The sequence below is a fragment of the Oryctolagus cuniculus genome, chromosome 5, assembly GCF_051225735.1.
Source record: "Oryctolagus cuniculus isolate XC-2025 breed Fujian yellow rabbit chromosome 5, ASM5122573v1, whole genome shotgun sequence".
NCBI lineage: Eukaryota > Metazoa > Chordata > Mammalia > Lagomorpha > Leporidae > Oryctolagus > Oryctolagus cuniculus.
The window spans coordinates 161,201,836-161,346,014 of NC_142871.1; the positions used below are offsets into that span (position 1 = coordinate 161,201,836).

The following is a 144,179-nucleotide window of genomic DNA, read 5'->3' on the forward strand; positions in this document are numbered from 1 at the left end:
CCAAATGGCCACTACGCCCGGCGCGCTGCGCTGATCCAAAGCCAAGAGCCAGGTGCTTCCTCCTCGTCTCCCATGCAGGTGCAGGACCCAAGCACTTGGGCCATCCTCCACTGCCCTCCTGGGCCACAGCAGAGAGCTGCACTGGAAGAGGAGCAACTGGGACAGAATCCGGTGCCCCAACCGGGACTAGAACCCGGGGTGCTGGCAATGCAGGTGGAGGATTAGCCCAGTGAGCTGTGGCGCTGGCCTTTGTTCAAACTCTTTTTAAGTCAGGTATAGTTTTGGCAATCTGGTGATATCCATGAATCTACTCTCAGAATAACATTTTTAAATGTCAAAAATAAAATACAAGTACAAAGGAAATGGTCATATTAAAATCGAATTATTGAAATGTAAAAGATTTTGATTTAGTAGTGTATTTACTTCCTTGTCAGTTTGTTATATAATAATGTCAGGTGGTGAATCTAATAACCACCACAATATCAGGTATGTGTTGAAATCATACCCAAGATATTTGCAACGATGTGATATGAAAATGGTTGTGCTTAACTATTGGTGACAAAATTGTAGGTACTGCTAATTCTGTGATTTTTGGCTATACTTAAAAAGTCAAAGGAAATGCAAACAGTTTCCATCAGATAGAAAGGAAATCAATCAGTAAATTTTTTCCCCATTAAGTTCGCATATTCCCTGATTCTCTTGAGGGATTCTGTGTGTGTATGTATATGTGCGCAGTTAAGAATCTTAGGTAAAGAACCAGGCTCATAGAATCTTCAGAATTCATCTACAAAAACAGCTCAGTTCACAGGAATCATCAGCCCACTTAATCCACAGCATAAGATGCAAAACACAAATGACTTAGAAGAGGCTGATGTACTGAAGAGAAGCAAAATTAATCATAGCAATGTATACTGAAATTAAGCACAGCAGGTAGACGAAGATCCTGTGTGGATTTCAGATGATACCACACATCAGTGCACTCACGCATGTTGTCTTTCTATTTCTGCTAGAAAGAGGTCTTATTGGAAACAATTAAATATGCAAATGAGAGCTGAGAAATGGAGCTGAGGATACAGAATATGCAGTCATTTGCTGTTTATTTTCTGTTTTGTAAATTCTAAGTTTTGGCTTGATCATATTGCAACTTACCTGGGCTTAGATCCTTGGGTTTTCAATGGATGAGGGGGTTTTGCTTACTGAATTTGTTCAGCCATCTTTATTGAAATGGTAGAAGTTACCTCTTTTAAAAATTTCTCCTTTGCTTCTAATCATAGACTCACTTTAATTTGGCTGAATGAGTGTTTTAGTATTTATACATAATATGAACTCCGGCTTAATCTGGAAGTCTAGAGGTTGCAGGGGTGATGAAAGTGAAGGGACCAGCAAAAAGATCAAAAGGAATCCATGATCCATCTGTGTATTCTATAGTATTTGGCCAGATTCCGTACCTCATAGACTTTGGAGCTAATACTGCAGGAATTTAAGGGCACAAAATTTGATTTTCAGTCTGCAAGGATAAATTTCCTTTTCTGTTTTTCTAAAGAAAAGTAAGCCTTTATTTCCCTCTTTCTCAATCAAAGCTTGCTGAGTTGGTTGCTGTTCGGTGATTAGTCAGAGTCCAAATCCCATATCCTGGTCCTCTTCCGACTCTTTCTTGGCTTCAACCTTGGCAGAGCAGTAGTGGTGACAGCACCACAGGGGCAGATGGATCAGGCAGAAAGGCTTTGATCTCTTCAGCAAGAGGGGAGGTGCGTTTAGCGTCCACAGACAAAGCCTGGACCCGCCTGGAGGAACTGATGATGGAATGGGGCACTGATGACCAATCTGCAGACAAATGCTGGCAACCTCCAGAGAGTGAGAATGAAGTTTCCTCGAGGATGTCCAGCGCTTCAGGGGTGCAGATGCTGCCACCGTGGAACACCTGCTGGGTGATCAGCTCCAAGGAGAAGGGGGAGATTCTCAGTAGGTGCAGCAGTGTGGCTTCCCTGCCTCTCATTTTGTCTCGAGTCTTTATTAGCTGCACATCTCTCAGGATTTCACTGGTGCCCCTGGAGACTTTAGTGGTAATTCCCAAAGCCTGGAAAAAGGAGGTCTGCAAGGGCCCCATAGCAGTGTTCTAAGATGGCACAGTAACCTCACAGAGGGCAATGGCAACAGTGTGGACACCAGCCAACGGCATAGCCCTGATCTCACTGAGGTCCTCCTAGATGGGCACAAAGTCCATGTTCCCCCAGGTATGAGGCAGGAGCTTTTCCAGGGCTGGGTTGTTTTCTGGATATCCTCAGATGGTCTTGAAACATCATCGTGATCTTGCCCATCAGCCTCCATCCTTTCCTCTGAAGGACACGCAGACCTGCACCATCTGCTTGGAGCCCACACTGTCTGCAGCCTGCCTGGCAACAGGCTGTGATTGGATGGCTTTGGAAATTGCCTGGCAACAGGCTGTGATTGGTTGGGGCATAGACCTCCCCTTGACCGGATTGACTGCCTTGGCTATATAAGCAGCTGTACCAACTGAAATAAATGAGTCTGCGGGCTGCTTGCCTCAGGCCTGCTTTCACCCAGCTCCCAGGGTCCATGTGGTGACTCCGCACCTCTTGCCCCCACCACGCTCCTCCTCTCAGAAACCAATGCACTGTAACATTGTTGAGAAACCAACTGCAACACTATCCAATAGCTTATTTTTATATTTTAGCATCATCAATTCATTTTATCTCTTTGAGTCTTAGTTTCTTTACTTTTAAGCTATTGTGGAAGTAATTGTTGTGCCTATCACGTAGTAAATCCTAAAAAAATTAGCCCTTATTAGATAATTGTCTAAGTTAAGTACTTCAGAGTGCAGTTGATCATAGTAGTCTAAATTCTGATATAAAAGCCTCTGGCACAAGGATTCATAGGTGAATTTATTCCTTCAGCTTCTTCAAGGAGCCCTCTGAGCAACATTAAAATATAAATGTGCTGTTATATTTTCCCAAAGTTTAAGTTATAACCCTGACAAAAGGCATATATTATCAGAGTTTATCAGTCTGTGACTGTGAGGAGATATTGCTGATGCAGTTTTGCTAGACATTGCTGGATGGGTACCTTCCTTTATTGATGAAGGCACTCACAAAGTGTTGATAATTACATCTGCAAGTCCATAGGGACTGATCATCTGTGGTCACGATGAAGCCTGCATCTTTCTGTGTTCTCTCAATTCCTGTTGAGGAATTTATAGTGCATGCTCTCTACTGCCTCACATGTTCTACTCGGTGTTTCCTGATGCTTTCCTAGAGCCTGGGACTCCATTCAGGCAGATTCCCTACTGCTGTGGTTTGTCCCCTCCAAACCCCATGTTGAAAGCCAGCACCGCGGCTCAACAGGTTAATGCTCCGCCTAGCGGCGCCGGCACACCGGGTTCTAGTCCCGGTCGGGGGGCCGGATTCTGTCCCGGTTGCCCTCTTCCAGACCAACTCTCTGCTGTGGCCCAGGAGGGCAGTGGAGGATGGTCCAAGTGCTTGGGCCCTGCACCCCACGGGAGACCAGGAGAAGCACCTGGCTCCTGCCTTCGGATCAGCGCGGCAGCGCCGGCAATGGCAACCATTAGGGGAGTGAACCAATGGAAGGAAGACCTTTCTCTCTGTCTCTCTCTCACTGTCTATAATGCTCTCTCTCTCTCTGTGTCTCTCTCACTGTCTAACTCTGCCTGGCAAAAAATAATAAAAAAAAAAGAAAGAAAGAAAGTCAATTGCCATTATGACAGTATTTGGAAGTGATGGGCATTTGGAGATGTTTGGGTCAGAGGATGCAGGACCCTCATGAAAGAATCAATTCTTTCTAATGGAAATGAGTTAGCTGTTGTGGGAGTTAGACACCTTTGTCTCTCTCTGCTGACAATTCTGCTCTCTGCTATGAGTTGAGGCAGCACTGCACAGTCCCCAGAAGCTGAAGAGATGCCAGAGTCCATCCCCATGGCCCTGGACTTCCCAGCCTCCAAAACCATGACCCAAAATAAACCTCTATTCTTTTAAATTACTCAGTTTCAGTGTCCTGTTATAGGAACAACAATACACACACACACACACACACACAAACCAAGACAATGATGCAATGATGCTTTCTCAAAATACAAAGCAAAACAGAGATTGGCTCAACTTCACTAAGAATTTGGACTTGGCTCTTAGGTCTCAGTGGGGTAAGAGCCCTTTGCTCTCACTTTCCCTTCCCCTTTTTTCCCTCTGTGTCCTCTGCAAACAAAGAAGAAAACAAAAGTCAGTTTAAACATCCACTCTTCCCTGGCTCCCCTTCCTCACAGGGCTCCCAGGTTCCACAAACCATTCTCAGATGAGACCAATTGTCTTCCTCAGCTCTCATCCTGCAGCCACCTTCCAGAGTAATGCAGTGGCCCTGTAGAATAATGTGGGTTCTTTGTAGGAGTTCTTAGAACTCCCCTTCAGTCCCCCATCCCAGTTCCAATGTGACAATGAGAGTTTAATTGCAAAGCTACAAAGCAAATTTGTTTAGAATTTTCTTTTCCCTAATCTGACTTTGTGCACTGAGTAGTATTTGCTCAAATACAAATGTCCCATTTTCTAGTCGGAGAAATTATTGTCATTTAATTCAGAATAAGAATGTGTTGATGTTAAGCCTGTGATTAAAAATAAGTTTCAAGTAAACAGGTTTCTTGGGAAAGAATCCCATGGCTGTGCAGAGGGATTATGGTTAATTCTAAACATAGCGTATTTTGAGACTATTATGAGACAGTGATTTTACCAGTTCTACAGATGATTAAAAAGCCATTTTCTAAAATATTCTCACTGGAATATTTTTAAAGAAAACATTTAATTGCTCCAATCAAGCATAACTACTTTCTGCTTATGGTGTAATTTGTATACTCTGATAACATGGTGTGTGGCTATTTGTCATAATTTTATAAGTATATATTCCCCATTGTAATGATTGGCTATCATTAATTGTGAATAATTCCCTGCTTGTTAAAAAAAAAAAAAACCTGGGAAAAGAGAAAAAGCAAGACCCATCAAAAAAGAGGAGGCTGGTATGCCTCACTTTATGTTTCCCAGGATATCAAAAACTACACAATTTGGGAGGCATTAACAATAATGCAGGGGCTGGCATTGTGGGGCAGTGGGTTAGGCTACCACCTGCAATGCGGGAATTCTATATGGGTGCTGGATCCAGTCCCATCTGCTTCACTTCTGATCCAGCTCCTTGTCAACATGCTTGAGAAAGCAGTGGAAAATGACCCAAGTCCTTGGGCCCTTGCCACCCATGTGAGAGACTTGAATGGAGCTCCAGGTTCTTGGCTTTGGCCTGGCCCAGCCTTGGCTGTTGGGGAGTGAATCAGCAGATGAAGAGCTTGCTTTCTCTCTCTCTTCATCTGTCTCTCCCTCTCTCTGTATAACTCTGCCTTTCAAATAAATAAATAAATGTCTCTAAAACAAACAAACAAAAAAACCAAAAACCCCGTGATGTGAACAAATAAACAAAGTCATGTTTTCAAGATTTGCTAGCAGAAGACTGAGTGTGCCTGACGCTTTCTTCAGTGCACATAACAATTATTTGATGCAACTGAAATGAGCCTTCCTTTTAAACATTCAAACCAGCTACAGCCCCTTTATTTATTGCATACATTAAATAATACTGACAAACAGGAGACTACATAAAAATTGTCCTGTGAGGATTTTTTTTTTCAAAATATGGTAATCTCATTATTCAGGGAACCTCAAATGCTTACACTGGGCAAACAGCTCAGAAGAGGTAAATCTGGGAGTTGACAGCTATCTAAGTAGCTTAATAAACTCCTCAGTGTGAACCAGTTGTATGAGGCTGATGAGACCTATCAAACTCCAGGTTTATTTAGAATAGTATAGAATCCAGGACAATGAGAGCAGAGATTTGTGCTAACTGCAAACATCTGTAGTCACCCATCTATAATACTTTATCTGTTTTCTTGGTATCATAGAAACAGCCTATGACATTTAAACCATTCAGTGTCTCCTCTATTCATAGTCTTCATTCCTCCTAGGTGAGGACTCTGGCTTGTTCCTCCTAGTTTTACCTCTGCTCTCTGTGGGACGTACCCTTGTTCTGCAAACTCTGCCACCCACTTTTCAAACACTTCTTGAGTTCCCACTTTCCCTATTCACCTGCTAATAAATCAACCCAGAAGAGCTTGCAGAGTGGTGTTTTGCCTCCCCGAGGATCTGACAGGCAACACGACAGTTCTCTAGCTGCAGCATGCCACAGGCATGGCTGCCTCTTTGTGCCTCAAATACCATTACTGCTGCACACACCTTTGGAAACATTTTGACTACTCAGAATGAATACATTTTTGACATTTTCCTTACTCAGTGGTTGTTGACACTTTATTTTTTTAAATAAAATAAGTAACTGTGTATCACTCCCTTATAACCTGTAAGTACTTGAACCTAATCAGTTCATATATGAATATTACCAAGCTTATGTATAATTTTCCATGGCATCTTGGCCAAATAGGTTTATTTTATGATCACTGTTATTATTACAAATAGCATAATTAATAATAAAGTTAGAAGTATCTTGGATTTGGGTCAAAGAGTAGCATCAGTGGCCCCATAAATCATTCCCAGTGGCCTTAGTGTCTTACATAAGCAGAGAAGTACAACTTCCTGTATGTGGACATTTGTGTGTGTGTGTTTGTGTGTGTGTGCACGCGCACAGGATGATTGTCCTTGTTTCCACCTTCTATAACAACATGCCTAAGTAGTGTTCCCTAACTCAAGCTCCAAGTACTCCCCATAACTACTGATAGGCAAATTTCTTGACTCTAATCTGTCACCTGCCCTTTACATCTCTTGTTGTAATCACTTGGTTTCTGGCCTCTTCCTTTAATGCATGTTATTGGTTCCACACTTGTGATTTTCTTTTTTTAATATTTATTTATTTATTTGAAAATCAGAGTTACACAGAGAGAGAAGAAGAGGCAGAGAGAGAGAGAGGTGTCTTCCATCCGTTGGTTCACTCCCCAATTGACTGCACTGGCTGGAGCCATGCTGATCTGAAGCCAGGAGCCAGGAGCTTCTTCCACACAGAGCACACAGGTGCAGGGGCACAAGGACTTAGGCCATCTTCTGCTTTCCCAGGCCATAGCAGAGAGCTGGATTGGAAGTGGAGCATCCAAGACGAACAGCACCATATGGGATGCTGGCACTGAGGGCGGTGGCTTTACCCTCTATGCCACAGCACCGGCCCCCACATTTGTGCTTTTCAACAAACAAATGAATATGGTTTCTCTCTGGGTTTGGTTATTATTTCTTCTTTAATATGGTTGATTCTTCCATTTTGGATCAATTTCCCTCTGGCCTTTCTTGTCATCTTATAACCTTAACTGTTCTAAGATCTCAGTGTTCTATATTGAGGAGTTCTGAATTGAAATCTTAAGGAGGTAGAGAGTCAATGGTCATATATATTTGGCTAGTTGATGAATGAACAAATATACATGAAGCACAATTCCTATTCTTTAGGAGTTCTTGCTTCAGTAGCAAAGACAAACTTAAAAATGCTATTTATTAAATAGTATAATGCTACATCAAAAGCATGAGCAAATTGCCGTGGCTACTCAGGTCAAGTGAATAGTGTCTCAGCAAAAGATATTTTGAAAATAGTTAATTAAGTGAAATGGTGTCCAGATTGGAGAGTCATCTCAATTATGTAAATATATAAACTTAAAGTGATCACATCTATCATAATATAATTCTCATTTGTTGCTCAGCTTCTTCCCCATCAATTTATTTGCAAAATATCATTATTTAGATGTAAGTAGGATAATATCTTTGTCCTGTCCAAAAGAATAAACATTTAAAGTCAGATTAGAGGAAGAAATCTCTTGACAAATGTCTGGCAGTTGGAAGCCACACAGAGCATAAGAAGATGATGACTCAGCTGAGTATTTTGACCTCACGTTGGCTGGAGTCTTTCCATAGAGGCACCCTGATTTTCTTGAAAGCAATCCAAACTTTGTATACATATGAAGGTACTTCAAAAAGTTCACAGAACGTGAAATTAAAAGAGAAGTTTTTTTTTTCGAAATGAAATTTGTGCGTAGTTTTTTCTTAATATGCATTTTCCATGCACTTTGTGAAATATCCTCATGGATGAACTAAAAATGTATCAAGAAGTATGAAGATATTTGCAAAAAATGATTTTAAAATGTTTACAACTGCAAGAAAATGAATGTCTGGCAAAATTTTCCTTAGACAAAGGGTTCTTTTTAAAACAGGGAATTATAGGGGCCTGCGTTGTGTTGCAGTGCGTTAAGCTGCTACCTACAAAGCTGGCATCCCATATAGGCTCTTGTTCGAGTCACCCAGCTTCTCCACTTCCAATCCAGCTCCCTGCTAATGCACCTGGGAAGGCAGCAGAAGATGGCCCAGCTGCTTGGGCCCTTGCACCCATGTAGGAGACTTGGATGATAGTCCTGGCTCCAGGCTTGGGACCATTGTGGGAATAAACCACCAGACAGATGATGTCTCTCTATTTTCTCAATCTCTCTCTCTCTCTCTCTCTCTCTCTCTCTCTCTCTTTCTAATTCTGCCTTTCAAATAAATAAGCAAATCAAAAAAAGGGAGAGAATCACAAGAATTATTGGCAAACACAAAGGGTGAACAAATGGTTAAAGGAGGTCACAGGCCACAGTATCATTACACAGAGAAAATCATCACAAAAGCCTAATGTAAAAGGACTTAGTAAAAATTAAACAAGTGAAACTCATTGGTTCATAACGAGTTTGAGTATTTCTATGAATTGATAGGGATGGTTTGTAAACTTTAAGCAATTATAAAAATTAATTTGTCTATTACCTGCATGATTGAAAATATTATTAAAGTACAGGTGTTTAGCCTAGATGTTAAGACATCCATGTCCTATTTTGGAATACCTGCCCTCAATTACTGGCTTCAACTTCTGGCTCCAACTTCCTGTGGACGTAGACACTGGGAAGCATGGTGATGACTCAGGTAATTGGCTTCTTGGCCTTCATGTGGGAGACCTGTATTGAGTTCCCAGCTCCAAGCCATGGCCCAGCCCCAACAATTGTAGGCTTTTGAGGAGTGAACCAGTGGATGGGAGCCCTCTCTGTCTCTCTCCCTGTCCCTCTTCCCCATCCATGCTCAAACAAAAATTTTTTGAATACTAAAAAGACATAATAAAGGAGTACCAATAGGGAACATATTTATAAAGATTTGTAAAGACAGTTAATTCAATGGCTTTATGAAGTTCAGGTAACTCTTCTAAATAATTCTGGATCAAGTTCTTTCCATCGAGCTATATAAACATTATTCACTAAAGTGTCAGGATAAACCAACATTGCCTAAATCACATACAAATTATTAAATGACTACAGTAAGTATATAAAACATGCTACAATGGTGGCTGGGAGCTGAAACCCAGAGTTAGGACGTCAATCCAGGTCTCTCGTATGAGTAGCGGGAATCCAATGACTTAAGCTATCTCTGTGGCTTGACAAGGTCTTCAATACCAAAAAGCTGAAATCAGGATCTGGGGCCAGGATTCAAGTCCATTCCAACTGGCATCTTAATAAACCTGTAGGCTCAGCACTTTCCCTCCAGTCAGCCAAATCTAATTCCTGGTTTACATCTCAACTCAGGAAATTCCACCAAATCGTAGCCTCCCTCTTCTGGGTTCCACTGGACCTCCTTACATATGCTTCTCAAGCATCCCTTGTAGGTCTTGAATATTAGGAACTTATGGGCAAAGCCATTTTCAATAATCCATCTTGACACTTGAAAAGTGACATTTCTTCAGAAATCCTACAAAATATTATCTTACTAAAAGCACAGGTGACATCTTTAAAATGACCATGTTATAGTTGTTATAGGTGAGCTCCAATGAAAGCTCAAACAAAAAATTTACATGGTATAAAACCTAGAATGGTTTGAAAGTGCAAACATTCACTAAAAAATTGGGTGAGATACCTATATAAAATTGTTGTATCACAAAGTTGGCAGGAACTCTACGTTTTCTCACCACCAAGCAACAGATGCTTGCGTCCCTACCACCTCTTCAGTACTGTATATACACATCCCATGTTGAAGGCTCATTTTCCAAAAATATGAACCAGTCACAAGTTAAAGTACTTCTACTGCAGGGTAAGTTTTCTTCAAGCAAATCAAAATTTGTCTTTTGGAAAAGCCTACTCATCCCCATGCCTCTTCTTTTAAAACATACATAGCTAGTCCACTGTCTTCTACTTGAAATGTTTTCAAAAACAGTCACTTATTAAGTCCTGCATGATCATTTCTTGTCCAAGTTTTCTTTTAATCATTTATTTTTGGAATGATTCTATGTTAAGTTCTTTTCAATAAGCTTATCATCCTTTAGTGTCTATTTCCCTCCTCAAAGGTCTGATACTGGACCAGAATCAAATGCTCCAACCTTCTGTCTGATTCTAATTGGCATACAGAAGGTCCCTCATCTCCCCCTTTCACTACACTACACTACATATGCTTCAAAGGTGCATACGATCTATAACATTAGGTATGCTATGTTATTGATAGCCCATATTAAATAATTAATTTAACACGGTCTCTCTTGTCTTAATGGGTGATTAAATAAGCCAGATAATATCATTCTTGATACTTCTGCTATTTTCTCATGGCGTAGCACATGGCTTCACTAGAGAGAGTACCACTTATTCTCCATATTGCTTCTTCTCTGGTATCCAACTCTTTTCACCTCATTTTTATGTGTTCCACCCTAATTCTGTTTCTTTGGTACACTCTTTATTTCTGCATCACTTCATTTTTCTTTCTTCTTCATGATCCACTATTCACTCTCCACTATTTCTCTATGCATTACTTTGTACCTTCTCTGCATTGCTTCTTACAGTCTAGTCATTTAACATACTCAGTAAACCTGTTCTGAGTTCTCATAATGTGCTAGGGTATTGTTTTTGCAATAGATTCAAAGGAATACATTTGTTTTGCCAAAACAGATTGAAATTAGTCAATCCATCAAAGATGAACACTTGTTCTAGAAAACAGAATCTGGCTGGAATTGGAGTACTCATGATCAGAGAGAAACAGGGAATGTCAAATACAAAAGTGAGTGAATGGATATACTGACTGAGAAGAAGGCAGTGGGGTCTGAGATCCTGCCACTCTCCATGATAAAGTGGTCCTATCCAACAAAAGATAGGCGATTTGAACCGGATAGTGACAGAGTTTTTAATATCACAGATGGATTATATGTACTATGGTATATCCATAATTTAGGATATTGCACAGTCACTAAAAATCTCTAATTTCCCAATAATATCTAATATTCATTAAAATACATGTCCAATGTGATATTTAAGAGGAAAAATCATTGAAAACATTATGCTGATAATTTTGTTATAGTAAATACAATGAATATATGAAAAATTCACATTGTTATTATAAGTAAAAATATAAAACAATGGAAATTAACCAGAATATCAATATTATGGGTAATTTTTATCTTCTGTCTATAGCTTTGAATTGTTCATACTTTCTATAATGTAATACAGAATACTTTACATTTATAGGCACTATTAAATATAAGATTCTTACAATGATAAACTCAATTAATGCCTAAAAAGTGAATTATACATGTTTCAGTAAGTTAGATATCACATGACTCATGATGTAATAATTGTATTCTTAATTTAATTTTATAGTTCATGTTCTAGTATGTAAATTATTATAGAATGTTAAGCATAAATAAAATATCATGTGAGAATTTGGCATCCAACTATCTTTATGAAAATAGTACTATTTGCCTCTTACAGCACAGCCCAATCATTCAAGCACACTTTTAAATAGCATTTCTTGTATTTGAAAAGTTATTGAGTAATCAAACTGTGACCTTTAGTGCTCCACCATGAAATGCAATTCAGTTTTGTATAGTACCCAAACTAATCAATATCCTATTATGATCGCAGATGGGAATTTTACAACTGAGACATTGCAACTAGAGTACCCGGTGCACCTCTGTTTTCTCTAATGCCAGAAATTTGTTGGACTTGCAAGGGTATCAAATTGTCTTTCCTCTTGCATAAGATCACGCAGTTTTAGCTTCTAATTCTATCATAATGGTATGAGAATCAAGGTGCATTGACCATTACTATTTCATACAGACTTACTCATGACAAATAATGAAATTATCCATATGGCCTCTTTTCTTCCTGCCTGTACACTCCAAACAGATCTGTGAAGACTGGCCCATGTCACATTTCATGCATTAGGCCATGCAGATGCTAAGAAACAGTTACATGTAGGGCTGATGGGCTCATTACATGGAATGAACTGATTATCTATTCTGTTATTAAGATAGTGTATTAGTTTGTCACTGAAGAACACATCTGTTCTGTACATCAGCCCAAATGTATTAGAAATGCTTTGGAAACATTGGAAAATTTGGTAGTTTAGAAATGTAATTCAGGCAAAGGGCTGCCTGTTTATTTTAGAATGAATGGAAGTCTAAGACAAAGTCAGATTGATTAGAGGTTATGGTATGGGCTATCAGTTGATTAACTGGTGATTTTTAAATTTTTATTTGAATGCATACACACGGAGAGACACATACATATCTCTAGAAGTATATGGGACTTGCTACATTGCTTTTAGGATAAGGCATGCTTTGGGAATTCATTATTGGAATATTGCTAAATCAATTCTTTTCTGAACATTAGAAATGAATGGTATATTTGGCTGAATAAATAAATATAAACATCAGGAGGAGAAAGAAGATAGAGTATTACAAACATTACCATCAGTAAGCTGAGTATTTTGGGGGAATTCTTATTCTACTAGCCAAATGAGCCAAGGGAATGAATCTACAAAGACTCGAGCAACATGGCTAGAAATGAGTGGAGATTTAACAGCATTATTGGCCCTTGTAGTTCCTAAATAAGTCCTAGGGAAAAACCATCCCTAATAATGCTTGCTCTACTGTATATGGAATTTAAAGAAATCAGAGAAAATAAACAAAACAAACCTTTGTACATATCAAAGAAGAGCCATATTTCTATCTTTTATATTAATTCCTTTCCTATATGTTTCTATGGTCTTTCATCACAATGAACTGTAAATATTGTGGTTCGGGGCTTATTGCCTAAGTGACCAAGAAAAGAAAATCACAAAGTTACATCACTGCTTTTGAAGAAGTTTACATTGTGTTCTGACATCTATTCATCCGAGGACTTTAATCCACTCTCTACTCAAGTGAGGGAGTTATATATCTCTCTGAGAGTCCTAATAAAGACTTACCTGTGTGAACCACTGGGATGAAGGAATAAATTCTAAGGGCAGGAGTGCAGAATCTTTATTCACGACTAAATTCCAAAGCAGGAATGAAACTATTAACAACAAATAAATGTTCCATGGGTACCTGCTGCAGGCAGTCTCTGTTCTAACTTCTTTCTCTGTGTTATTAGTTTTAATTCTCATAATCAAACTATGGGTTAAATTCTCCTTGTTGCAGATGATGAAGTACTGCTACAGAAAATTTAAATCATTTGTCCAACATAACATTACCAGGAAGAACCTGAGCCAAGTTTGACTTTGTGACATGAACATCCAAACTGCCATGAGCATGTTGCTTTCCCTCTGTCCAGAAAAACGCAGCAGTGGCTGGACCGACTACTCATTGTAATCAATGGCTCCGCAGAACAGGGGTGAGTTTTTCTCCAGAGATTAAAAGCTCAAAGGGAAATTTGTAACAGCAGAAAATGGAGCTTAGATTGGACTCCTTCTTCTACAGGAGTGTGATCTAGTTCCCCCTAGAGGGCAAAATGGGAGATCATGGGCAATGTAGATTCTTTTTAATGACTTTAAGAAAAAAATGCATTAGGAAAATAGTGACATGGGTGTTTGAAAAACCTGTATTCTGATGATTAAATCCCTATGCTTTAAAAACATTTTGTTGTTACCCATCTTCCTATAAAACAGAAAGGCTAAAGTTCTTGATGCTGTGCAAATCAACTGCAGCCAAGATGATTTGAAGACATCAAAAACTACTTGAAGCATGAGAGAGAGAGAGAAAGTAATTGATAAAAAAAAAAAAAAATCATTGTTCTTTTTCAGGAAGGCATGGCACCACTCCAGGCAACATGAAGTTAGTTCATGTGCAAGTGTATAAAGATACTGAAGATGCACCAAAAATATGGACTGGTTTTGAAGAAATGTGATCTCTGTACAAACCAGTGTTTTCTGGATGCTGAAAATACTTTTTTCCCCTCTCTAAGGCAGAAAAAAAATACCAGTAATATTTTAGATAATTGGTACTCATTAAATACTTGATAAATTAGTGAATGAATTCTGGTTCTAGCTATCTCACAAAGGTCAAATACTCTTTAGTTCTCTTTTTTTATGTATTGTCTAACTTCTCACCCATCTTTGTTGTACTAATGAAATGAAGATATCCATCATGATGTAACGTGAGCTGGGGGATCTAAATTACCTTCATCTGGCACCATTCCAATATACTATAAATGAGGTAATTGTCCTTGACTATAAAATTTGCATTTTCAAGACTTAATTGCTATCATTACATCTTTTTGTAATTCTATTAATTTAACTGAATGGAGCATTTGGTTTTATGGTTAAAAATTTGCATTAAACCATTGTACATCTAAATAGAATTTTAATATTTTTATCAAAATCCCTATCAGGTTATCTCAGAGGAGCTAAATAATTTCTCAAGAAAAAGCAGGGAGCTGTCAACTAGCAGGTTTTACCTTCACTGATCATTAACAGACTTCAGTACTGTGGCAAGTGCAGGATTCTGGGATTTGAAAAATCATGAGGCCGACAACTCTATGGAGCTCTCTCTCCCACTTAATCATTAATAGGAAATCTATTAGCCATAACCCAGGCACGGCTGGGTGCCCTCTCCTATGATCGTGTTGGCATTTGAAGACTTTGCCTCTTCAGTGAATGGGGCATTGTACGCCTGCCTGTGTTTTGATTCCACTGGAGCATGCTCTGCTCTCTGCCCTTGCCTCTCCCAAGCAACATTACCTGTGTGTTACACTACCCGTCTGATCTCCCAGCCACGGTTCACAGCACGTAGTCAGGAAAGGTTGTAATTCTTCACGCTAACTTTCCACCACTCTAGCCGTTGTCATGTTTGTGCTCACTTCCCAAGTGTGCAGCCGTTTTCTGAGTCACTGAATGTGGGTGTGGAGCTTTTCTAGCACAGGAATATAAGCACTTTCTTGAGTAAGTGACCATAAATTGCAGTTAATGAGATCAACTTTGCTCTTAAGCAATTCTCCTACCCTTTAAACCTGTGCAAACTACAAGCATCTTGATTTTTAGGATAACCCAGGTTGGTTAAATATCAGAGAACTGAGACAAATATCATGAAGTTTGGGAGGAGGAGGAGAACTCAAGAGCAGCCTTCAGAAAGATGTCCACATGCTGGTGTACAAAATATTCTGACTTACCTTTAAAAAAAAGATTAGACAAATTTATTTATTTAAAGTCAAAGTTACACAGAGAGAAGGAGAGGCAGAGAGAGAGAGAGAGAGCCAGAGAGAGAGAGGTCTTCTATCCACTGGATCACTCCACAACTGGCCAGAGCTGTACTGATCCAAAGCCAGGAGCTAGGAGCTTCTCCCGCGTGGGAGACCCCATGCAGGGGTTCAAGGACTTGGGTCATCTTCCACTGCTTTCCCAGACCATAGCAGAGAGCTGGATCGGAAGTGGAGCAGCCAGGACTCAAACCATGCCCATATGGGATGCCGGCACTGAAGACAGCGACTTTACCTGCTATGTCACAGCGCAGGCCCCCTGACCTACCTTTTAATACTGCTTACATCAGGGAAAGATGACGAATACTTGCAGAAAAGAACGGGTAAATGTCATTAAGAACACTACGAGCCTGTATGCCAAGCACTCATTTTTGAAGGCAAGAAACAGAAGCTCAGAGGAGCCCTGGAACATGACCATGGACTTCTGGTTGGCTGCAGTACAGCAGTCCCGGTAGGCAGCATCCCTGACTTCAGGGCACAGTCTCAGTCACTCCCTCACACCTTCCCTCTAGTGCCAAAGGCTCTTCTTTTTGGAGAATCATGATGGACTACAAAGCAGCAGTAGGGCAGGGAGTGTTTGATGAGCAGTAGTTGTTACTTGGCCAGTGTGCCAGTTAGCTCTTCATCCACAAGGGGTAACACCACATGGAGCTTCTTCTACGTATTCTCTGACCCAACCTCTGAAGCCCAAAAATTGAAGGGTGTGTGTATATTCAACTATGAGCCACCATGCATCATCTAGATTGCTTTATGCACCTAACTAAAACACCCACACATTATACATATGATATCACTTTTAATTCATTCAGGAGCATTTTATTAATTTGACAAGTCCCACATCAAAATAAATTTAAGATGTACTCATGAGAAATACAGAACAAGATGGTATCCTTGAACACACACCATAATAAATCTTAGCAATGGCTTCTGGTGCAGGTGATATATGAAAAGAAAACATTGTGTATTAATGAGCTTGTTCAAAACATTACAGGACTATATCCTTATCCAAGGATATAGTATGAGATCTTTTGAATAGAACCAATGATTTCAACCATAAGAACTATGTGATCAGTACAAAGCTACTTCCAAAAATTCATGGGAAATAGAATGAAATGTTAGATATATCTTTGGTACTAAGACATTTTGAAAACAATGCTTATGAGTAGTAATTAAATCAAACAATTGCTTTTAGGTTATTATTTACAAAGCTATTTTTGCTTAAACAGGAAATGAATTTCCTTATCTCTGTCTCTTTGAGCCACGTCATCCCTACAATGTGACTCATCATAACTTGGTATGCACTATGTCTTGTATCTTTAATAAACAATGGTATTTTGAGTTTGCCCACTGAGCAAAGGAGGAATAAATAACTTCAAACATATTGTGGTCATAGGCCAAGTGGAAAGCCTCTATGTGGACCTTGACTGTGTCTTCTCTCTAATTTTCACTGAACATTTCAATTCATTTGAGTTTTTACCATATTCTTGTCTCTGTACCAAGTGCTGTGATCTTAGAACTGTACAAAGCATGTCTGTTTGTATAAGGGATACATTTTCCTTATCTAAATAGCTACAACTGTTAACACTTCCTGTCTCTGCTGTGTTTCATTGATTAAGTTATTTAATAAAGAAGCTAAAGTTTGAAAGCAAGCCTAATTCTTCGATTCTGATCCCTTGTGAACTATATCCTGCTGGGCCTCAATCACTCCTTTTGTTATACAATAATGAAAAATATCACCCCTTTCTTCCACACATATGTTCTGCTTCGGATGGTAAGTCCTCTCTGAACTACAAAGTCTGACCTGTTGCTAGCTGAGCGAAAGACAGGGAGGGCAGAGCTTAATCCACAGACACCTGTGTTTGATCTCTGTTCCAGAGCAGGCTTCTAGCTCCACATTGGCAACATGGACAGCTTGGCATCTGCACATAGAGTTACTGTAATAGCGAAGGGTTTCATGGACTGGAAAGTGATGTACAAAAATGAAGACCTACACTTCGGTGTACATTCCTGTAATTCATTGTGGCTGGTGATGATGAAGCTCGAAGTGTGGAGGGCAACAGATATTGAGAATGAATGCCCACTGTGGTCTAATTTCTAACATGTAGGTCTTGTCTCCCAAAACCTTACTAAGCAATTACCCAAATGCAATGGAATAATAATAACAGCACTGATGGTATTCACAGCTATCATTTATTGTGTCTGGGTGATATGCTAAGCATTACATCAGGTGATATATAAGTCACTTACTTCTTATTTTTCCACTTTACATTTGGGTGAACTGAACTGGAGACATATTGAATAATATAATGGGCACAAGTTATTGAATGATTGAGTTAAATTTCAAATAGATGTTTTGCCCAATTCCCAACTACCTTTGGCTCTGCACTTGCACTGGTGGGAAATTCCCAACACAGATACAGTAAAATAATCACAGATCCTCCCACCCATGTATGGACACACACACACAAGTATGCTCATGTGGACATGTGCAATGAAAAACACCCACCACATAACCGTACAGTACAGCAAAGAGTGATGTGTCTACACAATATACACAGTTTTCTATCCCAGCCAGACACTAATAAATCTTGATTTTCTTGAAGACACTTTTAAATACAAACTTCTTCCTGGCAGTGTAGCGGTTTCTTTCAATCAGATTAACAAAATATGACAACATAATTTCGATAAATGTCCTTTATTATATTTGACCCTCATATACTTTAAATAACTGTGATTCATTGGTTATAAAATTATTTTTGTTAAATTAACTGCCAAATAAATGCTACACTTTTCAATTTAGCAGTATGTGTTATATGAAAATCAATATAGTGGCTCCCTGAAATATTAAACATAGAGCTACCATATGATTCAGAAATCCTATGACTGAGTATAGGCAAAGGGTATGAAATCACTGAGGCTGGCATGTCATGGTAGGTTAAGTGGCCACTTGCCATGCCAGCATCCCATATTGGAGTACTAATTCAAAAAATGACTGTACCAACTCCAAGCCAGCTTCCTGATAATGACCCAGAGAAGTCAGCGAATAGTACCATCCGTGTGGTAGACAAGGATGGAATTCCTGGTTCCTGGATTCTGCCTAGTGAAACCCTGGTCGTTGTGGCCCTTTGGGGAATGAACCAGCAGATGGAAGATCTCTCTCTCTCCCTCTCTCTCTCTCTCCCCCCCCCTCTCTTTTCTTTTCAAATAAACACCTAAACTTTTAAAAATATCATAATGTCAAGCATTCATCTGCCTTCTTGCATTTATTGTAGCATCATTTGCAATAAGCAAGCTGTGGAATCAACCTAAATGTCCTTCAACAAATGAATGGAAAAATAAAATGTGGTATATAAGCACGATGGAACACTATTCAGCCATAAAAGAAGAAATCCTTTCAACTGTGGCAAGACGGATGTACGTGGAGTTCATAATCCCAAGTGAAATAAAAGCAAAAAGACAAATACCACAGGATCTCACTCACGTGTGGAATATCAAAAGCTGAGGTCATAGAAGAAGAGTACAAATCAGTGGTGTGGAGGTACTGGTTAGCAGGTGCAATTTCCCAGCCCACAGAAGGAGCACTCCCGGGCATGCTATGCCACAGAAGCCTGCTGATCATCAATGGATTGTATCACATCATTCAAAAGAGCCGAAAGAGAGGAGTTTGAATGTTCTCATTACAAAGAAATGATACATGTCTGAGATGACAGATAATTTAAATATTCTGAATAGTCTGGTGCTGGCCTTGTGGTACAACAGGTTAAGCCATTGTCTATCACACCAGTATCCCATACTGGATTGCTGATTCAAGGCCCAAATGTTCCACTTCTGATCAAGTTCCATGATAAGGTTCCTGGGAAAGCGGTGGAAGATGACTCAACTACCTGGGCCTCTGTCACCTGCTTGGGAGATACAGGCTCCTCCCATTGGCCTGGCCCAGCTCTGGACCTTGCTGACGCTTGTGGGTTGAACTAGTGGATGGAAAATCTCTCCCCTACCCCCTCCCCACACTCTGTGTATGTGTCAGTCCACCTTTAAAATAAATTAACACATTTTCCAAAAAACCTTTAGTTGTGATTAAATAATGTATGCATGTGTGGAAGCATCATATCGAACCCAATAAAGATGTACAATTATCTGTCAATAAATAAAAAAAAATTCAAGTGTGTGTTAACTCTTCATTGAACTGGGGAAGTAACTATCATTTACTTGTCTCTGCTACTCTGCTATTATGTTAAGTTCATGGACAACATTAATGCCTTGTGGTTTGAAAATAACATTCATTGCTTTTCGTTTACAATATCTTTTTTATTATACAATAACCAAAATCCTTCTCCACATTTCATTTTAATTTAGTCATTATACATTTCAGTAATTGCATTTACATGTTAAAAATGCTGACTTCTGGGTCCTGTGCTGTGGCTTAGCAGGTTACGCCTTTGCCTGCTGTGCTAGCAACCCATATGGGCACTGCTTGGTGTACTGGCAACTCCACTTCTGACCCAGCTCTCTGCTAATAGCCTGGGAAAGCAGCAGAGTATGGTCCAAGTGCATGGGCCCCTGTACCCACGTGGGAGACCTGGAAGAAGCTCCTGGCTCTTGGCCTCAGACCAGCCCACCTCCAGCCATTGCAACTATTTGGGGAGTGAAACAGTGGAGGGAAGATCTCTTTTTCTCCTCCTCCTCCTCCTCCTCCTTCTCTCTCTCTCTCAACCATTCCTCTCTCTCTCTCTCTCTCTCTCTCTCTCTTGCTCGCGCTCTCACTCTTGCTCTCCCCCTCTCTCCCTCTCTTGCTGTCTGGCTTTCTCACTCTCTTCCAGCCATTGCAACCATCTGGGGAGTGAAACCGCAGAGGGAAGATCTCTCTCTCTCTCCCCCATCTCTCTAACTCTGCATCTCAAATAAACAAATAAACCTTTAAAAAACTGCTTGCTTCTTATGAAGTGTATACAGACATCACAGTAATAATTTAAGTCATCTGAGACATCAGAGGAATCATTTAATTCCTCAACAAAAAGTAAGATTTTTCTGAATCCTTAACAAAAAATTGCCAACGATCAACAACATATCACACATCATTCTCTTCACTCACTATCTGAAAATGAATTTTAACATACTTACAGCGAAAACTTATGTTTTCATCATTCAGCCATCCAGCTGCTACTCAGGTGTGAAATTCTTTCTTGCCGAAGATACTCACATGTGTCCTACTGCAAACTTCCCAGTCTTGGAGAATGAGGCCAAGGACAGGGTTCGGGGGATGAGAGTTGCTCATCATGACAACTGCAATAATTTTGTGAGGATCACTTTCAAACTGAAAAGTATAGATTCCCTTTTTTGCCAAATCCAAGGGGACTTCAAAGTTTGTGAAACAATGGAGCTAAAATAAAAGCTTAGCTTGATGCATAAAATGTTTGAAATTCATGCATAGTTTTTTTTCATAACAAGCATTTGCCATGAACTTTTTGAATATGACTTTTATTTCGTGTGCATCTTCTGTGTGCCAGAAACTCTGTTCTGCACTGGGGATAAAAATTATGATTCAGAAATAAATTATTATTGTCACCATTTGTACCTGTAGGGGGACTTTAATGCAGAATGGAAGACAACAGAAAAAAAGACAATGCATGAGAAAGCCTCGTGATCAAGGCCAAGATGGTGATAAGCGTGAGATTCTAGGCAACTGTGTATGTATATCTGGAAGACCCTTCCTGTGACACTGTAGGATCACTATGTTGATTCTAGCTCAGTAGTGAGGGAGGAAGTCAGACTCTGAGAGCAGAACAGGTGCAGAGCTAAGAAGGGAACTGTCCCAGGGGAGGTTTGGAATTGTTTTCCTGGCAAGAAGGCAGGAAAGAGAGCGAGGGTTCAAGAGCCTGGGTTATGGGGTTATATCCATAGCCTCTGCCTTTACTTACTATTGAGGTCATGGGTAAGTTTCATATCTCTGAAAACCCAATGTGTCTTATAGGAAAGGAACATCATCTTTGCTTTTTCCCACTCAAAACTATGAGGTATGGGGCCGGTGCTGTGGCACAGTGGGTTAACACCCTGGCCTGAAGCACTGGCATCCCACATGGACAACGGTTCTAGTCCCAGCTACTCCTGTTCTGATCCAGCTCTCTGCTATGGCTTGGGAAAGCAGTAGAAGATGGCCCAAGTCCTCGGCCCCTGCACCTACATGGGAGGCTCAGAAGAAGCTCCTGTCTTCAGATCAGCATAGCTCCGGCCATTGTGACCATTTGGGGAGTGAACCATCGGATGGAAGACCTCTCTCTCTGTCTCTACCTCTCTCTGAAACTCGTTTTTCAAATAAATAAAATAAATCTTAAAAAAAAAAAAAAACCTATGAGTTTAAGACAAAGTAAAAATTAGGCAAATGGCAGCTGAGAAATTAAACACCAGGCCCTGTGAGAACTGGGAGCAGAAACAAGATCTCCGTCCTAAAGGAAAAGGCATAGCCTTCTAAGAATAAGGACAGTGTTACAGATCAGCATTTTATAATATACTAGCACCCCATTGTATATGCCTGGCTTACGGCTACCTGCTAGTGATGTGAATGCTCAACTGCCTGAACTAGAGCCAGTTCCCTTTGAAAATCTTGACTATTTCTGCTACATTTTGAACCTCTGTAATATGGTAACTGTCAAGACCTACAAATCTGGTAAGTGCTAATTTTCAGAGCCCCTTTTTTAAAAATTGAACTCAAGATAAGCTAAAGGAAAGCAATAGGCTCAAAAATTTTGCTAACCTGTAACTGTGATGATGAGACATTTGTTACAGTTATTTGATAGTGAATTGCAAGGCTAAAAACTTACCATGACTAGATTTTTTAAAAAAGTATTGCTAGCATAATATAATCATATTATGAAGTGGCAGAATCACATAACAGTTATATCTATATCTATCTATATATATCTATATATATATTATCTAAAGCTAGGTTTAAATATGGGCCTATCACTTGTCAGCTAAGTGCTTTCAAACACATTATTTAATCTCCCTTTGCAACTTTTACTCATCTGTAAAATGGGATAATATTGCCTAACCCATAGAGTTCTTGAACAGAATAAATGACATAAAACTGTCATAACAATATCTGGGACATAATAAGCATTCAGTAAATGTTGACTATTATTATATCTAGCACTGGGGTCGTAACGGGTCACCTTGTTGACACTCAATAAAATTTATGATTGAAAGGAGTGATTGACAATGAGGTTTCAATTCACTCCAGTTAGAATGGCCCACATACTGAAATCAATAAACCACAAATTCTGGCAAGGATGCGGGGGAAAAGGTACCCTGGTACACAGTTGGTAGAAATGTAAACTGGTGCAACCACTGTGCAAGACAGTATGGAGATACCCCAAAAACCTGAATATTGATCTATCATATGTTCCAGCCATCCCACTCCTGAGAATTTACCCAAATTGAAAGAAAACAGAATATGAAAGTTATCTGTACCCCCATGTTCATTGCAGCACAATTCACAATAGCTACGATATCGAATTAACCCAGATTTCCATCATCTGATGACTGGATGAAGACAGTATGTCATATATACAATAGGGAGTACTACTCAGCTGTAAAAAAAAAAAAAAAAATGAAATCTTGTCTTTTGCAACAAGATGGATGCAACTGGAAACTGTTATACTTAGTGAATTAAGCCAGTCTCAAAAAAACAGCTATCATATGTTCTCCCTAATCTGAGGTAACTTAGAGTACCTGAAACATAATGTATTGGAGAGAAATAGACATCTTGAACAGCAACAATTGTTTACAGCCCTTGTCTCTGTCATTGAGGAACAGTGTTTTGTTTTCTTTTCTCTTTATACTATTTGTTGAACTGTTTTGCTTAGGATAGGGTTACTACATGATCATTAATTTTACTGAAAAGAAATCATTGTAAAACTTAAGAGTGAAAATCTGGGAGGGAGGGGAAGGAAGGAGGGTATGTGGGGAAGTGCCACTATGTTCCTAACATGGTGTAAAGGAAATACATGAGCCTATGTAACTTAAATAAAATACAGAAATAAACAAATTTCCTACTAACACAAAATTAAATAATCAAAAAATGATAAATGGAGGAAATAAAAAATAAACAGCCAGAAAAAGGATAAAACCTAACCAAAACCTTTGCCTTTATATAGCAATCTTATTTTTAAGTTAAGAAAAAAGACTGGCTTGTCAATTATTCAGGACATATAAATTTTAATAAACATGTAATACTGAGCACCAAAGAGCAAACCTTTTCTCATTTTTATTTATAATTCTGAGCTTAAGATAATTTCAACTAAATGTAGCTATTTACTGTGTTAGATTCTTATCCTATAGGTGGTTCAGATTTATAAGCAATTTTGAGTAAATAATTAAAATAATATATGAAAAAGAAAGGAGTGATTGACTCGAATCATTAGCAAACAATGACTTAACACTTCATATAAATTAATTTCAATAAAATGAACCCAGAAAGGAACACCTGAAAACAAACTCAGACATCAGTGGAAATGAATGGAATATGCGTGAGAATTTCAATATGCAACAGTGACATTTTTCAACTGGTGAAAACCAGGTGGAGGAGCGCTTCTGTCTGAGGGCTGTTGCAACCGGAGCTTAGTAAATACCTTGCCTTTGAAAGACAGACTGTCACAAAGGGAAAACTTTAAGGTGTCAAAGAGCATTCAAAGTATTGAGCCATGAGAGCTACTTCCAAAGAAACAATAGCCTCTGATGTTTTTCGCTTGTGCTTAAAATATCAAAATAAAATAGCAATGATGAAATTTATTATTTTAATCAAGCTTCCCCATCAAAACCCCACCTTTCATCATCCTGGCCAAATGTCACTGCAGGAGTGGTTTTGATATTCTGCCACTGTGTGTGTTGAAATAGTCTGGGGCAAAATTCATCCTGGCAGCAAAGTCTGGATATTTGGAAACAGCCAACGGCTTGCTGAGTCTTTGGCTTCCATCTCATTATCAGATGTAGGTGTGTATCTCTGATGTGCAGATCCAGTGACAATGCCAGGCGCGCACAGCACCTGTGCTGCTGGAGCCAGATGGTAGGGAGAGGTGCGGACAGCAGCAAGCATCTGAAATGGACTCCAGTGAGTCAGTCCACACACCAAACCCCTCCTTCTTGAAGAGAGCACTTCCCTTGGTCTACAGCTGGGACATTCTGCTGCCATTAACTACTTACCATCTTCTACGTGAGAGCACCACAAACGGCTGTACCAATTTATTCTTTCTTTTTTTTTTTTTTAAACTTTTATTTAATGCATATAATTTTCCAAAGTACGACTTATGGATTACAATGGCTTCCCCCCCATACCGTCCCTCCCACCCACAACCCTCCCCTTTCCCACTCCCTCTCCCCTTCCATTCACATCATGATTCATTTTCGATTATCTTAATATACAGAAGATCAGCTTAGTATACATTAAGTATGGATTTCAACAGTTTGCTCCCACACAGAAACATAAAGTGAAAAATAATAGATGATTTTTTTAAATGATGATGAAATCAGAGCAGACCTATTGTCATGTTTAATCCCAGTGAGAGTCAAGTTGGGAATTGATAATTTCTTTTTTTTTTTTTTTTTTTTTTTTACAGAGGATCAGTTTAGTATGCATTAAGTAAGGATTTCAACAGTTTGCACCCCCATAGAAACACAAAGTGAAATATATTGTTTGAGTACTCGTTATAGCATTAAATCTCAATGTACAGCACATTAAGGATAGAGATCCTACATGAGGAGTAAGTGCACAGTGACTCCTGTTGTTGACTTTACCAATTGACACTCCTGTCTATGGCATCAGTAATCTCCCTATGCTCCAGTCATGAGTTTCCAAGGCTATGGAAGCCCTCTGAGTTCTCCGACTCTTATCTTGTTTAGACAAGGTCATAGTCAAAGTGGAGGTTCTCTCCTCCCTTCAGAGAAAGGTACCTCCTTCTTTGATGACCTGTTCTTTCCACTGGGATCTCACTCGCAGAGATCTTTTGCCAGAGTGTCTTGGCTTTCCATGCCTGAAATACTCTCATGAGCTTTTCAGCCAGCTCCGAATGCCTTTAGGGCTGATTCTGAGGCCAGAGTGCTATTTAGGACATCTGCCATTCTATGAGTCTGCTGAGTATCTCACTTCCCATGTTGGATCACTCTCCCCTTTATTTACTCCATCGGTTAGCATTAGCAGGTACTAGACTTGTCTATGTGTTCCCTTTGACTCCCAGTCCCTTCACCATGACCAACTGTGAACTGAAACTGATCACCTGGAACAGTGAGATGGCATTGGTACATGCCACCTCGATGGGATTGAATTGGAATCCCCTGGTATGCTTCCAACTCCACCACTTGGGGCAAGTCAGCCTGAGCATGTCCCAAATTATACATCTCTTCCCTCTCCCATTCCCACCACCATGTTCAACAGGGAACGCATTTCAGTTAATTTTCAACACTTAAGAATAACTGTGCATCAATTACAGATCTAAACCAATTTATTCTTTCAGCAGCAACAGATCAAACTCCCAGTTTTCCAACCACCCTTGGCCTTCTCTTTGAACTAGGTAGACTGCATCATTTGGATGAAAATAAAATTTTTCTCATTTTAATTAGTAATTCCTTTGTTATTGGTGACACTGATCATCTTTTCATATGCTAAGCAACCAATTTTCCCAACCAATGACTCACCTGTTTTATAGACTTTGTTCAATTTTGTGTTGCCTTGTTTCTTCTTCTCTGTGGTTTATTGGATTTCCTTGTACAATCTAGACAATTATTTTAGGTCTCTTACATTATTTTTCTTCTCCAGTCTGTAACTACTTTTTCCTATTTCCTTATACTCTTGATTAAAATACACTTATTTGTAAATGGTCTTAAACACACAGAGACATTTTAAGAATATGAATGGTTCAAAGAAAAACTTCTACACATTTAAATGAGATTCATCTGTTGTTAATATTTTACCTTATTTATATTTAATGTCTATCTATCTCTGGATATACATATATAGAGAGAGAGGGAGAAAGAGAGAGAGCGAGAGAGAGAGGGGGAAATACATATGTACCCACTTATTTGATATTTCCATGCACAAAGGTGCTTAATTCTAATATACCCAAACTTCCCAGTTTCCTTCTTCATAGCCTGAGCTTTCAAGCCTTAAGAAATTGATCCGGAACCCTTAATTTATTAAAATATTTTTCTGTATTTCCTTCTAGACATTTAAAGCTGTGTTTTTGTATCTGAGCCATAAAAGTGCACATTTTTATTCATAATATGAGATCAAAATCTGATTTTATTTTTTCCTAGAGATGAAAAAGTATTCACATTATCATTAAATGTATCTTCTGTAACTTTCTTGTCTGATAGATAGAGATGATAGGTAGGTAGATAGATTGAATGTAAAGATATACACACACACAAGTAATGTACACTACATTACAGTAAATTTGCATATTGTATGCTACATATAAATATGTGTGTATAAAATGTATAGATATATATGTGACCGTGTGTGCATATAAACAGTGGAGGATGCTTAGGAGAGTATTTCCTAAACCTCATGGAAATATGGAATTTAAAAAAATGCATGTTTTCCATGAATTTTTGGAAACCACTTGTAAATTTAGTGCATTTTTATTGTGAATGTTTCTTAATCTCTGTGGTAACTGTGTTTTCCCTCCATAATTCTCTGTTAATATATTATATTAATAGACTCTTTAGTGTTGGGTTTTCTTCTCAAATTGGAATAAATCTTATTGGCTTGTAATATTTCTGTTTACAAGCACTTAAGACTTTCATTTGCTAATATTTTTATTATTTCTGCATCAATTTTCATGTAAGAGAGTGGTCCATACGTTTTTCTACTGTCCTTATTCATTTTAGGCTGAAATTTAGAATATTTGTGGCATAATTTTTAAAACTGTCTACTGAATATACTGGTACAATTTTCTTTTTTTGTTCCATCATCATAATTTGAGTTTTTCTTTTTTGTTTTGTTCATGCTTAATCATCAATTTGTCTACAAAATAATTGAATTGCCCATATTTTTGGTCCTTTCCTGAAGTTGGAAGAGTCTCACTATTCTTTAATCATGCATTGAAAAGCCTGGAAATCTCAAGCAAGTCTGCTGTTTAGAGTTTTTCTTTAATATTTTTTTTTGCAATTCACAGTTAACTACATTCATCAATTTTTGCTCTCAGTTTCTATGTCCATTATTGCATATTCTGTGTTCATTTTTTCTACTCTCATTAAATAAATTCTTTATTAAGGATGTGTTTGTGATAATCTCTGTCATTTATTTTGTATGAAAAATATCCAGTTGTTAATGGTTAAAAGCTCAGGCTCTATTGACAAATTTTCATACTTTTTTGTCTCTATAAGTACTAACTATATATTATTAGGGAATTAATATTTCTGTCTTGGTGTAAAATGGTATTAACAATTTTGTAAATTAATATATTTATGTATCACTTAATGACAATGACACATTCTGGGAAATGTGTCATTAGATAATTTTGTTGCTATGTGGACCTCACACAATGTACTTACACAAACCTAGATGGCTAGCCTGCTATATACCTAGGTTATACAGTGTATAGTTGACTATATATACTGAACCATATACGTACACAAATCCATATGCATCTGCACATATGCATATATGTGCATAAGTATCCATATACACATGTACACACACATACATATATTAAAGCTATTGCTCCTAGAATCATAACACAACAAAATGAGGCTGAGTCAATTGAAAATGCTGCTTTTAAGAGACTTAGTAAATGCAAGATGTATGAGGTTGCTATGGGTGCAACGCAGCAGAATATTTACAGGAAAAAATATTTCCATGTAAGTAGGAGTATACTGTAATGAGAAAAAGTATAGATAGTGAATATGTAATCCAGTGGCATAGTCACTTATTATCACTATCAACTGTTATGTACTGTGCATAATTATATGTATGGCAGCACATTAGGTGTGTTTACACCGACATCACTATAAACATGCACATAATGCATCTGCAATGATGTTACAGCGGCTACAGCATCGTGGACAACAAAGATCTTTCCATTATAACCTTATGGTACCACCACTGTACCTGCACTCCCCTGCTAATGAAAAGATTTTTATATGGTACAGAACTTTAAGTTAATACACCTAAGGGGCTTAGGACAGTGTTTAGTATATGAAAAAAATATAGTGTTTACTGTTTGTGTTACTACTTTGTTTTTATCGCTTTTATCTGTTTATTTTAGAAATAACCAAACATTTAACAAAATGTTGAAAAAAGTACCAAAGATTCTTATTCCTGAACTATTTGAGAGCCTTTCACCAACATGATGTTCCAACACTTTCAGGACTATTTTTATAAATAGGCTTTTTCTTATATGACAGCAAAACAATCAACAAAGTCAGAAAATTTTTTTTCACTTGTTTTTTTTAATTTTTTTTACTTTTTTTTTTTTTGACAGGCAGAGTGGACAGTGAGAGAGAGAGACAGAGAGAAAGGTCTTCCTTTGCCGTTGGTTCACCCTCCAATGGCCGCCGAGGCCGTTGTGCTGCGGCCTGCGCACCGCGCTGATCCGAAGCCAGGAGCCAGGTATTTATCCTGGTCTCCCATGGGGTGCAGGGCCCAAGCACTTGGGCCATCCTCCACTGCACTCCCTGGCCACAGCAGAGAGCTGGCCTGGAAGAGGGGCAACCGGGACAAAATCTGGCACCCCGACCGGGACTAGAACCTGGTGTGCCGGCGCCTCAAGGCAGAGGATTAGCCTAGTGAGCCGTGGCGCCAGCCCAAAGTCAAAAAATTAATAGGTAAATCACTACTCTATTCCTCAGAACCCATTTTTCTAACTATTATAAAAATATCCTTTATAGCAAAGATACAATCAGCATATAAGTTGCATCCAGTTATCATTTCTTTGAAACTTTCAACTTGGAATAGTTTCTGATTCTTTCCTTTATTTTTATGTTCCTCACACTTTTTGAATTCTATAGACCATTTTTTTTGAAGCATAACCCATAATCTGAATTTGGTGTTTCCTCACGGAAAGATTGGGGTCACAGGATTATTACATTAGATAATGAGTTTATATTAGATATTGAGTTTACATTAGATATCGAGTTCCCACTGCTGCTTTTCAAAGCAGACAGAATCTCAGTTTATCTGGCTAATGTTGATGTTCACAGTGATCACATGATTTAAACGGCACTTACCAGGCTTCTTCATATAAATGACTCGTTTTCCTTTCTGATTGTCATGGCTTTGCACCATTTCACCTTAGCTCAAGGTGAACATTACCTCGCCTACACATACTGGCCACAGGAGAAACTTGAGTGAGATTTGGAAGGTGCACGTGAGGTGGCAGCCATATTTAGCACTGGAGGATTTATGTAGTTTGAGTGCTCTCACAGCTCATGACATTTGTCACAAATCTGGCATTTTATCTGCTGGATGTGAGCTGGTGTCAGAATCTGCAACTTTTCTGCTCCCTGCTGGAGCTTAGCTGAGCAATGGCTAAGAGCTGGCAATGGAGGCACCACTCCTCCAGTTAAACATCCGTGTTGGGGCAGTGAGACATCTACTTGGAATCAACCTCAGTGGTTTCAGTTTTCACTTGGTGCCCCTCTATCCTATCCTACCCCACAAATGAGTTTCCAGGTTGCCTACTCTGCTGACCTCTGGTCCAACATCAAGGGAAGAAGTCATAAGCCAAATGCAAAGTGCCTAACTAGACCCCATGCTCACATGCTTTCTACAGTACATTCTTCATGTAGTGTCACGCCTAATACTCCTGTTTATGTGATTGAACCTGACTGGTAGAAATACAGAAATACCTACACCTATAAATGTATCCAGCAAACCGTGAATACAGCTTGCATTAAAAGTCAAAGGCATCAGATTCACCCTTGCCTGCCTGTTCCCTTATTTATAAGCTCTCTTCTCTGACAGTGAGAAGCATAGCTTCCATTGAATGAATAAGTTTAATCCCCCTGAACATACCCAGTCTCCCACAGGAGACTAAGCCCTCCTAACCTTTTGGCAAACAGGCCATCTTGCCTGTCCATGTGGCACTTACTTACTCCCTTGACATCTGCCATCCCATGTCAAGTGAGTCTTCTCACCTTGCTGGGGAGCTGGTATCTGATTTCTGGGTTGCCCCATCTCTGGCTCTGTGTCCATTCTCATCATTCTGCTCAGTGTCTGACACCCTACGACACCCACTTTCATTTTTCATCTCCCACCCCACACCTGATGTACACGCCTGTGTTGCTAAGCTGTACTTCAAGGCTTTAGGGCTAATTTTTTAAAAGAAAAATGGAAGAGGAAGAAAGGTTTTCTAATTTGTGTATGATAGTTCTCTTGATAATAATTCAATTTACACACCTTGCTACTTTGCTTTATAAGAAGTATTTTTTCTTTCTGGGCTGGAAAGTATGCCATCTTTTTGGAGCAAGACACCTGACAACCAGCAAGGAGGAAAAGTCATCTCAATAGTATAGGTTGCTGTGGCCCAAATGTGACTGAGGGATAAATCCATAGTCCCCGATGACTTTGAGTCTGGCCTGGAGTGTCGGTGGAGGGCAGGACACCCTTTAGGCCCATGAAGCAGTCCCACCACACACACACACATTCTGGACTCCACTCACCAAGGAGAAGCACTGACCAATCTCTTCGTTAGGCAGCTGGCTTTGGGAATGCTATGGCTCTTTCTGTGGATGGGGGAGGCTTCTGGGGCTGAGTGGCTCCCCTGCTCCTTGTGGCTGTGGGAGATATGTCCCCTATGACTGTGAGAATTCTGTAGCTGTGTGATAGGGCCTGTGAAAGGGTGCCTGGGTCTGTGGGCAAGCACTCTGCCTGGCTTAAGAAGCCCAGGGTCCTGTACTGACACAAAGGGAATGCAGATCCTTTGTGTGGTTCAGGCACCGGTGTGAGTGAGGTGCCTGGCACTGTGGGTGCACCCCAGGTGGTTTGTTCAACTTGGTAGGGAGGGGCCGACACTGGGATCCCGCAAGCCTACATGATCGTACCCCCTCCTCTGCTGATGCTAAAGAAGATTTGCCATGCCCGGCTTGGGCATCACCTTCCTGCACTGCCTGGGATCCAAGGCCCCACCCAGCATACACCTGTGGATAGCCACTGAAGAAGCAAACACTCTACTAAGCCACAGAAGCATATTTCAAAGATAAAAACTTACAGAGGAGAAAATCAATAACTATTTCCACAAAGGCCTAAAAATAAATGTGGAAAAACACGAAGCACAAACAGGAAAAGTATGACTGCCCAAAAGGAATGTAAGAGTACTTTGATACTAGAATGTGAAGATGAAGAGATTGATGAACTGTCTGAAGAGGAACTCGAAAGAGTAATCATAAGATTACTCAAAGCTACAGAGAAGCAAATGCATGAGTTGAAGAAAGCTGTAAACAACATCGATGAGAAATTCTGCCGGGAGATAGATATTGGAGAAATAAAACTGAAACATTAGAAATGAAGATTTCAATATGTCAAATAAAAATACAGTGGGAAACCATAACAACAGACCTGGTGATACAGGAGAAAGAATTTCTGAGCTAGAAGACAAATCTATGGAAATATTTCAGTCAGAAAAAAAAGAAAAATTTAGAAAAGCCAATGATAGTGCTCAAGATTTAGGGGATACTATTGAATGAAGAAAGATGCATGTTTTCTAGGAGTTCCTAAAAGGTACAGATAGAGAGTGGAATAGAACATCTACTCAGTGAAATAATAGCAGAAAAATTTCCTGATTTGGAGAAATATAGGAACATCCAAGTATAGGAAGCCCTTTGAACTCCTAATAGACATAATCAGAAAAGATCTTCAGCACAGCACAGTATAGTCAAAGCAAAACATAAAGATTCTAAAATGCAGATGAGAGAAATAACTTTCAAAGGATCTCCAGTTAGACTGATAGATGATTTATCACCAGGAACCCTATAGTCTGGGAGAGAATGGAGAGATATAGTCCAAGTCCTAAAAAAAAAAATTATCAATCCAGAATACTGTACCCAGCAAAGCTCACATTTATAAATAAGAGTCTAAAAAGACCTTCCAAAAACTGAAATTGAAATAATTTGCCACCACTCATACAGCCTTATAAATGATCCTTAAGGCTGTGCTACACACAGAAACAGATAGTCATCATCATGAAAGAAGGTGAAAGCAGGAAATCTCCAGTAAAAGTACTAGGAAATCAAAACAAACAATAAGAATATGTGAGGAAGAAATGGCAGGATCAAGCTGTCATTTAGCAATAATAACCTTGCATGTAAATGGCCTGAATTCTCAAATTAAGATACAGACTGCTTGAATGGGTGAAAAAAGAAGACCCATGTACTTCATCTGCTTGCTGCCTGAAAGAAGCAGACCTCACCAACAAAGATACATGTAGACTGAAAATGAAAGGTGGGAAAATGATATTCCATGCTAATGGAAAACAAAAAGAGCAGGAGTAGCCATCTTACTATCAGACAAAATGCACTTTAACACAAAAAACCTAAACACAGAATGACATTATCTGATTAAGGGATCATTTCAACAGGAAGATGTGACTACATTAAATGTTTATGCATTTAATATAGCCAGGTTTAAAACATATGCTAATGGATCTAAAGGGAGACATAAGCTACAATACAATAGTAATGGGGCACTTTTATCAATGGAAAAATCAAATAAAAAAAACCACAAACAACATTGCTAATCTACACTATGAACCATTCCACAGCAGCAGAATACACATCATTTTTAAAATTATTTTTGTTAGTATAAAGAAAACAGATTTCATGTATTTCATAGGTACAATTCTAAGAAGATAACCATACTACCTCCTTCCCCGGCTTCCTCCTCCAATGCCTTCCCTCCTTTCTTTCAATTAATTTTTCCAAAGATGTAATTTGAATGCACTTTGTAATCACAGGCTGAATTTGCCACTAAACATAATATTCAATAATTTAAAAAATTAGGAAGAACACGAGTACACAGAAGTATAAACAAGGGCTAAAACTGACGGTCATATCACAAGCTCTATTTCACTCCTCTGCATTTTTTGTGTTCTAAATTAACTGCCACATATCAGAGAAAACATATGATACATATTTTGGGGGGACTGGTTCATTTGTTGCAAAAGACAGTATTTCATTCTATTTTTTTAGCCGGGTAGTATCCAATGGCATATATAGATCACATTTTCTTTACCCAAACATCAATTGGTAGACATTTAGGGCTGATTCCATATCTTAGCTATTATAAATTGACCTACAATAAACATAGAGGTACAAATCACTCTTTCATATACTGATTTCATTTAATTTGGGTAAATTCCCAAGAATGATGAAATATTCTCTAGGGTAGAAAATATGAAAACACATGGATACTGAATAATATGCTTCTGAATGAACAATGGGTCATAAAGAAATTAAAAGATGAATCAAAAAGTTCCTAGAAATGAACAAAGATGACAGTACAACATATCAAAACTTATGGAATACAGCAAAAGCAGTGTCAAAAGTAAAGTTTAAGCAATTAGTGCCTATATGAAGAAATTAGAAAAGCATTGAGTAAATAATCTAACAATGTATGTCAAGGACCTAGGAAACAAGAACAAACTAAATACAGAATTAGTAAGAGGAAAGAAAATTAAAAATAGAGAAGAAAAAAACAAATTTAAAACCAAAAAAATAACAAAAGGCCAGTGAAATGAATGTCTTTTTTTTAAATAAACAAATGGATACACTAATCAAAAAAAGAAAAAGGGGAGAAGGCTCAAATTAATAAAATCAGAGATGAAAATTACTGTAAATAGCTATATGCAAGAATATTGGAAAATATAGAAGAAAGGATAGATTTCTGGACATATACAATCTGCCAAAATTGAGTCAAGAAGACAGAAAATCTAAAAAGACCTATAACTGAGATGGAGATTGAATCAATAATAAAGACCATCATGACAAAGAAAAGTCCATGACCAGACTGGCTTCACTGCTGAATTCTGTCAAACTTTTAAAGAAGAACTAATCCAACTTTTCTCAAACTATTCAAAACAATGGAAAGGTGGGGAATCCTCCAAAACTTTTCCTATGAAGCTGGCATCACTTTAATCCCAAAACCAGAAAAAAATATAAGAAATTGAACTAAAGACCAATATCCCTGATGAAAACAAATGCAAAAGTCATCAACAAAACACTAGCTAATTGAATCAAACAACATATTCAAAAGATCATTCACCTGGATGAAGTGTGATTTATCCATGGTATGCAGGGATGGTTCAACAAACACGAATCAAACCATGTGGTTCATAAGATTAACAAATTGAAGAATAAAAAATATTATCTCAATAGATACAGAGAAAGAGTTTGATAAAATACAACATTTCTTGATTAAAAAAATTTAAGCAAATTGGTAACAGAAAGAACATTCCTCAATAGGATGAAGGCAATATATGACAAACTGGTGGCCAACAACAATTGAAAGGGAAAAGTTGGAAGCATTTCCACTAATATCCAGAACCAGACAAGTGTTCCCATGTTCAGCATTGATATTCAATATGGTACTGGAAGCTTTAGCAAAAGCCTTAGGCAAGAAAAAAGAAATCAAAGGAATACAATTTAAAAAGAAAGGAGTCAAATTATCCCTGTTTGCAGATGACATGATCCTATACATATTGGAGCTCAATTGAAGTTTGGTAAAGTGGCAGGATGTAAAATCAGCACACAAAAATTAATAGCATTTTTATACAGACAATGCTATGGCTGAAAAAGAACTTGTATTATCAGTACCATTCACAATAACTACAACAAAAAAAAAAGTAAATATCTTGGAATAAATTTAACTAAGAATGTGAAAGATCTCTACAACAAAAATAACAAAACATTAAAGAAATAGAAGCAGGCACACAAACAAATGGGAAAAAAAATCATGGATTAGATGTCTTCCATGGATTTGAAGAATTAATACCATCAAAATGTCTGTACTATAAAAATCAATTTATAAATACAATGTGATCCCAATCAAAATAAAAAGGACATTCTTCCTAGGTCCAGAAAAATCAATGCTAAGTTGCATATAGAAACTCAAGAGACCCTAAATGGCTAAAGCATTCTGCAATTACAAAAACAAAGCCAGAGGTATCACAATACCAGATTTCAAGACACACTATAGGGAAGTTATAATCAAAACAGTCTGGTACTGGCACAAAAATGGACATATAGACAATTGGAGCATAATATAAGCTCCAGGAATTAATCCACGCAGCTTCAACTAACTAAACTTTGACAAAGGAGCTAAAATCAATCCCTAAAGAAAGGACAGGCTTTAATGACAGGTGCTGGAAAAATTGGAATTCCATGTGAATAAGCATGAAGCATGACCCCTACCTTCCATCTTATACAAAAATCAACACACAGTGGATCAAGGGCCATCTAAACCTAGGATCTCATATCAGCAAATTACATGAAGAGAACATTGGTGAACTCTGCAAGACATTGACACACGCAAAGACTTCTTAGAAAAAATTCCAGAAACACAGGCTATCAAAACCAAAATAGACAAATGGTATTACATTAAGCAAATAAGCTTTTGGAAACACTCAACAAAGTGAAGAGGCGATTGACAGAATGGTTGAAAATATTTTCAAACCATGCAACTGATAAAGGATTTATAGGCAGAATCTGTAATGAATTCAAGAAACTCAACAACAACAGAAAAACAATTCACTTAAGAAATGAGCAAGGGATTTGAACAGGCATTTTTCAGAAGATGAAATTCACATGGGCAAGAGGTATATGAAAAAATGCTCAGGATCACTAGCCATCAGGGAAATTAAATCAAAACCACAAAAAGGTTTCACCTCACCTGTTAGAATGGCATTCATACAGAAATAGAAAATCAATAAATTCTCCTGAGGATGTGGAGAAAAAGGTACACTAATCCACTGTTGGTGGGAATGCAAACTGGTACAGCCTTTGGGGAAGACAGTATGGAGATTCCTCAGAACTGTGAAAAGAGATCTATCATGGACCTACCCATCTCATTTCTGGGAAACAAAACCAGCACATGAAAGAATTATCTGCACGCCCATGTTACAGCACAACTCACAATAGCTATGACGTGTAATCAACCGAGAAGTCCATCAACTGATGGCTAGATAAATAAAATGTGGTATATATACACTGTGGAATATTATTCAGCCATAAAAAGAACGAAATCTTGTCTTTTGAAACAAAATGGTTCCAACTGGATACTATTTTGCTTAGTGAAATAAGCTGGTCCCCAAAAGGTAAATATTATATATTTTCTCTCCTAGGTGGTAATTATTGTAGAATAAAAAAAATTCATAGGAATGAAATGGATAACATCTTGTGATTTGATTTCTGTTTTTAGCTCTTTTTATACACTCTTGTGGAACTGTGGTCTTTCTACATTTTACTTGTTGAATATTATGGCTAGTGCTGAATTCAGCGTGTGATTATAGAGGGGATTTAAATTATATTTTTGCAAACATTAAAGAGAAAAATAATGAATAAGGGAATTGATATGAATAAAAAAGAATAATAATAATTACTCTAAAAAATAAAATAAGACTGGAAAATTTTAAAAATTAAAAAAGAAGGGGCTGGTGCCATGGCTCACTTGGTTAATCCTCCACCTATGGGCTGGCATCCCATATGGGTGCCGGGTTCTAGTACCGGCTGCTCCTCTTCCTGTCCAGCTCTCTGCTGTGGCCCAGGAAAGCAGTGGAGTATGGCCCAAGTGCTTGGGTCCCTGTACCCACATGGGAGACTGGGAGGAAGTACCTGGCTCCTGGCTTTGGATCAGCACAATGTGCCGGCTGTAGCAGCCATTTGGGGGATGAACCAACAGAAGGAAGACCTTTCTCTCTGTCTCTTTCTCTCACTGTCTAGCTCTGCCTGTCAAAATAAAAAAAAAAAAATTTAAAAAGAAGTAGCATTTTCTTTTACTTTTTTTGTTTAGAATGTAGTTAATTCAATTAAACAGATTCAGTTCCTCAAACTAATTAATTCTTTCTTGAAGGTTCTTGGAGGTAATTTACTTAGTAAACTTACAAAAAAATTTAAAAATCAGACAGACTGAAATCAAAATCCCAGATAGATATTGGCATTGCTTCCCTGTTTAGAATAGCCAAAATATGAAAACAACTTACAAATCAATTGACAGATAAATTATTGGAGAAAAAAGTGTATGTGCTACAATGGAATACTATCCAGTCTTCAAAAAAAGATCTATAAAATGCAAAACATGAATTAATCCTGAGACCATTATACTAAGTGAAATATAGCTGTCACAGAAAAACAAGCACTGTGTGATTCTACTTATATGGGTTACCTAAAATAGTCAAAGAATCTGAGAGTGAAAAGTGGTTACCAGGGGCTGAAGGGGTTGGGACTGGAGGGTCGATGATCAACGGAGATGAAGTTTCAGTCAAGTAAGATGAATGAGTTCTAGAGACTGCTGCATAGCATTGTACTTAGAGTCAAGGATAATGTATTATGCACTTAACCACTTAGGAAGGTAGAGCTCATGTTAAGTGTTCTTATCACAGGAAAGAAATAATTACAAGATCACATTTCTCCATCATACAATGGCATCACTAGCAACCTTATGGAAAATATTTTTTATTGTAACCCAAATGATCATAGATATAAACAAAATAACCAAGATTGAAAAACTATGAAAGGACAAAGGAAAGAAGAGAAACATAGTTCTAAGCTCTAACCATGGAATAAAAATTCAATTTGAACCCAGTCAAATGATGATGAAAATTAGCTGCAACCCAAGTGAAGCTAAAGTTCTGTGTAGCTCATGGTTCTAATGAACTAAAGACTAAAGATTTCTGACCCCCAGGAGCAATTATTGCAAGAACAACCCCAGGATATTTATCCATTTATAGTTTGAGTAGAGCTTTACTGAAACTTTATTTTCTTCAAGCCCTCACCTCCAGCCTAGAATTTTTGACCTCTATGCAAAAATCTTGAAAAATCCAGTTATTCAACCTAGCAATTTCCATCCATCTGACTTTACAAAAGCTTTCTGTTTAAGAGATTGTTTGTCTTTTCTACAAATTTTAAAGATAATATTACTTAATTCACAGCTTCTTTGGTTGTTAATAGCAAGAGCCCTGTTGACCCCAGTTGTCCTCCCACAGTAGGGAACCTATTCCTCCTTCTTTACCTCAGAATATTAGCTTGTTTTTCTTTCCTGTGTGTTCAGCTCTTTAGCTACAATGTATCTATTTATGGATATGTTTATTTATTTTTTCTTGAGTACCTACAATGGACTTTTACTTAGAAGATGTTACGTACTTACATTTCTTAAATACTAAAAAAAAAAATGATTATTTTTTAAAAAGCATTACTTTTCCACCATTCTGTAATCACTTCTTGTAGACTTCTATGATAGATGTTGGAAGCCTTTAATAATCTTCTATTTTCACTTTAAAACATAATGTCTCTAGTTCTGTCTACAGTTTTTTTTTTTTTTTGATTCCTTAGCATTATTTTGTGATCCAATAATTCTCACTTCTCTTGTATGTACCTGAATATCTGTCTCATCTATTTTGTTGAAAGTGTTACATCCCGAATCTTTCTGAAAGATGCTCTGTCCATTAGCTTTTCTTATTTTGTTATTTTTAAATTTTATTTTTCTAGGGTTGGCATTGAGGCGTACCAGATCTTCGACACCGGCATTTCATGCAGGAACGAATTTGAGTTCCTGAGGCTCCACTGCTGACGCAGCCTAGGAAAGCAGTGGAAAATAGCCCAAGTACTCAGGCTCACGTGCCCTCACAGGAAACCCCAATGGAGCGCCTGATTCCTGGCTTAGACCTGGCCCATACCTGGCCTTGGTGACCATTTGTGGAGTGAACCAGCAGATGGAAGATATTCATTCTCTCTCCCCCCACCCCCTTTCTGTGTATGGAGGGTGTGTATGAGAGAGAGTGTGTGTGTGTGTATGCGTCTGCCTCTCTGTAACTCTTTCAAATAAATAAATAAATTTGTAAAAATTTACTTTCTGTACTTACAACTACATAATTATTATAGTTATAGGTTCATGATTCATTTATGCCTATTATGTTTCATATTTTTTAAAATGAATACAATCTTGTGTTTCCTTTCTGAACATCTAATAAATATATCAAAAGCTTTGTCAGAATCATGTGTAGAATTAATTTTATCTGTAGTGAATTTTGTTCCAACTAATTTTAATTTCTCTTTTTCCTTTCTGTAGGTTGTTCATATGCCTTAGAAATTTAGTTTATATGCTGGCTTTAAGTGGAGCTATCCCCGAGCCTTAGCTACCCCTTTTCTGTGTGGTAATTTTCCATGTGTGTCGACTCTAATCCAGAACCAGGTCAAGTCATCCAGTCAGGTTTCCTGACTCAAGATGATGCTAAGGGTAATGCAACCCCACTATTGACCAGAGAGGACTGCTTGGCTTAGCTCCTGCAAGAAAAACTGCACTCTGCCAGAGATTTTTCTCAAAGTCATAGCTGCACACAGAGGAGAGTGGTGACTTTTTAATCGAGTTTTCAGGTTTCAAAATGTGAGAAGGCTTTTTCACTCCTTAGTCTCCATTTTCCTTCAGAAAACAAACTCTCAGCTACCACTGATGGCACTGAGCTTTTCATTCTCTCACTATCATTTCATGTTGTTGCTCAGTTTCTTACACTGGAATGTTGGCTTCATTTTAGATCTTGACTATATGCTTTTTAGTTTTTCCCAAATATATTATTTTTGATCTGTCATTTGATGTGTTTGAAGCCAGGAAAGTGCTTGTTAGTTTTAATTTTTTCGATTTATTTTTCTTGGTTATATTTGAAAAGCAGAGATACAGAGACAGAGATCTTCTATTCACTGATTCATTCCTCAAATGCTTTCAAAAACTAGGAGTGGAACAGCCTAAAACCAGGAACCCAGACGCAATGCTGCTTTCTCGTATAGGCTGTAGGGAGGGACTGAAGAACTTGAGACATCATATGTTACCTCCCAGGGTACACATTAGCTGAAAACTGGGCTGGAAACAGATCCAGGACTCAAACCCAGTCACTCCAACATGGGATAAGGATGTCCCATATTGCATTGAATGCCTACCCCCAAGAGCAGATTTGAAGTTAGGCCTGCCAACTTAATTTCTAGATAATTATTTTTTTCCTACACTTTGGTTCTGTTCTTCATTTTAAAATTGACAAAAATTGCCAGTGTATATCTTGCCTTTAAAAAAATTTGTTTATTTATTTATTTGATAGAGCAACAGAGAGAGGGAAAGAGGGAAAGAGACAGAGATAGAAGTATCTTCCATCCACTGGTTCCCTCCCCAAATGTCCACAACAGTCAAGTCTGGGCTAGCTGAAACCAGGAACCAGAAACTCCATCCTGTACTCCCCCAGGGCAGCAGGAGCCCTGGTTCTCGAGCCATTGTCTGCTGCATTAACAGGAAGTGGTACCTCAGGCAGAGTAGTTGAGACTTGACCAGCATTCTGATATGGTATGCCAGAATCACAAATGGAAGGTTAGTCTCATGCAACGCAACCCCAGATTCTATGTTGCCTTTTTTTACATAGCAAGTGAGCATGCACACCCAACATACATCTCTCTCTCTCTCTCACACACACACACCCCTAGACATACAGCACTCACCCAGGTTTAGTATATTAAATATCTAATGCAACTTAAATGCAACATTAGCAAAGTAATGCTTACATTTTTTCTAAGATGTTAGAAACCACTTAGAGTTTTGTCATTTATTTTAGTTGGCTTCTAGGAAAAGTACTAATATATTCTAAGTTTTATAAAAGGATTTGCAGGAAAGTCATCACATTTGCTATTAAAGTTGACTAAGTTGAATAGAGACACTCAAACTTCAACAAATAACAGGGGCTAATTTCATGTCTTAGCCTTCAATAGACTGAGTTGTGAGTTACAGTACTTTTAGCTTCGATATTCAACAGGTTCCACATTCAAGGATTCAACCAATGATGATTAAAAATATTCTGGAAAGAATTGGTATTTATTGAATATGCATAGACTCTTTACTTTCATTATTCCCTAAACACTATAGCATAAAAACAATTTATATTGTATTAAGTGTTACAAGTAATCTAGAGATGATAGGAGGGGCAAGGGTTTGGTCTAGTAGTTAAAAAGCAGTTAAGATGCCTGTATCCCATATCCAAATGCCTGGGTTCAATACTGGGCTGGACTCCTGATTCCAACTTCCTGCTAAAGCACACCCTAGGAGGCAGCAGTGATGGTTAAAGTAGTTGGGTCCCTGCTTCTAATGTTGGAGACCTGGATTGAGTTCCCAGCTTCTGGCTTTGACCCACTTTAGCCTAAGCCATTCTAGATATTCGAGATATCTCTACCTAGTGCTGTCTAGTGCAATTAGTTTCCAATGCTTTCAATACATAATACAATTTTTGAAAGAAGAAAACAATAGTGGCAAAACAGTAAGACAGTAATGATTTTCAAGGAGTTAACCATATTTCAAAACCACAGCTCTGTTTGTCAGACAAAAGCTAGAATGCGTATTGTCACTTCTAAAATTGCTTAATCTTTACTAATTGTTTCATGATGTTCTGGACAATAATAGAATGCTAAAAGGAAACAATTTTAGTGGTGATTCCAATCTATAAAGAACACATACTAAAGCAAAATCGTGGGGAAAAACAGTTTTACAGCACTTTTCTGATGATCTAGCTCTGTCATAATAAGGTCGTTGAAGACAATTTTTTGGAAGGCATCTTTGGTCCTAGGAGTTCTGTCTTTTCCTCCAGATGTGACTGTTTCCATGAGGGAGCTGTTCCAGGATTATCTTAGATTCTGTTGGCAAGAGTCTCCCACAGAAGCAAAGAAGAGTAAATTAAAATTTTGTGTGATCAGTGTTACAATGGTAGTGGACATGAATCTGTGGGGTGATATTCTTGCTTCTACACTTTTAGCCTACACTCTTAGGGACACTGTGGGACAACCTTATTAAGTGTAGCGACTCAAGTTTTGTCTTGAATGGATAGGGTCTAAGAGAGAACAGACTTAGATTCAGTGTGAGGAGAAATTACTTCCCCCTGCTGAGAACTGGCTGCATAACCTACAGTTCGGGGTTCCTTTGGCTAAATGAAGGGAAATGCCCAAGAAGAATCCCCAACAAAGTTTAAAAAAAGAATTCAAAATACACACCAAGGAGTCCCATGAAATATCTGCCAAGTTCAGTGAGAACCGACACATCTGACCAGGGTAGCCATCTAATAAGATTTTCTGTTCTTTTCCTCTCTGTCCAACATTCTCCCTCACTATTTGCTGATTCATCCAGAGAGGCAAAAACTCATCTCAGTAGGAAAAGGAATAGAAATAAAAATATAGAGTGTGGAAGGAGGTGGGGAGAGTAAAAGGTTCTCTTATTGTACAGGCATGGGATGAAAAATGGTAAGAGAACTTTCATTATTAAATTTTAAGTTTGGATCATTACATGGAGATGATCTTTTTCATCAAAGAACAGAATCTGATTATATTATTTACATGTAACCAGAAAAACAGAGCCCTTGTCTAACATTTAATTCAAGGATACAGAAAAACAAACACTACAGAAAGCATGCTAAAGGAGAAGGACTATCAGAAAAAACTTTTAAGATGAAACTCTGTTTATGTTGATTTGATGTAACATTTGTACATATAAAATGGGATGAAAATAACACATTGAATGGTTATTGTGGGAGTCAAGAGAGATAATATACGTCAAAAACGTGGCACACACTTGGCTTTAAGTGCTTGATATTAGATTATTTTAGTATTCTTCCTTACTTTTATTGTGTAAACTTGCAGGACTCTGATAGACAACTGAATGAGTCAGACAATGAGAGAAATAAATTGTCAAGAAGAGAAAGGGATAGGAAATTGCGTTGATCTGCCAATAATGTATATTATATAGAAAGTGCCACAAGATGTGCTGAGGCTGGAGTAGGCATGGGAGATGAGGCAAGGTCACCAAGCAGACAGCGAGAGTTCCTCTGCCCAGGCCTCCAAGACAGACACCACACAGGTCACCACCGGGCCTGAGAAGGCCATCAGTCAACCTGCCTTATGCCTGTTTATTAGGTTAAAAATCATGAATAATTTCTATGCAGCTCTCTGAGAGAGACTATGAGAGGTCACAAGAGGAGAGACAAAGAGTCTTGTTAGAAAAAAAATTACTCAGTCAAGTTACCAAATTTCCCCAGTAGTCCATTACATGACTCGCATTCTGAAGATTCTTTCATGATATGTGGTATTTCAGGACATGACTCACATTCTTGGCAATATTTCAGATTTGTCACATAAAGATGAAAGGGATGAGATGCATGCAGACAATCATAGGTTCCCACTGCCAAAAAGGCCCTGAAATCATGATGGAACTCCTGCTGACACAGCACTATGCCTGTGGCTTTGATGTTGCCAACATCTTAAACCAGAGCCAAAATGTTAGAACCCAACCACGATAGTGTGCAGGTCTACATTTTTCCAAAACATCTGATTGGTTCAGGTCACATTTCTCTCTCACACATTCATAAAATATCTGGCTAGCCAAATTCTTTATTGAAGTGATGAGATGTTTTGACATCACGGGGATATTTTCAAACATCCATTATGTCTGTCAGAATTTAGTTCAGTTACACAAAAGAACATTTTCCTCCTCAGCATAAACTTGGATATGTAAGACCCTTAGAAGACAGCTTCAGGGTGTTGAGCTTCATCTAATTTTTTTTACTCTTTTTATCTCCCTTCCATGATGCAGTGCCCTTATTACAAAGCAAAGCTATTTTCAGCATTCTTCTCTATATAAGGCAGGTGTTACATTTATAGCAAAATCCACAAATAAGGTTTCAGTATTTATGTTTGCTGTTCAGCTATATTGTTTTCCATTGATCTGTTTTTACAGAGACAGATGGTCAGAGCTATGGGATATTGAGATTATCTTGAACTTCTGTGTAGATAAAATATATCAGTACATTTAATCGTGGCGTGAAATATGTGCCCAAGTGGGTGTAGTCAATGTTTAAAGGTTCAAACTCCCAAGCAGGAGAAGTCAGACGACTGTGAGAACCTGGGGTAAAGTCAGCATAATCATAAGGTGCCATAGGTGATGACATTTATGGGAGTATGGTAGTATAAGAGCGGATATGTTTGAAGGGACTTCAGAGTGTTCACAGGAAATGGATTTTCAAGAAAGCCTATATGGGTGAAAGAAATCTGATGCATGAGAAAATCTTGTTCATGGAAGCTGCACATTATGAAAAAAATACTCATGAATTTCAAAATTTGGGTTGCCAAAATAAATCTATCTTTTAGTTCCATTTTCTCTCAACTTTTTGAAGAATCCTCCTACAGATCTATGATCTCATCAGAAATGTAGATAATTCCAGTAATTGTAAAATTAAATTACATATTTCTATGATTATGTACATTATTTGTTATATCACAGTATAATAATATTTAAAATTAATAATATATTTATTATTTTGTTTCATCATATTTGCAAGGAAATTGTGGTTCATAATTTCCCCTAAGACTCCTGATGGTAACAAACTAATTTTCTTTATTCCCTGCATAAAAAGTTGTTGCATAAAGAAAGCAAGTAGCAGTCTAAAGAGATGCAACTACTTATGAGTTAAGAGAGATGATACTTAGAATATGATTAACTGTTTTCCTTGTGAAATTACTAAATATAGTTCCAACCATGAAGTACTTGTGTCTTAACAGACTTGAGCTCTGTGATGCACACATCCCTCTTCCTTTTTGATTTCCTACATTCATTAAGGGTGAGGAAGTTCTACCCCATGGACCATATAAGTTTCATGAAATCATTTGATCTCACCCTGCCACGGCAACTGCAGGCAAGATTGAAAATACAATATATCTATAACGGGCTGATTTTAAGTTGATAATTTTGTACGGCCTGTGAATGATGTTATAAATACCCATGTGACCCTTGGCAGAAAAAATATTCCCCATTCTTATGATATCAAAATGTTTGCTTTCAAATCAACACTTCATTTAGTCACTAAGCCAAATAATTTGTATGAAAATAATTTATATAATGTCTGAAAGGTAAATGGATGTGATGGTCATTTGGGTATTTGGGCATTGTGTGTGTGTGTGTGTGTGTGTGTGTGTGAGAGAGAGAGAGAGAGAGAGAGAGAGAGAGAGAGAAAGAGAAAGATCTTTGATCCACTGGTTCAACTGGGTCAATTTATGGCTACAATAGTCAGGGCTGGGCTAAGTAATTTGGGTCAGCCACATGGTTGGAAGAAGCCCAGACACCTGGACCATCTTTTGCTACTTTTCCAGGTGCATTATCAGGAAACTGGTTTGGCAAAGCAGCAGCCAGAGCTCAAACCAGTCAGCCAGTATGGGATGCCTGCATTGCAAGCAGTGTCTTCACCTGCTGCTCTGCAATGCTGGCCTTGGGGTGTGAGCATCTTAGTCAGTATCTTAACCACTAGACCAAATGACCACCCAAACACTTTTAATTTTGTTTTTCATAGATATCATTGACCCTATTACCCAGAGTTACATGTTCTATAAAATTCACCAAGTTGTCTTAACTACTTGAATAGTGTTTCTAGAGAGAATTTTAATGGGGAGTTGATCATTCAGTACTTCTTTATCCCTCTGCCTAAATGTTATTTCTTTATCTCCTTATTCTTCAGAACACTCTTTTAAAAGTTAAATTTTTCTTGTTGACACATAAAAATTGTATTTATTTATGGTGCACAGCATGCTGTATATACATACACAGAGAAGATCTCATTGCAAACACTGTGGAATGAGTAAATAAAGCTAATTAACATACCTCTGACATCATATGATTATTTTTTGTGTGTGGTGAGAACACTTAAATATAATGTAATAACAATTTTCATGCATTCAATATGAGCACACTATGTATGGATTTAAAAATATTTTTTAGCAAAATAAACTAATCTATTAATACCATCTTCTATGGAGTACCCTTGTACATTATCTTTGTACATATACTTCCATGGAGTACCCTTATGCATATTGTCTAATAAGTCTGCTGACCTTATTCCTTCTAACTCAAACTACGATGAACACCCCCTTCCTTCTAACTCCTAACCCCCCGCAATCACCATTCTGCTTCTTGCTTCTCTGAGTTTCTCTTTTTTAGATTCCACATGTGAGGTCATCCTCAGCTCTTTACTGCAATCACGAGTCATATTTCACACAGCAACGTCATTCTGTAGTAGGCTGGCTAAACCCAAGCAGCACCTCACAATTCTACATGAAGCAGCTAGAAGAGAGTTGCCTGTTCTAGGGGGATATAGTATAATCAATGCCGTTTCTAGATTTCACCATATCCTCTTGTTTTTACATGTGGCCACTCTGACAGTTCTGAAAGTTTGGACTACTGAAATTAGACACACTCTGATCAAAAGAGATGATCTGGAATACGCTTATAAAGTCTGGCTGGAGACGGAACCTGTATGACCCACGTAATTCCCACAGGGCACCTGTTTGGTGACCAGCTCATTATTCCCGGGAGCAGGTTGAGGCATTGGAGGCCTTGTGTTTGAACACACCCAAGGTTCAGCATTTCATCTTCTGAGTCACACTCTGGAGTGAGGTTTGTGTTTTTCTGTCACACGATTCAGATTAAATAGAGGTGTAGGTAAATCTAAGTTGTATGCAATGAAAAGTAAAGTGGATAATTCCTTGTTTCTCTCTCTTTCTCTCTCTCTCTCACTCTGAACGGAAGAATGACAGATATTTAAATAGAATATCTGCATTCCTACATACCTTTAGGAAGTACTTTTCTGAGCAAATTTCAGATTGCAGGTTCCAGGATTTTAGACTTTTTTGATACAACATTACTTTTTTCTTAATTTCAATACATACCTGACTTAGGGAAAAATATTTTACTTGCTCATTAATCTTGCAAACTGGAGGAAGACAAAAAGTGGTAACACAAGACAACCTAGCTTCTATAACCTAATAATTCCCTTACAATTTTCTATATAGACAGTTCATGACTTACGATGGTTTAACTTGATGATTTTTCAACTTTATGACACAGGAAAACAGCACACATTCAGTAGAACCCCCCATACTTGGAATGTTGAACTTGCACTTTCTGCAGCCTTGTGCCGCTGATCCTCCCGGGCAATGCTGGGCAGCAGTTCCTAGTCAGCTCTGTGGTCAACAGGGGACCTTCCCAGATTCTCAAGTGTGGGCCATATTGCTGAGCTAGAATGTGCAGAAGGTCAGATGGATTTGATGTGCTTTTCACTTATAATATTTTAAACTGAGATTAGATGTGTTAGGAGGTAATGGAAGGCAATCCCATTGCAAGTTGATTTAAAATATCAAAAAATTCACCTTTAAGACCCAGGAATGGTGGCCTGAAAATCTGACTTAGAGTTGACAGTAATTGTGAGCTCATTCATTCATATACTCAGTCTCTCATTCATTCATTCACTCATTCATTTACTGAGCACTACATCTGTGCTAAACACTGGTACTGCAGCCAGAACATTCTACACAACCCTGATGGTAGGGATAATGAGGATTGTTAACATAAAGATTATTACAGTGGATTTAGCAAGTGAAAATGCAGAAAGTCAAACAAAAATGGCAGCATTTCTCAGTCAAATGCCAGGGCTTACCCAGGGCTAATAAGGCTGACCTGAGGTCTTTTCTGGGAGATCCTAAAAGGGAGTCAAATGTTCAACAGAGTTGGCCTCTGTTAATGTAGCTGCTCTCATGATTTCACTCCATTTCAAGAGTTAATATCATTCAATTGCCTCTTGCTTTTCAGAACCAGGAGAGGTTGGTGTAAAAAAAAAACAGGTGAGTAATTTTGATTATTGACCATAGAACAAAAAGAGAAGGGAAAATAAGCAAATAATTCAGTTCTAATTCCAGGAGAGAGGGAGAGAGAGAGAGAGAAGGTGGCCAAATGCTCAAGCTTGCACACCCAAATCCCTTGGCTCAGGGATCCATCACAGCAGATTGGAGGTTGCTGGGTGGAGTGGAGCCGGTGCTCCTTCTGTGGGGATGGGTGGCTGTGCATGTCCCATGGGAATGCTGACTCACATGGGAAAGAACAAGGGGAGGGGCCCACGGCAAACTGCAGCCTCAGCCCCCACTGGCACGTGGCCCGTCGTTCAGCAGTAGTCCTGGTGGTGACCAAAGCCCACTGTTGACAGCAAAATGATATACCAGTCCCTCCAGTAAAACTTGTTATTTGTGCCACAATTCCCTCTACACAAAGCTGATCAATCCTGGCAGTGCCCTGTCAGTATCAAAGACACTTTCCAGAGCTGTATTTAAATAGGCAACTGCTTACGATAGCCATTTACAACTGTATGTTTTAATTAGCCAGCCTGGGCAGTGCTGCAGGCATAGATCACTTGGCTTGAAAGATTTGAGAATGTTAATAGTACAGTATATCATTTTAATTATTACTGGATTAATGTTGTGTCTCAAAGAACACCTAATGCAAATCATGAGAAATGGTCTGAAGTGACCCAAGGGTTGTGTGTTATTAAGAGAGTAATAGTTCTGATGCTTAAATAGAAGGACATTTTCTTTGTTCAAATGTCAGTCAGCATTCAGAAGTGGGCTTTACAGAAGGAAAGATTTGTTTCATGTAGTTGGAACAGCACGCCATGGTCAAGTTAAGGAAGGCCAGAGAGGAGGGTGAGAGCTCCCTGGTGAGCAGGATAGCCACCAGCCAGCCACAGGTGTTCATGAGCAGGTGGAACGCACTGGTCTGCACGGTTTTGCACTGGACATGTTAAACACAACCCAGACTGCAAAGATTTAGTAAGAAACAGGGACAAAGTGTGAAGTACCTCATATTTTTTATATCCATTACATCTTGTAATAGTAATAGTATTTTTGATGTATGTGGTTAAACAGAAGACATTAACAAAACTAATTTCACCTGTTTTGTCTTTTTTTTGGTGTAGCTATTAAGAAGTTTGATGGCTCGCATTTGTGAGTCATATTTCATTTCCTATGGACAGTGTAGGTTTAGACTTCTGGAAGAAGCAGCTCTGGCAAACAATAAAAGTACATATTGGATTTCTTTTTTATTACCTCTAGCAATATGTTAAGAGGCCACTTAGGGGCTGGAGCTATGGCATAGTAGGTAAAGATGCTGCCTGCAGCGCTGGCATCCCATATGGGTGCTGGTTCGAGTCCTGGCTGCTCCACTTCTGATACAGCTCTCTGCTATGGTCTGGTAAAGCAGTGGAAGATGGCCCAGGTCCTTGGGTCCTTGCACCCATGTGGAAGACCTGGAAGAAGCTCTTGGCTTCTGGTTTTTGATCATCTCAGCTCTGGCTGTTGCAGTCAACTGGGGAGTAAACCAGAGGATGGAAGAGCTCTCTCTCTCTCTCTCTTCTTCTCCTTCTCTCTCTTTGTAACTCTGACTTTAAAATAAAATAAATAAAAATAGAGACCATTCTTTATCTCATGTATGATTTTATATATGGAATATATAATGGACTATATATACCTATATATATATATATGCCTAGATGTATAATAGACAATATACATATATATATATATATATACCTACTTACATGGACTATATATATGGTCTATGATATTTCTCACATATATATATATATATAAGACTAGAGTGTCATATAGATTGAGCACCCCAATTCAAAAACCCGAAATTCCAAATGCTCCAAAAGCTGAAATTTTTGAATGCCAATCTGATAACACAAATGGAAATTCCACATTTTAAACTTTGTTTTATGCACAAAGTCATTATTTAAACAGATTTATTTATTTATTAGTTATTTGAAAGGCAGGGATATATAGAGAGAAGTAGAGAGAGAGAGAATATCTTCTATCTACTAATTGCTGATTCACACTCCAAAAGGTCACAAGAGCAGGAGCTGGACCAGGCCAAAGCCAGGAGCCAAGAACTTCATCAGAGTCTCCCATGCAGGAGGCATTGGCTCAAGTATTTAGGCCATCTTTTGCTGCTTTCCAAGGCATGTTAGCAGGGAGCTGGATCAGAAATGGAGTAGGAGGCAGTGGTCTAACCCTCTGTGCCACAATGCTGGCCACACAAGTTTCATTTATTAAAAATATTTATCCGTGTATTTATTTAGTTATTCATTCATTCAAACATTCATTCATTTGGAAAGTGGAACAAGAAAGAAAGAGAGCGAGAGCGAGAGAGAGAGAGAGAAACAGAGATGGGGAGGGGAAAGAGAGAAAGAGAGAGACAGATCTTCCATCCCTGGTTCACTCCCCAAAAGGCTACAACATCCAGATATTGGCCATGTCAAAGCCAGGAGCCAGAACCTCCTTCCAGGTCTCCCACATGGGTGTCAGGGACCCAAGCACTTGGCCATCTTCCACTGCCTTCCCAGGCACATTAACAGGAAGCTGGACTAGAAATGGAGCCCCTGGGACTCTCAGGGGACTTTCAGCAAGCCAGCACGAGAGGCCAGAGTTGCAATTAGTGACTTAATCTGCTGTTCCACAATGTCAGTTTCCTCATTCACAAAACTACTGTAAAATATTATATATAAAATTACCTTCAAGCCACATGCATTAGATATATGTATCTTCAAGCATATGTCTCTTCAAGCCATATGTGTATATATGTACATACACATATAGATGCATATGAAACATAAATGAATTTTGTGTTGAGAATTGTGTTCCATCCACCAAATATCTCAGCGTGTGCATACAAATATTATAAAATCCCCAAATATTCAAAATCAGAAACACTCATTGTATATAAGGGGCAGTCAACTTGTACAACATAGAGAAAATTAAATCAGGAGTAGAGGAGAAAGCATCTTGGCACGCCAAAGAATGAAAATTTCATGTAGTAAAACCAGGGAGCACGACAAGCCAGTCCAAACAAACTTTCCTCTGAGGATTATGGCCCATTCTAGACACAGGGTTTACAGATGTCATTCAGTAGATACGGATGTAACTGGCCACCTCCCTCTCTGATACAAGTCAATGCTTGAACCTGGAGGCGTGGCCTCTCCCTGAACAACTAAGTGAGTGGAGTTATTAAACTTCCGTTCTTCATGGCTGACTAGAAATGAACTTACTCCTAGGGCAAAACGGGTTAGAAAGAGACTAGAGAGGGGACACACATCAGAGAATAGGTAGGAAACCATGGAAGCTTCTGAAGTTTATTATTATACAGAGCCAAAGGCACGGGAAAACCAAAATAAATGTCAAATGTGCAGGGTTCTTATCACACATTCAAAGTTTGTGGAAAGTTGGAGAAGCTGCCGAGAGCTTGCCAGAAAGCTGTGGATCTAATAAATTCCAGGGAAGAATTTCAGAACCTCACCTTTGCAGCGCCCATGTCACTACTTGTTGGAAAAGGCTACAGTCTGGCAGCATGGTTTCAGATCATGCATGCTCTAAGTGTTGTACAGCAAACCATGGCTAGCGCCACAAAGCTCATGCCTGGGTAAAAACGGACAGAAAAATAGCTTTGGCTTTACAGCAGGCAATTGATAATTTTCATTGGATTTCAATGCTTCACTATGCCTTTCTGTCCTCTATAAATTTGACATTTGTATGTAAATACCCACTTTAGTAAATAAGAGGGCCGAAGTTGAAGGTGTGGGTGCAGGGAGGTGCAACAGGTTCACTCTCAAGGAAAGAAGAAGAGGTATAATGGTGTACAACCTGAAGAAATCATATTTTAAATTAATTTTGTTGTTTATATAAAGATGAAAAATTCCATGTATTTCATATATACACTTTTAAGAGCATCATGATAATTCCCACATGCATTAGATGTATGTATCTTCCCTCCTTCTTCATTTCTTGTTTTTCTATTAATTTTTACAATGGCATACTTTGAATTTACCTTATAATCACAAGTTTGACATTTCACTAAAGAATTCAACAAATTGTAAGTAGAAAAATCACTGAAGAAACCATATTTTGAAGACATTTTGTATAAGTCCTTCGCATTTGCAATTCCCTCTTGACGTTTCCAAGAGATCCTCAGTCATCAGATTTTGAAAGCTGGGTTCTCCAACTTAATCCACTCTGTGCATACTCTAGGTGGGTGCTGGGGAAGAGACAGAAAACATCCTAATTGACACTGCCTTACAAATGTCAGAACCCATATCTGCTTCTGCATGAGAAAGAAAGAAATGCTCAAGTTTATATGGTAATACGACAGGAAAACAGAGCATGAATGTGTTTTTTCAAAGCTTTTTTTTTTTTTTTTTAAGGCAGACTGATAGAGAAAGAGAGAGAGGAGAATTTCATGCACTGGTTGACTTTCCATAATGGCTGCAACAGCTGGAGCAGATGCAGGCCAAAACCAGGAGCCAGGAGCTTCATCAGGGTCTCCATTAAGGGTAGCAAGGGCTCAAGTACCTGGGCCATCTTCTGCTGCCTTCCCAGGCACACTAGCAGGAAGCTGGATTGGAAGCAGTTCCAACCAGAACTGGTGGTATAGGCCAGCAGATAGGATTAAATAGATTCTATTTGTGAGCTGGAGACCACCGCCTTGCCCCCTTTCGAGATCTCACACCAGTACCTGACCACACTTGTATGCCCAGTAGACTACGTATCACTCCCCTTTGGAAGTGAACGCATGGCCTGGAGCATGGTGGGCCTGCCCTTGCAAAATCAGTGACTGAGATCCCAGTGGAAAGGAGTATTCCTCAAAAAAGGACATACTTTTCTCCAAAGTGAGGAAAGAAATTCCACTTTGCTTATGGCCTTTTCTAAATACTGATGGAGTTTTTGGATTCAAAACGTTTCCATAGCCTAGATGTCTCATGTCAAGAACCTTGAGTGATCACTAACATCATACATAAGAGTGTTAATTATTAAATTATCAACATGAGTCACTGTGTACTAATTTCTCATGCAAGACCTCTGACTTCAAATAGTTACAGTATTAGAATTAATGATAAAACAGGTTCTCAAAGATTTACTTTGTTTCAGGGTGTTAAGTAAAAGATATTCTTATGTCTTATAAGTTATATCTATCTATCTATCTATACTTGTAAGGGATTTGTTATGCTACATGCTTTTTTAAAGTTAGTTCAGTGTCTCAAACATGGACTCTTGGATCCATGTCTCTCTGTGCTATTCCTTGTATGCTTTAAGGTCAAATGGAAAGTACAGAATGGTTAGAGGCCTCAGGGCTACTTATGAGATGGTTGTTTCAATGCATCTTATCGTGTGTTAAGCCTTTACCTGAAGGATTTCTTCTGCACCCCATTAAACCCAGCATCTGGGAAAATGAGGATACAGAATTTCCCAAACAAAAGCTCAGGTTTGTAAGCAAGAGGTAGATTACTTGGAATACATTCTAACCCCAGGAAAGCATGCACTTTCAGTCAAGAGAAATGAAGCTACTCTACACATAGGACCACTACAGACGAAAACCCGGTGAAGGACATTCCTGGGAATGGCAGGATTCTCTGCATTATGGATTCCAGGATTTGGATTCTAAGCCATTGTATGAAGCTTCAAAAGGCCCTGACATAGACACACTGTGCTGGACAGGGGAGCTATAACATGTGTTCCAAAGAATTAAAGAGCTTTTAACAGAAGCTCCAACATTAGGAATCCCTGAGTAAGCCATTCACCTTGTTTATAAAGGATCCTCTTCAGATCAGTTGCAGCTTAAATGTAAGGGACCTTACTAGGAGCTACTGGGCATGACTACCTCAGTGAAATTAGGATTAAACTCTACCTCTTGAGGCTTCACAGATGAACTCAAAAGACACATCTGATTACCTTTCCAAAAAGCAAAAAGATAAGTGAAGCTTTTCTTTCATCACATCAAGACTGATGCACTTTAAGGCAGACATGTTGAACCTGCCTCTTTTGATTCTCTGGGAGCAGTTATTGGCAAGAAAACTCCTTAGTGGGTACTTCCATCATAATTCTCTATGATCATGCTATATGGTTTTATAATATACATAAGGGCATCCTATCACCACCCTCTATCTTGGAGTTTATAAGATATGATCTTTCCATGTGAAGGGATGCTCCACTGGCACTTGGTTTTATTCCAGTTTTGCTTATGCTGATAGACAAATTATATGTTTCAGAACCCAGTGACTTCTGAGAGTAATGATGACCATGCAGGGAACACAGCCATTGGTGATGCCTGAGAGGACTGTAGCTCATGAAACAAATTCATTAGATGAGATAGAAAGAGATTTTCAGAACCAGGACAGGCTGGACCTGTGCCCCTGATCATCAGGAAGTAGCTCTAAAAGATATGATGGTTCCACGCCCCTCAACATCTCCTTAGATTAAGGTCTGGAATCTCTGGGTGGGTGGGGGGAATGATATAGGCAGGCAGATAGGCTTGTATTGATTAGATCTGCGAGCTGGAGCCTTCTCCCTGCCCCCTTTTGTGATCTCACACCTTTACCTGGCCTCACCTGTATGCCCACCTGTCAATCAGACTATGTAGCCACTCCCCCGTGGATGTGAATAAAAGACCTTCCCCATCTTTGGGTCCATGTCTCTGGCCATGTGGCCTTCTGGCTGCCTGCTGTCTGCTTTCCTGTCTGCATTATGCTACCTGTGGCTGCTCCTAACTGCACACCTGCAACACGTGGCTCCCAGCCTGCTCTCTGCCTGGCATGGACATAATGTGCATTTCTAGACTTCTTTCTCCCCTAAATAAAGACCCCACATTCCTGCATATTTCTTTCATTGAAAAAAATGCTAAATACTGTACCATGTTACTTGTTTCATTTATAAGCAGTCGATGTTTGGAATTCTTATCTAAATATATGGTTCATCTCTCCATTTGGGATGAAATAAACAGAAAGACGGGTCACTAAAACAATCTCATTTTCTGGGGCTTGTGTTATGGTAGAGTGGATTTTTTTTTTATTTTTTTTTATTTTTGACAGGCAGAGTGGACAGTGAGATAGAGAGACAGAGAGAGAAAGGTCTTCCTTTTGCCGTTGGTTCACCCTCCAATGGCCGCCGCTGCAGCCGGCGCACCGCGCTGATCCGATGGCAGGAGCCAAGATCCAGGTGCTTTTCCTGGTCTCCCATGGGGTGCAGGGCCCAAGCACCTGGGCCATCCTCCACTGCACTCCCTGGCCATAGCAGAGAGCTGGCCTGGAAGAGGGGCAACCCGGACAGAATCTGGCGCCCCGACCGGGACTAGAACCCGGTGTGCCGGCGCCTCAAGGCAGAGGATTAGCCTATTGAGCCACGGCGCCGGCCGGTAGAGTGGATTTTGCCAATGTCTGCCTTGTTAGCATCCCATATGGCTGAGGGTTTGAGTCCTGGCTGCTCCACTTCCAATCAAGCTTCCTGCTGGTGCACCTGGGAAAGCAGCAGAGGCTGGCCCAAGCACACTGGTCCCTGATGCCCTTGAGGGAGACTCAAATGAGGCTCTCAGCTATGGCCTGGGCACAGCTCTGGTATTTGTGGCCATTTAGGAAGTGAACCAGTAGATAGAAGATCTCTCTCTCTCTCTCTGGCTCTGCCTTTGAAATCAATAAATTTTCAATAAAAACCTCATTTTTTATGAAGACCTTCCTTGAACAATTTAAGCGACATTTTCAAGGTTTTTACTGAATCACAAAACGATGATAAAAATCAAAACAGTTACCATTTATTGAGTGCCTAATATATACCAGATATTGTATTAATCACATTGTGTCTCATTTAATGCCCATAGCATGTCCAAGAGTTGGATATTATTACGTTATTTTACAAAACAGGAATCTGGAGCTTAGAAATATGTAGTGATTGAACCAATAGGAAGAGATATGATTTAGCTCTAGATTTGTATAACTCCATGTTACGTTCATTTTTTTTTTCTTGTCTCATCCTTTCATCTATACATATCTTTTATTCAAATACTGTAATTGGGGTTAGGATAGAGGGCTGACAATCCCATCCACAGCTTCTTGCAGGGTCACTGATGAGGAAAACAAAATAGTATCATTCCCAGTCTTTTTAAGAATTAAGGCTATCTTGCTTTGCTCTCATTAGGAAGAAACGTTTTCTAAATTTGAGGCTACATCCACATGGTTTTGAGAAATTCAACTGCAAAGTGAAAATTCATGTGTGGTACCTATACCTGCACTGGCTCAGCAGATCAGCTTCGGCAAATCTCCCAAAGAATTTGTCTTCAGAGTCCATGAAATATCCACTGGCCACACGGGGTTACTGATCTATCACATGCGACTACCTTAGATGTGCTTATAAGGTAAATCACACTCCACAGTTTAGAGGCTTCGTCCATAAAGGAAGTTATCTCATTCATAATGTTTTACACTGAGTGTGTGCTGAAAGGATAAGTTTCATAAATTTGTCTAAACACATTAATTCATTTTATCTCTTTAGTTTTAGATTGTTTTGCCTGCTAAGCATCAGAAAATTTAAAACTGTATTCCTAATCTGCATTATCTTTTATTGGGTTGCACTGATACAGACTAATCTGAAAAATAGGCTTATAAAGTAAGGCTATAATAATATGCTAAAGTTATGAAATAAATGTGTATTTTCTTTAATGTTCACAGCATTGTGTAAGGCACTGGGAAGAGAAAGATAACCAAAAACCAACAAAAAAAATCAATAAAATAAATAAGGCCTTCAAAGAAGTTACAAATTAGGGGAGGAAGCAGGAAAGTGTCTAAGTAGCCCAGAGGGGAAGTGATGAAACAGGGAAGGAGGAGCCTGCCTGACAAATGGAAATTGATGCTACCTTGACATCCTGACTTTGGCTCCTGTTACTTAAAGACCTGCGGAGAACTGGCCTGACACAGGGCAAGACCAATTAGTGACTTCCCAATATTCCTAATAGTGAGGTCACTTGAACCAAAGTTTTGGGGGTGTAAATAAAAGGAACTTATTCACTTGCTTTGGTGAAGAGGAGGGAATGTGCTATTCTTCAAAGTTCAGGGCTCATTAGTGCCCAGGAACTTTCTACTCTAAATGACAAAGAGTTTCACTGTCCTGGAGAAAAATTGCAAATGGCCTTAGACCTTTTTTTCTTTTCTTTCTTTCTGCTTTTTTTTTTTTTTTTTTGAAAGTGGAATAATGGACACAGGAGCAGAGTTTGGAATTTGACCGAATCCTTCACAATTATCATGCATGTGTATATAATAAAATTAATTCTGTGTCTCTGCATCAGAGCCCGCGGCAAGAAGCGTACAATCAGTTTTGTATGTATAATAGATCACAGAGTTGTTCATGAATAATACAAATGCATTGAGCAGATACTAGTGAGGCAGGATGTTTGTCTTTGCATGGAATCGAAGTGAACATGTAATATTGTGATAATATATATTTGATGAATTCAGGTCTGACTTGCCTTCTCCATAGTCTGCTAATTCCCCGACAAGGGTTGCCACAATAATTGAGTTTCCAATAACATTATGATTATTTCCACATGATAATTTAATTGTGAGTATTTTTTAATATTGTAATATTGTAGATTTGTGATTATTATGCATTTGCATGCAGATTTTCATGGTGACTTGGAGCACATCCCTACATTTATAACTTAATTTTATATATTATTGCATATATATTTGGGGATGAACTCATTAATGCAAATAAAAAAATGTAGGTCTGTTTAGTCATTCAGTTTTTATTATAAATGGCTGAAAGCCTTGCTCATTTTTTACAACAGTTCTTACAATACTGTGAATAAACCAAAGAGAACCTTAATTCAAGAATGGATTCATTAAAAATAATGGTAATAACTGTAATAATTACAAATTGTAGCACATTTGTTCCACCTAATTGGGATACAAGATACTATATATTATTCTTCGAAGGCTGCAAAAGTTCTGTGTGTGCTCTCAGAAGACTGCATTGTGTAAACTCCTTCCCGTTAAGCTAAAATCCTAGATAATATTCACATTACACATTAAAAAAAACAGAACTAGATACAATGTGAAAGGCATTCAAATTCCCTCAGAATCTCAACTTAGAGTTTCATGATAGAAAATCAGTGATAGATTTTTAAAAAAATATATAATATATGACAAAATGAACTTCTAATGAGTTCTTTAGATAAAATAATTTGAGAAAGCAACACCAAAAATTGAATTTTAAAGGCATATATCCTAAAGCAAGAGATGGTAAGAAATTATGTGTCTACCACTACTTTAAAACAACCAAAGTGGTTACCAGTTTCAGATACTTTATAGAAAATAAAGCAGAAGGCCAAGGTGATCCTTTTTATAGCAAATGATGTGGGATAGATGGGCAGGAAGCTGGTTTAGGATTGCTTAGCAGAACTCACTGCGCTCCATGGCCCCCGTGTAATGCTGTATCCTACTTGGCAATAAAAATGCTCCCTTTCCCAGGATATACCTGCTTCATCTGGGATCTACTCAAGGATGCCGAGAATGTACAGATATTGAGCTCCATACAGAGCTTGTGGAGGTGCCAGGTGGCTTCACACCTGGGGAGACACTGCCCTGAGTTCGTGTAGAGTCCAGCGACTGGGAGGGGATCTCTCATGTACTAGAGACCATAGCGGAAGGGGCTGCTGGGTGTTCTTTCTGTCTCCCCTTCCCTATCCTTTCTCCTTTCAGGCAAATTATCTGGTATTTCTCTGTTTGGGGAAACCTATGCTCATGTGTGTGTTCACTTTCTCACCTTTTAAATAAACTTTATCACATTGTGCACTTTATTTGTGTAAGTGCTTAGCTTGCTTTTCTTAGTGCGTGACAAGTTCCTGGAGTCAAAAAAAAATAATAATACCCCCTCCTCTACATCATAAGCAGCTTAAGAAATACCTTCAACAGATACATCCAAAGGGTTATAGGCAATAAGATTTATTTTTACATAAATATTCATCTTGAATGTCAAGAATAGAAAGATTGTTCTTGCTGGGATTTCACTTTCTTGTCACTTCAACTGGCCATGAACTTCAACTGAAGATGAGGAATAGAGAGCATCATTGACACAATGACTGTAATAGAGTTGACTGAATTTCACTTGATGTGTCCATGTTAAATGAGTTGGCAGATTTCAGCCATTATTTTTATTGCAATATAAATGTCAACTCAGGTTATCAGAATCAAAATGATGAACAGAGTGTCCATGCAAAGGCCTCATTTTAATTTATGGTTGTGTTACAATTTGGTTTTAAAATTTATTAACATGGATAATCAGCAGAGTGCCAATTTAGTCACTGTGGCAGATAGGAGGAATTCCAAGTGGTTGTTTCCACTAACGTCAGTGGAATGTCTGCAAGGTGCTGAGTGCTTATCCATATTTTCCATAGTGCTGGAAAAAACTCCGATGTTTTCCTCTGCTGACAGACTACAGTGAACACATAAGATTTCTGTGATCTCAAAAAGTGTGGGGTTTTCTCCCCAGCAGCAAGCTTGTAATCAGTTCTTCATTGAACACAGCTGTGTGTTCTTCAATTCAATTCAATTCAATTCAATTCTGACACACGCACCTGTCGATAGCATCTGATCCTGGAGGTAAAGGACTTAGTCCCCAAGACTATCCAACTCTTCTGATACCCATTGCAAGTCCCAGGTTGTTCTACCCATTGACTATAAATCACCTGTTCTCCCAACCCCTTCTTTGGGTTCAGTGAATTTGCTTGAGAGGCAAACAGAACTCAGGGACTTGCTTACTTTTATCCATTTAATGGATATGACAATGTGCATATGGACAGATGCATAGGGAGAATTACAGGGGGAAGGGGATGGGGCTCTGTTACCTCTCTCTGATTGTCAACCACAGGAAACTTCATGTTCAACTGTCTGGAAACTCTCCTGTTGCGTTCGGGGTTTCATTCAGACTTCACTGTGTACCTAAGACTAACCAACTGAGTAGGAGAAACTCAGTGTGGCCTTTTTAGATTCTTCAACCTTCCTCAATGGTGGATATGGGGCACAATCCAACTGGAATAAAGAATAGCTTATGATCTGAGTTTCTATTCTATAGTGTTTCTTCAGGAAGCTGTTATTCACAAAAACCTATGGATGCATACATAAACCTATAAACACACATATATGTATATAGGTTTCCCTTATAAGTTGACACAAACTCTTTTTTTTTTATACAGTTGAGAAACCTTGAATGTAAAATGTTGAGTAGTCTCCTCCAGGTCACAAGTGCTCCTAGGGCGGAAAGGCAGTGTTCAAACCCAGAAGTCTGACTTTGAAGCTGTTTAAACATGAGATGTTACACTATTAAACTGTGTGACATATCACACAAGTGGAAAGTATCCTAGAAGGCTCATTTAGGTTGATTGTGAATCGACATAGTGAAGCATGAAATCTAAATTAGTGCTAAGAATTACGATATGTTTTTCTAGGTGGACGGCTCTACAGGTGTGGTCTTGAGGCCAGCCCCATTAGCATTAGCTGGGAACTTGTCAGAAATGTGAATTCCTAGGCCTACATTCAGACCTATTAAATCAGCAACTCCGGGAGTTAGGCCAAGCAGACTGTGTTAACAAGATCTATTGATTCTGATGTACTCTCAAGTTTGGGAATCATTGCTCTAGGGGATGTGAGAACCACTGTACCTCAGTTTGACCTGTACTTGAGGAAAACGTCTGGTGACAGACTCAAGGTATATTGTACAGAGGAAAAATATGAAGGATTGCTCCTAACTATTCCCAGTGGATCTCCAAAGAAGAGATAAACATCAATAAGAAACAAAATGTTGTGTGTTCTAAACAAGACTAGTGTGTGCTAATACTAACTGATAGAATTAAAAAAGGAGAGAACCATCCAATGTGGGAAGTGGGAAACACAGCAGACTCATAGAATGACAGATGTCCTAAACAGCACTCTGGCCTCAGAATCAGCCCTTAAGGCATTCGGATCCAGCTAAAAAGCCCATGAGAGTATTTCAGGCATGGAAAGCCAAGACACTCTGGCAAAAAAAAAAAAAAAAAAAAATGACCTAAATGAACGATCTCCGTGAGTGAGATCCCAGTGGAAAGAATGGGTCATCAAAGAAGGAGGTACCTTTCTCTGAAGGGAGGAGAGAACTACCACTTTGACTATGGCTTTGTCTAAATATGATCAGAGTCGGTGAACTCAAAAGGCTTCCATAGCCTTGGCATGACAAGAGCCCTGGGTGATTACTGACGCCATAAACAAGAGTGTCAAATTGTTAAGTCAACAACAGGAGTCACTGTGCACTTACTTCCCATGTGGGATCTCTGTCCTTAATGTATTGTACAATGTGAATTAATGGTATAACTAATACTCAAACAGTACTTTACACTTTGTGTTTCTATGTGGGTGTAAACTGTTGAAATCTTTACTTACTAAATTGATCTTCTGTATATAAAGATAATTGAAAATGTATCTTGATGTGAATGGAATGGGAGAGGGAGTGGGAGATGTGATGGTTGTGGGTGGGAGGGAGGTTATGGCGGGGGGAAAGCCATTGTAATCCAAAAGCTCTACTTTGGAAAGTTATATTTATTAAATAAAAGTCTCTGCTTCCAAACTTTGATGTTAAAACCTACTCCCTAATGGGATGGTATTAATAAGTGGGGTCTTTGTTATGAGGGTGGGATTAGTGTTCTTATGAAACAGACCTCCTGATACAAAAGAGGAGGAGCCACAGCTGAACCAGGAAATGCCCTCATCAGACAACATATTTGCCAGCACCTTGATCTTGGACCTCCACATTCAAGTTTCCAGAACTAAAAGCAGTAAATTTCTATTGTTTATAAGTCACCCAGTCTAAAGTACATTGCAATGGAAGTGAAATAAACAAAGATGCATAGCAACACACTGAATAGAATGGGAACTGAAGGGGAAGAAACCACTGAAGAAGAAAAGGATGTCTCTGTCCTGACAGTCAGATGAAGATGTCATTGATTTATACAAAAGTGAAATGTGAAAAATAGCAACAACAAAACCCAGGAAGCACATATCCAAGCTCTCTTAGTCTTAGTTATGATTTTACATGGATCTTTGAGCTATTCTCAACTTTTAGGTTGATAGTGAGTCTATCTTTGCCTCACAGAACCCTACCAGTAGTCTTCGAAAAGGATTGACAAGTCGGGCAGACTTTCTCTTCCTTGAACTTTCATGGAACTTTCCCAATTTTCTACCTCTGAAATAGGCTTTAAAATCTAACAAGTTCCCAGCTAATGCTAATGGGGTTGGCCTCAAGAGAGCTTTTAAAAGTCCACATCCTGTGCTGTCATCTTTCCGAAGGTGAGAGAAGGAGCTTGGCACGATGTAAAGATTCCAGCGAAAGATTTCGCAGTTGATGTATACTCTACGTCTAGTGAACACTTTCCACTTTTTTAAATGCTAAAGAGTCCTTTTGTATTTCCTACTTATGGTTTTCAGAGAAATAAGGATGAAGATATGTGAAATCATATGAGAAAGTATTTGAAAGTCATAAAATGCCACATGCCTGAGCTAGTGCTACCAGCTATTTTCTTAGAGCAGATAAATCAATAGATCCCACAGGGATGAGTTTGTTGGCAAGTGGACAGGTCACTTGCCTCCCTATACCATGCACATTCGTTTTTGCCACACTGTACACCTGAGTAATGAGAAGATTTTGCAGTTTTCTTGAATTAGTATGTTCACCCTGAGGAGCACAACAGGTGTTTTTAATTAAAGTGTGTGATATATAATCTGTCTATATATTCACCTGTAGCATTCACTGTCATTAGTACTTGACCTCTTGCATTAAATTGTGTCTGAATATCTTATTCCAAAAAGTGAAAGTCCCACAAGTGAAAGTTTGGTGGCATTTGGGGAATAGAGTCACATATTCTAAAGTGAGTACCATTAAAGACCCTCTTCAGTTTATGTTTAGATTGTCTCAACAGTAAAATTACTTATTTCATCAATGCATCATAAAAATAGAACAAACACAAGCTTATCAATCTTTAATAAATGCGTTGGAAGAATTCTCAAAGCTGTCTCAACAATTAGAAGTAAAATAACCAGTGTAATTATCACAAGCAACAATCTTTAATTTTGTGAAAAATTGTTTAAATATTTATTTGAGAGTCAGAGAGATGGAGAAAAAGAGAGAGACATACAAAGAAAGAAAAATCATATCCTCTGATTCATTTCCCTCATGCCTACAACATCTGGGACTGCACAGAAGCCAGAATTGCAGCTGGAAACACAGTCCAAGTCTCCATGTGGGTGAAGGAACCCAATTACTTGAACCATCACCACTAACTCTCAGAGTCTGCATTGGTGGGAATCTACAATCAAGAGTCAGAGCCAGCAATTGAACTCAGGTTCTCCGAAGTGGGATATGGGCACCCTAAGTGCTTAATTGAATGCTTGCTCCAGAAATAATAACCTTCAATACCCATGTCTACTGTTACGTACATTGACAATGTAATATCTCATTAAAATTTACATTTAGCTGTTAGTTGAGTTATCACAGTTCTTCCACTTTTTTTTTTTTTTTGATGAGTAAACAGTTACACATGGATGTCCACCCCTGTGAGAGCAGTTTTTGCTGACACTAAACTCCACCTTAACAGAGATTTCTTCCTGTTCTCTGCAGGTGAGAGTGGATGCCTGGCTGTGGCTACACATTTGTCCAGGAGCCACATGATGCTATTTGCTTTTGATTCACTGGGAGTTATTTGACCAACCACCGAAGCATAAAATGCTGTCATCTGCAAATCTACTCTTCACAAAATGTCAGAATTACCACTACTCAGAAAGAAACGCCTACCCTCACCTGCTGGCTGCAAAATAGCCAGAGGTGGGTAAAAGCCAAAACCAGGAGCCAGGAATTCAGCCAAGGTCTCCCATGTGTGTAGTAGGGACCCAAGTACTTGGGCCATCACTTGCTGCCTCCCAGAGGTCTGCAACAGCAGGAAGCTGAATCAGAAGTCAGAGTCAGGTATTGAACCCAGGCACTCAGATGTGGGACAGGGTTGTCTTGACCATCATCTTAACTGCTAGACAAAATACCCACCACCTATTTAAATTCAGACCCAAAGAAATAACCAAAGGAGTTACGAATTCCTCCCCTGTCTTGTATTTTTTTTTATTCTTTGCCCAGTCTGTCTTTGTCACGTCTCCTCTGAGTCTGAGGGGGAGCAAAAATCCAAAAGTTGGTCCATGCATCAGTGAGTGAGAGGCAAAGAACTTGGTGGGGGCATGGGGTGGAATTAATGACTGGCTGGCCTTTATTCAGATCAAAGTAGCAAAAATTCTGGCTAGTGATTAATCCCAAGAAAATGCCCTGGGACTTATTGATTTTAAAAATGGAGAAAAATATATTCCTTTGATGATTTGTTTATCAAAACAAAGGTCCCATTTATTCTTATTAGTGGTAATAATGATACACTCCCATGGTGCTTTTGTGACACATGTTCTGTGCCCTTCAGGTTCTTTTATGCAGAAAAAGAACAAGAGGAAGTACACTGATTTGCATTGACTTCCCATGGGGCTTCTATAGGCAAGGGGATTTTTCACTTCTCTGTGGGTAGCACAAGATCTCTTTGAGAATGGAATGTCTAAGGAATTACTGCCCTGTATGTTGGCCAATCAGATTTCCTAAATAATTGCTCAACATTCCATTTGCCTTATTACATTGTGTATCATTTTAATTTCCTCCAGGTAATCGTATGACGGATCTCTCATGCACATAAGGCCCTCGTTTTCCCCAGTGCAAGAGCTGTAAACAAAGAACACGAAGTTCAAGAGGAGAAAACAAAAGCGGAAGAGTCAAAACATATTAAACAAGCTTAATTTGTTTGAACATAGTTTCTGCTCCTCATCATCCCTAGTGGTTTCCTGTTGTGAAATGATGCATTTTGTTTTCAAAATTACAAACTGGAGATAAAAAAGAAGGGATTTTTTACTGTAAGGTCACATTCCAAGCATATTATCATATGTCTATTTCTTATGTGTGACTTTTCACTAGAAGAAAGAACTACTTTGTGGGCATTTATATTTTAAGGACCATGTGATGGCATTGCCATCTCAAAATTCTTTTTAAAAAATATGCTTCGTGCCAAAACTCTATGAAATATCCTGCCAGTCAGCTGGTTGTTTTGTCTATAGAATACAAATTAAACTTTTGACGTATAATTTTCCCATGAGTTCATCTCTTGATCTTAAAAGTGTGTGGCTGTTTAGAATTTGTTAAAAGATCATTGTTTTATTGCTTCAAATTAGAAGCAGTAGACAAAATCTGTTCAGTTACAGCAAAGTTCTCCTCCAAGACAAGAACTGTTGATTGAGCCCCTGTTACATAACTGTAGTAGTGGTCACAGCTAACAATCAGGAGTACATATGAGGTGCCCAGCACTATTTAAGTATCCTGAATTTATTAATTAGCTATTGTAAAACAAATTTGATTTTCTTATTAGCCAATATATAAACTTGGATTTCAATTCCATTTTGTGTCCAGAATGAGACTGAACTTCCTCCATGAAATAAACTCAAGGGCTAAATATATACTTTTTTAGTTTGCCTATCATATGAATCTAAGTCATTGTTGGTCAGTTATGAGATGCAGAGTTTCTTTTTATTTGTGCAAAATAAACTATTAACTGTAGGTCATTTTTAATAAAAAATAATTATGGTTAAATATTAGACAATAGTGAAAGAAGAGACAATGGCTAGTAGCTCAACTTCTAAGCAAAAACGTTGGTTAGCAGAATTAGATTCATGTCCAAGTTCTGTTATGTCATGCAACACTGGACAAATATTTAGCCTCATTGAACCTCGATTTGCAAAAAGAAATAAAAAGGATAATATAGCCCAAGCTTCTGAGCACTCTTCTGAGGTGGAAGTCAGTTTTACTTTGAACAGAGGCTTCAACATAATAAATGTTCAGAAACATTACTCTTATTGTTACTGAAATGAAAACATTGGCCCTTCGTTTTTGACTTGTTCACATTTTTTTCTATGCATATGCACTTCTTTTAATCATTGGGTACAAATAATTTGAAAACCCAGTGTCTTTGTTTTCTGTTAAATTTCTCTTTTAAATTTCTAATCCCATCATAACCACAGTTTTTAAAGTTCTAGAAGATTAAGACTCCATAAAAATTTTTACTTCTAAAAATACCATTCGCCATTGATTCTTCTGTTGTAGAACACTGGTTGGAAAATTGTCTTCTTTGGAGCCCCCAGATTCTTTTTTAAAAGTTAGACAGTGGCCTCAGAATCAGCCCTTAAGGCATGTGGATCTGGCTGAAAAGCCCATGAGAGTATTTCAGGCATGGAAAGCCAAGACACTCTGGCAAAAAAAAAAAAAAAACAAAAAACCACCACCACCTAAATGAAAGATCTCCACGAGTGAGATCCCAGTGGAAAGAACAGGTCATCAAAGAAGGAGGTACCTTTCTCTGAAGGGAGGAGAGAACTTCCACTTTGACTATGACCTTGTCTAAATATGATCAGAGTCGGTGAACTCAAAAGGCTTCCATAGCCTTGGCATCTCATGACAAGAGCCTAGGGTGATTACTGATGCCATAAACAAGAATATCAATTTGTTAAGTCAACAACAGGAGTCACTGTAAACTTACTCCTCATGAAGGATCTCTATCCTTAATGTGCTGTACATTGAGATTTAATGCTATAACTAGTACTCAAACAGTATTTTTCACTTTGTGTTTCTATGTGGGTGCAAACTGTTAAAATCTTTACTTAATATATGCTAAACTGATATTCTGTATATAAAGAGAACTGAAAATGAATCTTGATGTGAATGGGAGGGGAGAGGGAGCGGGAAAGGGGAGGGTTGCGGGTGGGAGGGAAGTTATGGGGGGGAAACCATTGTAATCCATAAGCTGTACTTTGGAAATTTATATTCATTAAATAAAAGTTTAAAAAAAAGAGTGAGAGAGAGAGAGAGAAAGATCTTCCTTCCATTGGTTCACCCCCAAAATGGCCGCCACCACCAGCACACTGAGCTGATCCAAAGCCAGGAGCCAGGTACTTATCCTGGTCTCCCACACGGGTGCAGGTCCCAAGCATTTGGGCCATCCTCCACTGCACTCCCGGGCCACAGCAGAGATCTGCACTGGAAAAGGAGCAACCAGGACAGAATCTGGCGCCCCGACTGGTACAAGAACCCTGGGGTACCGGCGCCGCAGGCAGAGGATTAGCCAAGTGAGCCATGGCACCAGCCTGGAGCCCTTAGATTCTGAAGAGCTACCTCTTCAAAGGCAACTGTGGATGGATGTTTGGGTACTATTTGAGAATGTATGCTTTTATGAGCTTTTAGGTTTGCTGTTAAGATTCTATGTCATTCAATTTATCTTTGATGAGATGAATTAGTATCTCAGATCTCCCAAATCCAACTGATCATTGTTTAATTTGTTTGGAACCACATGGTTTAGTAGAAAAACCATAGCCCCCGAAGTTACGCATGTTGTTTTAGAACTGTGGTTTCTCTGCTTCCCAGATGATAAGCTGGGCAGGGGGTACCACATAGTTTTCTAAGTGTTAGGGTCATCAGCTGTAGAATTTAAGCCTGTTGTAAGGATCAATTAAAGTAATTAATAAAGTTCTTGACATTTATTAGTTCTTGACATTTATTCACTAAACACACTAATCACAATTATTTACAAAGGCTTTTTGTTACACATACATATACAAAGATATTTCTGAAACAGTAGAAATAGAATTCAATGATTAGTTTCGTGTGGTACAAAAAGTTTTTTTCTTAATATGCACTTTCATGAACTTACTGAATATCCCTCATATGTGTGGATTTAAAATTTTGAGGGTTTCAAATGAACACATCATTCTAGAAATTTTTGTTTATCTCTTTTCTTTCTATTTGAAAGGCAGTGAGAAAGAGGCAGTGAGATAAAGAAAGATCTTCCATCTACTAGCTTACTCCACAAAATGAATGCAACAACCAGTGCTGGGCTGGAACAAATTCACGAGTGTGGAACTCTACCAGCTCCACCATGTAGTGATAAGGCCCCAAGTGCTGAGCTATCACTTTACTCCATCCTGGGATCTGCATTAGCAGGAAGCTAAATCAGTAGAGGGCTGAGCTTGGACCAGACACCCTGATGTGGAATGCAAGTGTCCCAAGTGCTGATTTAATCATTATGCCCAATGCTCTCCCCCAGTTTATCTTTGAGTTCCATTTTCCATGAAGGTTCTGTAATTCTTTGGATATGTATGCATACATACATAATCATACATGTTTATAAATATGAAACAGCAACAATAGACATTACTTTTCAAAGCAATGGGTACATTGTTTTTCATCTAGGAAATATAAATAGACCCGAACTATGAAAAGAATGACTTTATTAAATGAAATTTAATATTGGTTCAGCCAAGCATGACAGAACACCATAAAATCATTAACAGTTCGAAGCTACATGGTTGTTTAAAACTATATTTAACAGGAACCATAAAACAGTAAAAAGCTTTCAGATAACCCATTTTTCTTCAGTAACTGTGTTTTTCTACCAAATATTAGAGTTTATCCAATCTATTCCAAAGAAGCTTCTTAGAACCAAAATGCAATGGTGGTCTCTGAATAAGAAGAACCAATTCTACTTAAAAGTGAATCCTTGTTAGATCCATTTGTAAAATAGATGTTCATTATTTTAAATAACACAATACCGCCTTTGTGTGATTAATGAGCCTGCAATTCTGAATTAGGAGTGAGTTATTTGGTTCTTGTTTATCAAGGAAGGGCATAGACTCCAAGAGTTTATGTGAGTGTGCATAGGGAGGGAGTTCTGCCACTGAGGCCATTCAGCCTATCCATGGGGGGATATTGTTGGTTGTCACAATGATTGAAGGGCTGGTAACATTTAGTAGGCAGAAGCCAAAGGACTTAGTTATCACTGCAGTATGTGGTTCAGTCTTGCCTTCCAAAGACTTCTGTTATGTCTTCCTGAAAAGTCATGTAGATGAAAATCTGTCTGCTTGAGCCTGGATCCTAACATATGAACAACACATTGTTGTAGATGTTGCTTTAACTCAGTTTTAACCAACATTGAATTTTCTAAAAGCAGCGTCGGTATGTCAATGGAGAAAAGAGGTCACTGTGTTTCATTTGGAAAATTACCAAGATTTGATCACTGCTTTAGAAAAAATCACATCACCGACTATGCTGTTACTACTCATCGTTCAGTCACAACATAGTTCGCCAGCATCATTCTACGGTGAGAGCTGTCGCATTCAGGGCACTTCAGCTGCCAACATCTGACTTCTTTGTTATGTCTTCTAGAACTGTGGTGCCTAAACACTTATGTAATAAAATGCACATGATTTTATTGCAAAATATTTTCTTCTTATTGTTTCTGTGTGTTACACTTAGAGCTTTGCATTTTTAATTACATGTTTGACAGCTTCTATTATTCATCAAACTTCATTTCAGGATGATAAAGCAGAATTACACAATATTTATCATCAAGCAGGATACCCAGGTAGGGAAGCATTAACAGAATTGTCTAGAACTCAGCCTCTAGGGTGAGTGGCATGCTGGGGGATTCTAATTCAGTCCTGCCCCTTACTGGCTACGTGACCTTAGACAACTTCCCTATCAAGTCAGACCTACAGTGGCCTCACCTGTAAAATAAGATTAACAACCTGCCTAAGGTGATTGCAAAGATTACAGGAGCTAATTTGAGTAAGACCTGATGTGTCATAAGCATTCAATTAGCTATAATCATCCTTAAACTTGGGAACCTTTACTTGTTATGCACTGAGATAAATAGCCCTGTTGCCTTTGTTTTATCTTCTTGTCTATTCTTCTAAATGACCTATGCAACACAGCCTTCTTGAAGTCACCATCAAGAACACAGGGAAGAAAATGCCCTTCATGTAAGCACTGGATGTTTTTCCCATTCCAAACTTGCTATCATTGCCCCCCCCCTTTTTTTTGACGGGCAGAGTGGACAGTGAGAGAGAGAGAGACAGAGAGAAAGGTCTTCCTTTTGCCGTTGGTTCACCCTCCAATGGCTGTCGTGGCTGGCGCGCTGCGGCCGGCGCACCGCGCTGATCCGAAGGCAGGAGCCAGGTGCTTCTCCTGGTCTCCCATGGGGTGCAGGGCCCAAGGACTTGGGCCATCCTCCACTGCACTCCCTGGCCACAGCAGAGAGCTGGCCTGGAAGAGGGGCAACCGGGACAGAATCCGGCGCCCCGACCGGGACTAGAACCCGGTGTGCCGGTGCCGCTAGGCGGAGGATTAGCCTATTGAGCCGCAGCCCCTGCTTCATTGCCCTTTTAGGCAAGGGTTTGCATGTTTGTGACTGGGGATAAAGGAGCAGTTTCATGAACTGATGGCAGAATGTGGAAGAGTATATCTGAAAGAAGATTTGTGGAGGCCACCAAAGCAAGACATCCCGGTGTCAGGCTGGACAGGGATGGGGGATGTGGAGGCGAGGGGAGAAGTGAAGGCTCTTGAGAAGTGTTGGAAATAGGAAACAAAAGTGACAGAGTTTCACAAGAGATTAAGTTTGGGTGAGTTGTGAGGTAGAGGGGAGTGTCAAGTTCAACCTCAAATTTCTCATATGAAATTTGAATAGAAAACATTGAGAAAAGAATATTAAGTACAGGTAAACTGATTCAAATTCAACCCACAAATATAAATGTGCTCTGAGAAACTGGAATAGGAAGGTATCTCCTCATACGACTGTATGTTGAATAAATGGATCTAAAAATGTGAAGTGGTTATTACAGTATTTAACACAAACAAGCACTTATGAAATAGATGCTATTGTTGAAAAACAACCATAATTTACGTCCTTTGCCCCATTCTTTAGTGGATTGTTGGGTTGCTGGTGAGTTTTTTTAGGTTCCTTCTGTATTTTGGCACTAATCCCTTGTCAGATGCAATTCACAAACATTTCCTCCCATTCTGTCTCCCTTCACTCTTGTTTTTTTGCTGTGTAGAAGCTTCGTCATTCAACATAATCTCATTTGTCTGTTTGCATTTGTGCTGACAGTGCTTTTGCAGTCTTATCCAAAAAACCATTTCCAAGGCCAATATCTTGAAGTATTTTACCATGTTTCCTTGTAATAATTTCATAGTTTCAGGTCTTACATTAAGATCTTTGATTAGTTTTGAGTTGATTTTTGTAGATGGTGGTAGATAGTGATCAAGTTTTAGTCTTCTGAATATGGACATATTCCCAGAACCATTTATTGATGAGATTGTCTTTTCCAATGTAAGTTCTTGACACCTTTGCCAAAGGTCAGTTGGCTATGAATGTGTGGGTTAATTTCTGGGATCTGCATTCTGTCGCATGGCTCTGTGTGTCTGTTTTTTATGTCAGTACCATGCTGTTTTGGTCATAATGGCTCTGTAGTATGTCTTGAGATCTGGTACTGTGATGCAAACAACTTTGTTCTTTTTATTCCAGATTGCTTTGGCTATTGGCGTCCTTTGTGCTTCCACATGAGTTTTAGAATTGTTGTGTGTAGTTCTGTGAAAAATGTTACTGATATTTTGATGGAAATGTCATTGAATCTGTAATTGCTATGGGTAATACGCACATTTTAATAGTATTAATTCTTCTGATCTATGACCATGGTAGCTCTTTCCATTTTATTGTGGCTATTTCGGTTCATTTCATCCATGTTTTATGATTTTTCTGTAGAGATCTATCACACCCTTGGTTCAATTTATTCCAAGGTTTTTTAGTAGCTATTGTGAATGGGGTTCTAATTGCCTCCTCTGTGAATTTATCATTAGTGTATAAAAATGCTACTGAGTTTTGTGTGTTCATTTGTAGCCTACAAAATTTTACTGAATTTATTATTCAGTTCTAGTAGTCCTTTGGTGAGTTGTGTTTTTTTTTTTCATATAGAATCTTGTCATCTGCAAAAAGAGATAATTCAGTTTCCTCCTTTCCTATATGTACGTATTTTTTTTCTCTCTTACTTAATGGCTCTGGCTAAAATTCCCAGTATTATATTGAAAAAGGCAGTGAGAATGGAATCTTTGTCTGCTTCCACATCCTAGCATAATGCTGTCAACTTTTTCCATTCATTTCATGTTGTGGGTGTTTGGGGAGTAGACCAACAGTGGAAGATCCCTGTCTCTCTCTCTCTCTCTTCCTTACCCTCAGCCACTGTGCCTTTCAGATAAATATATGGTTTTAAAAAAGCCTTCCTATAAAATACCTTTTATTAGTGATCAGTAATACAGGGACATTATTGTGTACTGAAATCTACCCATCCGTTCTCCGCCCTTTCTGCCTTGCTGGAATTTACAAGAGGTCCTCAAAAATTTCACAATAGATATTATACAAACATCATGCATGAATTTCAAAAAAGTTTTGTACCAAAATAAGCTTATTTGTAAACTTGTTTTTCCACATATATTTAGAAGTTCCTTTACCTTTAGTCACAGATACAGTGGCTCAGGTCTACTGCTCACACTATTTATTTTTCACTGACACTTGAAAAAATATTATTACCTGGAAAATGTTACATTGTGCATGAATCATGCTGAGTCTCCCCCCACTAAAAGTTTGCTATCTGCTCTAGGAAGCAGTTATAAAAAGATTGTAATGAAAGGACACAGCTGTTGTAAATAGAGGAGGACACACAGAACAGAGCCATCAAAGCTTCATAGGAGGACAGAGACAGACTTCCCGTAGGAGGTGACTACTGATGTGCAACTCTACACGTGTGGGCAGTTTTCCAGAAAGGAAACATGTGAGAGGTCACATGGGAATTCAAGGAAACATGGAACACAGTCACAGTAATTTAGTGTTTTTGTGATGTTAGAACACAACTTGTGCTTAGAGAAAAAAATGAAGCTGGTTTAATTATCCAGGATGTAGCATGGGCTTTACAATTTCTTTTAACAGCTTTGTAGAGATATAATTGACATGCAACACACTGTACATATTTAAAGTAAAAATTTAATATATTTTGATACATGTGTGTACTAGAAACTGCCCTCTCATTTAGGCTAGTCAGTGCATCACTCTCAACAATTTCCTTGGGTCCCTCCATAAATTTTTCCAAAGTCTCTTTATCCCTATCACTAAGCAACCACTTATCTGCTTTATATCACAATAGACTGATTTTCATTTTCTAGAATTTCAAATGAATGACATCATTATGGTAATCCATTTTTGGTTTGTCTAATTTCATTCAGCATAAGTAATTTGAAATCCATCCATGTTTTTGTTAAGAACCAGTCATCCATCCTTTTCTGTGCTATGTAGTGCTCCCTATATACCATCATTTGCTTATTTGTCCACCTGATTGAAATTTATCTTGTTTGTTTTCCAATTTTAGACTATTACAAGTAAAGTTACTATGATCCTCAACATACGATTTTTTGTATGCACATGACTTCCTTTTATCTTGAGAAAATACCTAGAATTGTTGAGTCTCCTGCTTGATGTGTACATAACATTTTAAAAAACTACAAAATTATTTTCCATGGTGGTGGCACCATTTTATATTCCTGCCAGCCATGGGTGAGAGTTTCATTTCTTCCACATCCTTACCAGCAGTTGGTGAAGTCTGCCTTTTTAACTTTCAACAATTCTAATGGTAGTACCATAATATCTTACTGTGTTTTTAGCTTGCATTTCTTGAATGATTGATGCAGTTGATTAGTTTTATACAAGTATTGGCTATTCACTTGTCAGCTTTGGTGAAGCATATCCTCAAATGTTTTGTCCATAATTTCAGTTCATGTCTTCTTTATATGTCATGGATTCAAGCTCTATACCAGACGTATGATTTGCAAATATTTTCTCCCAATCCATGGCTTGTCTTCATTCTCTTAACAATGCTTTTCAAGGCGCTAAAACTTTTCACTTTGGTGAGGTCCAATTTATCAATTTTCCTTGATAATCATATTTCTAGTGTCATGTCAGAGGGTCTCTGGGAGTAAGAACGAATCATCATCATTTTTAAAAGCTTCACAAGTGACTCTACCATGTAGCTAAGTCTGAGAATCCATGTGCTGTGCACACTTTAAATGGGAACTCAGATCACCAGAGGGTCTCCCTCAGTGCAGCTCCAGATGCAGGACTGAAATAGGGGCTGAGATTCTGCATGCATAACCACAAAAGCAGGAAGAGTAAGCAAGGTAGGCAGCTAGAGGACAGACAAGGGAGAATGGTGTCGTCAGAGAATTGTGTTTTCATGTATTTAGGAACTTGAGCTTGAATATTTTGGTGCTGGGGAGCCACTGAATAGTTTATCATAGAGGAATAAAGTGGTTGCAATGGGGTTCTAGAATGATCATTCTGGTAGCACAAGAGGGACAAAATTAAGATGCCAATCAGGACACCTGTTGAGTTCTACAATCTAAGAGAAAATGAAGGGTAACAAGGTAAACATCTGAAGAAAAGGGATAAATTTGAAAGAAATGGAAGACAATGCATTACTGAATATGAGGACTGAATATGAGGATGAAGGGAGGGTGAACTGCGTAGGGCCTGGGTGAGTTGTGATACCATCAATTTTCAATACAAGGGGCCAGCACTTTGTTGGCTAACACGAAAGTTTAATTCTGCATACATTATGATTGGGAAGCCTTGGGCTATTCAAGGGAGGGTGTTCAGTAGACCATTGGCTAAAGGGGTCTTGAGTTCAGGAGAAAGATTTGAATTGGAAGCCATCCACAGGGAATAAGCAGGTAAAAGGATATTTCAACCAAGTGAGCTAGTGGCGTTGCCCACTGATGACAAAGAGCATGAAATTTAAAATAACCTAAAAGTGACTGCCTCAGAACTCTTCAGTGTCACATACAGTGACTTTGAGGGGCAGAAGCCCAAGTACAGTGAATCAAAGGGTGACGGAGAGTCTGTGCCCTCAGGCTCTTATTGATCCCCTCGAAGGGTAATTATCAGGCTGCCAGGGCTGATTGCCTGCTGTATTGTCCTGAGCAGCTGGGCCTGTCTTACCAGGATGCTGCTTTGAGGACACTTTCCACTGCCCCCTCCCTGTGGCTGCTGAAAGAACTGGGAGATGTGCAAGAGGCTAATGCTGTCCATGTTTCCAAGGCCCAGGGTGGGAGACTCTTTGGTCTGGTTGTTAAGATGTCTTTATTTTTAAGATTTATTTATTTATTTGAAAGGCAGCTACAAAGAGGCAGAGAGAGAGAGAGAATCTTCCATCCTTTGGTTCACTCTCCAAATGGATGCAACACCAAGGACTGAGCCAGTCTGTATCCAGGAGCCAGGAGCTTCTTCTGGGTCTCCCACATGGGTGCAGGGGCCCAACCACTTGAGTCATCCTCTGCTGCTTTCTCAGGCACCTTAACAGGGAGCTGGATCAGAAGTGGAGCAGCTGATATTCAAACCAGTGCACACAAGGGATGCCGGCACTGCAGGCTGGGGATTTAATCAACTAAACCACAGCACTAGACCCAAAGTTTCTTTATTTCTTAACCTTGGCCCTCTTATTCAGAATCCTGACAGCACTATTTCATGAGAAGGATTGACCCTGGTTTCAGAAGTGCCTCCCTGGACAGGTCTATGTTCCCAGTCACAGTTTTTATTTTCTTTCAAGTAGCATGACTTCTTCTGGCTTGGACTTGTGTGCTGGGTTTGAAGGATCAAGAGTAAAGCTCTCATGCCCTACTGAATGTAATGAGAAACATTTCCATTTTTGTTCTGATTGTGTGAGACAAATCCTAAAATTGCCATGTGGGTTTAAATGATCAGTAAGTATCATGTGAGAAATATGTCTCCCAGTTGGTAATTATTTGGAGCACACTGTGGTTTCTGAATTCCTTCTTTCTTGTACTTTTCCTCCTACAGTTCAAATTTCTTTTGTAGTTTTCAGAGTGAAGTCTTTGAGTATACAAGGGGACTTCCAAAGGTTTGTGGAAAATGGAATGAAAGATAAGTTTATTTTAGTCCAAAGAAATTTCAAAATCCATTCACAGTTTTTCTTATACTATGCACATTCCATGAATGTTTGAAGACCTCATGTGTGCATGATTTCCAAATTTTTTCGCTTCAAAATCAGCTTATGTTTAAATTTCATTTTCCATGGACTGTTTGCAGTTCCTCTATACAAACCATTTTATTTAGCATTGACAAGGGAAGGGCAACCTTTCTGTGGGTTTCTTCCCTCAATTCAAACCTGTCCCAGAATGAGGAAGTGTACACCAGGCTGCTGTAAAAAGGGTTCGTGCATCTTTAAAGAAAATTGCGAGGGAAACCCTAACCTCTACTCATTTGCATACGGTGACATTTTGCAGAAATATTGAAACATTAGCAGTGACATAATGAAATTCTGCCTATCAGCCATGGAAGGAATAATGTTACTGTTAAGGTAACCTGTCCACAGTTTGTTATCAAGAAAATATTCTTGCCAAGAAACATATATCTAGTAAGGACTGATAAGGAGGGATTTCCCCCTCCTTCTCTTTTCTCTCCTGGGCTATCCATCTTCCCCTACAGATTTACTGCACGATCACTCCCTTTACATGCTAATTATGTGCAGGTCTGGCGAATTTGTTAGTGGTGACACTTCAGGACCCAGTGGGACTGCAACTCATTATGTGGCAATGTCCAGATATATCAGATATTATTAGCTGTCATTAATCTGCTGTGGAAACACTGAGGGCTAAGCCAGGGAGAGGGGAGAGGGGAGTGTGCAAATGAAGTCTGGAAACAGCCTGAACCCCAAAAGGTCAAAAGGGAAATCAGCCGTCAAGAGGACAACAAGCAGCCATGGACAACACTTGACTACCGATGTTTTACCCTGTTCATTAACAAGGTGCACCAGGAAGAAGGAGCAGAAAGCATCACTTAGTCAGTTGTTATTTAATACCCCTTGTGGCCCTTTCACTAGCACTGACCTTTAGCTGTGATTATGTAGGATCATCTGCATTATCTTTTAAGTCTTCTTAGATACCATGGAACGCCGGAGGTAGGTAGGCATTGGACCATAGGACCTATTTCAGCCACAATTTTGCCTGATGATTTTTAGGACAATGAGTTCTACATGCAAACCTTTTTTGTTAGTATGATTTTAGTTGGTATAGGCTTTGGACTTACTGCTTTACCTGATTCTTCCTTATGTGCTCTCTAGCCTGACTCTGTTCCTTGTTTCCTCCTTTCTCCGCAGGCTGAAATTCTAACTATTGTTCAAGGCTCAGCTTAAATACAATCTTCATGAAGACTAGATGATCCCCTAAATTCCATGTATTCTCCCTGTCTTCTGAATCACCAAAAGACCTTTTTCATATTGTAAGGATGTATAATTATGTATCATTTTTATATCTATCTTTCCATCCACGTGATTTCCTTTTGCAGAATCCAACTCATCAAGAGGAAGAGTTGAGATTATCATGTGTCAGTTTTGGGTTCTGAACAGGAATTTTCAAGTTTAATAAAAGTGCATGAAATTAATTTTGTAAAAATACAGAAATGACCATATAAGATGATTTTATGATAGAGGTATGCACTATTATATAAGCATTTTTTATGTTTTACATGTACACATACCTAAATACACATGTCTATAGTAGAGATGTAGATATTAGAGAGGGTATTTTTTTTTCTTTTTTTTACTTTTTGACAGGCAGAGTGGACAGTGAGAGAGAGAGAGAGAGACAGAGAGAAAGATCTTCCTTCCGTTGGTTCACCCTTCAATGGCCGCCGCGGCTGGCACGCTGCGGCTGGTGTACCGCGCTGATCCGATGGCAGGAGCCAGGTACTTATCCTGGTCTCCCATGGGGTGCAGGGCCCAAGCACTTGGGCCATCCTCCACTGCACTCCCGGGTCACAGCAGAGAGCTGGTCTGGAAGAGGGGCAACCAGGACAGAATCCGACACCCCAACCGGGACTAGAACCCGGTGTGCCGGCACCGCAAGGCGGAGGATTAGCCTAGTGAGCCGTGGCGCCGGCCTAGAGAGCGTATTTAAACTAAACTGCATGTTAAAGTATGAAGTATGTTACAAGACTCATTATTTGTAGCCCTAAAGCCTTAGTCTAAGCTTCCTTTTCTATTTCATCCATCGCTCAGTGGTTCTATAGACCCTAAAGAATCCAATCTCACTTCTCCTGCTCCAGTTCAGATACCTTCTTAATCTTGCTCATTAACCAAAGAATAAGTCATAGATTCCTATGATTATGCCATAACTATTTAGTCTATCTGCTAACCAGCTTTTATGCTGTCAAATATTGTGAAGCACCCCACAGTGCCCATAAACTTGAGTTAACTGAGTCTCTACTTTTTTGTCTTCAGGGAAGATATTTCCCACCTATAGGAGGGAGACATCATTAGTCCACCCATATTCCTTCTGTCATTCCCAAAGGAATTTGCAGAAAGTTTGATTCAATGTCAAGGCCTGCCTGGATTTTTCTGCTCCAAAGCCATCTCTGCCTGTGGAAACAATAGTGTCGCAGCATTAATGTCCCAGCAGTGGGCCTCGACAATTGAGAAAGGGGAGTTGGTAGATAAATATGCCAACTCCCTTCTACTCCAGTGGGTGAAACTGAGATATACTCTTCTTAGTCTCTGACCCAGCTTTGGATTGAAAATTTTGTCATATGCTATTCCCATGTTTTCAAAATCATTTTCTTAGGGTGAGTCACAAAAACATCACTTGTCCAAAGTTGACATTTTAGGCCCTTGGAACATATCATAAATTATCTCCAGAAACTCTGAACCAATTTATATTATGAAGCCTTTGAGCGACCACATCATTGATTGAGATAGGTATCATCTCTGATTTTTTCCTTTGCCCATTTAAATTAATGTTGGAGCATATAATTTTATATCAATCTTTATTCTTACAAGTGACATAATCCAATGCCCTTCCTTATCTGTTAGGAATTTTGGGAGGTCTGAAAACATAAGTTATTGCCAAGTTATATTTAGCTGATTAATGACAATATCTGGAGGAAGTTTGGTGTTCCCATTCAAATCATTAATTTGCAAAAGGCAACCACAATTGAAAATTCTATCTGCCTATGCCCAATGCCTGAAAACTCTTTAGTGTTTTTTTAAAAACAAAGATTATTAAAATTGAGAGTAATATGAGAATTATATTTGAATAAAAGTCTTAGGCCAAAACATCCTGCTGACAGTTATTATTTGGACAATTACCCTTTAAATATACTCATTATAGTTCTTTCTTTTTTTAAAGATTTACTTATTGGTCGACACTGTGGTGTAGCCAGTTAAATCACTGCCTGCAGTGCCAGCATCCAAAATGAGTACAAGTTTTGTGTCCTGGATGCTCCACTTCTGATCTAGTGCCCTGCTAATGTACATGGGAAAGCTGTACCCACGTGGGAGAAACAGATGGTGCTCCAGGTTCCTGTTCTCCCTCTCTCTCTCTATAACTCTGCCTTGCAAATAAAAAATAATCTATAAAACAAAAACAAAAATAAAACCTGAAGCAAGAAATAATATTAAAGCAATATTTTGAACACAAGATTTACATATTTATATTTAAAATCAGAGTTACAGAGAGAAAGGGTGAGGAAGAGCAAGAGAGAGAGAGAGAGAAGAAGAGTGAGAGAGAATCTTCCATCAGCAGCTTCATTCCCCAGATAAATGCAACTGCCAGGGTTGGGCCAGACCAAGGCCAGGAGCCAGGAGCCTGGTGCTTCATCCAGGTCTCCCATGTGGGTGGCAGGGACTCAAGTACTTGGATCATCTTCTGCTGCTTTCCCAGGCACATGAGCAAGGAGCTTGACCAGAAGTAAAAAAGCAGGAACTCAAACCGGTGCCCATAAGGGATGCCAGTGTTGCAGATGGTGTTTAACCTGCTATGCAAGGTGCTGGCCCTCTTGCAGATCTTTATGGGTGGCCGGAGAAACTCTTTTTGTGCAGGTAGCAACGTGACTCAATTCTGGATTCTTTCATTTGATGTCCAGGTGTACATCAGACTGATTCCACCGTACTTTGCTCTCCTCTCCCCATTCCTTATAACCTTTCCTAGGGTCCTTCTCCTTTTTCTTTATTTTTTTTTAAATTATGTGTATAAAGAGAACAGATCTTTTTTGTTGTTGTTGTTCCTCTCCTTTCAATAACCTCTTGCCTCTTGCTTTACCTTCCTCTATGGTAAATCTTCCTACAATATCAGACTTGCATTCTATCTGTATTTTGCCCAGATTCTCATTATCAGAATGAAATACCTGTAGCTGGATATCTTTATAAAGAAAAATGTTTACTTTGGTTCACAGGAGTGGCCCAAGGTCAAGGGGCTACATCTGGTGATGGTTTTACTGGAAAATTTCAAGACAACATCACTCGTGAGTGGCAGGAGCATGTGGGTGTCTCTCTCTTTCTTCCTACATAGCCACTAGTATTCAGTCACCAGGGCTTCATGCTGATGATCTTATCTAATCCTAATCACTTTCTGAAGGCCTTTAAACATCCTGGGTGGATTAAGACCCTACCTTCATACCACACACAACTGGGATTAAATTTCTACACAGAAAGCCTTGGGAGACATCCTCAAACCATATCCAAACCATAGCACTTCCATGGTGTACACTTACCTCTGGTGCACTTATCATTGTAAGGGTAACAGTGGAAATGTTTAGCAGTGAGCCTTGTGAATTGCTTTCTGCGTGCAATAATATTATTGTCCCAATTCTGTAGAGAGTCATATTATTGCTAGGATATTTATCACTCACTTCTCTATAGTTAAGTCCTACTCTACAATATAGAGCCCAACCAACACACATTGGTTTCCTTTAGCTCTTTAAATCCTTCTGTCATCTATAACTAAAGACCTACCATTTTATAATATTTCATTTCATTTATTTAAAAAACAGCATGACACAGAGAGAGGTGAGAGATAAGGAAAGAGATGTTGCATCCACTGGCTTAATCTCCAAATGGCTGGAATGACTGAGGTTGTGCCAGACTGAAACTAGGAGCCAGGAACACCATCCAGGTCTTCCACATGCATGGCAGGGACCCAAGCAGTTGGATCATCTTCTGCTGCCTTTCCAGCTACTTTAGCAGGGAGCTGGATGGGAAGCCGAGCAGCAGGTCTTGAACTGAAACTCTGATATGCGATGCTGGCCAAAATGCTGACCCCAAGGCCTAGCGCTTTTTAAGCTGATCATTTTTAGAATCCCTTTTACCCTACTGCCAACCCATTATCTATCCATCAAACTTAGTAATACCTTAGTCTCTGAATTAAAAAAAAAAAAAAAAAAACTTACTACATTTGTATTGCCCTAACACAGCTTCTAATAATTGTCTGTTTATTTGGGGCTATACCCAACCTCTGACTGCTCTTTCCTTCTCATCCAAACTAAAATCCCCATTATGCTTTTTACGACAGATCTTCCTAAGCAATGATGAAAGTCATCCTAACTCTATAGGCAAATCCAATTGGATGGGGTCCATCTGTTATCTTCAAATTCAGGAAATAGGATTGTATTAGTGTTCATTGCATAAAATCAAAGTATTCAATGAAGAAAATAAAAAGTAATGGAAGCAAAAAAGACTTAAAGAAATAATAAAGAAAACAGAGAAGCAGGAAACAAGCAAGCAACTCTAGATCTACTCAGTGAAGAGGAAATGGGAGCAATGCTGAAGGGATTAGGAAAGATTTCAACGCTGAGGCTTTGAAAATGTCTCTTCTAAAAAGATTCATTTATTCATTTATTCATTCATTGTGGCATAGTAGATTAAGATTCTGCCTGCTGAGCTGGCATCCCATATGGGTGCCAGTTCATGTCCCGGCTCCTCCACTTCCAATCCAGTTCTCTGCTGATGGCCTGGGAAAGCAGTGGAAGATGGTCCAAGTACTTGGGCTCCTGCATCTATGTGAGAGACCTGGAAGAAGCTCCTGGCTCTTGGCTTCAGATCTTTCCAGCTCCAGCTGTTGTGGCTATTTGGGGAGTGAACCAGTGGGTGGAAGACCCCTCTCTCTGTAACTCTGTCATTCCAATTAACAAATAAATGTTTTTTAAAGGGAAAATATTTACTTATTGATTTATTTGATTGACAGGGTATCAGAGAAGGGGAAGAGAGAGAGTCACTCAGGTCTGGGCCAGGCTGAAGCCAGGAACCAGGGACTCCATCCAGGTCTCCCACTAGGGTTGCAGGGACCCAAGCACTTGGATCATCTTCCACTCCAGTCCCAGGTTTGTTAGTAGGGAGCTGGACCCGAACCAGAGCAGCCAGAACTTGAACTAGAACTCTAATATGGGTTTTGCAGCTTAACCTCTACAGCATGATGCCAGCTGTTACAAGTGTCTTGATACTCACATCCGTGATCTTCTTTTTACCAGAATCAGTATCAAGAAGGTCTCCTGTATCTCCTTTTACCTCTCAAATCTTCTGAAAGTACATCTGATTAGAGACACCTATTTCTACCCAGAACCCCGGCTCGCTGATACTCTAGAAAATCCAGAACACAGATTTTAACTTCTGAGATCTGTACTGCATGGAGAAACCTAGAAAAGAGGTAGAAAATGATGTTGAGCACCAATCAGCCTTATCCAGCCAAGGACTGCTGATCCAGCACCATCCGTCTTCCAACAATCAAGAAAAAGAACACACTTGCAACGTCAGTCTTTTCTCACACCAGGATCCTCAACATATTTCATGTTTGTTACACAGTTCAAGGGCACCCCCAAAGACACTAAAGAGTGCAGTGATGTGAGTGAGGTCAGGAAGACTACTGTGTTGTTATTTTCTCAATTGTATCTGCATGGAGCCCCTAGATGTTGTCCAGATGGCTTTACCAAATTGTGCAATTTGCAACGTCCTGTCCTTTGTGTTGTTCATTGGAAATCCAAGGGTGAGAGTTGCTGGCATCTGCCTCAAGAATTCCTCAATGAACTTTCCTGTCTGAACAGGCTTTGAGAAATCATTCACAAAGTAGAACTAGGTGAGGGTTGAGTATGTTTAAAATTCCTTTTTAATCTTATTTTCTTTATAATTCATGCGTATCCCTTTACTTACAAAATGACACTTTGTATATTTGAGTGTGTGTCTTCTTTTAGCAAATTACATGCAATTCAATTGAGAACAATAACAAAATTGTATGTAAATATGTGGGCAAGGTATGGACAAGAAAAACAGAACTGTAAAAAACACATACCCAGAGTGACGCTTTCTGTGTATTAGCGATGTGGCTTAAGTCTCTGTGGATGCTATCCACACACGTACACATCACCCTGGAGAAGGATAGCTTAACCAAACACCCCAAAGGCTATGAAATATCAGGTGTTTCGTTTCCTTAACACCGGGACTGGTTTTGAGCCTGTATCACAAACTGAAATGCCTATAGAAGCCAGGAAAATGCCCTGCATGGGTGAAGATGAAAGGATAAAAAGCAAAATACAAGTTGACAGGCTCAGTGTGAAGAATAAAAAAAAAAAAAAAACGAATGGAGACTGCGGTGCCTTGAGGAGCTCCAGTTTGGCAAAATGGGTTACCAGCTCTTCGTGAAGCCCAGTATGGGCAGAGTTTCCAGTTTCTTAAAGAAGACACCACTTTGGATGTTTAAATCTTGTTGATTAGTGCGGCATCAAAAGCAAAGGCTTACATACATATACCAAGGCAGGATCTAGTCCCGGAACAACATATTCTGATACTTTCCTAAGTTATTACGGGAATGTAGGAAACTTTAGGGTGAAGGAGTGCCCTATCTAGGAAAGACAATGAATTAGGGAGCTGCATCTAGGGACTGCTCTATTTTGTTCACATTCCCTGTCAAATGGCGTCCAGTCTCTCTCTCTAATGCTATTTCTTCTAGGACATATCCCGCCACATGCCTATCCCATCTCCAAGAAGTGAGATACTCTTATTTGCTCGCAGTGTGACCTTGACTTTATAAAGCTTCTTAGCACTATTTGCTGAGTTATCTACAGCTTCTTGTCCTGAATAAAGCTTCAGCATTAAGGGTTTATTCTGCCCAACATTTTATCCTCAGTCCTTAGCTGGAGGCTAGAATGCAGTAGATGCATAATAAACACTAGATGAATACATAAGTTATAGATAAAGCACAAGATATGGATTTGAATAACTGTCTTGTTTACTGATGAAAATAGGCTGGGCCTATACAGAATTATAGAATAGGATGAGCATGGTGACAAAGCTAAAGAAAGTTTGGGCAGATGATCCTCAACTCATGAGACTTTGACTTTATGCTGGCATGAAAGTGATACGCATGCAGTAGAAGCTCTGCTTGATGTGTTGAATCTGGATCTTTCTGCAGGCTAATGCTGGTGGTTTGCTCGTCTTCAGTGATGCTGGGCAGCACAGTGAACACAGCTTCTAGTCAGCTGCATCCAGTGCCTTTTCCACTTAACCTTGATTTGACTTAAGATGGATTAATCATGGTTATCATCCCAATGTGAATCAAGGTGCAAAACCAAGTTTTTAGGAGTGAGTGATCAAATTTTATGTATATTTTTGAATATGTAATCAAACTGTACATTTATTTTTGAAATAAATGTTTGGAAAATAGATACTTGGCATTTGACTAGCATGTTTGTAGGACCATGAAGAAATTATTGTCCTGACCTCATTAGTCAGCCTATTTCTATATTTGGGTAATTTTTGCTTGCCAAATTGAGTGCCCAGTGTATTTCAGTAGCTAAATGTGTATCCCAAATTGTTTTGAGACAGCTCTGGGTTTTTTTTCCTTTCACAAATAATTACAGGTAGAGCTACGTAAGTGAAATGAATTAAAACCCAGAAATCTCTGGGGTCATTTCACCAGACTAATTTATGTGGCCATCACTGCGGTAGATATTTGAAAACATTCATGCACTAGCCTTACACTGTCACCATCGGACCATTCAGCCAACCTAATTTTCTATTCCTGTATTTTATTACACACTAATTGGCCCAATTGTATCAAAGTTTACACATACTGCTTCAGAGAAAACTGTTTGGAAATCACTGTGACAGCTTCCTGTAAGTTTCAAAATCAAAATAATTGAAAAAAGAATAATGAGTCTCAGTCAGTTTCCTTATGGGTTAGGATCTAAAGCACTAAATCTAATAAACGTAAACTACTTCTTCTGTTCTCCAGGGGTTTTATGCTTTAGGTGAAAGGTAAAGAGCTAACAGGTCGCTAACACTACTGTGGCTTCTTTAAAAGTGTTACGTTACATAGCTTATGGCCCTAGACAATAGTAATATCATTTAATAATAAATAACCTTAATATAGAGAAGACTTAAAGTACACATGCATTTGGTGGCTTAGTGAGTGATTATAGCAAGGTAACTAGCTCTGGGACACTTGTGGCAGTATCTTGGCATGCAGGCCCCGAAATGAATTGTAAGAAAGAAAAAAAAAATGTTTCCAATGTTGCTTGCTTCAGATGGTATATTGGCTGCTGTTATGAGCAGCAGCATTGATTACAATAATTATTTAGGACTTCTGTTTCTGTCCCCTAAAGCTTCCTGAAAAATGAAGGCCTAACTTCACTTGAGATGCCTTCTTTATCCACTTACACAATCAATGCAGATCACTGTACAATGAACTCTGCTGACACAATTGGTACCCAGTGAGAGGATGGCACATCAGGGTCATATTTAGCAACTGAAAATAAACTCGAATGTAACTTGCTTGACCAAGGAAACTGTCTCCCACAAAATTCATGCATGCGTCTGGCTCAAAACACAGTTTTGAAAAGAAAACCGGAAATAATTGTATCATAACTCATGACATTAATACCGCAACTTTCTTAATCGAAGTTGCCAGTATTCAGCACAGTTAATAACCAAGTTGTGAATGTCCTAAATTAAATAGATAATTGGTGTATTTTTCACTCAAAGGATCCCATTATTCAGTACTGAAAGCTGCCAACTGGGACGCGGGACAGTTCACCTGATAATTTTGGTTACCTTCATTCAACCCTGATGACGTTAGGGGTCAGAGAAAGCAAAACACATTGATTGGTCCCTTTATGTTCACAATTTTTTTAATCCCACACATTTCATTTCTAAAACTCCTTTCTCAATAACTTTATATAACTTATGAAAAATTGCCAGACATGTACTTAAAATCAGGATTAAAATAATCACATGTTTTTTGTCTTATGAATGGTCCTCTATGCTGTTAGACACCTTAATTGCTATGCTTTGACATCATTCAAGAGAATATCTTACATATTTTTGTTAAATAATACAGTTAAAATAGATACTTTGTATAGTGCCTATGATACACCAGAGGAATCAAGAATGATCAAAATAAATCTCCTTTCTAGTATAATTGAATTACATCAAATGGACCAAAGGTTGTTTTGCATTGAAATTAATAATTGTTCCAAGGAAAAAGTGCATCAACTGTGAATGTTCAAGGCCTAGGAACATTGGGACTTTCTTCAAAAGAACTTTCAGCTTTCCTTTCTTGTCTTTGGTCATATCTTACTGATAATGCATGCTACCCTTCTGTTGTAGCATCTCTACTCCTAATATGGCCATCACTTAGAATCATCTGGTTCTCAAGTTATGTTCATGATTTTTCATGACCCTGTGCTCTTTCCTTTGGCCTCTGTGATACAAATCAGGCACTAATAGGTGGTTGGTGGGTGTTTGGGTTACAGACTATGACAGTGTGAATGCCAGCAATCCCATTCAGCAGTCACCCTCGTTGTCAGCTGGAACAGACTCTCATCCACTGAGATAACTGTTCATGCAGACAGCACTTCACAACCCTACGTGGTATTTTATGATTAAGCTTCTCTAACCATAGCTTCTTAGAATAGCCTCAAAGTTTAAAGGCAGACACAGAGAGATGATGATTATGTGCTGACTAAAAGCCAAAAAGTCGATGAGCTTTGTTTTTCTTTTCTGGAAGCTTTGTTAGCACAGCACAGATCTTTGTGCAAAGGCTTCTGCTGGGTCCTGAACACCAAATGGCAGTGAGTCATTATGAGTAATACAACGTGGTATTTATGCTTTGGCCTCTTTGCTGTATGCTGTAGGCTGGCAGAAATCAGGCCAACTAAGTAATTGCAATAATGCACTCCCTTTTCATCATATCTGTACTAAATCTTTGTTGCTTGGCACTTCAGTTTGCGTTCCAGCTTCCTTCCGTGCCAAGCCTGGTGATTACTGTAGGTCCCTGAGCTACAGGCGTAATTACCGCCCGAGAAGACGTTGGGGAATCTTAGAGGAACGAGGGAGATGAGAGAGGAACTGGATGACGGACTAAGGTCTATCTTTGGTGGCATAAGAGGTCAGTGGAAAATGAGGATGCTCATTTGCCAAGTGTTCAGGGAAACGAGGCTTTGATATTTAGTCCCTAATGTCAACCAGAGGTGTCTCCAAACATTAAAAAGATCTGAATTCAAGGCATAGAGGAGCTTGGTTATTTAAATTTTATTTAACTCATGATTTGTCATATTTTTGGTGGGAAGATCTGATTTCCAGACATCCTCACAGATCACTTTCTCTGACAACACTGAACAATTATACCATCCTTCAAATATCCGTAAGAAGTGCCTTTTGGCCTATGAGATCACGTTATTAGTTAAATGAAGCGATCCAGCTTCTATGACCAAGGGCAAGTAGAATTAAGTAACAAATAGCCATCAAAGGCACCAGAGATAAAGGGAAAGGACTCTACCACATGAAAAATAAATAAATAAATGATGAGATGTTAGGTCAGTATGATTTCATGATTAGTGCAGGAGAGTAAACAGAAAACCTGTGGCTATTTACATTTCTGGCTTGCTTTAGCAATGTGTCATCCATGACCAGTTCTGTTTATAGAAAACACTGCTTTTGTAAAAACATGCCTGTAATGAAAAATAAAATCCATGTAAAAAGATTTCATCGCAAAATAAACGCAGATTCATTATCCTTAGAAACATTCATTACAACAGCTTCTTTCTCAGAGACAAAATTATGGTGAGTCTTTTTAACTTTTAAATTGTATTCTTCTTTTAACAAAACACTTAATGTGTTTCTCTGCCAAGGCATTGGTGGAAAAAAATCTGGGATCAATCATTTTCTATTTTACTATAGGGCAATTTATTACTATTCTACATATTATTTATCTTTTCCAAATGAAACAACTAACAATACAACTGTCTCTAAAACACTGACACATATGATTGAGCTAATATACTAATGTGCACATTCTTTATTCTAAAATAAGTTAACACCATCCAAGTCCAAAATACAGTCTGTATAAAGCAGAGAGATAGGACCCCATGACTGTGAGGTGACAGGGTAGGATTTTGCATTAGAATATACATTGCACTCAGGAAAACCTTCTTTTCAGAAATGTAATTAGTTTTTTTTTATGAACTGGTAATATAGTATATAGAACACCCAGGGGATTTCCATATAGCCACACTTATTTCCACATGTCTCTGGGAATCATAAATGGTTGTCTTCCTCTGAAATGGATTAGGACAAATTACATTAAAACATGATTGTGAATCTGATTAAGGTGGAACACAGTTGGGTTTTTTTCACCCCTTTGGGAAGACCATGTTTTCATATAACAACCAGAAGACGAAAAAGCCCTTGGCAAGATGTTTCAAAGGCATGTTTTCATATGCACACAAAAAAGAATTTTCATGTTAATTCAAAAATTGGTCCATAGCTTTCATTTCTGTATCTAGCCAAGACAAAGCTTGAAGCACAACCTGCTCTCATATAGAACACATTTCAGGCACTGATTTGAGGTTTCAATGCCAGCCTTAAAAAAAAAAAAAAAAGAATTTCCATGCATAATCTTTCAGGAAAGAAAGAGCTAGGTTGAAAGGATTCTCCAATGACTAAAAATCTTTAAGAAAGAAAGGAAAATGACTTCATAAATGGTGGCAATACTTCATGGCAATTAAACCTCTTAACACAATTTTGTAAACTAAAGGATCAGCTACAAAGAAATGCATATATCCTCTATTACAAAACAAATACAGATGACAAATATTTCACATTGACTAGAGCTTGGAAAACCGAAACAGATGAAAACATTTTGATAGCAGAATATGAAATCATGGTAATGATCTGTTTTCTTGGACATTTTACAAGAAACAATCGAAACTAAGTGAATTATTTTCAAGTTGTTGATAATGAAGTTTTCATACTTGAGTGTGTACCATGTATGTATGTGAACCAGCAGCTACACAAGTAACTCTTGTGGCAGCAAGAGCCTTTCACATCTATTACTAAACTAAAATCAGTATTTATTTGGATTGACTGATAACCAATATATTTTGAGTATCATCCCTCCTACATTTCCCATATGCATATGGTAGATGTGAAAGGTTTAAGTTCATAGACCAACAGGTTTTTCATGGGTCTCACTGTGGAGTCAACTGTTTTTCAAAACAAAAAACATCATCATGAATTTCAGTCCCTGTGGCTAGGACATTGAGTTACTATCTGTTATAAGCCCAGTTTCCTCACTTTCCACAAGAGTGGCCATTAGTGATAACACTACTCACTAGGGCATTTGTCAACCAGACACAAGACATTGTTGATCATATTGATTTCCAAGCATCAACACTTTATTATACTCAGATGTCTGACTGGAGGTCTTTAAGCAGCTTATGGTCTGTGCTCTGCACAAGTGCAGGGGCTCCATTCATAGCTGTAGTCACTGTAGATTTTCTTCCTGATGTCCAGCTACCTTCTGCATGTCTCTTTGGATCTCATTTGTTTAATAAAATATTCCTTTCTTCTTGATTGGTACAGCCCAGAGCCTGACTAGTTTCCTCAGTTCTATCTTGGTTCGTTTTCTCTGTAATCCATGGCCCTAGTGCTGAGGTTTAAGCTGGCTTCGTGATCAAGGTCCCTTAAATTGTATATAATACTGGAAACATAAAGTGCTAATCTGGTAAAAGAATTTGCAATATTTCCTCTCAGAGTTTTCACAGAGCTCATATGGTTTATAAGAAAACTTTAAAATAAATAATTTATAAGAATTAATAAACATTCCACAAATCATCTGGTAATATCGTATTAGTCAAGTTTTCATTACTATGACTAAATATCCGAGAAAGGCAAGAAGAGGTTTATTTAGCTCACAGTGTTGGAGGTTAAAAGTCCAAACAGCACAGTGTGGGCTCCGGGGAAGGCCTGATAGTGGACGACACACAGAGAGAGCAAATGTCACTGCAAACAGGCACATGCTAATCCAGGAAGCAGAGAGAGAAGGAGGGAGCAGACTTGCTCTTCTGTAACATCTCTCTCACAAAAACTGCCAAGGGGTTGCACAGAAACTATTACACGTTCCCAGTAACCTGAGGACCTTCCATTAAGGCTCACCTCTTAAGGTCTCCACCATCCTGGGACCAAGACCCTAATTACACCATGTATATCCAAACCATAGGAGATGTGTACCATCTAAAGTCAATGGGAAAACAGCCAATTTAAAAATTCGTATTTATTTATTTATTATTTATTGAGAGTCAAAGAAAAAGAGAGACGGAGAAGACAAAGCTCCCGTTTGCTGGTTTTGTTCCAAACAGTACAATGGCCAGGGTTTGGACTGCAGACGCTGGGAAGTTCCACATGAGTGGCAGGGACCCACAGAGTTTGCATTAACAGGATGCAGGAGTCAAGGGATGCAGGTGGGTATTGAACCCAGATACTCCAGTATGGGATGTGAGCATAAATTAACCACCAGGCCAAACACCTGCTCCCAAATTACTTTAATTTTTTTTTTCCAATGACTTGTCTACTCTAATCTTGCTACTCAAAAGTTTAGAGATAGAAAATTGCACATCAAGGTTGCTTGTGGGATCATGTTTTAGGTACTTGTTTCACAGACAACATATGAATGGGGCTGAAAATAGCAAGTCAGTAAAAAAAATTTGGTACTAGTATGTGATGATCTAAGACTGTAAGCAGTTATACTCCTTCCTTCATTGAGAAAGTGTCACTAAAAAAATTAGCTGAACAGAATGTATGTCTATGACATGGCTAGTTTCCATTGGAGTGTAAGCTCTGTATCTCATTGAAGTCCACTAGCAAAGAGTTTATCAAAAGGCACTGGGATAGGGACATCGATTGTCCCTAAGACTTTGACAGGCACCTGTTGCTTCACATGGAAAAAAGAGTATTTTGTCTTTGGCCTATCCACTCATTCCATGGATATATGAAGACTTTCTACACTCCAGGAGCCATCAGGATGAATAAAATATAACCACTGCTCTGGAGAAGTTTCAGTTAAATTCTAGCTTGGTCACATCCTGGCAGTAAACCTTTGTATACTTATAGTATACTTATACAAAGGAAAAGCTAATCAATATGTTCAAATGCAGGAAGGGAAATACACCAGCATGTTACAAATAGACATTTGGCTTTAAGATTAAGAGTTTCTTTAGCTTACTCTTATGAATTAATATGTTTACTCCTTGAAGGAATTAAGCAAAGAATAAATATTAACCAACGGCTAAAATTATCTGGAGCAGCATTTAACCTATTATGATGGTCATATTTTTCTTTTCTTTTCAGAAACATAGCATACAAAATCCAATAGATATTTATATTAAATAAATATATGTAGATTTTGGAAATCACCAAAATTGTTTAAAATATTTTCTCCTCTTCTTTTCACTGTGGCCTGTAATATCCACACATGCGTTGTAAACAATATGTCAGTAATTCACAAATTTCATAGAAAACTGGAATTAAATGTATGAGTTACTTCTGGTGCAAAATAATTTTGGAATTTCATGAATAGTTTTAACATAATATATATTTTCCATGTATTATGAGAAATATTTTATACTTAACCAAACTCATATTTTAATTATATTTTTCAATGAATTTTGTGAAGTATCCTCATATATATAAATATTTATGCTTTGATTTATTCATAAACAACAATAGGCAAAATAATAGCTATGGGAAACAGAGTATTCAAACCCTACTATAAAATATGGTATGTAAAATAAACATATTTTTAAAATTAATTATTCCTTCTACCAAACTGGAACCTCATTATTCATAGGATTTATGTTAGATATGTGGTTTTAGTTCCCACAGTATTTCACATGTTACTTGGACGATAGTAGCTGTTTATTTAACAGATGTTCAACAATATTACTGGTATTACTAGTACTACTACTAATAATAATAATTTATATTAGTGACCACTTACAAAATGTCAGGATTTGTGCTATTCAATCTACATATGCAATTCTCAGTTGAAAACATTTTCATTTCTAGGTACCCTTATCGTCCCAATTTTCAGATAAAGAACTTGAGAAAGTTTCTAAAAAAGTAGAGTCTGGAAGGTAAAATTGATTTGAGAATAATTACAAAAATATAATTACTAGAAGTTCTTTAAGAGGTGATCATCAGGTAATTTACTTTTACCAGCTTCAGTGCCCTGTGTCCTTTCTTTTTTATTTTTTAGCTGGCTTTTTAATTCTATGTTTCCATGAACTCTTAAAAAGTGATTTATTTGTTTATTTATTTGAAAGGAAGAGGAATGGACAGAGAAACAGAGACAGAAAGACAGAGAGAGAGACAGAGAGTGAGAGAGAGATCGTCTATCTGCTGATTAATTCCCCAAATGCCTACAACATTCAGGGTTGGGCCAGACCAAAGCCAGGAACCTGGTACATCTCCCATGTGGGTGGTAGGGGCCCAAGTGCTTCCACCATCATCTTCTGCTTTCCCAGGTGCATTGTCAGGGATCTGGATTGGAAGCAAAGTGGTCAGGTCTCAAACTGGCACTCCGATCAGGTATCCTTTGTTGCCAGTGACTGCTCTACCTGCTGCACCACAATGCTGGTCCCTCTGCTTTGTTTCTAATTTCAGAAAGAACTGATTGGACTGGTTGAGCTCAGGTGTTGGCCCCATAGATCAATGCTAATGTCAAGAAAATTTAGATTGCAGATTTTTGCCTGCCTTATACCTTTTCTGATTTTTTTTTGTGACAGCATCTCAATTTTCTAGGAAGGAATCTTTCTTCACAGCTTTAAACTTTTGCCCCTCAATTCTTAGATATTTTCTAAATCAGTGTCAGTCCTATGAAATTTGCCGGACATCATAGCATAACAGTGTTCCTTATCCATGGTGGCTGTCACTAAACACATTTGCCCATATGAGGGAAAATCCTATCCAAGAACAAAAGAAACACACACAAGTACAAAGGAAAAATAAATTCCTATCAGTGTCAGTTGAACTCAAGAATCTAGCCACGCCATGGGAATTCAGCCAGTCTAATGCTGGTTTCTGTAATAGCAATGAAAGGATGGCTGAGTGTGGTGGACATGGAGGTGAACTTTACATCTCTGGGGAGTGTGGTCAGCAGGCAGGTCCAGACGACAGTTCACGGTCTGCTTCTGCTTCCAAGAGCTGGCTTTCCTGAGGTCGTGCCTTGCCCAGGGCAGACCAAACAGAAGACCAAGCAGAGCAGAAGTGAAAGGTCTATCCATTTGGGCCCAATATGGTCATCCTGACAGTCAGTGCTCACTCCAGAGCTGCTTGTCGAGTTGACAGACACAGATTTTTGTCTATTTCGCTGATCAGATTTCCCTGTACACTGTCCTGCTGCTCCCTTCTCCTGTACTTTGCGATGTTAATCACTAATAAACATTTCCTTCTCCAAAGTCTTAGGATCAGCTCCCAGAAAATGCATCCTGTAATAATACCAGATGTCCATTAAATATACAACCTATGTAGTAACAGCAAAACACTGTGATAAACTTTTAGATTAAAAAGCTATATGCAGACTTCCAGTTAAGAATTATGTAAGAACATGAACAAAAAGGAAATATGGGCAAACAAAAATAACCAGATCAGGATGGTGGATGGTTTTCTAAAGTTATATGACTGCTTGCATGCACTACATACATGTTAAAAAATATTCTGGAGATTTCCATAGTACATAAAGCAAAGAAGCATTTCTAAGAAATAAATTTAAATTTCTTCCATTTCAAAAATTAGCAGAATCTTATCTGAAATGCAACAGATTGTTTGCTTTTTACATGTTCTCTTAGAACAACTGTTATATAGTTGAAACCTTACTCTTTCCTTGAATAGTATAATGAAGGTTTGATAAAAAATTTGTAATCCTGGTATTTTGGATTTCAATGGAAAATAATGTCTCTTGAATACTTAAAGGATGAGGACATACAGTGAGGTAGAAAACATCATTTGAGATAAGTAAAATGTATAAGATATAAAAAGACACAGTCCCTTTGTTACCTTCTTTTGGAAAAATTTAGTAAACTCCAATGAATTTTTTAAATAAAAGCATATCTTTTATCATGGAGAAATGAAACAGATGTTTGTATCTTAGAACTCCCAGTAATGAAATACAAGCTAAGAGACTTTGCTAGACTACAGAGTTAATGTTCAATAGAATGTAGGAAACATATGATAGGAGATCAAAAATGGCACAGAGGTTGTTTTGCTTCTCATATAAAGTGAATATTTCTTGCTTCCATGTGACAGATTTATTTATTTTAATTTCTCTACTTAATTCTATATTCACAGAATATATATAGTTTAATTAATGTGTCTTTAATCCACATCAGCTAATCTGTCATGTGCTAGGGACAAAAAGTATGAGAATACACTGGTACCCCTTGCTTTTCTTGATATAACTTTCTTCCAGTTTTTCTTACATTTCTAGTTACTCGAATCTGGGCTCGCACCATCACCTTAAATATTTATATTTCACAAAGTTCTGATTTCAGTCTTCCTGTCTTTCAGCTACACACTTCTCCTGGAAAATTTTATTTTTTCAATAACTTAAATAGTGCTTCTCAGTTCATACCCTCTAAATCGTCTAAGCCTCAAACTTATAAATTCAGCTTACTGAGTATGTCCATGTGATCTCAAATTCAACACAGAGAAATTAAATATCTCCACCCCCACCTCAAGCCCCACCATCACACTCTGTTCAGCCATCTCATTTGATGATGTGAAGATCTATTAAGATATCCAAGGAGCAATACTGCCTGGTGCAATCCTTGACTTCTCTGGTGAGGTTCAAGTTCAAGCTGTGGTGAACCGATTTGAACACAGCCTTGCTGATATTCTGCAGGTCTGTCCTTTCTTCATCACTGCCTCAACCACGAAAGTACACAGTGCCCTCCCTCCTGACTGTTCTTCCTCCATTCACTCCTTCAGTTCTTTCAAACCAATCTCCAAACTGCCAGGATGTTTGGAGTACAGTAATTTTTTTTTAAAAAATTGTTATTTAGACCCTCACATTTTTTATTAAATTCCTTCTTTTTTTTCTCCTTCTCACTCTCTTATCCTCTCCCTCTGTTCCTTCTTTTCTTCCTTCCTTCTTGACCCTCTCCTTCTCTATTACTGTCTCTCTATCATCTCTACGCTATCTCATCCTATGAATCCCTAAACTTTAACTTGATATTTAAGCCTTTTCTTACTGGGGCTGACACTTGGCATCGAAGGCTAAGCCTACCCCTGCTGTGCTGGCATCCCACATGGGCAACGGTTCAAGTCTCAGGTGCTTCACTCTCAATCCAGCTCCCTGCTAATGTGTCTGAGAAAGCCATGGAAGATGGTCCAAGTGCTTGGGCCCCTGTACCTACGTAAGACATGGAAGAAGCTCCTGGCTCCTGGTTTGGGATAGGCCCAAATCAGGCTATTGTGGCCATATGGGGAGTGGCCCAGCGGATGGAACATCTTTCTCTCACTCTCCTCTCTCTTTGTATCTCTGTCTTTCAAATAAATAAATAAATCTTAAAAAAAAAAAGACTTTTATGATGTGAGCCCTATCTACATCTTCAGAACCCAATTCCCTCATTTCTTTGCATTTTTTTTTTTTAATTTTTTGCCTTGCGGGGCTGCAGATCCAGTCTTAACTCCTGGGATATGATGTATGTGGTGGTGCACTTCTGAAATTTTGTTCTCTGTTCCTTTATTTGGAACTCTTGTGACTTCAAACACCATTCTCAACTACCGCTCTTCCTATGCCCCCTTCAAAGCAGTTCAAAAACTGATCTCTTCCAGGGCTCTTTCACTAACCTCCTAGCAGATTGGGCACCTCTGGCTACAAGCCACTACAGCACACTGTCTGCCTCTCTTCTAGCACCTACTCTCTCTTTCTCAAGTGGTTTATTCACCTGACTCCTCTTGAAGCTGTGAGCTCTTTTTAAAAAGCAGAGTGTAACTTTTCTCTTCTGAACGTCCAGCACCTGACATGCTGAGTAGTACGTACCGATCACTTAGCGGATGCACAGATAAAGATATGATCACGTCCACAGAAAAAGACTACATATCTTAAGGTGGTGATAAGGCGTATTAACTGGGGTGAGGAATGACCAGCCTGTGCGCTATATAAAGCCCATGAAATCATTTGGTCTGGCCCTAGCAAGGCACTAGCAAGCAGGACTTGAAATTCAATAAATCTATAGCAGGCTGATTTTCAAGTTGATAATTTTGTATGGCCCATGAATGATGTTATGAATATCCAAATGGCCCCTGGCAGCAAAATAGGATCTTCACCCCTGCATGGAGCTTTATTTACAATAAAAATAAGCCATCTGCAGTGCCAGGATCCCATATGGACAGTGGTTCAATTCCCAGATGCTCCACATCTGACCCAGCTCCCTGCTAAATGCACCTGGGAAAGCAACAGAACTCTTTTTGCCCTGCACAAATGTGGAAGTCTTGGAAGAAGCTCCTGGCTCCTGGCTTGGCCTGGCCCAGCCCTGGACATTGTGGCCATTTGAGGAGTGAAACAGCGAATGGAAGATCTCTCTCTCTCACTCTCTCTCTCACTCACTCTCTCTCTGTAATTCTGACTTTCAAATAAATAAAACAAAGTTTTAAAAACAATAAAAATCCTTTAGGATAAACAAATTTCCTTCCTATTCATGAAAAAAATGAAAATTCAGGCATGAAATAAGTAAGCACAGGAAATGGTTGAGAGTGTGGAGTTGCTGCATGTTGAAGAAGGTGGAAAAGAGACATTGAGTCATGAAACACAGGACAACACAAAACAAAGGCACCAAGTCAGTATATTTAACCCAGTCTCAAAAATTCTCCTGTCTTATGCTGTGATGAATATGCAATAGGGCTTTTTACATACAGTTCCAATTTCAAGTATGTTTTTTGAATCAATATTTTTGGATTTGGAAAATGTAATCATTTATTTTAGATTATTTAAGTGATATGCATATGAAGGCACTTCAAAAATTTCATGATAAAGTGGCATTAAAATATTGCCTATATTTGTGCAAAAAGTTTTGAAATACATTCACACAAAAAGTTTGCAAAATATTTCTAGAAAAATACTATTCATGAATTTTAAAACTTTTTGCACCAAATAAACATGTTTCAGTTCCATTTTCTATAAACTTTGAAGTACCCCTGTATATATATAATGTGTTTGCCGTAGTCTTTGGTAAGAAATATCATGATTTTGACAGTTTACCACGGACTGAATTCTAGCTATGATTTTATAAAGGAAGAGATAAGTAGTAAAGCGTTTATGAGAATAAGAAAACTCTTGGATAACCTAGCCAGAGAGATAAATGATTGTTCTTGCAAGATATTCTGTAATCCATACATTTCCATAGCACATAAGGTACTTTTTAAAGAAAGATTCATTTATTTATTTATTTGAAAAGAATAGTTTTAGAGAGAGAGACAGAGAGACAGAGAATATGAATCTTCCATCTGCTGATTCACTCCCCAGATGGCCACAACAGCTTGAGCTGGGCCCATCTGAAGCCAGGAGCCAAGAGTTTTATTCAGGTCTCCCACATGAGTTCAGGGGTTCATATAGGTTGGGCCATCTTCTGCTGCTTCCCCAGGCACGTTGTCAGGGTACTGGATGGGAAGTGGAGCAGCTGGCACTGAAATTAGTGCCCACGTGGGATGCGGGTGTGCAGAAGAAGGCTTAACCTTCTATACACCAGTGTCAGCCCCGTAGGGTGCTTGTAAGTACCAATAATGTTTGTGGAAAATAAGTTTACCTGGGGCCAACATTGTGTAGTAGCAGGTAAAGTGGCCACTTATAAGGCTGGCTTTCCATATTGGTGCTAGTTCTTGTCCCAGCTGCTCTACTTTCAATTCACCTTCCTGCTCACGGTGTGGAGAAAGCAGTGGAAGATGGCCTAAGTGCTTGGGCCCTGCCTAACTGCATGGGACACCTGGGACAACTGGAAGAAGCTCCTGGCTCCTAGCTTTATCCTGGCCCAGTCCTGGCCATTGCAACTATGCCATCTGGGGAATGAACCAGAGGATGGAAGATCTCTCTCTCTGTCTCTCACTCTTTCTTTGTAACTCCAGCTTTCAAATAAATAAATAAATAATCTTTTGAAAAAAAAAAGAAAATAATTTCTCTATTTTCCATTGTAAAATTTTGAGAGAATCATATTACTGTATTTAATAATGCATTAATTGATCTTGATGTTACAGAAATTTGTAAATATAATTGTGAAGCTGATTTGTTGGAGTATTTCAAAATAAGTAACCAAGGCTTTACTCACACAAATCATACTATTAGAATATTGAAATTTTCTCTGTTTTAAAACGTTCAGATAGCAGCAGTTCACGCCTATGTACCACTTGCCTTCCTTCTCACAGTGAGCCAAAGGGGTACACACAGTCACCAAGAAAGAAGACAACTATCTCAAATGTTACATTTTCTAAAAGATCCCAGGGATGTGCTTGACAAATAAAATGGTGTTATCACATCTCTAGAAAGGAAACAATCTTTAGTGTTCAATAATTGCTTCACCAGTCTGTGTGTTTCTGTGACGCCATGCACATAATGACCGCAAGTCTCCATTCATTGGCCATAACGTGGGAGAATACAGAAATGAATAGAAAGCGATTTCTCAAGCCTTTCTGTCAAGACAGTTCCTTTGGTGTGATTTAGGGAACGATGGGCGGTAGAAAAGCCTCCCTTTAAATGTCAAATGCAAGATTCATTTCTGTAGTGCTTTAATCCAAATGTCAGAGTTCTGAGCTGAGCCATCAATCTCCCCAGATCTTTCCAAGCTTTACTCATCAAAACTGTTGTCCTGTAAGAGGGAAATCCTGATTTTGGGGGAATACACAACATTCAATTTGCATGAGGCTGACAGGTGCATCCGCGAAGAACAGGGCACATTCTCAACAGGTTGTGTGGTTTCCACAACTCAGGAGCGGTGAACACCCTGTGAGAGCGGCTAATCTAAATCAGGCACGTCTCCATCTAGAAGTCCTCAAAAGCAATCGTCGTTCATTCAGGAACTTCTCTCCTTCTCACTAATTCTCCTTCCTCTTCTAGCTTCATTATCAAACTGTACTCTGTGTTCCTCTCTGGAAAGGGAAAGCACCTGATGGCTGCTTTTCACAGTTTGTAAGTTTCCCCTGTGAAGATCACTGTGGAGTCCAGCAAGCATGCAGGGCCACAGTCTTGGAAATGCTGTGTAAGGTTCTGATGTCCTCGGATGCACAGAGATCTGCAGGATAATCCTCAGCCTGCACACTCCATCACACAAGTCTAGCCTGCCCAGCTGAGCAGGTGTACGAAGTGACTACAAAGAGAAAGGAAGCTAGCTAGCTACTCCACAGGTGAGAGGAGTTGGGCAGAGGCTCTTCAGGACCTGAACATTTCTCCTGGGTGCAGATTTCCTACAGAGTTTCTGTCTGTTTTTTATGCCTATACTGGGTAAAGTTCCCTTGGTGTAAGTATTTATGAATGTGGAAGTATGGAAAACACTACTTAATAAGAATCTTTAAAAAGTAAGTTTTCATCTCAAGTATATGAAGGATCCTCAGAAACATCAAAGACTGTATATTATAAATTTCAAAATTATTTTGTACTAAAGTAACCTTGTCTTTTAATGTCATTTTTCTATGGAGCAGTAGCCTTCCACTAAACAAAAGAATTGTTTACAGGATAATGATTAAATTTCCATTTTCATGAAACTCAGGGAAGGCATCAAAGTAACAGTTTCACCTTGGTACTGCCAAAAAAATAAAAGTCAGCAAATCTGAAATCTACTTTTTCTGGATATTTGGAATTTCTTAGCAAAGGGAAAATTTTATTTTTGAGTGTGGAGGGTACCCAAAATGTCTGGTATGAAAAGAAGCTACCCCTGCCGTTCCCGTCTTTATTTTCCTGTTTGTATCCACAGTGAATTTCAGCTCTGTGTGCATGAAACCGTTAGCACAGTTCTAGAGTTGGAGAATTGAAAGACCTATTTTGCATTGTAGCTGCTGAGAGAATGCTTAGTGCATGAGAGCAGGAGAGTAAATTTGCAGCGTATGCTTGAGGTGGATGTGTTAGCCAGACCCTTGTAGAAATTTATGGACATCCAGATCTGAAGAGTGAGGATAGAGATGCTTTGGCACTATATGGATGTCTCTAGCCATTAGATTCTTTTTGTTTTTGTGTTTTTTTTTTTTTTTTTTTTTTTTTTTTTTTTTTTTTTTTTTTTTTTTTGACAGGCAGAGTAGACAGTGAGAGAGAGAGAGACAGAGAGAAAGGTCTTCCTTTTGCCGTTGGTTCACCCTCCAATGGCCGCCACGGCTGGCGCGTTGCGCCGATCCGATGGCAGGAGCCAGGTGCTTCTCCTGGTCTCCCATGGGTTACAGGGCCCAAGCACTTGGGCCATCCTCCACTGCACTCCCGGGCCACAGCAGAGAGCTGGCCTGGAAGAGGGGCAACCGGGACAGAATCTGGCGCCCCGACCGGGACTAGAACCCGGTGTGCCAGAGCTGCAAGGCAGAGGATTAGCAGGCCCGCCATTAGATTCTAAGACTAGTGAGATCAGAGACCTGTCCCTCCTACCCAGCACAATATACTAATCAGCTGTGCTACTGCTTCAGCTAGAGCACACATTCAACTAATTTGTCAAAGAAGCAATGACATGATCAGTCTGGGAACGCACATCTCTGTATACTCATGGGAAAACATGGGTCTGTTTCTACAAATTGGAGGAAAAATATATAATAGTGACTTTCTCTTAACTTTTAATGGAGGTTATACTAACCAGGGAACATAGTTATAGCATTTAGTGAAATCTGTTGAGAATGAAAAAGTGTTATCAGAATAATTCCAAAGAGAAGGCAAATTTTGACGCATCACTCCTCATGTGAGAAATAGGCAGAGGTCAATACTCTTGAATGGTAATAGTAGCAGCCCTGTGGAATTTCTACAATTAAAGGTAATGATTTTGAAAAGTGACAAAGACTTTGTAATCGACCTCACTAACTTGCTGAGACTGCACCCAAACTCCTAATGTGAGGAAAGATCTGATTTTTCTGTTTCAGGGAATAATCTGAGAACATTATCAGTGCAAGTACACTATTGTAAGTCTAAGACACCAAGTGAGACTCACATAGTAATCAATGTATTTTTTTGTAACTAAGATCTAGCTTGATCAAGGGTCTGTAAAGGATAAAGATGTTTATTATTATATTTATTTTATCATAAAATTAGGTTAATGTCATTCACAAATACGTGCATGTGCACACACACATATATACACATTAAAAATGCGCAAAATAATTTAAAATAATACCATATGAATAATTGAAGTTATATCACCACTGAAGTATAAAAATGCCTTGGGAAGACTGTAAAAGCATCTCTGAGGGCAGGCATTTGGTACAGTGACCTAAGTCACTGCTTGGGATGCCCACATGCTCTATCAGAGTGCCCCATTCAATTCCTCGCTATCTGCTTTGGATCCAGCTTCCTGCTAATATGCATCTCGAGAAGAAGCAGATGACGGCTCCAGTACATGGGTCCCTGCCAACCATGTGGGAGACCTGGAAGATCCTGAGTTTGGTTTGGCCCAGCCCCAGGTCTGATGGGCATTTGGAGAGTGAACAAGCAGATGGAAGATTCTCTCATTCTCTCTCTCTCTCTCTCTTTCTCTGTACCTCTCAAATGACATGGAAATAAACAAAAATTTAAAAAAATAAAGGCACCTATGTTTAAGAATTGCCTGATATTATTTTTCCATGACGACCTCATTACTGTTTGTCTAGAACGGGTGAATGCATTTCTTAATTTTTTAACATATCCAAAGGGTACAATTCCTGTATGAAAGCTTGCAATCATCTTCCCCATTATAACTGTTGAAGTCAAACTAAAACTTTACATTTTAGACTCTAACATATAATATTCATGATGATAATAGTGTATACAGTCATAGTAGAAATATATCTTACAACCTGCTAAAATTTAAAGCATACATGTGGGGTTGGCAATTCCACTTCTACATAAGTTAGTAGTCTAAAGGTAAAGCAATTGATCATAACATTTAGAGCTCCAGAATTTGTCAAAGTATCTGGAAACAGAATTACTGTGCCTCATGTCTCTTAGTCTTTGCTAATACAGCCAACAGGACTGCACTATGAACACAAGTTGCAAATAAAACCATGCCATATTGGCTTTATCACTGATCCATTATTTTGTATTGACACTCTTAGATATGTTCCTATAGAACTTGCTTGTTAAACTCTAGAAAAGTAATTTGGGCATCAAAACCTGAGAAATGTCCCTATTACATCCTGTTTATAAAATTATTTTTTTCTTACTAAATAACCTCTTAAGATTCAGAATGTGCAATACGCTTTATTTCCCTGTTTTACTGGTCAGTAAATTCCGAGCAGCAGTAGGTGCTGCAGGAATATTTGCGGAATACAGTTGAATGTGCTATCCTCCACAAGTAAAGCAGGGACAATAAGAACAGAGTATAGAAGTGTAAACACTTTCCCAATCTCCATTATTTAGGGACTAATTATCATGTTTCTCGGTGCCTTATGCTTTCTATGTCTACCTCATTTCACTGCTCATTAGCACCTCCACCACACCAGAGAGTAGACAGGAGTAAATAAAGTGATTATAAAGGATAATATGCAAATTAGCCATATTGGTTTGGTAGGCAGGTAGTTTGCAATTCTTGATTAACAGGAGGCTTTGGGATTATCTTTGAATTTTCAATGTTATGCATCTGCATGTTGGTGAACACAGACAAGAATATAGGCTTGGTCTATGGATGAGTCTTTGGAATAAAAATCAGTGTTGTTATAAGAAAAAAACAGTATTGTCTGGCTACAGATCTGTGACAGTGCTGCAACATCAGAGAAAATACATTCAGAAAATCTTGGCAGCCTTCAAAGCCCTTGAAGCAGAATTTGTAATCTGATTGGCAAGCAGTTTAATAAAGCAAAAGTGGAGTTATGTGCGTGTTCCATGTGATACTACAGCAGAACCCCGGTGTCAGCACTTCTCACAGCTGCAGTCTGTTAATTGTGCAAGCAGGACAACCCAAAGGGTCATTACTGGGATTTAAATGGAGAGGGAAGCTGAGATAGGTACCCCTACTTCAGCACAGGAGGAAGAAGTGGAATTTGAAACATGAAGGTCACTTAGTGATTTGTTTGTATGCCGCACCCCTGGTGGGAATCCCAGGGAGAAGGATTGAAAAAAGGAAAAGAAGGCAGAGAGAAACCAAGTCCTTTACAAGTCCAGTCTAAAAACAGTTGTTGAAAATACCAAGCACAAAAAAAAAAAAAAAAAAAAAAAAAAAAAAAAAGACAACTGTTAAGAACTAAAAGGATCTAGGAGATCAAGTCTAGGACTTCTTAGACTTGGTGAAACATTAAGAAGCAACAGGAAAGCTCATTCAAATGTAAATCCCTAAGATTTATTCTCAGAGTGTTCATTGAATGTATCTAGATAATGGTTAGAAGTATCTATATGTCTATGTCTATGACATCTGCATATATCTATATATATAAATACATGAATAATCCATCTAAACTTATTTCTATATTATTTATGTATCTATCATCTCTCTACCTGTTTTTCTGCAAGTATTTATTTGTTTGAGAGGCAGAGCAACAGAGAGAAAGATCTTTCATCCAGTGGTTCACACCCCAAATGTTAGCAACAGTCAGACCTGGGTCAGTCTGAAGCCTGGAACTAGGAACAACACCCAGGTCTCTCCTGTGGGCTGCAAGGAAGGCCCCAATCACTCAGGGCAGCCTTTTCTGCTTTCTCTGGAGCATTAACAGGAAGCTGAATCATAAGCAGAGCAGCCAAGACTTGAATCAGCACTCCAATATGGTTTGCTGGCACTACAAGCAGCGGCTTAATCTTCTGCCTCACAAAGGCGTCCACAACTGGGTTTTATAGGTCTCTCTGATATACACCAGATTTGGCAATCACTGATTCATCCAATTTATCATATTGATGATAAAATAACTAAGGTCCTTAAAGATCATGTTCCAGCCAAGTAATATATCTGAGTAATGACAAGAAGCCGCAGCCTTCTTGCTCTCAGTTCAGCATTTCTTTTCCTGTCCCAAGAATCAAAAGATTAATGGGGTAGGGGACAGGAAGAAGATAGTCAAGAATAAAGTGGAACCTGGGAAGCCGAATCTACTCGAAGTCTTTTTTGTTTTGGTATGAAAATCATTTGAAAACTATTTAAATCTCTACTTTTTAAAAATGTTTTGACTTCAGAGACATCTAGTATACAGAATGCAGAGCAAAGTGGGGAAAACTGAATTTTTCACTCAGCTCTCACAAAGTAGCGTGCATTTTTTTGGTGAAACAACAGAAATCTCAGCTCTGTAGAACCAGAGGCAAATCTGTTGGGTTTCTTTCTTCCAGTATCTCAGGCACATGTGACCAGGGTTATACAAACTTAATATTGTAAAATCCAAGGTCCTACTTTATTACTTTAAAATTAAAAGGAGATCAGACTACCATACAGTAGATGACACTGGCCTGCTTAGTATGCCCTCTTTCTGTAATCATGCTGGATCGTCATAAGCTGTAGGCTTTAGTGAGTGTGCAATTTTTTTATTTTTATTTTTTTTATTTTTTTATTTTTGACAGGCAGAGTGGACAGTGAGAGAGAGAGACAGAGAGAGAAATGTCTTCCTTTGCCGTTGGTTCACCCTCCAATGGCCGCCGCTGCAGCCGGCGCACCGTGCTGATCCGATGGCAGGAGCCAAGATCCAGGTGCTTTTCCTGGTCTCCCATGGGGTGCAGGGCCCAAGCACCTGAGCCATCCTCCACTGCACTCCCTGGCCATAGCAGAGAGCTGGCCTGGAAGAGGGGCAACCGGGACAGAATCCGGCGCCCCGACCGGGACTAGAACCCGGTGTGCCGGCGCCGCAAGGTGGAGGATTAGCCTATTGAGCCACGGCGCCGGCCGTGAGTGTGCAATTTAAAAGAGAGAAATGATATATCCCTGTTGAAGTGTCAGCTGGCTGAAGTTCCTGGAAATTACTTCCACCTTGATCTGGGACAATTGTGCAAGTGGATGTGAAGGCTTTTGTAGATTTCAAAGGATACTCCTGCGACAGAATGGTGAACTAAGTTCCCCTTTAACTTCATCCCCTTTTAAATTTTAAGCTTTGGCTTCTTTCATTTACCATGATGTTTTCATAGTTCACTCAATGCCATAGTTCAGCTTCATTGTCTGTCTTGCCAAAAATATTCCTTTGTACGGATTCACTACATTTGTTCACCCATTCACCAGTAGATGAATATTTGGATTGCTTCCAATTATACATAATACTGCCAATAACTTTCAAATATAGGTTGTTGTGTACATACCATATTTTATCATTATTTGTGGGGGATAATTAAGAGTATTGCTGAACCATATGGTATCTTCACAAAGGTACTTCTAAAAGTTCATGGAATTTCATATTATGTAAGAACTATACATGGACTTCAAAATTTTTGACATTAAAATACTGTATCTCTTATGGCCATTTTCATTAACTTTTTGAAGTAACTTCATATTTTAGCATTTTGAGAAATTATCAAAGTATCTTCTAAAGTGACTGTAATTTTAATTTCCATGCCCACCAAAAATGTATGAAGGTTCTAATTTCTCTACATCTTTGCCAACTCTTTTGAGTGTCTTTTTGATTATGATTATCCTAAGTGTATGTGAAATACTACCTCATCCTAGTTTTCATTTGTATTTCCCCAGAGTCTAATGATGCTTAGCATCTTTTCATGCGCTTATCAGTTATTTGCATATCTTATTTTAATAAATGTGTATTCTAAATTGTTTTGATTTTTAAATTGAATCATCTGCCTTCTTATTAGTTGGAAGAACTCTTTATATATTCCGGTTATAGTTCTTTTAGTACATAAGTGTTGTAAAAATATTTTTTCTCCATCTGTAGCTTCTGTTTTGTTTTTATTAATTTGAGCACTATAGCACAAGAGGTTTAAATTTTAATAAGGTCCAAGTAATCTTTATTTCATTGTCTTATTTAACAACATTGTGTCTAATTCAAATTTAAGAATATATTCTATGCTTTGTTAAAAAAGTCTTTCAGTTTAAGCATTAATTAATATTTGTTTTGACTTAATTTGTTAGGATCAAAAGTTATTTCTTTGCATATGAATATCTAGTTTTACCAGCACTATTTGTTGAAAATACTATTTGCCTCCTCTTGAATGATGTTGGCACCTTGTAGAAAATCAATTGAACATAAATGTAAGGTTTATTTATGGACTCTCAATTCTATTCTGCTGATATATGATTCCAGCCTTATACTAGTTCCACCTTATTCTATTCTAGTGATATATATTCCAATCTTAAACCAGTTATCTGAATTATTGTAGCTTTAAATTTTAAAATTGGGAAGAATTAACTGTCTAACTTTGTTATTTCCAAGATTGTTTTGGTCACTCTTAATCCTTCGCATTTCCATATGAATTTTAGAATCAGTTTTTCAATTTACGCACAATAGACAATCATTGGTGCTATGGATGGTGCTGAATCTATAGATAATTTGGGGGGAATGGTAGTGGTAACAATATTACATCTGCAAGTCCATGAACACATGATTTTTTTTTCCTTTTTTTGGATTTAGATTTTTTTTAGTTTCTTTATTTGTACAAGTCTTAAACCATTTTTTCTAAATTGAATCTTCTGAATTTTATGCTTTTGATGCTATTGTTAATAGAATTGATTTCTTAATTAGTTTTGAATTATATTCTGGCAGTTTACTGATCTTATTTCCTAAAATATCGCTGAACTAATTTATTAACCCCGATGTACATCAACAGATGACTGGAAAAAGAAAATGTGTTACATATACACCATGGAATACCACTCAGCCATAAGAAAGAATGAAATTCTGTCTTTTGAAGGAAAATTAATGCAACTGGAAACCATTATGCTTAGTGAAATAAGCCTCTCCCAAAAAGACAGATATATGTATGAGGCAAGATGGCGGATTAGTGACAGGGAGGTTTGCTCTAGGCTCCACGCACTTAGGGAAAAAGGGGAGAAGTTAAACTCTCAGGGAAAATTGCAGTGGGAGATCTTGGGAAGGCAGTGGAAATGGCCTGGATTCAAGGGAAAGGCACCAACACACAACCAGAAGCACAGAGCACAACAAAAGAGCCAGCATCCTGCCCCCAATAGCAAAGTGAAGTCAGAGTGCACCAGACCATGCAACTGTTGATAGAGCTGGAGGGAGAGTCCAGTAGACTGCACCATGTTTGTGTCCAGCCCAGAACCCTGAGGGGAGCTGGATGACTGCTCACTGCTCTCCTGCCACACCAGTGCCCAGAAGCTAACTAGCTGGGGGAAGGCTGGCACCATTTCAGACATAGACAGGAGCAGCAGCTCCAGCTTCTTTGTGCACACCCAGCAGCTAGTGGTGATTGTTAGTGGGGTAACCACAGCAGTTCGAGTCACCTGGTGGGGTCTGGTCTGTCCCCACCTCTCATCAGGGCAACAACATCAGCTCCTCTGCGTCTACCCAGCAATGAGTAGCAAAGGAGAGCCATGCCCACTGAAGGGAAGTGCCGCCTGCAGGACTCTCCCAGGCACCTGCACAAATGTGAAGTAAGCAGGGCTGTGTCTGGCAGGTACTGAGCTATTACCAGAGAGAAAAACCCACATACCCCACTGGCACTGAATCTGATTGGGAGGACAGAACTCAATTCAACAGGCTGGAATACACGCTGACAGTGACCCTAGGATTGACTCAGTCTGTCTGTGGTGAGGACAGGGTAATGGGGCAGAGTGGTTTCACTTGCACTACTTGACCCTGAGAGCCACTGGAGCTGAGATGGAGAAAACATTGTGACTGCATGATGGAGACAGGGAGTAGCTGGGTTCTGGGCAACCAGAGTGCTGTGGCACACTTTCAGAACTCTTTGGTTGATTAGAACTCGTTCTAGCAGAGGGAACAGCGCTCACAGGAGGAGCTGTGCAGATCACATTTGTAGTTATACAGTGGTGTGGATGAGTGTTGAACACACTGGAGGCTAACACCTGAGCACTCCTCAGTTTGGAGGAGAAGGAGTGGTCGCACCAACAGAGGTGATCATTCTATTCCATCAGGTTAAACAGAGGAAAGCCACCACACACAAATTGGGTGTTACCTGGATACTTGCCCCATTCTGGAGCACTGACTAGAATTCCCTAACCACACCCACCACACACCTTTTGGTAGCATAGATATTTGAAAGCATAGACATTCCACTAAGCCACAGAGGAATAGATCAAAGATAAAAATCTATCAGAAGAAAAGAAAAACATTCTATAAATGGCTAAAAATAAATGCAAAAATTCAAGAAGCAAGAATAGGAAGACACTATGACTTACACAAAGGAGTACAAAAACATTTCAATATTAGGATGCAATGATGAAGAGATTGAGGAAAACCTAGAAATAAAATCCAAAAAAATTTAAAGATTTATTTATTTATTTGAAAGTCAGAGTTACATACAAAGAGGAGAGGCAGAGAGAGAGAGAGAGAGAGAGAGAGAGAGAGAGAAAGAGAGAGAGAGAGGTCTTCCATTTGATGGTTCACTCCCCAGTTGGCCACAACAGCAGGAGCTGTGTTGATCTGAAGCCAGGAGCTTCTTCTGGGTCTCCCATGTGGGTGCAGGGGCACAAGGACTTGGGCCATCTTCCACTGCTTTCCTAGGGCATAGTAGAGAGCTGGATCGGAAGTGGAGCAGCCAGGTCTCAAACCGGTGGCCCTAGGGGATGCCAGCACTGCAGGCCAGGGTGTTAACCTGCTGCACCACAGCACCAGCCCCCCAAAAATTAATCATAGGATTACTCAAAAGTAATCAGAAACAAATTCATGAGGTAAAGAAAATCATACATGATATGAAAGAAAAATTTTCCCATGGAGTAGAGATTTTAAAGAGAAATCAAAACAAAATACTAGAAATGAAGAATTCAGTAGATCAAATAAAAATGCACTGGAAAACTTAACAACAGAGTTGGTGAAGGAGAAGAAAGAATATCCAAACTATAAGGCAAGTCTCTGGAAATTTTATAGTCAGATCAAAAACAAGAAGAAGAAATTAGGAAACTTGAAAATAGTGTTGGAGATTTATGGGATACCATCAAGTGACCCAACATAGGGATTTAGGAGTACCTGAAGGAGTGGAAAAAGAGAAGGGAATAGAAGGTCTACTTAGGGAAATAATTACAGTGAACTTCCCTAACTTGGAGAAGGAAAGTCCAAGTACAGGAATCACATAGAACTCCAAATAGATGTGACAAGAAAAGATCTTCACCAGGACACATTTTAGTCAAACTTTCCACAGTAGAGCCTAAAGAAAAAAAGTGAAACACCAGATTACCTTCAGAGGATCTCCAATTAGACTCACAGCTGACTTCTCACCAGAAACCCTAAAGGCTAGAAGACAACTAAAAACAATGGCAAAATACAGAATACTGTACCCTGCAAAGCTCTCATTTATGAATTAAAGTGAAATAAACACCTTCCATCACAAATAGAAAGAATTTGTCACCGTGCATGAAGCCTTAAAAAATATCCTAAAGGATGTCCTGAACACAGAAACACAGTAAGAAACCCACCATCATGGAAGATTGCAAAGACAGAAAATCCTCTAGTAAAAGTACAAAATAAATCCAAAGTAAACAATAGGAATACTCATGGAAAAATGGCAGGGTAAAGTAATACATTGTCACTAGTTACCTTGGATGTGACCTTAACAATCCAGTTGAAAGATATAGACTAACCAAATGGATAAAAAAAAGACCTATCTATTTTCTCACTAAAAGAAATATACCTCCGGGGCTGGCACTGTGATGCAGTGGGTTAATGCTCTGGTCTGAAGCGCAGGCATCTCATGTGGGCACCAGTTCGAGACCTAGCTGCTCCACTTCTGACCCAGCTCTCTCTGCTGTGGCCTGGGAGAGTGGTAGAAGAACTCCTTCAGAGAAAGGTACCTCCTTCTTTGGTGACCCGTTCTTTCCACTGGGATCTCACTCACGGAGATCTTTCATTTAGGTTTTTTTTCCCCCCAGAGTGTCTTGGCTTTCCATGCCTGAAATACTCTCATGGGCTTTTCAGCCAGATCCGCTGAATCCGGGGAGGGTTGTGGGTGGGAGGGACATTATGGGGGGAAGCCATTGGAATCCATAAGCTGTACTTTGGAAATTTATATTCATTAAATAAAAGTTAAAAAAACAAACAAACAAACAAACAAAAAGATTGATGAAATTGAAGAGATTTTTTTGAAAAACTAAACAAAATTGACACACCATTGGCCCAACTAACCAGAAAAATAGGGAGAAGACCCAAGTGAATAAAATCAGATATGAAAAAAGAAATGTAACAACAGGTATCACAGAAATAAAAAGAATCATCAGGAATTACTGCCAAGAGTTGTATAACAAATCAAGACACCTATAAGAAATGGATGGATTACTAGACAAATACAATCTACCTAACATGAGTCATGAAGACACAGAACCCCAAAACAGAATAATAACGAAATCAGAAATTGAGTTAGTAATAAAGAACCTTCCAACAAAGAAAAGCCCAGGTCCCAATGGCTTCACTGCTGAATTCTATCAGACATTTAAAGAAGAACTAACTCCAATTGTTCTCAAGGCATTAAAAACATTTGAAAGGGATTGAAACTTCCCAAACTCCTTCTGCGAAGCCTGCATTACTTTAATTCCTAAGTTAGAAAAAGATATGACAAAGAGAAATATAGGCTAATATCCCTAATGAACATAGACACAATGATCTTCAACAAAATACTAGCCAATGAAATCCAACAACACATCAGAAAGATCATTCATCTGGACTAAGTGGTATTTATCTCTGGTATGCAGAGATAGTTCAATATCTGAAAATCAATAAACATGATTACTCACATTAACAAGCTAAAGACCAAAAACTGCATGATAATCTCAATAGATGCAGAGAAAGCATTTGACAAAATCCAAAATCCGTTTTTTAATGAAAAGGAACATTATGATGTTAAGGAACATTCCTCAACATAATCAAAGCATTTTATAACAAACCCATAGCCAGCATTACACAAAATGGGGGAAAAGTAGAGGGATTCCCATTAAAATTTGGAACCAGACTAGAATGCCTACTCTCACCATTGCTATTTAATATAGTTCTGGAAGTTTTAGCTAGAGCCATCAGACAAGAAAAGAAAATCAAAGGGATACAAATAGGGAATGAAAAAGTCAAACTATCCCTATTTGCTGATGACATGATTCTATATATATGGAACCCAAAAGCCTCCATGACACAACTATTTTTGAAACTCGTAAAAGAGTTTGGTAAAATAGCAGGATGCAATATCAACACACAAATATCAATAGCCTTCATATACACAGACAATGCCATAGCTGAGAAAGACCCTCTAATATCAATCCCATTCACATCTTAAAAATGTCCATACTACTGAAAGTAATCTATAGATTCAATGTGATACCCATAAAATACCAAGAGTATTCTCAGATCTAGAAAAAAAATGATGCTAAAATTCATATGGAAACACGAGACCCTGAATAGCTAAAGCAATCTTAAACAACAAAATCAAAGCTGGATGCATCAAAATATCAGACCTCAAGACATACTACAGGTCAGTTATAATCAAAACAGCCTAGTACTGGCACAAAAACAGCTGTGTAGACCAATGTAACAGAATATAAATCCCAGAAATAAATACACACATCCACAACCAACTTACTTTTGACAAAGGAGCAAAAATCAACGTCTGGAGCCAAGGCAGTCTCTTTTACAAATGGTTCTGTGAAAACTGTATCTCCACATGCAGAAGTATGAAACAAGACCCCTACCTCACACTTCACACAAAATGCACTCAAAATGGATCGGAGACTTAAATCTATGATGTGATACCATCAAATTACTAGAGAACATTGAGGAAACCCTGCAAGACATTGGCGTAGGGAGAGACTTCTCTTCTTGGAAAAGACCCCAGAATCATCAGCAATCAAAGTAAAAATTAACAAGTGGGATGACAGGGAACTGAGAAGCTTCCGCACTGCAAAAGAAACACTCAGAAAAGTGAAGAGGCAACTGATAGAATGGGAGAAAATATTTGCAAACAATGCAACTGACAAAGGACTAGCTTCCAAATTTATAAAGAATGCAAGAAACTCAAAACAACAAAAAACAATCCAATTAAAAATTGGCAAAGGAACTGAAAAGATATTTCTCAAGAGAGGAAATTCAAATGGCTAATAGACACATGAAAAAAATGCTCAGGATTGCTAGCCATCAGCAAGATGAAAATCAAAATCTCCGTGAGGTTTTACCTCACTCTAATTATAATGGCTCACCACTAGAAATCAACAAGCAACAAATGCTGCCAAGCATGTGGGGAGTAGGATACCTTAATCCACTGCTCATGGGAACGTACACTGGTACAGCCATTGTGGAAGACAGTTTGGAGATGTCTCAGAAAGCTGAATATAGACCTACCGTATTATCCAGCCATCCCACTTCTGGGAATTTTTCTAAAGGAAATGAAATCAGCATATGAATGAGAGATCCATTTCCTCATGTTCATCTCAGCTCAACTTACAATAGCTAAGATATGGAATCATATCTGAAGACTGGATAAAGAAATTATGGTGTATATATAATATGTAATACTACAGAATGGTAGAAAAAAATGAAATTTTCTAATTTGCAACAAAATGGATACAACTGAAAACCACTATACTTAGAGAAACAAGCCAGTCACAAAAAGACAATTACCATATTGTCTCTGTGATCTGTAGTAACTAATAGAGTGCTTAAAGTGTAATATTAGGAGCAAAACTGACATTTTTGAGATGCAATTATTTTGAAAAACCCTTGCCTTGACTGTCAGGGAACAATGTTTTTCTTTTTTTGTTGTTTTTGTTCTTTACTTCCATTTTTTCTTCATATTAATCAATGAACTCTCTACTTCATGTAGTGTTAATCTTATTGGTGTAAGAATTAACTGAAAATTGTTCTCCATGAAAAATAAGAATGAGAAAGGAAGAGAGAGGAGGAAAAAAGGAAGGAATATGGGGGGGAAGAAGCATCATGTTCCAAATCTGTGAATATTAAATGCATGAAGTTGTATTTCTTGAAAAATTAAAAACAAATTTGAAAAGACAAAAATATGTTTTCTCTGATATGTGGCAGTTAATATAGAATATAAAAATATGTAGGAATGAAATAAACATCTTGTGATGATTGTCATTTTTAGTCCTGTTTATATTCCTGTAGAACTGTGGTTTTCCTACTTTTTACTTACTGAATATTTAGTTGTGAATATAGAATGGATTAAAATTATGTTTTTGCAAAAATTGATGAAAGGAAGAAAGTGGAGGGAGAGAGTGGGATTAGGCATGGAGTGGCAAGGGAGGGAAGTGTGTTTTTTTCTTGGAAATGTACCTATAGAATGCATCAAATTGGTTCTCTTTATATTAATAAAAATAAATAAAATTTAAAAAATAAATAGAAGGAGGCCGAAAAGGGATTGTTAATATTCACAGTGGGTGAAACGACATTCATTTATTAACACAAAAAAGTAACATTTTATTATTTGATCAGAGTGTAACTATCAAGTGTTCCATTTTAAACCCCTCACTATTCCAATTAGCTATTGTGAACTCTGAGTTCACTTTAGGGAACACTGAAGGGATACTTTCTGTTAGGACCTGAGGGATGAGCCTAGCCACAATTATGCTTTAAATAAAAATTAAAAAAAAATTAGTAAGTTCAAAGAGAAAAGAAGGAAACAAAGTCAGTTAATAAGGATTGGTTTTGTTTTGCAAACAAAAATATTCGGGATTTTAAAATCTTCCTAGGACAAGTTCATGCTTCAAGAGATGGTTTAAGTAACTCATATTCTATGATAACTTTAGGCAGAGTTGAAAGAATAATTGCAATTATTTAATAGGTAAGCTATGAGCCCTTAAACTACTACTGAGAGAATGAAAATGAAGATAATTTTCCTCTTCATTTAGTAGGAAGCTCAAAATACAAAAAATACAAGTATGACTACACGTATTAAAACTTTACTTGCTGCCTTTGAACTAAGATTGAGAATCACATAACTGGAAACATTTATGAAAGAAGCACTTCTGTAATCCAATAACAAAGAGTAGATGTTTAAGTGTAGAGAAATACAAAAAATGTACTGGTGGCTAGTACATACCCCCAAAAGCAAAGTGCCAAATAATACACACAGTGTGTATCTTTAAAAAAAATGGTGAAAAATATGTACAAACATAAATCCAAATTCATAACTAAATTGGGAGTATGGTTAAAATTAGGCTTTCTTAAATTTTAAAAATGTTTTCATTTTGGAAAATAAGGATCCCTATTATAGTCTTTGGGAGATGACAAGGACTCTTCATCAAGAAGTGGAAAGGAAAAAAATTCGATACCATCTATAGTATTTGAGTTCAATGAAAAGGAAATCAAGGACAGGAAAGCAGTAGATGGCCAGAACAAAAGCATTTAGTTCTTCCTGTTTGGCACCTCTAACAGGCAGGTTAATCAGTTGTAATTAAGAGGCAAAGTAGCAGCCTAATAAGCAGCACTTGTCACCAGTTGTCATCTTAGTGATCAATTCACACTTCCTTCATGATGACAACCACCCTTGCAGTACTCCTCCGTGCAGGGGTGCATTAGGCGGATAAAGGATTGTGGTCTTGGAAGTGGTGGGTAAAGAGAGGAACCCTCCCAGCTGGGGAGGTGGGGATCATGCAGGGAGAGGGAAGGAGCTTGCAAGAGTTCATTTTAGTGAAGGTTTTCATTCACTTTTGTTCTTACTTTTGAGTAAATAAAGTCAGTTTAGGAGATCCAAGGCTTTACTTACCAGGGGGTTGTCTCCCTTAATTCATTTTTTCCTTTTCTGACGTATCCAAAATTCTTCTTGGCGAATTTCTACCCCAAGCTTTTTTTTCTTTTTAATAAATTACATTTAGAATCACAATTTCTTCATTTTAGCTTCTCTCGTTTACTTTTTAAATATTCATTTTTTTCAATTCCTTAAATAAAACTTACATGCTTTGTAAAATAATGTGGAGTAAAGGTCAAACTACTTTTTCACCACTTAGCATAATTCTGCAAATGAACATTTATTAATAAGAAGGTCAAGTACATTTACTGCCATTAATAGGTAACAGAGCCTTATGTAAGAAAATATAAGCAATATTCACAGTGGTTTATAGGCTCAATCAAAGTAACTTTTACATTCCCTTGGAGCATTTGTTAGTTGATGCAAGTTATCCTTTTAATGACCAAAGTCAATATATTTTTTAGTGTTTTCAGCAATTTGTTTCTCAACACTGGCAAATAGGAAAAAAAGAAAAACGAACATAGCTGGAGCTAAGTGTCTTCTACCCACAGACACACGATGCTCTGTGAATGCCTTCTAACCTTTTTCTTTGCCCACAGAGCACGATGTGCTATTATTGAATCTGGCTACAAGGAATGGGACCTGACAGTCTGTTTCCTTGCTTTGGACTGGGTCACATGAATATGGCTTAAACCAGAGGATCTCTCTATTGTCTTAAAAACACACGGTATCCTCTCCTTAGATTACATAGTCCAGTAGTCAATAATTCTCCACTTTTCAATAACTCGAGAGTGAAGCTTATCCATATGCATACAGCTGTTCTTACTATTAAATATATCATTATTTCAGTAAAATACATTATTTGGTTGGATCTAAACAACTGCAGCTGAAATGTAAGCTCATTAACTCAGGACTTTTGCTGTTTGTTTATTTTTCTAAACAGAAACACTCTTCATCATGGCTTACTTCTCAGAACTCTGCTATACAAGATATAGTGGCCAGAAGACTTGAGATACACAGCACATTATGAAAGTTTTAGACTTCTAAGCCTTTGGAAACCTCACAATATTGGGGAGTAAAAATGTTAACACTCATAATTTTTCCTTTTGAAAACATCTCCTTACTATCCAGAGATGAAACAATTCTACCTTGTTTTTCTGATTCAGCTTTTCATTGATGTAATTGGACAACAGTTGTCTGTTTATAATAAAGACAGAACACTATAGACTATTCCAGTTGTGAATGTGAAAAATTAAGAACAGTATAGTCTACACTTTAGAACTCCAAAGTTATTAGTAGTTTCCATTATTCTCAAAAATGTCACTTTATCCAGTATGATGTGACAAAATCTGTGTATCCATTATCTATCCCATTAGGATTAATGCGACCTCATTTTTTCCCCCTAAAATGAAATCCAAGGGCCAAGTGGTAGTGTCTTGATGAGATTCTCTTTTCAATGTGGTTGTTCTAATTCTGTGTGGAGTAAGAACATCCCTCCCACCCCCACCCCCAAACAACGCTTTATTCTTTGGCCCAGAGCACCAGACACGGATGATACTAAATGAACAAGGTCAACATTTCACCTGCTTTTATTTATTTATTTTTCTTTTGTACTCAACAGATTGTTGTCCTCACAATGGCACGCTTGAGGAACATGAGCCCTGCTTCCTCTTAAGATGTCTTGTTGTGAAATATTAGAATAGCAAACGGCTAATCTATGCCTCCACCACGGGGCAGGAGGCACCGGTTCGGCCCCCATTTCACACCTCGGTCATCAATTCATTGGCTGCAAAAAAGAAAGGAGCCTGCTCTTTCCTTGTCCAGCTGCAAGCAGGCAGGAGCTGGAACATATGCCTGTCTGAAAGGGGAGGCGGGGCAGGGCTCCTCAGGAGCAGGCACACAAAGAAAGCCAATCTCCTCCACAAAGCGTGGAATGACTTAAACACTCTATTGTATTAAATATGAATGAGTCCTCATTGTGGGGCACAGTGTGTGGGGATCCGCGGTGTCCTCCCATTAGCCACATGATTAACCAGATTACACGGGAAGCCACTAAGGTAAATAAGGCCAGCCTTCTGTCACTTCCTCCCCCAGGCCTGGCCAACAAGGGGGCCCAGAGCTGGCCCCTTTGTAGTCAACTGAGTGGAAAGAAGAAATAACCATGAATGTCATGCTTGGTAATTAAAAAAAGAGAGAGAGACAGACAGAAAGAGAGAGGGAGCGAAAAAGAGAGTTGTCTCCAGGGACCATCTAGGAGAAATAGTGTGAAAACATCTTTCAGATCAACTAACATGTCTGTATTGTTTCCTTTGACCACAAAGGACTAATCTACCCCTCCCCTAAATAGCATCCTGTATTCCCTTTTGTGGTTGAGAATACAAAAAGAAAAAAAAAATCCACAAAACAAGAATTAAAGCTGCCATGTTGTGCTCATGACGGCTGAGACCAGATCGTTTTGGGCCTACAAATCTGCCTGCCTGTTAACCCGGCTCTCTTCCATAACTCTCTCCTCCCATACCTTCTATACGGCTCTTCATTCTTGTGAGCAGATAAACACCCCTGGTTAATTGGTTTATGGAAATTGCAAAGTTACAATTCTCATAGCAGCTTGAGCTTTGAGAAAATACAAGACAGTAGAAACCAGTTCCAATGGCACCAATGAGAAAACGGTGTATGATATAATCTGAATTTTGATACAGGAATTCAAATATGCGATGTGTAAAATTTCTTGCAAAATACATTTTACCTTATTGATGGAATATAAAAGTGAAAAGTTTTAAATGAGTATTATATGTAAAGTGAAATCTTTCTACAGATTAGCAATTCCTTAAAAACAAATTAAATCCTGAATTTTATCAGTGGAGAAGCATATATAGTTTCCACGTCAAAGAAAAAGTATTCCATAGACATAGTGGCTAACAATGGAATATTATGGCAAATTAAAGAAAATTAATAAAAGATAGCATAGTTTATTTTGACAAATTGTTTAAGCTACAGCATATTTTAATTAAGTAGGAAGGCTAGGAATTATACCCCTAACAAGCATAAATCTATTGTCAAAGTCTTTGACTGTGAACTTTTGTTCACTTCAAAGTTTAGTTATTAAAGATATGCAAGAATTAGTTTGTTCCTGAAATTTGTTTATTGATATTGATCAACAATTTTATAACAACTATACATATAGCATAAAAAACAAGCAAACAAAAATGAGTTCCAAGCTCCCATTGAGAGTCATACAAAATATAGCAATAATTCGAAGAACTCTTTTGAGCACTTTTAAAATACCTGTTAAAGCTTATATATGTTGATTTTAATTATCAAATGTGATCACTCTTATATTCTGTTACACCTTTTTCCTTAATCATATAATTATGATTATGTTTTTATCATGAATATTGATAGAAGAGGATAGCAAAATTCCACATTGAGAAAGAATTTATAATGCTTTAATAATTCAGACAAATGTCAAATGAATACAGTATGAAAGAAAAGTACCAGTTAGCCAAATAAAAGTAAGGTTTCTGTTATTAATTCATTGATTAACTGATTCAAGAAGTTTTTATTTGTTTGAGCCTTTGCCTTTTTCATTTTTTGTGTTCCACATCCCATACTAAGAGCTAGGGATCTCAAAGATTCAAGGAATACAAATTCTGTTTAGAGGGAGAATTCAGTCTAAGGATGGATACAACATTAGACTAGAGATTTTTCCTATAGTACTTAAGATTTAACTCCATTTACACGAAAAAATATCATTGAACTATTTTCATAGAAAACATTTGTCAATGATTGAATTACTCGTTTTTCCTTGTCAAAATAAAGGTAAAACAAGAAACCAGTTGTTTCTGGCCCAAGACCATTCTGAATGTTAGTCATTGGTGTTTTAAATAAGTGTGTGTGTGTGTGTGTGTGTGTGTGTGTGATAGGTAAGTGCTGTGTGGCCTTAGATCTGAAATATTGATTCCCCCTTCTCCCCCCAACTTACCCAGCTCTCCAACCGTATTGGTGAGCATCCCTTTAACCTGATGTAAAGCCTTCACTGGACCCATGGGTCTGAGATGTGGAGGGTTGTGCTCCATGACCATGAATCTTAAATGTTGTCTATTCCTTTCTGAAATACACATTACAAAGGTCTATTTTTGCTCCCATTCTCCTTTGTGTTTTTTTTTTTTTTTTATCATCTATTTTCCCTTTTGTTACATCTTTCTGATTCTTAAAAAGTTGTCAGGTTGATTTAGCTTTTGGCTGATACCTGAACATCTTTTTCAGTTAAAGGACTAACTCATCCCAACTTTGACATTAGCTCTTTTGTGTGTGATTCTTGATAGTTTTTCCAACATATGACGCTACCCAATGATTTCTTTTTCTACCAATTCTAGCTTGAAAGTAATCTGAAATTTGAGACATATAAGAATATACGTATCCAGAAAAGAAATACTTTTTCAGAATGAAGGGGACGAAATAGAATATAAAATGGCTCAGATAGTTGTTGACGTGTTTCAAAATTTGAGAAGCTTGTTGCCTCAGCTCTTGTCTTTGCATTCTATTGTTCTTGGAAAGCGACCTCAATGATAAATGACTCCAGTTATCATTTCTCTATCACTATAATGAGAAAGAGGTAAAAATTCCTCCCCTGGTTTGTGCAGAGTTGTTTTAAATAAGGTTTGAATAATGAATGAGATGTTTTCAATCTCAGATTTCATGTGTTCATTTGGAAATGCGGAAATAAAAAATGAAAAGATAAACTATGATATTTCTATATGTTGTTCATATTTAATATACTTTCTGATTTCCAGTTATATCACCAATGGCATAAAAACTCATGTGTTATTAAAACATTTGTCAGTCTTTATGGAACCTTTCATTCTCTAAGATTCTGAGCACTTGTTTTATGTATTTATAGCCAGGATTCATATCATTTATCAGGTAGGGAATTCTACGTTTACCTTAATTTCTTCTTAGTAAACAATGGGAAACAAATTTTCTTTAAGCAAATTACACTAAAAACATGAAGTTAAGCATAGTCATTTAAGCTTTTTGGTTTATTTTGCCTGAACTCTACAAGGCTAGTCTATGTAGATTGATGAACTGAATTTTCCTAAGAGGGAGGGCAAGACAATTGTGTGCTTTGTCTGTAGGCCTCTTTTCAGGCGATTAATACAGAAGAATCCTCTTTGAACCTCAGCTTCCAAAGATGAGAATAATGGTACTCCACAGGCTTTTCATTCCTCTGTGAAGGATGGCCAGCACCTCTCTCTGCTCATGAAGACCTGGTGTGAAATTCATAATAATCAATCCAATTCCTGATGGCATAAGGGGCTTAAAATAATAATTCTCTTCCTCTTCATCGTGCTTAAATTCAGTGTATAGTTTTTGAGTGGGACAATAAAGGGATTTCATAGAAAATAAGGCTTACACCTTGTTCTAGTGTCTGAGTACTCAATTCTTTTGGAGTAATTTAATTTAATAAATTAAGTTAACTCAATTTAAATAAGCCCTAGACTTGTTTCATTGATTGAATTTTAGTATTTAAATTGAGAGAGAAAACTTTAAGTATGAAAATTATTTTCATGAGATATGTAATTCAATATTTCTTTTCTGTGAAAGATCTTGATTCTCGCTGACTTGCTGGCATCAGAATGTAAATAGCTACAACTTGAGAACATTTTCATTAAAGTTGGCACTTCTTCTGTCATCTACCCACAGTCATTGTTTATCCATAGGATTATAATATCTCAAGCTATTAATCCACAGTAAAAGTATAATCATAACAGAAACCAGAACAACATAAAATACCCAGATTCAATGCAATTAATTTTATTTTTATTATTGCCAAAAACAGGTTTTCATTCTGAGACAAATTGAATGCATAATTTTATCTTATTAATAGAGTTTATAATATAGGTAATTTCTGTTCACTTCATATAAGTAGATATTTTTACATGCAGTTACAGAAACATTTAATTAACATTTTAAGTTTTATTTAGTTTTAGAATAGACATACCACTATTTTCTTAATGTCCTGGATTACGTATTAAATTTATTTTCATGTTGCTATTTCTAATATCCCAATAATTTTCTGATAAACATCTTACAAAAATAGCATTTTCTTTCTGAGAGATTATTTATCCAGGAAGTTCTCTGGGGAAGAACTGCAATGGATTTTGCAGAATCTGATTCTTTCTCTGGATACTAGAAGAAGACCTTTAGTCTTACATAGTAAACAAGTTTTCGTAAAAGACTAGATTTATGTGCCATGTTGAAATTTGTGTTATAAACACTTCAGTTTCTATAAATTTGGTCGCTATCAGGAATCTTTAAGTAAAACAATGAAGAGGGTCACCATTGTGTCACAGCTCCTTAAGCTACCATTTGTGATGCTGACATCCCACATCTGGGTGCCTGTTCATTTGAGTCCCGGCTGCTCTGCTTCTGATCCAGTTTCCTACTCATGCATCTGAGAACACAGTGGATGATGGCACAATTAACTGGCCCCCTGCCACCCACTTGGAGGACCCTGATGGAGCGCCTGGCTCCTGGCTTTGACGTGGTTCAGCCCTGGCTGTTGTGGCCATTTCAGAGTTGACCAGCTTGTGGAAGATCTCTCTCTAACTCCCTCTCTATGTCCTCCTTTCTTTCCATCGCTCTGTTTTCAAGTAAATAAAACTAAGAAAGCCAAAAAAATCCTATACTTGTCTCTTTAACAGCTGTTTCACTTCTTTAAAGTCACTCTGAACTCTATTTTGTTCTTGTTTTGTTATCCCAGTCAAATAAAACTATGAAATGAGATTATACTCAATCTAGGACAGAATCCCCAGAACACATTTTTCAAGGTTCCTCTTTTCCTAAAGTTCTTTCTTATCTGTAGCTTCTTAATAATCTTCTGAAGAAGAATACTGTAATGATTATATGATGCAATAGCCATAGTTTTATAATTCTTGGAATAGATGCCATGTAAAAGCATAATTTGAAATTTGGCTATTCATTAAGTGATTTCAAAAGTAGACTAGCATTCAATTAAAAAGAAAACCAAATTGATTTTCCACAAGTGGTATTTTAAGAATATAAATATTTTGTGCACTGAAAAATTCATCTGCAAGCTATTCATTTGTATTAGGGCCAATCTATTGCAAAAGTACAACCGTGACAACCACAATAATTTTAGGTGCTTTTTATGACTTATCCTTTAACAGCCACAAAAGTAGTTTGTATTTAATGTTATGTACATGATTATTGTTATGCATCACAATAATACCATGAGATAATCACTATTATTATCTTATTTTAACAAATGAAAATAAATAGTAGAATGATGAAAACATTCGCTGAAGATCACACCGTAAGTGGTGGACTTAGGAGGCAGATACAAATAGGTCTAGCCAGTGGGCACATGTATGTAAACCTTATCAGATACCAGTTTTATAATAACTAAATCTCAAATCAGTTATGAAGTACATTTTCCCTCAAAATTCTGCTTCAGGCTACAGTGAAAAAATTTGTAACAGAAAAGGGCTTTCATGAAGAATAACTACAGAAGCTAGATACCATCATTAGGCAACAGTTGAACAGCTGCCAAAGCAGGTAGGACACCAGAGAAAAGGAAGTTAATAAGCCTATTTTCAGCTTGACTCTTACCACTTTAGAATTTCTTCCACGAGTCCAGGAAGAAGATAGACTGAGAAGTAAGAATGTGCCTGTTCAGAGACAGCAAACTTCAATGATTTTCAAGAGCAGTGGTCAGAGATTGGAGCTGCTAAGGGAATCAATACAGGAAGAATCACGATTCCTGAGAGAAAGGAGGTATAGAGATGGACAGCATTTTCTGAGTCTATGAGTTGTAGAGGGGAGGAGGTTAAAAAACTAAGCAGAGACCGGGTCCCTTCCCACCAACACACTCATACACAAAACCATCAAAGTGAGGGTCTTACTGGTTTTGTTAATTTCACACAGTGCTGCCTATTTAGTAATAGAAATCAATCCATCATCAATCTATCTGTCTGTCTATATCTATCTATCTATCTATCTTCTGTCAAGATGAAAAATCTGTGGTTCATACTGATAGTACTAACTCCAACCTATCATATTTATTCTATTTTTCATCCTAGAATGCTTTGGAAATAGTCGCATAATCATTAGATTATTTCAACAACAGAAAAAGCAAACTAATTGAAGTTCAACATACAGTTACTACTATTTCATTCTAGAATATATAATCAAAATATTATATTACAAAGCTAATCCTCTTCTGTGTGGTTATGTTATTCATTTAACTTGTATTAATTTGCTTATGTTTATCTTCCAACTTCCCATTCTTATGATTTTGCTTTGCTTCCTTGAAAATATAAAATAAAAATGTTACTTTGATAGTCAAACCTATAGAAAAAAGCTATTTACAGAGATCTCTCTCCCTGATCTCCTATTCCACCCACATTTTAGATGAGGTCATCATTTAGCCCTATACTCCTCTTCCTATGTCTTCTGTTCATCTTCTTCCTCCTTCTCTTTTTTTCTCCTTCTTTTTTATCCAGTAGACAGCATAAAGCACAGTAATTCACTTGTGTGTTCTGTAGTTTATTCGTTTAAATTTTAAATTATGAATATTTATATGTTTAAAGGTATATTATAGCTGTGAGATTCCTGCAATTGATACCGTTGTTCATATGTATTTTTATATCATGAAAGTGGGCTTTAATAATAGGTTTGCTGAGGCCAGTGGTGTTGTGTCACAGCAGGTAAAGCCGCCACCTGTGGTGCCGGCACCCCATAGCCACACCCAGCTCAAGTCCCAGCTGCTCCACTTCCTATCCAGCACCCTGCTAATCACTAGGAAAGCAGCAGGAGATGATCCAAGCTTGGGTCCCTGCACCCATGTGGGAGACCCAGAAGAAGCTTCTGCTCTTTCCTTCTGATCGGCCCCTCTCAGTCAGTTGTGGACATTTGGGGCATGAACCAGCAGATGGAAGATCTCACTCTCGCTCTGTCTCTCTCTCTAACTCTGTTCTTCAAATAAATAAATAAATCTTTAAAAATAAAACAAAATGGCCGGCGCCGCGGCTCACTAGGCTAATCCTCCGCCTTGCAGCGCTGGCACTCTGGGTTCTAGTCCCAGTCGGGGCGCCGGATTCTGTCCCGGTTGCCCCTCTTGCGGTCCAGCTCTCTGCTGTGGCCAGGGAGTGCAGTGGAGGATGGCCCAGGTGCTTGGGCCCTGCACCCCATGGGAGACCAGGATAAGCACCTGGCTCCTGCCATCGGATCAGCGCAGTGCGCCGGCGGCAGCGCGCCGGCTGCGGTGGCCATTGGAGGGTAAACCAACGGCAAAGGAAGACCTTTCTCTCTGTCTCTCTCTCTCACTGTCCACTCTGCCTGTCAAAATAAATAAATAAATAATAAATAAATAAATAAAACAAAAGAAGTTTGCCTTTAAACATAGAAGATTAATAAAGTTTTTTTTTTTTAATAAAAGAGAAGGTTTGCTGACATTGTTCCAAGTCATTTTGTGGTTGGATGCAACTTGTAGTCCTGTGAACTCATGAAGAGCTTTTCCAAAGCAGAACCTTCCCTTAGTTACTGTGTCAGACTGGTAGATTACATCTCACAGGATGCTCTCAATCGATAGAGACTACGTTTTCAAAGTTGTTTGTTACACATTTCATAACTCAGCACTATGATCTGAAATACTAGTTTTTGTAAATATTTATTTGAGAGGCAGAAAAAGAGATACAGACAGATGGACATAGACTTACAGACAGAGTTCCAATCTGCTGCTTCATTCCCCACATCCCTGTAATTCACAGCTGGCCAAAGTCAGGAGCTGGAAACCCAGGTCTCCTACATGGGTGGCCGGGATCGGATTTCTTGGACTTCTGTGTTAGCAAGAAGCAAGATTCAGGAATCAGACCCAGGCACTCCAATGTGAGGTGCAGGCATTCTAACTGGTGTCCTAAATGCTAGACCAAATCTCTATAACTGAAATCTCAGTTTTTGTCACCTTGCTCTACTGCTTTCCTCCTGGAACTCCAATTAAACATTCAAAATGTCTTCATCTGAAATCTAGTTCAACTATTTTTTCTCTGATATTCTTTCATATTATTGTTTGTACTCAGTCATTTTCCTTCTTTCTTTAGTACTGCTTACTCAATTTTTATTGCAATTTATTCTCTTTTGAAAAATCTATAGACTCTGATATTCACTATTGAGTAAAACTTTCTCATTTCATTTCTTCCTTTTATATTTACATATTTTTTCTTTCTTTCTTTCTTTCTTTATTTGACAGGTAGAGTTATAGACAGTGAGAGGAGAGAGAGACAGAAAGAAAGAGAGAGAGAGAGAGAGAGAGAGAGAGAGGTCTTCCTTCTGTTGGTTCAATTCCCAGATGGCCGTTATGGCTGGCGCTGCGCCGATCTGAAGCCAGGGGCCAGGTGCTTCTTCCTGGTCCCCCTTGGGGGTGCAGGGCCCAAGCACCTGGGCCATCCTCCACTGCCCTCCTGGGCCACAGCAGAGAGCTGGACTGGAAGAGGAACAACTGGGACTAGAACCGGCACCCACATGGGATACCGGTGTCGCAGGCGGAGTATTAACCAAGTGAGCCACAGTGCCAGCCCCTATTTTTTTTTTCCATTTCTGTATCTTTTTGTGTCTCCCAGGACTGGCTCGGGATATCTAATGTACTTTGAAAGATTCTGATACAGTTTATTCTGCTACATGGTCATGCTTTTTAAAGGTTTTGTTTCTGCAGGAGGTTTTCCAGAAATTTTTGTCAGCCAAATACTTTGATCCTGGTTTTCTGCACTTTCTTTAGAACCTCATAATAACTTAAGTCTTCCCATTTAGTACCTAAGTTGGTGCGTCCACAGAATTTCTGTTTCAAAAGTATCCTCACCTAGTAGAGCAGCAAAGTGGCGGTTCTTTACCAGTTGTCTTTAAGATGATGTTGCAGAGGGAAAAGTGTGTTTTCTTGGGTCAGCTTTGGTTTTCCTGTGACTTCCGATTCCTAAATTTCTCCTTATTGCTTCTTCCCCTTCACGATTCATACCTGCATTTCTTTCCTCTTACCCTCTTTTTTAGAGCCACAATGTCTCTTCGTGCTGCCCTCTCAAGCTCTGAGCAGTTTTAATGATCACGCTTATAATTAATGTCGTCATTTACTGGGCCCCTTCCTCAGAATTTTTACACTTGAGATGGATTTTCTTAATTTGAGGTGTGGGATCTTAGAACTACCTGTGGCCTTTTTTTCTAACTTGTTTCTTCCATTAAAAGCTCCTGGGCCCCTGCTCCCTGCCCTTTCTTATGATCTCAGTACAGGGCTTTGACAGAATCTTACAGTTCTGATAAAATAGAGTTTATTTCTTAATTTATCTGTAATTTGAAATAATTAGTAGCTTAGATCTCTTAGATACATTGAAGACATATGGTTTTATTTGCACTCTCCATTGACCTATAAAAGTTTATTTGTAGGGGACATGTAGAGAAACTCAGGGCTAGAAAGTCTGAAAATTTCACTAAATTATTTTAACAGAGAGAAATGAAGGGAGTAAGAAGACTTTTTAATTGAGTAGTAGAGAGCTGAAAATATAAAAGTGACCACTGTTATACTTGGTAGTAACTGATGGACATATCTGGAGTTCCCTGTAAGTAACAAAAAGAAAGTCTGGGCGGCTGAACCTTAGAAGCTTGGAAGAGAATTCCCTACGTCTGGGATTCAAGCTTTTGAGGGGAGTGACAAGACAAGGGTGCATGCCAATGGTGGGTCTGGTAACACAGAATTACTGAAAGCAGGAGACAAACATGGTTGCCGAACTAGAGGCCTTTACTGAGTTGAAACTAGAGAGAATCAGAAGTAAGCAAGGAGAAACACATCTCTCATTCTTCCTCTAACTTTCCCATCGCCCTTTGGAACCCTACTTCAGGCTTAACAAACAGTCAACTGGCAAAGAAAGAAATGTAGATTACAGAGTTCTAGCCCCATGGTCACAACGGAAAGTCCAGAAAGAGGATGGGTTTGGAACTTAGAGGTAATAACGTAATCCAGTGCTAGGCATTTGTTCACTTCATGAAAATTCACTGCACTGCCCTTTTTTATTTTTTTAATGTGTTCACATGGGAGCGAGTGCTGTGATATAGAGGTAAAGCCACTGTGTCTCATGTGGGCGCATTTCATGTGGGCACCGATTTATGACCTGGCTGCTCCTCTTCTGATCCAGTTCCATGCTAATGGCCTGGGAAAAGCAGTGCAAGATGGCCCAAGTGTTTGGGCCCTTGAACCCACATGAGAGGTCTGGATGAAGTTCCTGGCTCCTGCTTTGGACTGGCCCATCGCTGGCCATTGTGGCCATCTGGGGAGTGACAGAGCAAATGAAAAATCCTCTCTCTCTCTCCTACTCTGTAAACCTCAACTTTCAAAATAAATTAAAAAGTATAGGTGCTCACCTTTCTGTATATAAATTTTATTTCAGTACAAAGTTTACTGAAACAGAAAAGCTAACCCAATCCACACCCTCTTCTAGTTAACCCCTCCATCTCACATGCCTCCACGGGACATTTCACCTGCACAGTGGTGGCCTTGTGGCAGTAGGTTGTAATGGCATCTATATTTCTGCATCAATGATTTTCACTGAGTCATGTTCTAAACCACCAGCAAAAACAAACAAACAAAAAAGGTTGAATTCCCTTTAATTGGTAGCATAGTTATATAGAAAGATATCCTAAATTAAAAATTCTACATAAGTAATAATCAGAGATTGGCTCACCTAAACAGGTATGTTCTAATTTTTAAAATAATAAAATAATTTGATGATGATTTAGGGGGGTATTTTTCTCATATTTCCAAAAAAGGCTTTACCCAATTCTGCATGTTTAATGCATCACTCTGTTATTGGTGGGTTGTCCTAAAGTCCATTTTTTTTTCTGAATTCTCACAAATCATTATCTATACAAAAGCCTTTTTGAATAAAACCATATCTTCTTATGTTTTCCAGAATGCTAATCCATTATTCACAAAGGAAATTTTTAAAGTTGTATAGGCAAATAATTACAATTTCTTTTTCTTACAGTACCAAGACACGAATATTCCTTGCCATAAACCATGTTTTAAAAACTTAACTCAGAAATTAAATTTACAAAAAAGTCTTTCAAAATTGTGGCATTGTAGAGACATAAAAGCAGGGAAATGCTAATGAAAACACTCTTTCTAAAAAGCAAGAAACAAAGAAATGAAACCCAATTTTTTTAACTAGGCTTGGTGTTTAAATGGAACAAACAGAGAAAAATTATGTTGGGGATGTTTTCACAGCTGGAAAAAATACTGAAATTTAAATGTTTAATGTAATGCTTACAAAAATTATCCTGAAAGTATTTGAATACTGCCAAAAGCAAATGATTTTTTAAAAATTATACTATACTGTGGTTTAGCAGATCTGTTGTGAGACTGCAAGATTGAGTTCCTTCTCTGATACTCCTGTCTCTGAATTTGGAGGCTGTTGAAGCATTCCCAGCCATCACTTCCTGAAGTATAAAATAAAAGGAAAAATCCTCCCTCCCTTGCCTCTCTATGTAATCAGCACAAGGACAATTCCCCTTTGTGGAAAGCGGAGGTACAGCATTCAGTGGCCTCACTTCCTTTTGTTTACTCCTAAGATAACTAATATGCAATCCCTCAATTTTACTGGGCATAAAAGGCCACAAGTTGCTATTTCGGAGCCTCTTCCTCACTAGGGCAGCGTTTTCAAACACAAACATGTTAGCTAACGCTCTCTTTCCTGCATTCACAGCAGACATTACTAACCGAGCAGGTGTGTTATTCCCTGAGCCCAGGGGCAGGTCTCTCTCTTGTCCTCAGCTCAGTACTCCTGTCAGCACCAATGGGTTTCACCCTTCTCTAGTTTTACCAAAATTTTTGTGATGACTTTTTTGTTCCTTACCATACCTAACCCTCTGAAAGGCCTGCTTTTTTTTCCTTCTTTTGATGGGGGTGGGAAGACAGGTGGTAGAAGTTGGTAGAAAAGTGTTGAGATGACCTGCACGACTCAGAAGGGTATCAGTGAGTGACATTTGGCTTAGGAGTTAAGACACCACTTGGGATATCCAACAAGGCATATTGCAGTGCAGGAATCCAGTACCCAGCTCCCTTCCTGTTTGCAGAGCTGGAATACAAACCCACACACTCAGATACGGGACATGGGCATTCCAAGTGGTATCCTAATTGCTATGTCAAATAACTACTCCAAGCTAAACTTTCATATTTTTTATACAATTGCAAGTGAAGAAGTGGGTTCTTCCAACATTTAAGTCTCTTGCTTGAATCGTGTAGCTAGCAAATGGAAATGATGATTTACACATAGGTCATATGACTCACGTTCAACTTCTAATGTCTTCAATTTGTATCTCGTTTCTTCTGTATGTTTTTTTCTCTTTTCCAGTATTTCCTTTTATATTCAAGGATAAAATTTTTTAAGGGCCTTAAACATGAGGGGACGTTGAAAAGTTTGTGGAAAACTGCACTGAAAATATGTTTACTTTGGCACTAAGAAGTTTCGAATTTCATGCATTTGAGAAGTCTTCAAAAGGTCTGTCAAAATATATATTATGAAATTAATTATATACGGATTTTAAATTCTTTTTAACAAAATAAACATCTTTTAATTCCATTTTCCACAAATGCTTTGAAGTCTGCTTGTACTTAGGTGAGAATTTGAGAAGGACTGCATTTGTACTTAATAGATCAATAGATCTTTGGAAACTTGAGAGTATGTACCCTGTTTGTCCTCTTTCCTCTTCTTTTAATTTCTATCAATCGTTCAGTCTGGCACAGAAGTAACTTTTCATTATGTATTTTTGAATAAAGTAGTAATCAAATGGATAAATGACTGGATAGGAAGCATGCATTGATATAGCTTCTATATAACCCATACTTAGCTCATAAGGAAGTTTAAAGTTCAGCACTTGTACTGCTGCTTTCATTTCCATTTCAAATTATTTTTGTCAGATATATTATCTTGAGCTCATATTTTAATTTTAGTATGTAAATTAAGGAAAAGGGCATGTCATACCCACTCCCAAAAGAAAAAGTCATGCATGCTGTTACAACAAATTGACACTCCTCCACAAACAACTAAGTCATAGAGAGTCATCAGTAGTTAACATGATTCTTTGGTAGGTAAAATATAGGATTTAGTAATGATAATGATATCTAACATTTGTTAAGCACCTGTTCAAATTGTGTTGCATTTATTAACTTATTAAGAGATGGCCTTTTTTCAAAAATATTTATGTATTTATTTGAGAGAGCTACAGAGAGAGGAAGAGAGAGAGATAGACAGCAGAAATCTTCCCATTTGATGTTCACTCCCCAGACGGCTACAATGGCCAAAGCTGGGCAAGGCTGAAGCCAGGAGCTTCTTCTGGATCTCCCATGTGGGTGGCAAGGCTGACGCTGCTTTTCCCAAGCCATTAACAAGGAGCTGGATCAGCAGTGCAGCAGCCTCTACTCAAATTGACACCCATATGGGATGCCAGCATCCTCACAGGCAGTGACTTTACCTGCCAAGCCACAATGCGGGCCCCAAGAGACAGCCTTTGAATATCTATCACTGTCCATATTTAAATACAAGGAAGAAGAAACAGAGCAGCTTAGCAACTTGCTAAAGTCACCCAGCTAATAGGTAAACAAGCCAGGAATGGAATGAAACTGTTTGACTAGACCATTTGTAACTTAGAAACTGCGGGTTCTGGACACATCAGGGATTTCAAGACACACAATTCAATCTGGAAAATAACTCTAAAATACTGAGCAGATTTCTTTACCGCTGGATTTCTTGGATTCTACAATGCACTAAAATGGAGTGTAAATTTTCATTATGTAAAAATGAAAGTTTGGGAGCTTATGTATTTTATCTATCAAATGTATGTGTCTCACCATGAAATTTGATTTCATAGAAGTGGTATTCCATGAATATACTTTGGGAAAATCTGCTTTAAAGGTTTTTACATATCCACTCTTTTCACTTAAAGGAGAAACCAACTAGTCATAGGATACAGGCTGAACATAACTGTGATACTAGAACATGGCTAATGACTTTGCCTATGCTCTCTGGAAGAAAATATGAGTGTGAATGGAACATTTTATTTAAGCAACTCAACTTAAGTACATGCTTAGTATAAGTGTCCTTAGAAAAATGAATTATTGGGGTGGGTGTTTAGCCTAGTGATTAAGATGATCACGTCTCCTACCAGAATACCTGGGTTCAATAACTGGCTTTGACTTCCAACTCTATCTGCCCAGTAGGCAGCAGGTGATGGCTCAAGTACTTAGGTTTTTCTATCCATGCATTCCTCTTCCAACGTTGGCTCTGGCCCAGCCCTGGATACCACAGGCATTTAGAGAACAAACCATTGGACTAGAACATTCTCTCTCTCTCCTCTGACTCTCAAATGAATACATAAATTTAAAAAAATGAATGATTCCTTTTTAAGAGATTTATAGTTGGCCTCTCAGGACCCTAGTTAATTATTCATATTTGGCATTGCTTTCACTTCACTAAATTTTATGGAATGCTTCTACAGCTTTTAGAGTACATATATTATTCAATTTTATCTTCACAAGAACTCTGTGAGGTCAAAAGTATCCTTGGCCGGCGCCATGGCTCACTAAGCTAATCCTCTGCCTGCGACACCGGCACCCCAGGTTCTAGTCCCAGTCAGGGTGCTGGATTCTGTCCCGGTTGCCCCTCTTCCAGTCAAGCTCTCTGCTGTGGCCAGGGAGTGCAGTGGAGGATGGCCCAAGTGCTTGGGCCCTGCACCTGCATGGGAGACCAGGAGGAAGCACCTGGCTCCTTGCTTCTGATTGGCACAGCCCAATGGCTGTAGTGGCCATTTGGGGGGTGAACCAATGGAAGGAAAAGGAAGACCTTTCTCTCTCTCTCTCTCTCTCACTGTCTAACTCTGCCTCTCAGAAAAAAAAAAAAAAAGTATCCTTATTTTGTAGATCAAAAAACTGAGGCTTATAAATACCCTTTTGCTCTAAATGTAGTAAAGCTGACAGGCAACAGATGTTTCTCTGGGTTTAACATAGCAGCCATGAATTGGGAACTCAAATGCAGCTCTGGGCTTCCAAGTTATAATGATTCTCATCATCCATTGCATGCAACTTCCACCTTTTGGAGGGGCTGGAGAGAATGTACTGGGGTTTTCTTCTTCCAGCGTGTTCCTTTACCCTATTTATCGTACCTTTTTTTAAGATTGATTTATTTATTTGAAAGGCAGAGTTACAGAGAGGCAGAGGCAGAGGCAGGGAGAGAGAGAACGAGAGGTCTTCCATCTGCTGATTCACTCCCCAGATGGCCACAATGGCCAAAGCCGAACCTATCCGAAGCCAGGAGCCAGAAGCCAGGAGCTTCTTCGGGTCTCCCACTCAAGTGCCAGGACCCAAGCACTTGGGCCATCCTCCACTGACTTTTCAGGCTACAAGCAGAAAGTTGATCAAAAGAGGAGCAGCCGGGTCTTGAACAGGCATCCATAAGGGATGGTGGCGCTGAAGGAGGCGGCTTTACCCGCTACACCACAGCGCCGGCCCTGCATCTCTATCTGTACCAAGATGACCATACCTTTAACAAAGTGCAAGCATCTACGCATGTCAACGACTTTTTCTGCCAATGCAGGAGGAGCGTCTAACCCATGGATTTTTCATGACATGGTGAAAGAAAGTTTCCTCCAGTGCTTTAGAGATGTTTGTTGTTTCTCTCTCACAGGTCGACTGTTAAATTTGTGCTGTACATTTATCAGGGATGCTCTAAATGGCACTAAAGCTGACAGGGAACAAGCGGGGGCTGACAGCTTCACTCTAGTTACAGCTGATTAAAGGCTGCTGAGGCCTGAGGGCCCAGTTTCTAAAAGAGGACCACTCACACTCTACCAGAACGATCCCATCCTGCATCTTTTATACCAGTTACACGGAAATGCCTGGGCCCTGTGCTGGAGAAAAAGGCTGTGTAGAAGAAGAGCCGGGATTTTAATTGCATTGACTAGAACAACACATTGTTGGATTGGAAAATAAAATAACCTCACGAACCAATGTTCCCAAGTGTACAGGTGCACCACGTACACAAACACAAGGACTGCATATGAACTGAGAAACATGTCTTTATTTCTAACGATGCCCTTAATGGTTATTACCAACTATTATGATGCCGACTAATTGGTGCACAAGAATACATAATAATAATAGAACATACATTTGCATAGCACCTTTAAAATCCCAAAATGTTTTCACATCTGCTATTACATTTGCTCTTACACAATCATTGTAGAAGTTAGGACTGGGAATCAGTACTCCAATTTTACAGGTGAACAAATTAGAGTACTAAAGTTAGGTGAGCTTGATCATGTTAAAAGAGCCACTGGTCCTTTCTAAATACTCCCAGCCAGCACCGAGCCAGGCTGAATGTTAAGTCTCCCACGTGGGTGACAGGGATTCAACCACATAATCCAACACTTGCTGCCTCCCAAGGTGTGCAGATAGATGGAATTGGGAGTGGACCTGGGAGTCGAATCCAGGCATTCTGATACGAGATGCAAGCTAAGCCAAATACCCACCTCTACACGTCCAAATTTTATAATCTAGAGATTCCACTCCTAAGTATATGCTTAAAAGAATTGAAGGAAGATGTAGCTTGTGGGGCTGGAAGGGCCGCAACCTGGATGGGGCTGTTCACGGCAGTCCCGGTGTCTCCAGCATTTTTCCCAGTTGTGTTGCTAAATTCGTTGAAGTGGAGGCAGCAAAGATTGAGGTGCTTGCTGGAGTGGAATGACTGAGTACAAACTGGTGGTGGTTGGAGCAGGTGGAGCTGGGGAAAGCACACTGACGATCCAGCTAACCCAGAGCCACTGTGTGGATGAATATTGTCCCATCATAGAGGATCTTACTGAAAACAGGTGGTTATGGATAGTGAAACCCGTCTCTTGGACATTCTGGATACATCTGGACAAGGGAGTACAGTGCCATGAGAGACCAATACATGAGGACAGGCACAGGCTTCCTCTGTGTGTTTGCCTTCTATAATAGCAAATCATTTGCAGATATTAATCTCTACAGGGAGCAGATTAAGCGAGTGAAAGACGCAGATGATGTACCTCTGGTGCCGGTAGGAAAGAAGTATGATTTGCCAACAAGGACGATTGCCACAAAACAAGCCCATGAACTGGCCAAGAGTTACGGGTTTCCATTCATTGAAAGCTCTGCCAAGGCCAGACAGGGTGTTGAAGATGCCTTGTACACACTGGTAAGGGAAATAGGCCAGTGCTGAATGAAACAGCTCAACAGCAGAGATGTCGGGACTCGAGGCTGTATGCGGCTGCCCTGTGTGGTGATGTAACAAGCTAATGCAAAGTTCTGTCATCAGAAAAGAGCCGCTTGCAAGCCTCACTGACACCTGGTGCTGACTTTCCTGGAGGAGAAGTCCTGTTGCTGTCTTCATTGTCACAGAGAAGCTCATGCTACCTCCCCAGCTCAAAGCAGATCAGCACAGTATTCTCTATTCGAGAAGTTCTCAGAACTACCGCCTCCTCACTTGGGTGTCTGACCAGAGAAATGCACCTCTTGTTACTCCCCAGTATTGTTCTGCACTGGGTTCTCCCCAAATCCACACAAACACACCTCTGACACCCCAGGTTTTTCATCTGAAAAGCAATTTATGCTCTGAAACGGAACCAAACGGTAGACGTGAAATTCTGTTGAAAACATGACAACTCTGGTGATTTTTCTTCTTTTTACTATTAAACTTGGAACAATATTAGTTCTTAGAGAAATGTCATAAATTAGTTTTCCAAGAACACAGTTAATGTTGCTATTGGTTTGTTTATAATATTATCAGCTATATTCTATTAACTGGCATCTGCTCTGTATTCCTAAATACAAAAGGGAAAACTCACTTTTGAGGCTATCCTAGTCGTCTGAACTTTCACGAAATTAAATCCAAAATCTCACGACAAAGTGTCTTTTTCTTAAAAGTGATTTGTAATTCCTTTACAGTGTTTCAGTGGAATAGATGACTCAAAACATGCAATTTTACATAAAATTAATGTCTGAGACATGTCTGTGACCGATCTACTTTTGAGAGAAAGATCCTGTAAGATAGCAGATGACATTTCTGACATGCATGGAGATGATTTTCCAGAGGCGTGTTTTTCGGTTCTCCCAGGATAAAGATGAACCTGGAAATAATTATGAATAATTTCACTTAATTTGTATCTAATCTACTTTTTTGTTGGTTACTACCTATAAAATGTATGTAATTTGTTTCTTCTAGTTTACTTATAACCTAATGTTCAATAGACTTCCATTTGTATTCAAATTTGGGTTATGCCAGAAAATTCTACATTTATAGATATTCAAATATTATAAAAATGTGATGTGGTGTTATTTAGTAGCTGCAATCACTGATTCTTAAACCTCAGATACAATATATTAACAGGCAAATTACATTTTCCTTGCATGTAGTTTAATGAAGCATATAATTTTCCTCAATCTTCTCACCTCGCCCTCTGCCCCTTTTTCCAAAGCAACAGGAGATGAAGTTTTTCAGTGGAATAAAGCATGGTGCTGATGACCAAGTCACAGGTTCAATTCTTGAATGAACCATTTAACATCACCAAGAGAGAAATCCTTCCATATCTGCTGCTTGTACCAGTGATTCCAGCTCCTCACTTTGCCAGATTCTTGCTGTTAGTCCTGTGAGGAAACAAGAAGTGAGTTAGCATGAGTGCTTTACCAGGGCTGGAAAAAGCACAGCACCCAAGGCAGGTCAGTTTGGAAGTCTTTATAAAGTATTTAGACCCAGTGTTTAGCCACATTGAAACTCTAAGCCAATATATTTTCTCATTTCTTTAAGAATGAGGATGCCTCCAATGAAATTATTTTTTAAATTTTCTTTTTTTCCTAATGTTCTTTCATTGCTTCTCTGCCTTTTGGCTGAGATCAAGTGCATAATGTTCTTTGGAGTGTTTGAAATAGGATGTTGATAAATTTACCTGTGCATAGCAGATGATGATGAAACCTGATGAGTTTATTCAAAACAAAAAAAGTAATTTGGATTGAAACTGCTGTTTGAGAAAGGATTGGAAAATACAATAAATTGTTTTGAGGATTCAGAGGCATGGCATTTCTGTTTGCAGACAGTACGTTGGTAGTTCTAATGAGAAATAGACTTGGATAACTTTTGATAAAAGATGGATTCCAAAGTGACCATTTTCTGTTCTGGTATTCTAATGTCTCTCATCCTCAAATACAAATTTTCACTTACTAAGCAAACACGTATCATTGAAATGAATTCAGAAGAGGGACAGAGACATACCAGGCCCTGAGTCTGATAAACCCCTAGAGCTGCGCTCCTTATAGCTCATTGACAATACTGCCGTCATGTGTAAACAGAAACTGCTTCTCTGGGCTCCTGTTGGAGCGTTGCTCTATGACTTTCCTGAGGCTACACTGAGGCTTATCACCTCAGCTGCGTTCTTTTGTTCTAAGTATCTATGTGACTGGCTGTGTGACTCTTTTTCTAAAAAGCGTCTATCAAATTTAATGTCAAGTTACAGGGCTCTTGAATGCATGCCCCTTCAACAGTTTTCTTTCTAAGCACAGAAGTATCAAAAAGGAGCCAAAATTCAGACCTGAAAATGCTCTTTTAATACCTTCTAAGAAGTGATACAGAGGTATGAATTTTGGCAATAGAGTGGCAGAGTTAAAAGCTGAATATTGGTAAGGTATAAAATGTGGTTTTTAGATTTATGTTTGTGATTGCTGAAAATAATTCTAATTTACCTCAAAATCTCAAAGTCACTTTCCCCAAGTTAAGTGTCTAGCCAGCTATCCTACACTGCATATTGCTTTATTTATTTATTTTTTAAGGTTGTACCTTCAGGAGTGTAAAAATAAGATATTCTGCTTAAGGCTACTATGCTTGATCTGTAAATGAGTCTGTTAAATGTTATATATGCTCCAGCAGCTTACTATAGAATCTTAACTTAGTAACACAAGATTACACTTACTACAATTTTCACTTTAGCAGTATAGAGTTAAAATTAATCATGAATTCATTTTAGTGGGTGCCATGTTTAGTATTTTATCAGGCAAGTTATGACAAAAATTCATAACTTGAAAACAGAGATAGACCAAAACTTCCAAGAGAGATTTGAATTTTCCCATTTCAGAATTTGTGAACATAATCATATTTTGCTTTTTATTTACAGTCAAGAACTCTTAAGCTGGCAGCTAAATCGAAGAACCAAAACATGGTGCATCTGCTTCTTGTAATTCATCACTGCTAATAAATTATATGAAGCAAGAATAATTAATAGGAAAAACACAGACAAGGAGACTATAATTCTTGTACATTATTTTTTATCTTTGCTATTTCTTTAAGCAGTCTAATGTGCCACAAATTTTTTAAAGGTATTTGTTTTCCATAAGACTTGTTTTTAAAATGTTCTTATTATCAAAGTAGTTGTAGGTATATTTCAAAATGTAATTGATTTTGAAAAGCCTGAGTACTGACTTAAAACAAGTATATGAACTCTACTCTGAAGGGAAGGGATGGTTGTCAATGGAAATTTTAAGACATTTATATTACTTTGTCATCATATATGGGTAAAAATATCAGTTGCGCAGTTATTGGCCTCCCTGGCCTTAAATGAAAAGGTTATCTTAGGTTGGTTATTTTATTGTAAATTAAGCCATCCTAATTTGTTTTAAATTTGGTTGAATATCTTTCTTGTTGAATAATGCTTAAAAAAAACTGGAAGTTCCAAAAAAAAAAAAAAAAAGAATTGAAGAGGACGTTATTGAGATACTTCTACTGCAATGCTCATTGTAACACCATCCACAATCATCAACCAAACCATCCATCAACAGATTAATGGATAAACAAAATGGAGTATTGCATATGATGGAATATTATTCAGCCTAAAGAAGGAATAGAATTCTGATCCCTGTGAAAACATAGATAAACCTTGGAAACCTTTTGTTAGGTGAAATAATCTAGACACAACACATGATATACTATATAATTCCACTTAAATGAAGTACCCAGAATAAGAAAATTCATAGAAGTTGAAGTAGATTTGCGATTCCTTGGGATTGCTGCAAGGTGATGAGAAAGTTCCAGAAATGGATAGTGTTAATGATTGCACAATAACATGTATGAAATTAATGTCACTGAATTATACATTAATGGCTAAAATGGGAAATTGTATGTTACGTATATTTTGCCCAATAATAACAATGAAAAAAGCATACTGAAATGTTATCATACCTGTGATCTCATCTTTGCTCTGAAAATGATAAGTCTGGCAATCAAATGAGATATCAGAATTATTTCATATTTTTCTTAGAGATTTCTCTTGTTCAGCTCTTTCATCTGAACTTTCCCTTTATACCCCCAAAAAAGAATAAAGAGAAACCTTGTTAAAATAATTTAGGGGAAAATATGGATGATAATAAGGGGATTCGATTTTTTGAACAGTTTATTTATTTATTTAAGAGGTAGAGTAACAGAGAAAGAGAGAGGGAGAGACAGAAACAGAGACAGAGAAAGGTCTTCCATCATTGAGCCGAACCAAAACCGGGAGCCAGGAGCTTCTTCTGGGTCTCCCACGTGGGTGCAGAGGCCCAAGCACTTGGAACATCTGCTGCTGTTTTCCTAGGCAGTAGCAGAGAGTTGGATCAGAAGAGGAGCAGCCAAGACACAAACTGGCACACATACAGGATGCCAGCACCACAGGCGGAGGCTTAACCCTCCGGACCACAGTGCTGGCCCCTGGGAATTAGATTTAATAAGAGTATTTTACTGTGTGTGAAGTTCTGAAAACATGTTCCAAATAAAAATGTTTAGCTAAGTGAAGAGCTTTCCATGTATTTTAGGAAAATAATGAAAATAATCTGAATTAGAATTTGCAATCAAAGACAGGAAATATGGAAATAGTTTTTTCTTAAGCAAGTTAAAAAATTCACAAAGTCAAATGTACACAAATGGAATAACTATTCAATTAACAGAAATTGTTTGAAAATTGAAGAAATTGTTTACTAATATTCTATTTAGCTCATGTTTTCCTTCATAGTGACTTTCCAATTTTTCTGCTATACAAATATTCTCAGGAAAATATCTGCAAACAGAAATTCTGGAACTTCTTTACTATATACCTCTAAATGTCACTCTTGATAAATTATTTCATTGGGGTGATATATGTTTTTCTATAAAATTCGTAACTTGTCTGCAAAAATGCTTAAATTTAATTAATCAAATGGAAGTAAACAGGCAAATGATTATTTCATGGTATCAACTGCTCAGTCTATTTTTCACTTTCAAATCAGTTGCTTTATGCATCTTAGAACATAATTTCCATATATTTTTGAATTTTAGACTTATATTTCATTCAACGTTAATATTGTATTCCTTTGTGTTTATAGTGCCCTCCTGTCGTGCTAAGGGAGTCTGATGTACAAGAGGGCTCAGGTGTCATATGCGTGTATTCAAAAAAAAAAAAAAACTAAGAAGTCTGAAGAGAGAAACATGGCTTTACTCTACTTACAAGAGTGAGTGAGGGTCTCTGATTGGTTGGCAATTCTCTCTGCCTTGAGAGAGTGCACAGCACTGAATAGCAAGCAGCCACAAGCATGCCTGGTGTCGTCGCTGCAGCCAGGTGAGCTTCCCATGGTTCTACAAGGCTCTCAACTCAAGCACGTGAGCTGCAGCTCTGTTCTGTGCGCATTTACCTTTTCCACCAGATTCTACTTCAGATGTCATTCGGGGGGATGGGGATGTCCCCTCCATGGGCCAGCCCTCCACCCCTGGCTTGGCATAGGATGCTCTGTCTCATAGAGGAATGGCAGTATTATAAGACTCTCCCACAGCAGTAAAATATGCTATTATCTACATTCTTCCATGTAGAAATTTCCAATGAATATGCAGGTGCTCCTCATCTTACCTAGCCCCATAATACCACTGAAAAGATGGGCAAATTGCATTGAATGCACCTGACCTCCTAAGCATCCTATCTCAGTAACACAGCACACTGCAGAGTGTGCGTGGTTGCCGCTGATGACCAGGGGCCTGACTGGGAGCTGTGCTCACTACTTCTGCCCAGCATCTTAGGATTTCAATCCAATCGCCATACTGCAAATCCACGAAAAGACTCAAATGTGATACATGACATTAATAAATTAAAGAATGAAAAGCATTAGATTATCTTAATAGATGCAGATAAAGCATTTGATAAAATACAGTATCCTTTCATTATAAAAATTTTTAAGCAAATTAGATATAAAAGGCACACAACTCAACACAATAAAGGAATCATATTGAATTGGGAAAAGCTGGAAGTATTTTCTTTAAGATCCAGAACCAGACAAGAATGCCCACTCTCACCATTACTGTTCAATATATTTCTAAAAGTATTAGCCAAATTCATTAGGCAACATACATAAATAAAAAGGATACAAATGGGAAAGGAGGAAGTCAAATTACCCTGTTTACATGACATGATCCTTAAATAGGTGAACAAAGATACTCCCCTAAGAGACTGTTGGAAATTATAACAGAGTTTGGCAAAGTTGCATGATATAAAATCAACTCAAAAAAATCAACAAAATTTGCATACACAATATCATGGCTGAGAAAGAACTTGTAAGACTGATCCCATTCACAGTAACTACAAAAAATATAAGTACCTTGGGATAAATTTAACTAAGGACCTGAAAGATCTCTTCAAAGAAAATTATGGAACATTAAGGAAAGAAATAGAAGAATTCACCAAAAAATAAAAATAAAAAAATCTTCCATGTTCTTGGATTAGAAGAATTTATATCAAAATGTCCATATTACCAAGAGCAATTTGCAGATTTAGTTTGAATACCAAGGACATTCTTCTCAGATCTAAAAAAAAATCCAAAAATTCAATGAAAACACAAGAGATTCCAAATAGTTAAAACAATTTTCAAAAACAAAAACAAAGCCAGGGGCATAACAATACCACATTTTAATACATACTACAGGGCAGTTGTAATCAAAACAGCCTGGTACTAGTACAAAAATAGATGTAAAACAATAGAACAGAATAGAAACTACAGAAATTAATCCACATAAATGACCTAAAATCGCTCCCTAGAGAAAGGACAGTCTGTGCAAAAAATGATGTTGGGAAAATTGGATTTTCACATGCAGAACTATGAAACAAGACCACTATCCGACACCCTGTGCAAACATCACCTCGCAATGGATCAAGGATCTAAATCTAAGACTATAAACCATCAAATTACTAGAGGAAAACATAGCGAAAACACTGTAAGACATTGGCATAGACGAAACTTCTTGGAAAAGACCCCAAAAGCATAGGCAATCAAAGCAGGAATAGACAAATGGGATTACATCAAGTAAGAAGGTTCTACACTGCAAAGGAAACACTTAGCAAAGTTAAGATGGACAACACCGAGAAAATATTTGCAAACTGTACATCTGATAAAGGATGGATATTTAGGATATATAAGGAGCTTAAGAAACTCAACAACAATGAAACAAACAACTCAGTTAAGAAATGGATGAAGGACATGAACAAGCTTTAGTCAAAGGATGAAATGAACGTGGACAACAGACACATGAAAAAATTCTGAGAATCACTAGCCATCAAGCAAATGCAAATAAAAACCACAATGTGGTTTAACCTCAGTCCAGTTAGAATGGTATCATCAAAGAATCAAAAAATAGCAAATGCCGGTTAGGAGGTGGAAAAGAGATACCATAATACACTGTTAGCAGGAATGTAAACCAGTACAACCACCATGGAAGACAATATGGAGATTCTTCAAAACTCTGAAAATAGATCTACAATATAACCCAGTCATCCCACTCCTGGGAATACATTTAAAAGAAATAAAATCAACATATGAAATAGTTTTCTGTATCCCCATGTTCATAGCAATTCAATTCACAATGCCTAAGATATGCTAACAACTCGGTTGAACATCAGCTTATGACTGGATAAAGAAAATGTGGTTTATATACATAATAGAATACTATTTAGCCATAAAAAAGAATTAAACCCTGTCTTTTGATACAAAATGAATGCAACTGGAGATCATTATACTTAATAAAATCAGCCAGATCCCCAAAAGACAAATAGCATATATTTTCTCTGATATGTGGTAGCTAATACTTAACAGCAACAAAACCCCTTGATGTATATGAACAAAACTGATATCTTGTAATTTGATTAGTTTATCATTCCTATCTATATTCCTGCAGAACAGTAGTCTTTCTAATTTTTATGTGCAGAGCTATTTGCTTAGAGGAGTATTGTCTTTGATTAGTAAGTAAATTGAAAATGTGTTATCACAGAAAAATTAAAAATAGAAAAGAAGGGAGGTGGGAAGGAGGGGAGAAGAAGGGAGAGGAAAGTACCATTATATTCTTAGAATTGCATCTATGAAGTTCTTGAAATATGTTTTCTATATATATTAATAAATTAAAAATGCAAAAGAAATACTCACAGTATGGCTTCTACTGAATGTGTATGACTTTTGTGTCATGCAAAAGTTAAAAAATTAAGTTGAGCCACCATAAGTCAAAGACCATCAGTTGAATGTTTTGTCACTTTTGTTCTAATTTTCCTTTCTGGTAAACTGGACAGATTGTACACTGCTAATTCATGTGGGCCAAAACTTTAATGTTGGAATATCTTGTTGTTCAATTTGTGAATATTTTTAAAATACTTCTGGTTGCAATACCACATTCAAAGGAATATACATAGTGCAAATGTGGTTCCTTCATGAGCTTTTCCCAGGTTGCTTTTATAGAAGATGGGTCATTTAAGCATTTTCTTCTGAAATGTACATAATTCCCAAACGTTCTTAAAGGGGTTTAATTATATTTAAACATTTCTGGCTGGCGCCGCGGCTCAATAGGCTAATCCTCGGCCTGCAGCGCCGGCACACCGGGTTCTAGTCCCGGTCGGGGCGCCGGATTCTGTCCCGGTTGCCCCTCTTCCAGGCCAGCTCTCTGCTGTGGCCCAGGAGTGCAGTGGAGGATGGCCCAAGTGCTTGGGCCCTGCACCCCATGGGAGACCAGGAGAAGCACCTGGCTCCTGCCATCAGATCAGCGTGATGCGCTGGCTGCAGCGGCCATTGGAGGGTGAACCAATGGTAAAGGAAGACCTTTCTCTCTGTCTCTCTCTCTCACTGTCCACTCTGCCTGTCAAAAAAAATTTTTCTTTGTTAAAATGTTGCAAAAATAGTTTAAAATGTTTTTAAATATTTTAAATGTTTCTTTGGATTTTTATGTTTAATTTTTTATGATTTTAACTATCTCCATACATTTTCTCCTTTAAATCTCAGATTCACTTATTAGCACTTGAGAACTGATTCTTAAAAAATGTTGATAAAAAATCCTTGAAATAATCCTTAGATGAGCTTGCCCTAATACTATACTTATGAAATTTGTTTGAAAAAAAATCATCGTTTGTGATTTAAGAATTACACCAAACAGAACTATAATACATTAAAAAAGATAATGTTATTTTCATTTATATTTAATGTTTTAACAAATATTAAAGAAAATATTGCTTATTTATTTTAATGAAAATCCTTGAAAAGTATATTATTTTATACAAATACTAAATAATTATAGTTCAAACTTGAAAATAAATTTCTAAATGTATGAAAAAATCCATAAATATTTTACTGTAGATTATT

General features: G+C 38.4%; 2 pseudogenes; one reads left to right on the plus strand and one right to left on the minus strand.

The window, feature by feature from the left end:
• Window positions 1–1,611: 1,611 nt before the first annotated feature.
• On the minus strand, window positions 1,612–119,532 carry LOC149126834 (large ribosomal subunit protein uL10 pseudogene; annotated as a pseudogene).
• Window positions 119,533–134,249: 14,717 nt separating this feature from the next.
• On the plus strand, window positions 134,250–134,817 carry LOC100355626 (GTPase NRas pseudogene; annotated as a pseudogene).
• Window positions 134,818–144,179: the final 9,362 nt, after the last annotated feature.